This window comes from Calonectris borealis, chromosome 1 (genome assembly GCF_964195595.1).
Source record: "Calonectris borealis chromosome 1, bCalBor7.hap1.2, whole genome shotgun sequence".
Classification (NCBI taxonomy): Eukaryota; Metazoa; Chordata; class Aves; order Procellariiformes; family Procellariidae; genus Calonectris; species Calonectris borealis.
The window spans coordinates 24,455,737-24,599,915 of NC_134312.1; positions in this window are offsets into that span (position 1 = coordinate 24,455,737).

A 144,179-nucleotide genomic window follows, 5' to 3' on the forward strand; every position below is an offset into this window, starting at 1 on the left:
GCAACAAAGCAAAAGCTTGGTTCTTACTGAGGCAATGTGCTCTCAAATTGTCAGTCCTGAACTTTAGTTTACAGATCAGCTCTGTGCATTAAGTACCTGTCACAGGTAGTAGTCCATGGTTACCCAACCATTTTAGAGAACCACAATGAAGACATCCCCTCATTCAGTATAAACAGGACTATTCGTGATATCCAGAATAGGCGCACATATCAGTACTCTATTGCCCTACATAGACAGCAGTGACACAGGTAGGCAGCACTCTTGACTTAAAGAACTTTATGATTCATTGTCAGAGCTTAAAGTGCAGTTTACTATGCAATAAACAAGGTTAAGTTAATCCCTGTCTAAGAGCTAAGTCTAAGTATAGTTTCTTTTTAAAAAGTAAAACAAAAAGGTTCTCTTGTAACTTGTAAGCAATTACATTTTTTATATGACTGTCATTATAAATTGGGGCCACATTATTATATGTTCTGAAATGGCAATTGCACCTGCATTTTCCAATGTAAAAGAGTAAGCAGTATTTAGCATATACTTAATATAAAAGAATAAGCTCAGTTATTCTCTGATCTACTCATAATATAATGAGTTCAGTAAAAAAATGTATATAGTAATACTGTTGTAAAACAAGGTCTGATGTCTCATTAAAAGTTGCATTTTCCCCTTCTAAAAATACAGTTGAATCAGCTTTGCTTCTTTATGACTATCACTGCCATTTATATTCTGTTGTCTCATCACTTGAAAATTTGTTCTGTTGAGTCTTTTGGAACATTCTTCTTGTATAAGAACCATTGACAAGATTTCAGGGAGGAACATAAAGACGACTACAAATTTCTTCTAGGCTGTGATTTGTATTAGTCTATGCTGTAAAAGATGCTAGTATAGGTCTCCCTTTTGCCAGAATCAGCATTTCTTAGATGAAAATACAACTTTTTAAAGCAGGACATTGCATCTGGACATTCCACTTCCCAGGCCAATATGCTGATGGTAGCTACTCAGGGATTTTCCCAACTAAAAGAAGAATCACAGGTTTTGAGACAAAAGGGTTATTCTCACTAAAAGAAAAAAAAATATTACAAAACTTTGGTTTCCTTTTTATATCTTTTCTTCTTTTTTTTCTTTTTATTTTCTTTTTTTTTTTTTTTTCCCTTGATGTAAACCAAAAGATGAAAGAAAATAGATACCAAGACCTTAGAAATTCTATAAATGGAATTGCTGTTTGCTGGCCATTCTAACTTTTACAAAATGAGGTCCGATGGCTAAGAAATTATCAGCAGAAGTTTAACATGAAATCTTTTGTATTTGAATTTACATTTGTCGAAAAAACATCACAGTCTAAGCATTTCTAATATGTTCAGTTTATGTTAAAAGACATTTTACTTATGAATAGAAGGAAATAGAACTGAAAAAGAACTTAATTACCTACCTGTGTTTTCTAATAGGACTTTTTTTGTAAAAAATATTGTAAATGACCTATTAACATAATTTTGCAACTGATAGTCTATATAAATTGCTCACTATCAAATTAACATAGCCAGCTGAAAATATCATCAATAATTGGGATCTTTAAAATAATAATGTGTAAATGCATATGTTATTTTTGGAATTGCTAAGTGATTGCACTGAAGAAATGACTAGATATGTCTTTCTTATACTATATTTGAATAAATGTCATATCACATAAACTTTATGCCATCTATCATTTTCATAATCCTTCCGGTTATCAAGAAAAAGACAAATGACAAAGTTTCAAAATCTAAAGCCCTTCTTTCCCATCTTCTATCCCTTAAAGCTTTACCCATTTATTAGTTACTCTACAGTACACTTTGAATACCTTATTTCACTGCATAAGTACATTTATATCATTCTCATTTTATATAATAAAAATGGTGTCAAACATTAGTGTTTCAAGTATTTTCAAATCACAACCTTCCAATATATGAAGCTAAAAGGTTTTTCACAAATATTGCAAAATAGTAAGTTTACTGGTTAATACAGAGTTGAGAACATGTATTTTTTTCTATATTAAAATGAAATAATATACTCATGTTTTGTCTTTGTTTCTGCTTTACCAAATTCTTGTATCTATCTGTTAAAAAAAACTAATAAAGCTTTTGATTTCCTTCAGTTCTTAGTTTTGTGTAAAAATAATATTAATAAATTCCATCCCTTAAAGCCAAAAAGTAGATCAATGCTCAGAAAACCTAGCCACTTGTTTGTTTTTATACCTCTGGAAACATTTTTGCTTAAAATTTTCATACAGAGAACAAATATTAACACTGTCAAAGCAAATTAATATATTAACCCTATCCCTTATCTCCTTCTCCTGCTCACTTTCAGAAACATCCTCAGCCCTTGCACTGGGATGCTGTTTTCCATTACAGTCAATGTCTGCTTCTTCAAGAAGACCCTGACTCAATGTAGTCATTTAGAAGTGTAACTATATACTCTGAGTTTTCCTATTAACGTTACTGTTGTACTGATACTTTGCACATATGCTTTAACTAATAGGGAAAACTAGGACCTACGCATGTCAGCTGCTGTCACATAAAATGCTAGTCACAATACAAATGGTATTAGAACAATGACAGCAAGAATGTAAAATTACATTCCATCACCTGATGCCTTGGTTGCTGATATTACTCCAAGGATCCTGTATCTGACCCAAGGCAAACTGTCAAAGGTAGAAGGAAAACTTAGGCTTCTGCCATTTGCTACTAGGGACCTAACTCTAAAAGGAAACTGAAATCTCCTTTCCCAAATCAGTTCAAAGCCACAAGAGCAGCACAAGGGGAAATCTGGATTGACGTTATTTCCTCTAGTCTCCTGGCTCAGTAAAAGAAAATCTTAATATTATAGTTTATTTATCCAGTAACTTTCAGAGGAACTAAGTTAGTTTAAAATATAGCTCACAAAATTATTTTTAACATGCTTTTATATTTTTTTGTTATTTTTAAAACATTATCCAAAAGTTCTATCTCTAGTATCTTAAGGAAATTATCTTAATTGAAAAGAAGTAATAGTCAAAACATAAAACTGAACTCTTGTGTTATCAATTCAGCTTTGCAGCTTGTTAATAAGAGTATAACTAACCAAATTTAAATGTACAGGTTCTGCATCAATGTCAGCCACAATTTGCTACACCTGTTGTCTTAAATTTGAGCAAGCTGACAAGTAGTTCCCAACTACAGTCAGAAAGACTTACATTGGAGGAACTTGTAAATTTTGATCACTGAGTTGAGTGCATTTCTGAAATGACTCAGCACTGTACTAGGTCACCTTTCCTGATGGTTAAAAGACATGTTCAAAAGAAGAAATGGCATCCTCTTATACCTTTTCTACGCATGTGTTGGTGAAAATATAGGAAGTATTATCTTTACAGTAAATACAGAGCCAAGGTTTATCAAAACTTATCCGGAATTATGTCTGCTGAATTGTGATATGGTTCTTGCTTTTATATAAGCATTTGTGTCTGATGGTGATGATACACAGACATGAACATTGTCATCTTCATGATTAACAAGACAACATCTAGAAGGCTACCATCTACATATGGCTACATAGCTCTTTATAGAGATTATTAAAATAACAGGCACTTAAAAATAGGTAATTAAACCAAAATTGTCTGTGACCTTCCTATTTCCTCTCCATTATTTTATGGGGGCTCAGAGAAAGTGATTGTATTTTTTTCTAACTATTACTAACATGAAAGTGTAAATGCCAGTCTTTGCTGTCTTCTCTTAAACTATTTCATTGTACTAAGTATGATCAAACATACCGACTATATTACATATTCAAGTCAGAATTTAAAAATTACTCCATTACTATTATACATATTTTTTGTAAGGCCAAAAGAGAACGCAGGATTATTTGACTTGATTTTTAAACATAGTTTCTCTCTCAGTTCACTTCTACTTAAAAGAAAGAATATCACTTATTTTAAAAAATGCTTACAGTTTAAAACATATTAGTGGTGAACAATCTGTACATGACTATAAGGGAGCAGCACTTATTGTTATTTTATATATGATGGAGGAACTCATCTTCATGACTGGTTTTTGCTATTTCTTTTTGCTTTAAACTGGTACTCCGTCCATTATAAAATAGGGAAATGCTTAAGTTATATACTCAAATAAGATTTAAGTGCCTAAAGTGGGACCTAGCATTTAAATGACCAAGTCCAGAAGATAGAGGGTACACTGGGGAAACATCATTCAATGTTACTTCAAATAGCACCTCTATCAAAGGCAGACTCACAAATTAGTGGCCTGTAGCATGACTTCCGAGGACCATTTTTAATTTATGTTTCTCCATCTAGCTGTTGCTTTGTTCTAGAAGGGCCAAACTCTCTGCTTTTGTCTGTAAAGTTACATTAGACAATGCCAGGTAATATTACAACTGTCCACATTTTTCTTTTGTTAAAACAGACCCCATCAGTCTCCTAAACTATTCCCAGGCAGTCTGGGACCTAGCACTGGCAGAGGAGCATTTGTTTTCTCGCAGACACACTTTTTTGGCAACAAGAGTGTGCAAGTGCTGGGGAGAGAAGTCCATGATTGGGTTCTTCCTCTTATGAAAAATTATGGTTTTAATGATTCTTTAATATAAAATGGATAAATAAAGCTCTTTGTTCAGATGCCTCAGTGTTGGACGTTGTTGAGCTTAATTGACTGCCTAACTTGCAAGTACCATTAAACCTTCTATTGGATCTTATTCTATGTCCTTTATGAATCAGGTCCTAAATATCTCAGATCTGTTGAACCTTCCTAACACAAATAATTCTTGAGATATTTATAAAACAGAATGTGGAGACAAGAAGGTGAGGAAGATGGAAGGTATTTGATGACCATAAGTATTACTCTGAGAAAACAGAAGTGAATATTGAAATAACTCTTCTCTAAAGGAGCTTAAAAAAATTAATATCTATTTTTGCCAGTGAAATAAGAAGTCTACATACTGCCATCAGGCACTGAATCACCTATTCTTCTTCTTTCATAAGGAAATTCAATTCAGTAAGCAACGTTTAATTCAATGAGAGATTCATTAAAAGACATCAAAGAGGAAATAATCCAAGTTGAGAAAGGAGTTTGAAATTGCTAATGTTAGAATTGTGGAGGCTGAAAAATGAACAGGTTATACATGAGATAAAGTCATACATTTCAGAAGCAAAACATCTACCATCAGAAGATTTAGACGAGTAAGAAAGCAGAAACAATTGTAATAACATCCAAATATTCACCCTCAAAAGACACACATTTCTTTTAGTAAACAATTATTTGGGCCTTTTTTTCATATGATCATTAAAAATTCTTTCTAGGACAGCTTGTATACCAGTTTTCATTGAAGATACTCAGGTATATATTAGAAATAAAAAAGGCACTAGAAGATAATCTGAAGGGACAAAAGCTACACTGGCAGCCGAATGAGCCAACTGACCTCATTAGAAACATATATAGAGGTGTAAACTTTTTCAATAATGGTTAAAATAAAAACCAAAACCCTAAAGGCAAAAAAAGCCTTTGTGCATGTATGAAACTAAGCACAGCAGAAGTCACTATTAGAACAAAGTACAGCTTAAATACTACAATTTGTGAACTTAAAATTAAGCACATACTTAAATTCCTCAGTGAAGTGGAGAATAAAATTGTTAAAGAAATTTATCTTGTTCACACTGATTTATGGCCTAACGATCAGAGTCCTGAACTGGGAGTAAGGGAGCTTCAAGAATGGTTCAGTACTCTGTCCACTATGTGTAATGTAAAGTATATAATCTCCCCTTGTATTGAGTATTAGAATACAGATTTTTGCCCTCCCCTTGCTGTCTTATGTCACTTCTGTCTTTGAGTCAGCAGAATCATGCTTTTTTGTCTGTCCTAATGAATCTTTTTTTCTTTTTTTTCTACAAAGTAAATCACTGCCCAAAGAGATGGGAAATGTAGTTTTGCCTCTTTACGGGGAATCTTCCCCAGTGAGCACTGTACTCACAAAACTAATGCATGAAGTTCTGAAGTACCTAGGCTCTAAAACAAAATGAAATTTATGACATACTTTTGATCTCAACATTATATTGCTATGTAGGTCCTCATTTGTATGCTTTTTGATCTATGTGGTAATATCATGGAGCACTGAAAGCCAGGCATAGGAAAATTTGTTGTGATGTGTTGTTTTACTGAAGGAAGATTGAAATGGCTTTCTCTACACTTCTCAGTTGACCATTATAATATTTAGGCAATGGGTCTTTGCTGGATGACTTGGAATGCTGGAAATTGGCCCCTATCCAGCCAACCGAGAGAGAGTGCCTTTGAAGAGTTATTCAGAGAAATTAGGCGTATCTTGTCTCCTTTCAGACCTATGGACAACTTTTGTAGGGTGATTCAGTAATCTTTGGGATGAGTAGCCATCTACTTGGTTGAAGGCTTCACAGTATACATCTCTACATCTTAGTTTTCAGAACATAAAGGACTTCAGCAGAAGCACACCGTGAATGCAAATAGAGTAACCTTTTTTACAATAGTGAAGTAGCAAGACAGCCTTACGGACAGGGGACCTTACCTCTAAGGCCTCCTTGTCTGGGGGATTTTGATCTTTTCATAATCACTGTACCATAAGGCAGCCTAAGACAATCTTCTTTTACTCCCGTTTGACAACTTGAATAAACAGTTTTGGGGCCACAGAAGTGCTAAACTGTGCTGCCTGACCGCATAAACTGTTCAGAATATACATCCAGAAAGAAAGGAAGGGAGATCTGTTTTCTGCTTATGCATTGTCCTTTTAAGAGCTGTTAGATAAAATAAAGAGCTGTCACATACGTAGACAGGAGTATTTCCCCAAACACAACAGTATTTAAGAAAAAATGTTTTAAAATGATGACATCCTTAAAAATTACAGTCATGGGAACTATGTATTTCAGATAGCAACATCTGATACCAAGTTGCTAGAAGTTACTGCAGAGTAATGAAAAGAACTTCAGCAGGGCATAGATAATGTATAGGCAGACAAGAGTCATATGCCAAAATTCTTAAACCATGACGGATACATACGAAATCTCTGATTCTTTGAGACTTCTCAGTTATAGAGTCAATAATTTATTTTCCTTTCTTCCTCACATGTGCTTCAAATGCATTTACCTCAGGTTTAATTAATATGCAGCCGCTGTATTCAGCACCAGGTAACGATTAAGTACCTCACATTGATTCAGGTTACAATTTATAAAAGAGAGCAGCTTTTAGTGATCAATAGTCTGAACTCTTTTAAGAAATACAGTGAAAAGTAACATGTAAATACATTTGCACAGCTTCAATTTTGTTTCTCAGCTTTTTAGGAGCCAAGATCTTCAAAATTAGGAACCATAAGTCCTATTGACCTCTAAGTCTTGTGATTCTAAATCTTCGAGGACTGAATATTTACAAATATTCTTTAGAATTATTAGTCAGTATTGAGGTAGGAAATATAGGAGTTTGTTGTTCTCTCAAAAAACTTGTGAGAGCTCAATGATTCATTTATCCGGGTGGAGAAAAAGTAATGGTCATACTTCCAACACAATTAAAACTCAAAAAAAAATTTAATTAACACAGTGAATAATAATGAGATGAAAAAGAAAGGATGTTATTCCACATTATATGTCCAAGCCTCCTATGGACACAGATATGTCAGAAATAAAATTTTAAGACTTATATGTACAATGTTTTCCAGAGGAGGGAAGGGATGAAAAAAATTATCATCAGGAATCTTCAGTTGCCTTCACTTAGGTAGATAGTAAAACTTGCACTTTCAATTATAAACCTTTATATTGTAACAGAATCTAATCTTACTGCTTGTCTAGAAATAAAAATTTTATCTTTGTAATAATATTCATAGAATTCAAGTCCTGTTTTCCCCTTAATAAGGAAGCAGTTTTACCAATAGAGTAGTGAGTTCATTTTAGTATAATTAACACACTGCTTTCACCTAATCAGTTTTAGCCCTTTGTACAACCCTCTGTGCAAAATAGAGATAGGATTCTGGTCAGTCATGCTACAGAACTATTATGTTAATTGTGTCTTATCTGAGTACATGTATATCCAGAACCTTCGGCCACAGGTCTACTGTCCGATTTTTAAAAGCCTATTGTGATACAGTTCAGGTCTCTCATTCTTGTTATTAAATGTGCAGTGCAGGTTGCCATAAAAATGCAATACCAGTTTTAAGAAATGGAGATCTGTTTATGGAGATCACATTTAAATCAATTCTGGGATGAGAGAATATAATATATTTTATCAAAGTTTTTAAACCTCAAATATTCTGTAACTTAAGTCCAGTATAATGGCAGCAAGGAAAAACTGCTTAAAAACAGTCTACAATCCAGAATTATTTCAGTGCAAGAAACCCCACTGATACTAAAAGAACATCTTCCATTAACAGAAAGGGAAAATGTGGCTACAAACAGAGAAACCTTTCTCTCTGCCTAGAAGATTTTGATGAAAAAATCTTTTCTTGTCTGGAATCATTATCCATCCTCTCTAATTACCACATCTACCATGAGAATGACCAAAGTTTTAGAGAATTCCTTTCCTTAACATGTTCACCCATAAAAGATATGAAACAAACCCCAGGTTATGAAGGATCTATGTAGTTTGAACAATTTTTACCAACTCACTTATGATTTCTTACTCTAGTTTGGTGTTGCAATATTCAAATGCCAGTTTCAAGAGATATAATGGAGAAGTTACTCTGGGAACCTTTTGCAATGTTAAATAAAATCTATCCCTAAACCGTACTTTTAATTTAAGTCTTTTTAAGCAAAAAATTTACACTGATCTTTGATTTGAAAATACTGATGACTGTCCATTTGGAAATGTTTTTTTCTTGAAGGAAATGTTTCAAACCAGGAGATTCTTAGTCAAAATAAATGTTTTCATTCTTTTTGGAGTAAAAAGTGATGTACTAGGACTTTTCAGTAAGGAACCTTTTAGCCTAAAACTATTCACAGTCAGCACTAATCAACAGAGATTTAAACCTTTTCTCCGAATTCCCTACCTGCCTCCCCCACAAATTCACTGTTAGAGCTCCAGAGCAGTAGGAGACCAACCACAGCTCCCACCATCCACAGGGTTTGCTGAACCTAGTTTTGAAGACTTGCACAATGCACTGTGTGTTCATACAACTAAGTTTGTGAATGTGCCCTGTAGGAACAAGTTTTATGAACAATGAAAATTTTGCCTCACTTCCGGTGGGAGCAATGAATGCAACGTTTCTAAACTGTACCATCAAACCAACCATCATTAATTAGGAAGGTGAGATACTGAGGTGCAGTTCATTGCACATATCAAAAGGTATGCACATTTTGTAGGGACACAAAATGGTAGATTACATAACTGGCCTTGCACAAAAAGTCTACATTGGCAAAATTTTGGTCCACACTTCATACAAACTTCTTGTACTCTTTGGTTGCTAGTTTTGTGCCCTTCCATTTGCAGGGTATATCTTCCAAACTAAGTCATGGTTAACATCTCTGTAGGAGGGGTAACCACACAGTCTGTTTTAGGCATAATCATGAAAATCAGAGTAGGAATCTCTGTTTAAGGTATGCAAACAGACGACTGGACCCTGGCCTGAGGTTTAGCTAACTGAACAGAATATAACACACTAGTGAATGAGAATGTAATAAATTGCATGTAATAAATTGCACATAATAAAAAAGAAAGTGCAAAGCTGTCAAAAGTTACAGATAGTGCCATGGGGAATGGCTGGATTTCTCAGGTGATTAAAGGGGAGTTAGTCAGAAATAGCTGAAGTCAAGCTATCCGGTTTGAAGAGCAGAATTAGGGTCCTTTTGAGGAGTAGCTTCTGAAGTAACTGTATCAGTAATGACATTATAAGGCCAAGATTACTTCGGTAATGAGAAATGACAAATTAAGGAATGGATGTTGCAAAACTGGGACCAAAGGGGAAAAAGTAGTTACTGATGGGTTATGTGTCTAGGAGGGGACAAGTGTAAAGAAAAAGACAGATCAAGGTGGATGGGGAGAAGGACAACCATGGGCAGTGGTCACTCACGTAGTGTCCTGGGAAGAGGGAAAACTCCCTGAAATGAATCTAATCCATCTTCCCTTAAGACATGTAATTCTCCCCAGGTCCTGCTGACAGAAGGAAGGGCAGAGTGAACCTAGTGCATCCAAGTTAGGTGGAGAAAGTATATGTTATGAAAGGGACACTTCTATCAGGGAGCCAAACAAATAAATGATCTGTTCCTTGGCATGCTGGTATATAGGAAAAAATAAAAACATTTCCTGTCTTTTACTTCAGCTATTTTATGAGAAGATTATAAAAGATTTTTCTCTCTTTCATTCAAAACAGACAGATAGATAAATGCTAATTGAGAATATTGGAGGAATATCATTTACCCATCTTTCTCTGTGAAAACCTTTTGCAGCTTAAGATACATTTAGAATTTTGAAATAAACTTTTAAAGCCAGCAAACTTTTTAACTATTTTGAAGTCTTCTCAATTAAGTTTTCCTAGTCAAATAGAAGATGACTATTTCCTAAGGATGCTGTTTCCTAAAGATAAAGCTTGTGTTGTTATCATGCATTAGTCTTGAAATTCCCTCCAGTAATTTACTGAAATTGTAATGTACAAGAACATGAAGACTAAGTCATAAATCCTTTGCAGAGAGGAACTTTCATGGAATAACGTTGTCATTTATTCCTGTTCATTTAGCATGAACTGCTGAATGTTCCTACATAGCAAACAAATGTTTACAGTGTTTGGTGAGAAGCTATTCAAAGCCACTTTGGAGTAAAGCTAACATGCGCTAAAGTTGCACTCGAAAAGCTAATCTGATTTTTAATGTGCATCTATTTCCAGAAGATCCCTACCTGACTCTCAAGTTGGGTATTTATTTGCTGACAATGAGGAAATGCTAATTTTCTGCTAATTAGTACATTTTTATATGATAGTGGGTTTTGATACATATTAATAGCAAAGTTAGAGTTTAAATAATAGAACTCTGTCACATGAAGTTCACAGGAGGAGGGGGGGTTCATAATACTAACAAATTGTGAGTGTGATGACATCTGTATCTCTGTGATGAGACCATCTGGCACTGAAGAGTTTAGATACTTGCAGTTATAATGGAGATATTTTGGCTACTACACTAAATGAGCAGGATAATAGCTATTTGGTGAGTTAAATGGTTAGTACAGATATCCTGATGGAATTAAGTATCATTGGATAAGAGGAGACAGGGTAGTATCATTTTGCTAGCTGCAGATATTGGTGGCCCAGCCAGTTGAAAAGATATAAACTGAGAATTCCTCCATCATGACAGGAAAAATTGATTTTTCTGTTTTACTTTTCTATTAGCCTTTCCAGTAGAGTCCATAATTTTTTGTCTAGGGATTAAAAACGCATGCAGCAAAACGTTGTCCCCTAGACAGAAAAACAGGGAAGAGACTATCTTAAAGGTGCAGCATACTGCAAGTAACAGCTTGAGAGAAAATTGCAGTCATTAGAGTTCAATGGTAAATAGTTTTTATTTCTATTTAATTCAAATTAAATCTGATTCAGAATACATGTGGAATGGTGGATATTGTTGCCAAGAATGCTATTACAGCTTTTGCCTATCTTTTCTGCAGGCCTTTTATTAGAATGAAAGACATGCTTTCTAGCATCACCATTATGAATTATTTTATTTTCAAAACATATTGAAAAAAATATCAATAGCGTAGAGAAGTCTTTATAATTTTTGACAAATATGTTTACTTTCCTGTCCTATTATTTTAGCATCTGGTCCATAAATCAACCTAAGCCCAAATCTGTTGTTATCTAGTTGAATATATTTCAAGGAAGCATATTCTGCAATATAACAGGGTAATCCAGGCAATTTTGTTCAGTTCAATAATGACCTAGAAATATTATGATCTGAAATTATTGACAGTTTATCTGAATTAGGCTGGTGATGTCAAACACATCATTAAAAAAAGAATATCACAAAGATCTTCAGAACTGTCACTGTTTGCAATTGAGAGTTGTCCTAAAATACACCACATATATATCTGAGACCACATATTTTATAAGATACTGATCCATACTGTAATCACACTTCTAGATTGGTCCTTCCAAAGCAGAGTACAGGTAATGTACTCTGTAGAGCTGCTTTCTATTCTGTACAGATGCTGTGGCTAAATTGAGGTTTTCACAACAAATTGTCATTCCGTTTCTACTGAAAATAGTAATTCAACAACAATATGAAATTTATTATGCTTTCTGATCTAGTTTCCTATGGAAATGCATCTTATTTGGTTCCATGATGTGTGTACCTGTGATTATGAAGGTCTGACTGTCTTCCCAATAAATTTTGATCCAGTTGGCTGTGTGAAAAAAAGTTGTTCCTACAACTTCTGTGAAAATAGGCAGCCAGGTGAACTGGCTACAATCCTTAGTGGAAACTATAGAATTCACACAAAGCACGTTTATGAACAGACCCCACATAGGACAAGCTTTAGTCCAGAGTTCACACATTTTTAGAAAATCTAACTACAGGACACAAATCTTTAAGAAGGTAAACTTCATTAGTTTCGTCAGTCTTGAAATGGTTCATTTTTTTCTGCTTATTATCTTTTTTATTTGTCTTCATTCTTGATAAGTCTTGAAAGCAGTAAAAGTGAGTGATTTAAAGTAACTGAAGCCACAAATTTCTTTATAACAAAATACAATGTTTTCCTGTTAGAAAGCGGCACAGGGAAGATAACAGGCAATCAGCTATTCTTGGTCTGTGATGCTTTTCTCTTGAATGATAATCAAAGTTTTTTCTTTATTGTGAAAACTACTTATTAAGATTCTGTCTTTGACTAGCAGAGTTAAAATAATTCCCTTCTGTCTGACAGGTCCTGATCCACTGCCTGCTGAAATAAAAGAAAGGACTCATAATTACTGATGGACAAGAATCCTAAATCCTTATTCTCATCAGCTAAACCTTCCATTTCTTCCTTGGCTCAAATCCCAGCTAGAAATTTATGATTCCGTAGGTTCTTTTTGCAGGTGCTGTGAATCATACAGGCTTATGAGTGAAGAAATACTGTGGTGGTGTTCCTGTATAAGTTAGCACTTGGTATATTTGTACAACTAATACCCAGTAAAGCAGCTACTGAATACATATAGGTAAAAAGCAACTGTCAAGTTAGTTTGATGTCACCCTAGCTTCAGAAGGTCCTGCTTTGCGCCTCCTGTGCCTGTCCATGTTTGGACTAATTCCACACTGCACATGACCTGCAGAGTAAGACCCATCAACACGAGCATCTGAGATAGATAGAGGAGTCCCATTTCCAGAGCTGGTCAGTGTAACACTACTCATGAACAATGTTTTCAACATTTAAAACAACAAGAAGGAAACCACACATTATAGAAAATGAGTGATCAGAATGAGAAAGCATCAATTAACGTAATCTTTTTCAAATGCAATTCAGTGACACAATTGGCCAGATGATTAGCTATGCAAAATTACAACCATGCATGGAAAATATAGACTTCTCAGGTAACAAGGACTTTCAGAAGTCTCTGGGAAAATTTGCAAAGCTTTCTGCTAAGTGACCATTCTGATCCAAGAAAGAAAGTCTGGTAGTATTGCTGTCCTTCCTGAAAAGTTGTGTGAGTCCTGTAAGCTGCTGAAGAGGTGGTCAATGAGCCATTCATTTACTTAGTTTGTCTGGTCTCCCTGTGACCCTTTACAAACATTTTCAGAACAAACTGAAGAGTAGTTCTTTAGGTGTGATATTGGACAGAGTGTGAGAACATATTCATGAGGAAAAAAGTGCTGATTATATAGTCATAGAATCATTAAGGTTGGAAAAGACCTCTAAGATCATCGAGTCCAACCATTAATCCAACACTACCATGCCCACTAAACCATATCCCTAAGCACCTCATCTACACAGTCTTTTAAATATTTCCAGGGATGGTGACTCAACCACTTCCCTGGGCAGCCTGTTCCAAGGCCTGACCACTCTTTCAGTAAAGAACTTTCTCTTAATGTCCAACCTAAACCTCCTTTGGTGCAACTTGAGGCCATTTCCTCTCATCCTATCACTAGTTACTTGGGAGAAGAGACCAACACCCACCTCGCTACAACCTCCTCTCAGGTAGTTGTAGAGCGCAATGAGGTCTCCCCTCAGCCTCCTCTTCTCCAGACTGAACAGCCCCAGTTCCCTCAGCCGCTCCTCATAAGACTTGTGCTCCAGGCCCTTCACCAGCTTCGTTGTCCTTCTCTGGACATGCTCCAACACCTCAATGTCTTTCTTGTAGTGAGGGACCCAAAACCGAACACAGTAGTCGAGGTGCGGCCTCACCAGTGCCGAGTAAAGGGGCACGATCACCTCCCTGCTCCTGCTGGCCACACTATTTCGGATACAGGCCAGGATGCCATTAAGAAGTATTATTTTAATTATTTGTTATTATCATTCTAGATCAATATCATTTCTCTCATCATCTCTCACAGGTTACCCAACACTTTCCAAAATTTCTCTAATTTTTAAAAAACTATTTGGTTACCCAATACTTTTAAAATACTAAAATACTTACTTCCTTCTACATACCATCCCATGAGATGTCAAAAGATAATATATTTCCTTGACCAAATGTATGAGAAATTATTCAACAGAACTGATATATAAAGGCTACAGAGCTACTACTTAGATGTTAGTATGCTATAGTTTTCTCCCTGGAACAGTGAATGATGAGAGGTAATAATATCTCAAAAAACCCCTTATCACTTTCTGCAAAACACAAAACCTTTTGCCCTGAAAAGATGCTGTGATACTGAAAGCTATTGCTAGTACGGTGTAATAGATAATAGCATCATTGCTTTGCAATTATTTACCAATTTTCATTGCCAGTGTACCACTCTATTTAGTTCACAGTGTGTCCTCTCACCATGAGAAGGGAGAGGGGTAAAGGGGACTGATTCTGTCACAAAAATGGGCAATCTAGATCCTCAAGGTATTTTGACATTAACAGTGAAGACTGGAAATTCTTCTGAAGATCTGTTCTGTCTTGATGGTAAACTATTATTATATTCAGTTTGGATAATAAAATAACACATTTCAATACTAAACTATAACTCACAAATAACTTTCTAATTACATGCTCAAAACGAAAACTATCTAAAGGAATCTTATTTTGAAAAGCAAAATAAATTATAAAGGTAATAGTATTGTGCTAATATGTTTAGGTATTTCTGCAAGGCTACTTAGTCCCACACAACATAAAAGAAAGCCAATGCAAAATTTAAGTATATTAAAACTGTGCTAGCTGTTATAAATCATAAGAAATCCAATTGTGAACCAATACTTCATGTATGTACTCACAATGATATTGCTCAGGAATTGGTTTTGGGCCCTATGCTCTCTGATATTTTTAGCAATAACATAGAAGAAAACACTAACTCATTGCCAACTAAGTTTGATGTGAAACAAGGATTAGGGGAGTGCTAAATTGATAAGTGATACTAAGCAATCTAAGATCATTTGACAAATAAGGCAAAAAAAGTGTTTTATTGCAATGAGAAATGGGGAAAGAAATAGTGTAGCCATACTCACGTCAGGTGACTCCATGTGGCAGGATGTAGTTGAAAAACATGTTCTACAACCCAAATTAGGAAGGAAAACCTTCCCAACTGTAATACTTTTACAGAATAAAAATCCCAAAGTATTAGTATCCCTTCTTTGAAAGAAAGGCAAATGTTCAGGATGAAGCATCTGAGTTGCATTAACATCAACAGTGACAGCATATTCATAGGAAAGGTGGGAAGAATGGGCTAAAAGCATGAAGCTATGGCTTCATTACCCTATGTCCTGCCATCAGATGAGTAGGGCATACAACAGCAAAGGATCATGCTGTATCCAAGATTCCTGATAATCATGTGGTGTTGAGTCTTCAGAAGGTCTTGACACTTACTGTATACAAAGCACAGTACTCCCCACTAGCACTGGGCAAACTCCTCCTGCAACCTTTCCTTTCAGTTTTGTCAAAATCTACATATTCTGCAAGAATATGTCAATTTCATTAAATTCTTACAGCAGTAAAACATTTGAGGGGAAGAAAGAACTTTGGTGAGGTCAAAACAGAGGTTTTTGTGGTTTTCTATTGAAGATTTAACCAGAATGGAATTATTCTGATTTGGATATCCATGTTACAATTTATACAATATTTAAAGCACCTTTTCAGAAAATAATGCTGCTGTTGTTTTTAAAAGCCTGAGGTGATTTTTAATGGGTGGGTTTTTTCAGGGACCAAATGGAATAAAAACCACAACAAAACATTGAGAAGGTGAAATTAATCCTAGGGTGAAAATTGGGCTTTGAGCATTTTTATCATCTGCTTCCCTAGCCCATCTGAGGGTTATCAAATTACTTTTAGGGAATATTTCATTATTCAGTTCTAGCCAGTTCCTCTGCTGACTACATACATCAAGCAGGGCTGACACTCTCTTGTAATGCTCTTACTCAACTGACTTTAAAATTTTATTGCTGTCTCATTAATAATGTTATCTATAGAAATACATCTTAATTTTAATTAGCTGATTTGTTTAGGGCCCATCTCAGCAGTGGCCAAGCCCTTCTTCCCCTTTTTTTTTTTTTTTTAAACCCACAGCTTGTTTTAAAAAATAGATCAAAAGCCCAAATTCCATTGAAGAGAATGACAGAAGAGTAACACTTCTATCTTCCTGAAAGTAGCCTAAAGCTTTGCTAGGCAAACAGCATCTAATTCCACCACCAGATACTCCAGACCAGATACATATTTTTCACTGCTCTTGGCTGAGATCTGGAGCAGACAGGGCTGATTTTCCTGGGATATTTTTTGCTTCAGGCAAGTTGCTGTGTAAAATTGTTTCCCTCATCTCAAGTCTGAGATTGCCTTCCACACTTTTTTTCATATTTGCTTTGAGTAATTCAATCCCTTTGCTCTTTCAGTTCTTGACCTTATCTTTGAAAGTGCCTACAAAGATGCCATCTTCACAGAGTTTTGGGCATATGTCTAATAGAAACTGGAATAAGGTCAACAATTTCTTTTATGTAGTCTATCAGACATTCTTATAGTAGCAATGGTCTCAGTTAGACTTCTGACAAACTAGGCAACTTCAGTTGAAGAGAGATTTGTTTCAGAATTATCATTCAGTTTCAGTTTGCTTATACCTCACACATTTCACTTTAACTTCAACCAAATCCAAAATTTGTGAAACTCTTGCCAAAGTACACACATCTTGGTTCTTCCTCAAATACTATATGAAACTCCTACATACATCTCCTTCCCAAAACATCTGTGAAAAATAGCAGGTGTTTTAATTTTGGGATTGTCTCAAAATGCATTTTAATGTAGCTTTACGTGTTATTAAGTTGATTGGTTTCGATTTAGGTCAAAGGAGTCTGTAAGTGATTATTTTTCCATCTAGTACTCTCCAGCCACCTATAAATAAATCAGAACAGTTTTTATATTACCTTAAAAGAAGATATCAGGTGTGTGATATTCACCCTGCAGCAGACCCAACACTTGTTGCATTCTCTAACAGAGTCTGGCATGCCAAGTACTGCCCATAGGTTGCCACTACCTTCAGCTGTTAGGTCCACCCAGTCTAAGGCAGCCCACTCAGGCAGCCTTCGGATCCCCACCTCTCTTGCCACAGGCAACACTGGCAGCCCTCTTGGAAAGGCCGTGGATTCAGGTGGTTGCTAAAAGAAGCATCACGTATCTGGCCCATCCCCACTGTACCAACATAGCCACTTGGCTAAAGGACACTGAGAACTGAAATGGGCTATTCTCAAATTTGTGTCTAAGGCAAATGCCAGTAACTCTGTACTTGAGCACAGACCTGAATTTGAGCTCAATATAAGGTGTATATGCTGGATGACAAGAATATGGTCTTCTTCCACACAGAGACAGAGGTCAGTCATCTATATGGCCTGGTCCTCTTTCAGTTGCAGTGTATTCTCCTTTGCTGGAGGGAAATGACCCTCCACAGTCCCTATTATGAATAGAGCTTCCATTAGAGTCTGCCAGGCTTTTTGCACAACTCTGCAGATTGTGAAACAGTAGTTTAATCTTTAAAATCTCCAATCCACATCTCAGAGTTGGGACAGAGCTTTCATTAAGAAATTGGTTACATAGATGTTTCATTTTAGTTCAAATGATGTAAAAATTCCTTTAATAGATCTATATCACTTGAACCAAACCCTTGCTTCTCTACAGCATTATGATTAGATGCCAAGACACCAGTATAATTGAGACATGAATTAAAACCGTTAAAATCACTCGGTTCCTACTCTGGTTACAAAGCCAATATTCCTTCTTATGCATCATTAATTTAACTCTCTTACTGAAATCAGACAGAGGCCTTTGACTTTCAAGTTTCTTTCTTATGCATTTAAATTAAAAAAAAAATGGTTAGGGATATGCGCACAGATTACAAGCATCATGTGAAAAATTTCAGACGGACTAGAGCTGATAGCATTTGACTTAATGACATGGTCTCATTATTCAATTTCATTGCTTCTAATTTTAATGACTAATGTTAAGTACATTTAGTCAGACAGGTTCTATTCAAGAAGCTATTTTAGAAAAAGATAGAAAAAAGTAGATTTGAGGTAGACTGTTCATTACAAATCTTGTCAATGTTACTTGTAAGAATGTAAGAATGTTGCAAAAGCATAGTATTCCTTGTTTTAATAACTGAACACAAAACCAAATGCTGCGTCAGCACATTAACTTTATCTGAAAACAAAATTTATTACACTCTAAACATGAAGAGATTTCCAGTGAACAGATTATTGATGGTAGCTGTAGTAATGTACTCAGTGTATTCAACAAGAGGAAAAATTATATTATTAATATGCCAGAAACAGCTCAAACCAGCAGCTCTATGCCAATTTTTGACAGCTGGGGATCCAACCCATTACAAAATCTAATAGTTTCTTAGAAATTAAGGCCAGACGAGACAATTAGGTAATCTACTGTGACCTCTTATTTTCTGCTGGTGCTGCATTTCATCCAGTTATCTTTGCATCAAGCCTAATGATTTCCGTGCTAACTAAAACATAACTTGCATTTGAGTAAAGCATATCGTTCTGTATGTCACTCGGTCTCAAACCCAAAATACTAAGAGATGGAAACTCTACCAGTTCATTTGACAGTTTGTTCCAGTGCTTTATTACCTTTTCAGTCTAACAGGATAATTTAATTTTCAAATTAAAATGTGTCTGTTTTCAACATCCAGTCACTGGTTCTTATTATGGCTTTATAAATTTAGTAACTGATATTTTCTACCTATGAAGATACTTCTTATATGAAAATTGTAAAAGAATAATAATTCCATTTTCTTTTTGATACATTACAAAAATCAAGCTCTTTAAGTCTCAAGGATATCCAACTTCTTAATCCCTTTTATGAAACTTATCTGAATCTTCTTCAGTTTTATTGTTATTTTAAAATTGAGAATACTAGAACTTCGTACAGTCTTCCAGTATCACTATCAGAAAAATATTGCAGTTAGATAAAATCATCTTTATACACCTTCCCCTTTAAGCCTCTTTCTATCACTTAAAAGTCTGCATTCCCTCTTCTACCTCAGCATCACATTGGGAACTGAGATTACATTCTTCATCAGAGTCACTGGTTTCCAAGATACGATCATCTGGTATCCTTTATTTCTTGTTTCTAGATGTAGTCTAGATGTATCTGATAGCATTTCAGTGTTCTCTTTTTTATATGCTGTAGTCATTCACTCAATCAAAAACATTCTGAATTACTCCCCTGCCATTATCACATGACATGTTTGCATTAGTAGTGATTTTAAATTTACTTTCAGATCCTTAATGAACAAGTTGAACAGCATAGGGTCTAGCCCAATCCTTGCAGAATATCACTAGAAGTCTTATGAGTCCTCTTCTTTTTGAGAAAATTCCCTTCCCTTGATAAGAAAGAAACTCTGAACTGCTAAAGTTCAAGCCTGCACATAAGGTTGTAATTGATGAGGAAGCTGCAGATCGTTCCTCTCTTCTGTCATTCATTTTTGATCTAACACTTATTATGCTCACTGAACTTAATGGCAAAGATCATCTTGACTTTAAATATGTTATTTATTTCATTTAATTTCAGATACCTCAAATACAAAGATATGCCTGTATTAACTAAATAAATTAAGACCAATGACCAGTTCCTGGCTCTGATACCATTGACTAGTTTGCATCTGCACTGATTAGGATAAACTCCTAAAGATGCACACCAGCAGCTCTACATAGCCCCTGATTCTGACTCTCATGTCATGTATGCTACTCCATGGTCTAAGACATAGTTATCACATTTGTTGTGCTTCTTTTGAGTTTACATTGTTTGTTGATTGCTCTGGGAAGAATGAAGTTTTGTGGGACGTCCTAGGGTTTGCAACCTTCTCAAATAGTGCTGTAAGATTGCATAGGACAGAGAGATAGAGCTGTTTCTCTCTCATTCATAATGCCTTTCAGTAGCAATGCTTTGGTGGATTCCATCCTCCCCAGCTGAACATGTGTATTGCTTTTCAAAGCTAGCTGGAGCACTCCAAAGTAAAGGTGGGGAATGAACATAAATAAACAGTGTGATTGATCAGGTGTCCCACGCTCAGTCTCTCTCCCTAATTGTTTGTTGTTTAGCAATGTAAACATAATCTCTTGCTAGGATTCAGTTCCAGGTCATGAGACCTAGATTTAAGTGTCTTCCCTAAGTGTTTGAATTCACAAGATCATCAAGAAATGTCAAGGGGCTGATTCAGTTACCTGAACATAGGTGTCCAGTGCCATCCAAGATACTCTAGGACATCCAAGAGACCTGCATAGGCTTAGCAGGTATGGCATAGGATTTGCAAGATAGGAGAGGCAGTTGAAGGCCTGCCAGGGTATTTTGCTGTGTGTGACTTGGCACTGGCTGACTATGTATAGGCAGCTGAATCCCCCTACCTATCTCATGCAGTCAGAGATGCATCTCACCCTAAAGCAGGCCTCTAGTGGGTAATCAGTGAGCATTTTTCCAAGCTCCACTGACAAAAGGATTGATTCCTTTCTTTAAACATAGGTATTTAGTCCTATTTGAGATGTCCTTAGTATTCCACCTGGTCTCCAAATGCTCCCTGAAAGGATGTGACTCTCCCTGTGTCACAGTTGCCATCTCCTAATGTATGCTTCAGATAACCCAAAACATCTCAAAATGATGCTAGGTGCATTTGGTTAGGCACCAGTGTACCAGCTTTAGCGTTTGCATCTAAGCTGGTCATCTAGACTCTGAGTAGAAAGAAACAATGTTAAAATTCATCTGAACTGTTTGAGATACATATATTAAGATGAGCTAAATTGTACCTTTTAGGTGTTTATTTCTTTCTATTAATTTCAAAGAAAGTTTAGATAACTACTCACGTAGAGAACTACAGCATCTAAAATTAGACGAGATGATCTGTTTAGTGGGAGTCTGTGCACTCTCTCCATAGGCAGTGACTAGGCAATTCTATCCTAAAGAAAGGTCTAAAATATTAGGGGTCAGTGATTCTGCAGAGGTGCCTCTCTTTCTGCATGCATAAAAGAACGTACTAGATGATACACAGCAAAGTAAGATTGGATGAATCCCACCCTTGTGGTTAAGGATCTGAGAGAGACAAAATTCATCATGGAGAGGTTTTTTGACTTGTTAAGGGACTTTCTTAGTGAAACACCACATTAGTAAGAGAAGCTCAAATACAGCCGTGTGTGGCTAGTGTAGCATCTCAAGGTCTGTGCTTTTCTTTTTAACTAGCACTCCATTTTTTCTTGCAAATTGGAAATAATTTAATATATTTTCCAAAGGAATCCTGAAAGCATTATAGTGTCACATTATAAACAGTCTTCCTACTATACTTATGTATTACAATGCAGAGCACAGAGACAGAGATAACTTTTTATAGCATGATAGAGAGTTCTAATGATTAATCCATTATGTTGTCCATGCATGATTTCTTTTTACATTACAGCTAAACCTATGTTCCAGTGGCTTCAGAGGAAGCCATTAAAAGGTTGTTTGTATGCATTACAACATTTATACAGAATGACACTGTTTATTATATAATATTGTAATGTCGCAAGAAGTAAATGAGTATAAAAAGTTGTATTATAGTTCGTGGATTTGCGAAGAATTGTGAAAAGAAATCCAGGTTTTATTTCTATAAAAATAAATAAGGGAAGTAAAAAAGGGGAGACTTGCAAACTCATATCTAGAAATTAGTAACTGAATGAGTATCTGGAATTGTATATTTGAAGCAGTAAAATCAATCTTGATAACCATAACGGAATTTAAGAAAATGGAGACCTGGGGAGCTTTGCCAAATGTATCCCATGGCTAACTGCAAATAATGACTGGCTCATGGGGAAGGCTATAATCCTTGTCTCCTCCTCCAGTAGCTGATACAGCTTTTCACTTTGTTTTATAGAAGTTTTGTTTGCATAAATGCTTTCCTTTCCAGATGTGAAAATTTGAATTGCACTCTTAAACCATTCAACACTCTGGTAAAGTAATCAGAAGCCAAATTTTTATGTCTATGCCCTTACTTTCACCAGAGCAAAGTGAGCATTCAATGCTACCATTCTTTATCTGATAACATTTTAAAGTCACTTTGCAGAGGATAAATGACAGCCATTTGAGCCCCAGGACTCTTGCTAGAAAGAGATTTGCAGAAATAGACTCTAAAACATCAGAAGCAGGTCCATAAGAAAGGTGTAAAATTACTCATGATAATTGAACTGCAAATAATATCTCCCATTCTGAAGAATTCCAAATTTGTTAAGGTGTTTTAAATTTAATCAGGAAATTTTTCTCTTGTATTTTAGGACTTTTATATCAGATGGAAAAGCAAATATTTTTTCAATGTTGTAAATAAATAATTGCAAAAATTCTGAGTCAAAGGGTGTTAAGAAACTGATGACAGATTAGTAAATTCAGTGATAGTTATCAAGATTGATTTTACTCCATAAATCATCTGATTTCAGATATTCATTCAGTTATTAATTTCTTAATCTGTTCCAGGACTGTTGGATATCAGCTAAAAGTGTTATAGCTTAACTGGTGACAGAAACATGTCTAAAAGATTGCACTTGGAATGGTGCCTTCACAACCAGCTAATATGCTTAATTTGCTGCCTAGTAGTATAACCTTCAGAAAGCCCAGTGTGATATGGGCAAAAAATTGTTTTTCAATAGCTGTGTAATGAAACTTTTAGAAATTGTTTGTAAGTCAAGATAAACTTTTGTATTGCCATATTTTGACCTTTCACCTAGGAGTGAACTAGCCAAACAGCACCACCTTAATTTTTCAATATTCTTGTAACAGAACAATGAAAGACTACCAGTCACTCTCACCTGTGCAGATTTGGCAGACTAATTTGATCCATTTTAAATTAAGATGTGTATTTAACACAGCTTAATGTACCTAAACTTGGGGTTAAATTTTACTAAATTAATGACTCATTAACACTTGCATTATATATGGCTGTTAATATCTCTCTGTGTCTAAATTGTCTACTTCATTTAACATGCATCCACCATCCCCTATCTAATTAATGTCTATACTCAATGCTTTTTAAGGCTTAAAGACCCATGAAACTTTGGGTCACGTTGTCACATACTGTAAAAGTATCTACACAAAAGACACAGCAATGACAGCAATAACTTTTTTGCCTGTAGAAGCCTTACTCTTTCTTTTTTTTTTTCATCTGAACTCAATCCTGGGACCTTGAATTGGGAGATCTGACAGATTCACATTATCTCAACAACATATGTATGCATACACTGGTTCACAGGGTCTTGCATTCACTGGGGATATATTCAATGGCAACAGATTGTCAGCCAGCAGTAGTGGCATGCAGACAGATGAATGCCTGAATATTTTCTAAGCACTCAGGATGTGTTCCTCTTTTACAGCTCAGGCCTTAGGTAATGGGCAGCAGAACATCTTATGGGTCACTGACCACTGCCAGAAATGTCTCCTATGCAAACCCATAAGAAGCGGAAGAAAGAATTTTCTTAATGAAAGAATTTTCTTAATCTTTACACATGCAGAAGTGCAGCCAAAATAGCCTTATCCCCCTACTTAAGGTAATAGTAGCTGAAAAATACAGTGAGTTGTTAGGTTTTGGTAATTTCAGCTTGACTAATCAGCTGTAGTATTTAATGTAGTTCCTGAAAGCAATGGCTAGGAGTACAGATTTTGAATTGCCTTCAGGAAACACTAGACCATTGGCTTGCTAAATTCTATGCATTCAAAAATATTCTTTGCTTTCCTCCCAAGTAGAAAGCCTTAGTGATTTCTAAATTTCACTACAGAAATAACTATGTTAAAAGAACATTTTTCACTGTGAGAATTAGAAGCTTTGGTAATGAGAATAAATTATCAGCCATGACTAATTTTTAATATATTGGACCAGATTCCCAACTGACAAAGCTGACAAAACTCCTGTGGCCTTCAGTCACCTTCTGCCATCTGCAGATATAACCACTCATACAGCTCTCCAAAACAGGGGTATGGTAATCACTAAAAACAGACACATTATTCTCTACGCATTTCATATATGCATTCTATATGTCTATTGGAGGGGATTGGTGTTTTTTTTTTTTTACCAATTTGTGAAGTTGCAATGTCATTTAGAACCTGGGTGGCAACTTTCACGTCTCATTTTCTTAACTGATGGGATTCAGCTCTACACTGGACATCCTCACTGAAGGATTTCTTGACACATAAAGTCTTAGCTGTTCTTAAAGACAAAGGAGTCTTTATATACTCTCTCTTCTGCTATTGCAGAACCAATTCCAGTCACCAGCAATTCCTACATCACTTTCAGGGAAAGTAATAAAAAATTACAACGAAGAAATTTATAATAACTTGAAGCATTGATTGTTTTGTAATTCTATTACTATAATTTGTGCAAAATGACAGAAGAAATCATGGAAATGACAATAATTATTACACAGTGGAAGACAGTTTTGTTTGGGAAACAACATTTTTTAATCATTATTTTTAAAATAATGTCTTTGGTCTTTTAAACAATGTAGCAGAAATGAGCTGTACTGTTTCAAGAAAAGATTGTACTGTGAAAAGCTGTGAAAATCTTTTCACTTACTGTGAAAAAGAAGGAGGGAAGGAAAGAAATGGAAAGGAACTGCTCATCTGCTGGAGAAATACATCACTGTCCTTCTTGGACAATTTGGAAACTGAACTGGGGCTGCTGCCAATTGTAAGAGTTCCCTATCAAATAATCTCTGAATTTAAAAAGGCATCAGCTTCCATGTCCAGTAGGTGATGAAAAGAGACAATCCCTTCTACATTTGGACCTCTAGGAGCTATTACTTTTATTTGCAAACATAACAAAGAATAGTTCCATTTTTCAATCTAGAAAATTCCAACCCATAAGGTTATTTTGCAAGAGAATGCAAGAAAATTAGCTTGGCTTGAAGACATGAAAGCTGCATGCACCAGTGCTCAATCTTTGTCTTTGGTAGGCATTAGCTATTGCCAAGAAAGTAACATAATTTCCACACTGACATTTAATTTTGATCTGTATATCACATATTAATAGTTAATTTCTTGAAGCATGTAAAGCAGATGAAGCAAAAGGGATTTGGTTTTTGTTCTTTTTTGTTGTGCCAAATAGTTCTGTTACAAATTATCATGCTATGCCCCGGTCCTTTTAGACTCAGAAAAGTAACTGTTCTAAAAGAGATGACTGTCAATGCATTAGGTTGTCTAATTAGGTTAGGCAACACTATGTAAGGTAGATAAATCTTTCCTTTCTTTTCTTTCCTTTTCTTTCCTTTTCTTTCCTTTTCTTTCCTTTTCTTTCCTTTCCTTTTCTTTTCTTTCCTTTTCTTTTCTTTACTTTCATTTTCTTTTCTTTCATTTTCTTTTCTTTTCTTTTCTTTTCTTTTCTGAAAGTGAAAATCTGTCCCATGTGACTTACAAATTGCAAAGTAGTAAACACTTCTGAACAGTATTTAGAATTCAGCAGTATGTAAATACAGGCCATTTCTTAAAGTGCTTAAAGTTATCTTGAAAGCTGTAAAAAATCCATATGTTAGTGCTTAAAGGTGGTCTGGTTTTCCAGGGAATTAGTACCTTTGAACAACAGAGCAATTCTCTGGGCACGACAATATTGATTTAGGGTTAGCTACTTCTTTCTTAAAGTCATGGTGGTGAAAGTGCTCTGATGATTAGTAGAAGGAAAAATAAAGGAACAACTCAGAAGGCAAATTATTCAAGAAATGGAAAGTCGGTGAACAACTATGTTAAAAACCTATATGCATAAGTGATTATTTTACAGGATATCCTCTTTTGGTGCATGAGTAAAGGTGCTGCAGTTTAAATTAAAAAACAATCACATGATGTAGAATAATACTCTAAAAAGTCATTGACAAATAGCATATCACACAAGCTTTTCAGAGCACTGAAGTTTATAACATTTTGGTGCAAGTAGCTGCTGTCCCTCAGACTTCTTTCCTGAGCCTTACTGCAACTGGTTTTCCTGAACTGATGAAATGGTCAAAAAACTGCATGATAGCCCTTTGCTTTTCTCTACATTTATTTTTGTTTCAACCGGAGAACCAACTGTGTTTTACAATGAGTTGGAAGAATAGCATTTGACACACCAGTTAATTTTACTGAGGTTTTCAGTTATCTCACAGTCTGCAGGTTGACCAGCAACTATTGCCTATGAGAAAAAGGCCTTCAGCCCAGTTAAAACATATTCAGTTTCTTTAAGCAGATGTAAGAAAGACTTTTGATCAGGTCAGCATCTCCTGTAACAGCTACGAGTTTGTACAGACATGGAGGACTCCAAGCAACTGCATGTCAGGGTGTCACGAGGGCTAGACAGGGGTCTCCCCATGGGGGCAGCAGGCCAGGGCTGGCATCTCATCCTGTCCCAAACCCCAGCTAGGGAACAGGGCAGCCAGGGCGCAGCCAGGGAGCAGCTGGGGGCACCCCCATCCTCCATTGCCAAGTGTGTCTGTGGCGAGGAACTGATGGCCCTGGACTGGGCTGAAATGCTGTCCTGGACCCCAGGGGTGAGGGGAGGCTCTGGAAGTGCTGGTCATGACCCATAAGGCCTGGTAGTGCCTCAGGACCCTGGCACTGAGAACAACACTTATTTAATTTTATGTATAGCAAAATTGGACTCCTTGCAGAGAAAGATGCTGCTTCAATGAATCAGTTCCATTTATTTAAATCCAAACCAGACATTTTCATTTAAGTGTCACTTTCACTTCCTCTCAGATAAATATCTACCCATCTCTTAAAGCGTTAGTAACCCATTCCCCAAAGCATGTGGCAACAGGTCTGTTGTTGTCACACCTCCATACAGCAAAATACAAAAAATATAGCCCATTCAGAAATGCCAGACAAGCTTGAGAACACAAGTCCTGTCTTTAAATTATACATAGAGTGATCACTGAAGACTCACCAATAAAATTTAATTGAGGATTTGCAAATGATACAGGAAAAAGATGGAAAAATCTGGATTCCAAAGCAGTGAAAAATAAGTAGCATTCACCATCTGTGGTCCTTGACAACAAGCAGACTATCAACAGAACCATACAGTAAAAACATAACTGCTTTTACAAGCTTATAGCATCTGTAGAAACAGAGTGCTTTAAATGTTAAACTAAAATGGCTCAAAAAAAAAAAGCACAAAGTAAACTGCATTACCATTCTGGTATATTAACGTAATATTAAATAGCCAGCACAAATCCAACAAAGCAGAGCAATTCAGACTTAGCACAAATCAATATACAAGACAACCTGTGGGCTTATCTTAAGTGACCATCTCTTGTGAACTAGCAAACAGTCACAAATCTTCAAAATGTTGCTCACTTCACTCAAACATTTATTCTGGAAATCCTTAAACCCCACATGCTGGGTTTTGGAACTAAGCTTTGACATTTTTGTCGTCTTCTCCATTCCAAGTATCATCAGCTTTTAACATTTCTAAGGTAACTATAAAGGTGTATAAATGTATATCTCCACTTGCAAAGAGAGAGTATTCATTAATGGTAAGTGGTAAACCAAACAAAAATAACTCCATGACACAAACATGTGTAAAAGAAACCAAAGCTCAGGAAAGAGTCCTTTCTGGAGAGGCCACTGAGATCATTATGCACATTTAAGCAACCTGAAGGGCTCCCCAGTTTATGGTCATTTTCTGCCTGGAAGAACCACAGGACAGAGCCTGTCTTGCTGCAATATTCTGTTCATGGCTGCTCCTCTGGTGAAAGCCCTAACCCAAAGAAGTCCCAGGCTCACTGCACAGCTTTTTACACCATGTGGTTCCTTCTCTGTGATGGTTTTGTTATAAGGGAGCTGAGTTTTACTTCTGCATTCCTTTTGAACATGTGGAATTTTACATCCAGGAAGGCTTTGTATATTGAGAGCTGTTGTTTCGTAGGTGCTGCACAACAGTCTTTACAAAGCATGCAGAAAAATGTTGAAAGTCAGAAACTCTTCATTAGTCACCTCTCTCATCTTTGTGTCCTTAGTATGAGACAAATAAGTTAGGGAAGCCAAATAAATTCCACAAGAGTTCCCATAAAATAAATGTAAAAATACATGGGAAGGTATGGAAAAGCATGGAAAAGCATATAATGAGATGAGAGCAAAGCAGCTTTTCTATGAAAGCATAAAGTGATAATTTCCCAGCCCTGACCAACTTTTGGTCCTTTTTTACCTCCTACATTAGAGGTAGCAGCTTTGCCATGGTGCTCCTATGTTCAACATTTTCCATAGGCTGACAGTGCTTTTGCTTTTCTCAATTCCTTATAAAAATTTAATTAACACATAAAATAAGTAACTAAGAGGAAGGAATTTTCTGTTTGCATTAAAATCTTAATCTAGCAGAACTGGTATGCTGCAGAGCTAAGATTTTATGCTGAGACAATATATTTAATATAAATAATCCTTTTTCTCACCTCTGGCATTTAAGAGTCTTTCTTTATCTACATTAGAGATCCTGACATTTCAGAATAATTACAAATCTTTTCCCTTCCCCCACACTGATGACTTAGTTCACTGTTTTCTTGAAAGTTTTTTGCAGTCCTCTTTTGGTTAATCACCTTCCTGTGAGTCCTTCACCTCTCCTTCTTCTTCCAAAAGCTTCAGCTGCTCAGTTCCTCAAGGACAGGGAAGAGAGAATTACCTGTAACTAGTATCAGAAAATGTTTATACTTTGATGCCTAAAGGAACTGACCTGCTACCACAAACCAAGGATCTTTAGCATCTCTCCCCATACACTAAACAAAATATGTGAAACCTATTCTCATCCCCCCAGTCTGGAAGGAATTGAGATGCTGCCAACTCCTGCTGTGCAACATTTCCAAACTTGCTCTAAATTCTTTCAGAACTCTTCCAATAGACACATTACAAATTTCAGCAGGAGAGAAACAATCCATTTGTGTATTTGTGTATTTTGAAAACAAAGAAACTACAAGAACTTTAAATAGCTTCTTAATTTAACTCTTATTCTTTTAGAATATATGTCTCAGGGAACTGATGTTTTGAGGTAAGTTATTTCCATTCTAATTTGTTGTTAACATCTATTTTTTGAATATTGGAGTTTTAACCTTGTAGCAGATTTTTAGAGGTTAACATGTTCTCCTCTGGGGTATTACAAGACCAGTAAGGTTGCGTATTAACAAGATTAAAAATCAGACATCTGTAACTGCTGAGTCTGATTTTTGTACCATATAAATGGTATCTGACTATGCAAGATCCAATAAAATTTGATGCCAGTTTTACAAACTGTCCTTTCATTTTATCTACATGTAGGTGATTAGATACCTTCACCAGGTCATGTACCTGGGCAATTATAGTCAGATTTCATTAATCTACAACAGTTTACAATGACATTAATGCAATTTTTGAAAGAGAGAGAGGAAAAAAAATCTACAGGCAATTTGCTAAGTACTATTCAGATAAGGAATTTTAGGTTATTAAGTATTAACCAGTAAAGATTAACCAGAGGTAATATCAAGGTTTGATTATTCTATCTTCCTCTGAATTGCCCTGGGATATGAGTAAGTCCCCTCAATGCATTATCGCTTTGTTTTCCCATTAGTAAAATAGGAATAACAATACAAAAAAAAAAACCCAAACCCTTCAGAAGAATCTTCTGAAGCTTAATCAAAATTTCTAAGGGATTCTTGCATCAAAAAAAAAAAAAAGGACAACAAACTTGGCCGTCTTGTTTCAAATACAGATTCTTATTCCTCTTTCACTTTTTAGAACTTTTTTACACATGAATTATATTATTATATATAGTGTGTGTATATCTATATATGCACAAAGTATTCTAGACATCAGTCTCTGAATATTACATCCTAAATCAAACTTCTTAATCTGATTCATCAGAAATAATTTTGCATTCTGAAGTTTGGCTATTTTGCAGGAGATTCCAGTTTTTAAAAAATCATTGGAAGAACTATAGAAAACTTCTAGCCAGGAGAAAATAGCTGTATAAACCAGGCAAAATAATTCACAAAATCATTCGATGAGAAAGCCAGAACAAGCTCCACCTATAGTTAAATATGAAAGCATAAGATAGACAAACTTCCTAAGGTTATACCGTGTTAGAATGCAAAATGTACTTAGGGTGAATCCAGAACTCTGGTGTTTGTCCTTCAGTGTTTAGTGTCTCTCTTTTAGCAACATTACTGCCTTGAAGTTAGGCTTGATGGATCAAATGTGTATGGAGAACACCACAATAATACCATGTGCAGCCTTTCCTCCCCTGTGTACAATACCGTTTCTAGCTGAAGCATCAGGTAGTTCGGGAGACTGGTGAGAAGTACACATCCGTGGAAAAGACTGCCTGAACTCCTGTTGAGATCCAAGGCCATAGTGAAAAACACTATGGCCAGCCGTGTTTTCAACTCTTATTAAGATCTATCAGTTAAGGATGAGTATTTAGTCACAGCAAGAATCCAAATGTTGAAAGTTTATCAAGAATAAGGGCAGTGTTATGCAACTTCCTTTTACTTGCAGTCCTTGTTTTATCTTATCTCTGAAGGAAGAATATGGGAAAAAAAATCCTGCATGAGAACTACTTCAGTTTCTCAAGTGCTCATCCCTAGTATTTTATGAGGATTGATATAGCCTTTAAGGTGCAAAGCTGCCTATAATATCTGTTGAAGTAGAATTCTAGATGCCATTTTTCTAGTAGGCTTCTCTGTTCCCTCTAAATTGATTATTTATTTGCAAAGGAAAGTATTAATTTAAAAGCTGCATCCACACATTCAGAATTTTATTTTGGTTGTCTACTGTATTTAAAATGTCCACATCACTCTTTTCCACTCCATCTGTTTCTGTCCCTCTTCCTCATATACCTAAACTCACTTTGTGTAAATATGTTTTTATTGTCTCCAGGCATTAAGTTTCACACATTGCTTGGTACAAAAATAATATACAAACACTGTACAGTGGTAGTGTGTGTTCCCTGGAGGAAAGGAAATGATTGGTGATGAGATGAGAAATTTGAAAGTGAATATGCATAATAGAACAACACAGGCATGGTCATCATCATTACTAACTTTAATTTTCTGAGGAGGTCTACTTTTTCATAGTGACTGATAAAGATAAAAGGGGATGACATACAATGCTTTCCTTGAGTCAGGGCATTTTTAAATCTGTGATGTGATTTTAGCTGCGTAAGCAAATAGAGCATCCTCCATTTGTTCCACAAACAAGGCAGCCAGTGCAAAAAAAGATGATCTATTAGTCCTATCACCAACTACAATTTGCTTGTTTTCTGAAGGAAAACTAATTTTAATTTGTGATTATCACAGAACTAAATCACATATGGCTGTGATTTGGGAGACATATATGTAATAAATACATTAAAAACATAAAACTTCATAGATGTTCCACATTACAGAGTTTCCTCAGATTTGTATGCCAACTCCTCCCATGGCTGTCTCTCCCACAGGCTCTTACCAGGCCTCCAAAGATACCAGGGATGTCAAACCCTCACTGACTCTTGGCTCATCTATTGACCCATGATTCACCTGGAATTTCACCTCCTCCAGAGGCCACAGACATTCAGGCTTATCTAACTATAAAATTTGACTCATCCCTGGATTTGTCAGACAGATATCTTTATTTGGATAGTTTGATAAGTAATTTCTTCATAGTCAAGCAATAACAATGTAGGTCTAACTGTCCGGTAGTTAGAATTCAAAATGTTTAAATCATAGCTTCCTTTATAAACAATATACATACACATTCACTGCAGTATCTTTGTTGATTGGCGATAAGGAATATATTTACTTGTCCGACATGCAGCCTTGCTCCAACCAATATTCAGGTCATAAGGTTATTATGTGAAGCCTGGTTAAATTTAGAGCTATGCTGCTTTGAAAATAATCTTCTGTACTAAGTAGTATACAAGGCTTTCTGCAAGGATAACTTTTGAACTGCAGACCTTTGTTTCTCTTAACCCACCAAAGTCTGCCTTATACAGCATTATTCACCATTACTCAGCCCAGTACAGAGACAAATTATGGTTTCCCTGTTGTTGTTCATAACTTTTAAAGCATCTGGAACTAGGTCTACATCTTAAATCTATTCTTCATGCATGTTTTTCAGTTCAGACAAATTCATGCATTTGCATGTACAAAGCAAATAATTGATGCAAAATTCATGCTGGAAAAACTGAGTATGTACAAGAGTGAAAACAAGTTTATTAATATCTGAAGTAAGATTTTTAAGAGCATTAATGCATTTAAGCTCTTGATACCCTTCCGGGTTCAGAATACAAATAATTCTTATTTGACAAGTAAAAAAAGTGAGACATGAAATAGATATGGACCAGAAATACTAAGAACATTGATTTTGAATCCATATCTTTAACATGTCTCCAACTTGAGACTCCTTGCCTATACAGCCCTAGAACCTGTGGGAAGGGCAACAAATCTATTTGCCTTGTGAAAACACAGTGGCTTCACAGACAGCTTTAATACTGCCTCCAGAAAGGCCTGTAGGCATTCTACAGTGTATACTGGCAGTGTACCAAGTCACCAAATGCCACAGGAAGTTGCTGGCTGATTTTTCCCAGAAGAAGGTTCTCTTCACTCCAGACATTGGTCTCTAGCTGAACCTTGAGTCATGCTACTACATTTACTGTCTGGTCAGTCAGAGAAATTGGTTTTGAGGGTAGCCTTGGAATATTCTTCAAAAAAGTACAGGCATATCTGTTGAGGTTGATTTGAGAAGTGACACCCACACAACATTTAAGGAAATCAGTGGAAACACTTCTGAAAAAATAAGGATATAAGTTTTAATTTAGTTACTTAAGACTTAGCAAAACTATTAGGTTCTTCTGAAAATTCGGGGCTTAAATATCTTCTCCAAAATCACCAAGCAACTAAATGCCAGAGTTGGGAATAGAATCCGTATCCCATACCCCTCTAATTGTATGTCTCACCAATCATGGTAGTTCTTCAATTTTAGCGATTACTATTAAAAAAAGTTGGTCAAAGTTTTCAGCATTATTTTCAGCTGGGAAACCAAAGGGTTACTTTAGATTCTTTTATTTCTTAAACATATTCAGCCAACTTTTTCACTGAATCACTGATTTTAATAAATTCCCAGAAGACATTCATTTGGTCCAATGACATTTATTCATGGATAGATTTAGGTTACAGTTTAGCTCAGACATATTTACAGAGTGCACTGTATGGAACAAGCAGATGCTGCCACTGTTTGATCTCATTTAAGCAAAATCTTACAAAAAAATGTTCTTTAAAAATTGGTGGGTATGAAGTCAAAATAACTGATAGTCCTAGCAGGGCTTGTCACATGACACACAGGATTTTCTTGAGATAGCTTTTATGGCTGGGGCATTTTTTGAATATTATTTTACAGTGTTTTAATAGCACATGAATAAATCTTCCAAAATTACAATATGAACCAGACAGAAGATACAAGATGCTCTGTTACTTAACACTCTTCATTAAAAGGTATCCTGAAGTGTTTGAGCCAAAGCCCAGGAGCTAAAACTTGGAATGAGTACTGCCCTGGTAAAGTGATTCTTGAATCTTGCTAATTCAAGAAAACATAACCCCAGTCTACACGAAGTGTCCGGAATTATCACTGGCAAACTTGTCACTGAATAGCAGCCTTGCCAGGATTTTATGCACACTCGGTTACTTAAAATTTCAAACAGCTATCAGTTGTCAAGATCACACAACCTATTCGTCCTGACAATTCACTGCCCAAATACACAAGAGCTTTGCAGCCAGAATTAGTTCAGGAATTTGATTTTGTTTTGTGCCTCCTGTCACAAATGATAAACACTAGACACCTTTGTTACAGTGAGTTTTAATGGCAACCAGAGAAAACATATCCATGAGAAAGAAGGAAACTAGTAAGTGGAGGAATATGCTCCAAAAAAATTGATTTTTCGACATGCCATCATTGATATTTCAGTTTAAGAAAGCAGTGAGCAACAGTAGAGGCGTTTTTCAATAGTAGATATTGTGGCAGACTATTAAACAAAAAAATTACACCTCAATATATATATAGAACAAATTACTTGCAGGTATAATAGGTTACCATCTTCTACATACACTGAACTAAAATAGTTAAAGTGCTTTGTAATTCACCAGAGTGAAATTTCAAAGTCTGTGTCAGAAAACATTTCCTCCAGCAACAAAATTCTGGCTGATAAAGAACAGCTCACTTCAGACAACTACTAGGATAGGGTGAATTAAAGTCTCTCTGTATTCTTCTGGCTTAAGTTTGTCTCCATTATCATGCAGTTTGAGTAATTTCTTTTAAAGTCATATATATCGTTGTTTTATGAATCGTATCGTGAATCACATGTGACCAGAGGTGACAGTTCAATAAACTAATCATCATGCAACCCCAGCACTATTCAGACTTGGTTCAGATAAAAGAAATGCACAAGAGTTGCACAAAAAGCAGGAAATGCTTTTGAAACACAGAATAATAGAAGGGTCAGAAAAACAGATAATCTTGTAAAAACCTTGGCAACTCTGAATCAGATTGCCATAAATCAATTACATCTTGCTGTTACCAGGATTCAGAGACACTTAATTTGCCCTTACCCACATTGCTATTAAAAGATTTATTCTTGGGTTAAGATACATCAGCATTGTGTAGAGCTCATATCTTCTCATTATCAAATCAATAAGGATGGGATGAAACGTCCCTTTTTCAAAAGGAAGAAAAAGAAAAGGTGATTTCATTATCAGAAACTCACTGCTGGCCTAAGCAATAAGTCTAGCCAAGTTTTAACCAAAAAAAATGTTCTTTGAGGACCTTTTTTTTATCAATGGACAGTGTTACTTGATAAAATTGCGCATCTACATTAATAGCTAAAATTTTGCTTGCCTGTCCTTTGTATCCCTCTATAGGGTTCTACCTGGTGTCAATACAGCATTTCTAAGCCACTACAAATGTTGGAATGAGCAGGATAAACAATTCTTGTTGTTCCAGACTCTGTTTTCTGAGAGGCAGTCTCATAGAAATATACAATTAGTTATTATGGTGTTACTACAGCACTGGTTTTCTCCTTCCCTAACATTTCCTTTTTCTCTAATGCACTGTATTTAATAAACTTTTATGAAGAGCTGATAGCCACATAGGAATATGAAATAATGAGAAAGGTGCTGTACAAAGCTGCTCATACAGCTGACACAGCTCTTACTAGTCCTGACTTACCTGACAATTTAAAACTCTACTAAAGATATACCTACTGTAATGATCGAAGTGCTTTAAACTGACCCTATAAGACAATTTGCTTGTTGCATTTTTGAGACTAAATCCAGACACTTAGAAAAATATTCTTTTGATTTAGTCTTGGAGGTGTAATGCCAAGAACATTCTTTAAAAAAATATGAAGGTACAGGGTATCACATTAAAAGAAACTTATGGGAAGGCTGATACACAAAATAAAGAATGTAAAGTGGAAAATAAAGACAAATGAGGGACTATGAGTGTTAACAGTATTTTCTGGCTTCTGTTTTTTTGAGTGTGCTCCATTGGCACAGCAAGTCATATAAAACATCAGCTATTCTAAATACTTTCTCTTGCATAAATGTGCTGTTGTTGATAACAGACCAGCTGTGATGTCAGTTCTCTTTCTTTTTACAACTAGATATATTCTGTCTGGCAATATAAAATTAGCATCTTAACTACATATGAATATGAATAAACTTTTCTTAGCTTGAATTAAATGTGATTTCAGTTTCTTTCTTTTTATATAGGTATTAGAATTAAGATCCTTTATACTGCTAACTCAGCCATAGAAGTCATGTCTATTGAATCAAAAAGAATAAATTGAAAAACTAGGACCAACAATGAAAATACAAATTAATCTAAGTATTAAACTAGTTTCTTAAGTAATACCTTCATAAGTGTTAACTATTTACACTACTACAATATCACCTTTCATTGGTAAGTGCAAAAGGGGTAAAACCTGTTCCTCAGAGGAATTTAGGCTTGTGCTGGTTTTGGCTGGGATAGCGTTAATTTTCTTCACAGTAGCTAGTATGAGGCTATGTTTTGGATTTGTGCTAGAAACAGTGTTGATAACACAGGGATGTTTTCATTATTGCTGAGCAGTGCTGAAACAGAGTCAAGGCCTTTTCTGCTCCTCACCCCACCCCACCAGTGAGTAGGCTGGGGGTGCACAAGGAGTTGGGAGGGGACATGGCTGGGACAGCTGACCCCAACTGACCAAAGGGATATTCCATACCATACGATGTCATGCTCAGCATAGAAAGCTGCGGGAAGAAGAAGGAAGGTGAGGACGTTTGGAGGGATGGCATTTTGTTTTCCCAAGTAACCATTACACATGATGGAGCCCTGCTTTCCTGGAGATGGCTGAACACCTGCCTGCCCATGGGAAGCAGTGAATGAATTCCTTGTTTTGCTTTGCTTGTGTGTGCGGCTTTTGCTTTCCCTATTAAACTGTCTTTATCTCAAGCCATGAGTTTTCTCACTTTTACCCTTCCGATTCTTTCCCCCATCCCACCAGTGGGGAGTGAGCGAGTGGCTGCGTGGGGCTTAGTTGCCAGCTGGGGTTAAACCACAATAAGGCTCCTAAATCCCATGAGCAAGGGGAAAAGTTTAGCAGATAGCTCATGGAAGTAGCCCTCCAGAGACTGCAGTGAACTCTCATTGAAATTAACATGATGTAATTGAAAATCAAGGCTTAGAATTTTATTTTAAAAGATTTTAAGGTAATGGCAGAGAAACAGGCAGCAGCTGTTTGACTTGTGGGTTCATGACTCTGAGTTCGTGTGTGGCAGCTCAATTCCTGCACCAATGAATACTTCAATTTTGCATACAAAAATGATAAAACATATTGGATCAGCACTGGCAAGGTTGTTAAGATCCTCTTCTCCAGCATAGGTAACCAGGAATCTAGACCTATGATTGTGTGATAAATCAGGTAGAGGAAAAATATGATTTTTTACTGCTACCACACTGATCACTGTACTCATAAGAATATTAGATATCTGGTCTGTATCAGAAATAGTGTGGTGAGCAGGAGTAAGGAGGTGATTGTACCCCTGTACTTGGCATTAGTGAGGCCACACCTCGAATCCTGTGTTCAGTTTTGGGCCCCTCACTACAAGAAGGACATTGAGGTGCTGGAGTGTGTCCAGAGAAGGGCAACGAAGCTGGTGAAGGGCCTGGAGCACAAGTCTTATGAGGAGCGGCTGAGGGAACTGGGGCTGTTTAGCCTGGAGAAGAGGAGGCTGAGGGGAGACCTCATTGCGCTCTACAACTACCTGAGAGGAGGTTGTAGCGAGGTGGGTGTTGGTCTCTTCTCCCAAGTAACTAGCGATAGGACGAGAGGAAATGGCCTCAAGTTGCACCAAGAGAGGTTTAGATTGGACATTAGGAAAAATTTCTTTACTGAAAGAGTGGTCAGGCCTTGGAACAAGCTGCCCAGGGAAGTGGTTGAGTCTCCATCCCTGGAAGTATTTAAAAGACGTGTAGATGAGGCGCTTAGGGACATGGTGTAGTGGGCATGGTGGTGTTGGGTTGACGGTTGGACTCGATGATCTTAGAGGTCTTTTCCAACCTTAATGATTCTATGATTCTATGATTCTATTAGATGTCTCCTCTCCTTCTAGGTGCAGGTTAGATAGTCACACTTGATCAAACCTTACAAAGAAGTGAGGTGGGAGACAGACTGCCCTCTGTAAATCCCAGACACCATTCAATTTGCTCTGAACTGTTTGATGGTGCCATGTACGTAACTTCACATACCTAGACCAGAAACACAGTGTAGGAGTCTATTTAGTGTTAGAAGTCTAACAAATATGAAAATGCTTCCCAAATTGGTGGTGGCTAAAAATTTCGATAGCATTTAAGTATTATATTGGCAGTCGTATTCAGGCATTTCAACCAATTTGGGCTCTATTTGCTTCTTTCTTTTTTGGTTTTATACATATCATGAACTGCAGTCTGCAGTGAAATCAGTGCAAAGCTTGTCACTGCCCCCAAAAGGGCCACGTTATTGCTGTCAGACAGATCACAGGGGTGCTCTGTAAGAGGTAGTGAGAGCAGAGAGAATCTTTCAGTGCCATCATCTCTACAAGCACTGAAGGGCTAGGGATGATAATTCACCACACAGCAGCAGCAAACACAAGTTGATGGACACCCTTCATGCACTTTATGGGGATTGTGATACAGTCCTTTCCCTTGGACTTCTGCTGGGTTGAGTGGTCTCCCAGTTCATACTGCCAATAGCATGAAGACTATAATAATGCAATTGCTAACTTTCTTTTTCCTTACAATGGTTATAAGGCCACACGCTTACCTATTCAGCTACACACAAAACATGTACATGTGTACACACTCGTGCACATGCAGATACTGCTTATTCAGTAGTTTCAGCACAGATAGGCTGGTTTTAGCACAAATAGGTTGGTATTAAACTCATTCTGATTTCTTTTTTTTAGCAGGGATAATAGTCTGAATAGAGGAAAAATATACATATAGCAGAGCTCTTGAACTTTTTCTCTGCATATTTAGCTACCCCTTCATTTTCTTTGTAGTTCACAGCACTGGAGGAATTCCAATGCAGATGACAGCATTTGCTAAATACTAAGAAGAACACCCACCACAACTCTGTTTTTTCTCTTTCTAAGCTTCTCGACTTAATGCTTCTTTGCATTGTATTTTTTTTTAATCCTATTGAAATAAGCAGAACAGGGACAAACACACAACCAAGTGTCCTGGTTTAAGCTGGTTTAGAGTTAATTTTCTTCCTAGTAGCTGGTATAGTGTTATGTTTTGAATTTAGTATAAGAATAATGTTGATAACACACTGATGTTTTAGTTGTTGCTAAGCAGTGCTTACCTAGGCAAGGACTTTTCAGCTTCCCATGCTCTGCCAGGTGCACAGGAAGTTGAGAGGAAGCATAGCCAGGACAGCTGACCCAACTGGCCAGTGGGGTATTCCCTACCATATGATGTCATGCTCAGTATATAAGCTGGGGTGAGTTGGCCAGCAAACAGTGACCACTGCTCAGGGACTGGCTGGGCATCAGTCAGCAGGTGGTGACCAATTGCGTTGTGCATCACTTGATTTGTATATTATTATTATTATTATTATTATTATTATTATTATTATTATTATTACTACTACTAATACTAATACTAATACTAATACTAATACTTATACTGTTTTACTTTATTTATTTCAATTATTAAACTATTCTTATCTCAACCCATGAGTTTTCTCACTTTTACTCTTCCGATTCTCTCCCCCATCCCACCAGGGGAGGGGAGTGAGCGAGCGCCTGTGTGGTGATTTGTTGCTGGCTAGGGTTAAATCACGGCACTAAGTGAGCACCAATAATATTTTTATTTATATGATTAAATGAACCACCCATTACATTTGATAGAAGAGGAGAGTTTGTGCTGCAGCTTACAGCAGATGATTTCCGTATTAAATGAAAATTAAGCTTAAGTACACACTTTTTAAAAAAAAAAGTTGGCTAAGAGGAAACTATGTCCTTTTGGAAAAGTATCAAACAATGATTTGACTTATTTTTTAGAAAGACTTAAGATTCAGGTTTTCTTAGTAATGGTGTGTTCAGGGAGAACAGGGAGAGTCTGCTGTTGGAAGTCTGTATCTGCCTTTTTACTGGAAGATTTCAAGTTCTCTCTGAAATTCAGAAGCATTCTTGCCTTTCAAAGCAGAAATTCCAGACAAGTCACTTTCTTGTCTTCATATTAATTCATCATAAAAAGATGCTCATTGGGAAAAGAGAATAATGGAGGCAAGAAGGATAAATGGATTCATCAGATTGGAAAGGAAGGGAAAAAGGTATCAGAAAACAAGGTATAGGATAAAATATAGCAATGCATGAAATAAATATTTTTTGCTTTCATAGTTCAAGTTTTCCATGACCTGTGTTTAATATAAATAGAACACTATTATAGACATGTTTCAGCCCATAAAAAATTTCCAGATTCCACCATTGTTCCCGAAGGAGCTGCCCTTGAGAAAAATAGATACACAGCTTTTATGTGAAAAACTGAGCAAAAAACCCTACCATTGTTGAAGCTCCTCCATTCACACCCTCCTCTCTACTTTACAGAAGTATGGCTTGGATTCATTATCCTTTGGTTATTATGCACATAAAAAGAGAGTACACATTTCCTGAATTGCAAAGCCCCTCAGAAAATAGCTTGCAAAGATGAAATAGGTACGTCTATACTGGGTACTATGCGCAGACATGAGTTCCCTGTGCCTATACTTTAATCTAGGACAATGCAAATCAGCTTTGCTCTAAGAAGTATGTGATCAAATATTTCCTGCAACATTATTTACCTGAGACTCAAAAACACCCATCATATTCTGGTGGATTTGGGGACAAAATACCTCCTTTCTTATTCTACTGTGGGGATATACTGAGAGAAGAATACTAACCTGAAAGGAAGAATGAATTCTCTCCACGGATAAAATATTTGCTCATTTTTTTTCCCATTAGCTAAAAGCATTCCTTTTTACTTTTGCTTTTATCTCAGTGGGTCTATTTCACCCAATAAATCAAAAAGGGAGGAGCAGGAGTAGAAATGTCATATTGCAGCAACCTATACAACTCATTGTACAGAAGGAAAAGTACTTTGAATATATTAGCTAGATTAATGGTAGTTAACCTGCTCATTTTCTTCTCAAAACTGCCTGGCAGCTTTCTGCTGATTCCCATTTCTGCTCATCGAGACATTAAAAATCCAAATTTATTCCCAGACTTTGGTTTCCCATAAGGAGTTATATCTTATACTATCAGTTCATCTAGGATATTTATTTTACAGAGGTATTTATCAGGCCACTTTTCTATTAGAGACTATAACACATACTTGTAATAATTGCTTTATTCTCTCGTTTCAGTTATACCCTAGGTGCTCAGAATAAGGGATAGGTTTCAAAACACATTCATTCATGCAGCTTTTTAACCTTTTCTGCTTCCCAGATGTGACAGTTTATTGCAGATAACACAGAAAAAAATGCCATCTGGAAAGCATCTTTACTGGGAGAATTTGGAGCATAGTTAGAAACCAACAGTTTTTCATCATCTGCAAAATTAATTTCTTCTACGGTGATGATATTACAGAGGGAAAGATTTTGTGTGGCTCTTCAAAATCAGCTTTCTGGAGGAAAACTTCTTTGTAGTTTTGAAGATAATTATTGTTAGAAAGCTATGTTAATTATAAAATAAATGTGAAATTCACAGTGTGATTCAAATGCAGAATAAAAAAATTTTTAAGTAAATGTCAAGAGATTCAGCTTCTGTTTACTGAAATAGTTCAGCAGAGGTTGAAATAGTTGGGTCAGGCTGATTTTAGCTGCTGTTAGAAATTACTTTGTCAAAAGTTGGAAAGATTATTTTTTCCTTCTTGATGAGTATCTTGACATCTATTTTGCTTCTTCTTCATTTATACAGGCCACAATTAAGAAGAGAGTGTTTTACGTAGGGCGCTCAAGCAGACATCTGGAAGCCCCCTGGACAGAATGGGGAAAAACTTGGGCTTTATTGCATTTCAAAGGAACTGATCTAGTTCCCTGAGTCTTTTTTACCAAAACTCTACAAATTGACATCCGTTCCACCTTTAACAAATTCAAGAAGTATCCATTTATCTTACTAGGGTAACAGATTAATGGTAAAGCAGTCCTCTTTTTTTTTTTTTTTTTTTTTTTTTCTTCTTCTGTATAGCTACAGTTTGTGAGGATCTATTATCTAATACATCTAATACATGTTACTTTCTGTTACAGACATTTGGCTACCATGGTGACAGGTACTGTAAAAAAATAAAACCAGCTCACTGGAGATTTTTGGTGCTACTAAATGCATCATTTTCTGCATAGTTTCAGGTAACTTTTTTCTGCTTAGTCTTTCTTACTGTCGGAAATAGTATTTCATCTGTTAAATAAAAACCAAGAAAAATAAAGATGACTGTTTGAGTAACGGTGTTCTGCTATTACCTAATTGTGCCCTGCTTCTCCTTTGCCATGTTTAGAAGGCTTAGCTGCTGACTGAACTAAGATGCTGTCTGTATGATTGTCAGCTCAGGGACCATAGGTGAAATCCTTCAAATTCAGTCAGAACTTTGCAGACAGTATTGGAGTGTAACAAGATTTTACCTTATGTTTTTTGACCTATTTTGTGTGATAACAAACAGATTCTAGCATGCTCAGAATTTCTAACTACTAATATTCTTACACCAACCATTATCAGCAACTTTTTAGGATGTTTGGAAAGAGAAAGACAGATATGGTTCCGAGGAATTAACACCAACAGTGGGATTCACGTCATGATTCAAAGCACTTAGTTATTCGGTTCTCCCTAAAACACATGCCTGAGGTAAGACTCAGTTATAAACACAGGGGCCTAATGCCACTGCAGATACTATAGTATACAAGATAGGCAGCTGACTGACAGATACAAGACAGGGCTTACATAAGATGGAGGAAACAACTATTTCTTTGAGCCTGCAGTCATTTTGTGTATATGGATTATGCTTTCCTCCAATGAATTTGCCAAGTATTGCATTTCTTCTCTTTCTTTCTTACCTCTCCCCTAGTTACACAAAGAGCTGAAGAGTCAATCAGATACTCTGTTACTATGCATGGTATACTATTATACAAAGAGTTAAACATGTGAGAACGTAAAATAAGAGCAATTGATACTGTGTCAAAAAGAAGAAAAAGTGTTGCAGACTCAGTATTTCTCAGGGAAGAAACTGAAGCATAAATATAACTATGTTTTCCATTAATTCCTCCATGACAAAGAAATTAAAATAATGTCTATTAGATGCTGTTTATATTGTTATCTGGAGGCAAAAACCCAATACAAAATAAGCATATGAGCAAGCAAGACGGGATCTGAAGTCTGAAAAAACACTGTGCAAACTGCAGGAATCCACCTCGTTAGAGTAGAGCAGGCCTGCCTGGTGAGGTCAGGAGCAAGAAAATAATCATCATCTGGGTAAAGTGTAGTGCCTTGTTATTCTGATTTTTATATCTGGCAATAAAGTGAAATGGTCTTGTGTATTACTTGTTATTAAAAGCACTTGTGATTGTTGGAAAAACAGCAAATAGATGTCACAGACAATTCCAAAATATGTAAATGACATCAAATGGCAAGGGCTAGATACCTTTAGTAGCTGATCAGCTGAATTTCTTTCAAAGATCCATGGCTCCATTGTCTATAATGGGACCTCACATACCTTGCATATGTGTAAAGATGTATAGTTAAGTGTCTTAATCTCAAAATGTGCTTTCAGTAAAGAGAGTCTCAACAGAAACAGAGAGAAGAAAGACGAGAAAGGAGAAGAAGAGAAGAGAAGAGAAGAGAAGAGAAGAGAAGAGAAGAGAAGAGAAGAGAAGAGAAGAGAAGAGAAGAGAAGAGAAGAGAAGAGAAGAGAAGAGAAGAGAAGAGAAGAGAAGAGAAGAGAAGAGAAGAGAAGAGAAGAGAAGAGACAGAGCAAAAGGAAGAAAAGATATGACAAGAGACAGTGGTCTGAATTTATTTAGTTGTCTCTCTGTGGGCAGCTGCTGTAATCTGGGACATTTTAGGCCACCTGAGCCATCAGCTTTGGGTTGGCAGATATAATGAAGGACCTTTGATGGATGTGTTCCCATCTAAACCTGAAACTGGAGGCCAAGTGTGATACTATCAGCCGTTTCAAATGTCACTAGCGTATCCCACACTTTTGTGTGGGAAACTGAATCAAGTTCCTAGAGACAAGATAAAGAAAAATGTGATGGTAAAACAGTTATCAAGGGGACTGGGAGAAATCCTTTACAAAGGAAAAATCTCCAAGTTGTTAATTTCTAAAGAAAATAGAGATGCAAATCCCATTAAGTAACTCTTTAAACATATGCAAAAATTCAGGTGAATTGGGCACTTAACTCTCATAAAACCCAGCCATTTCTTCAGATAGTTGTTGATGAACCCAACAGTCACTTTTTAAATCACTTGAAGTCATTTCTACACAAAAGTTGATTGCAAATTGTGTCAAAAAAGGAATAAAATTAAAGAAGACGTTTATATAAGAGCTATGCCAGTTTAAGGTTCCTCTGCAAGAATCAGATGGGGCATGCAGTCTGGTGTTACTACCACATAGGGAAAAGGCAACACCGATGCTAGGACAGTCAACCAAACGGCAGATTGCTGCTGCTATGGCACTTTGGTCAGATTTAAATCAGTCCTCAGTCAGCGTGCTGATGCTTTGTAATACAGGAAACAGTCTCCAGATGTTATATAGGAAACCTAGCTTTAAGAGCAGTGTCATGGTGCCACAAGGGCCTGCAGCTCCCTGGGCAGCGGGAGCAGTGGGGGGTCCCCATGGCATCAGGCAGGGCAGAGCCTGGCAGCCAGGGCCCATCCCACATCCCAGCCAGGGAGCAGGGCAGCTGGGGGCATTGGGACAGCCCTAACCCTGGGACCTCCCTGGGGACAGGGACAGACCAAGGCCAGGCCAGGCTGTTGGCCTGTGCGGGTGGGCCTGGCTCGGTGTGGCCCATGACCAGGCAGGGCAGGACTATAGAGGGCTGGAGACCGGCCCTGCTGTGGGGTGGCTAGGGTAGGGACTGACAGCCCCAGGGGGCTGAAATGGGGTCCTGGGACATGGGTAGGGGAGGGGGAAAATCCTTGGCGGGGACGGGCAGAGACAGTGAAGCCATTAAGTGCCCGCAGGGCCCTGACAAGCAGGAGGCAAAGATCCTCTGCAGAATGATAGTGAAATTCTTCACTTAAGATCTCTGATGTCCATATTTTGGTAAATGCAATGAAAAATAGTGAACCATGCCTTTTTACAGCCTTTACATATGAACTGAAACACATTTTAAATAAGCTAAGTAAATTATCAACCATAAATACCTGCCTAGTATTTTCCCTCAATTTAATACGTATCCATAAAATTTGCAATTCAACAGGAAAAGCTCCAGAGGAGGAAATACCGTGAAAATACCTCGACTGTGATGATTCACTTGGGTCCTGCAGGTACTTTGTAAATGTGGATGAGACTCATCTCACCTCACTTTTGAGGCTACAGTGTAGATCTAAACTGCCATGTAAACTTTTTAACCTGAGAAGAGATCTATATCTACAACAGGATTCATCAGAACTGGTTTAGATGTTTACATTAATATGAGGTGAGTTGTGCTCTAGAAGTGCTATTTTTAGTTTAGAGATTGCAAAGTGGCCTGGACAACTTGCTAAGATGCAGACATCTAAGGATGGGTGAGATGAATCTCACCTAGTTAAATCACTTGATGTTTGTCCCTCATCTTCCTGGCTGCAAAATTAAGAAATACCCTGCCCCAAAGAGGTTGTTTTGACAATACATTACCTCATAGCTATGTGATGAACAGCTAATTACATATCTGAATTGAAGCCTGACACTTTTCTAGAGGACTTTCAATATCTCAGTTTTTTTCCAGATTATTGGTTAGACCCCAGTTACAGAATCACAGAATGGTTGAGGTTGGAAGGGACCCCTGGAGATCATCTTGTCCAACTCCTTGCTAAAGCATACCTATCATATGCTTGAGAATATGATAACGTGCTACCATATCTATCACTGAGTTCAAATGACTTAGATCAACTCTACACCATGGTCTTGCAAATACAGTAACGAGGCTTTCAGCTTACTTCACTGAACTATGAAAGGTGCTGGTATATGCATACTTACACTGCAAAAACTCTTACTAGTTGTTTTGCATAGGAGGATGAGAGAGAAACAAAGGGTGCATTTGCATTACTAAGTGGCATTGCACAAAAACAGAAGGAAGACTTTGCTGGAGGACTTTCATCCACTTTGCAAGGGGGGCACTCAAGATGATGTCCTAACGTACCAATGATGCTATTCTTAAGAGTGTATGATGAGACTCCTCAGTATAAAGGTCTCACCAGAAAGGACCCCTTCTGCAGGCTTACATTGCTAACACAGACGTACCCAACTGTACCCTTACAGAGCACACTGAACCCATGTTTGGATAACGTTGCTGCCTGAGCTTGTGAGTATACCCCAAGACTCAGTTTTAATTTTTGTACCTGTAATTTAGAGCTCCATAACGAGTGATGTGGACCCTGTTTCTTAGAAAGAAAATGTATCTGCTATCAATATTATTTATGCAAAAAACACTGTATTTGTAATCATTAAAATGACTATCTGCTATTATAATAGTATTCATCTTGCTCACGCTGGACTGTTTCCAAGGTTTCACGCAGTTTCTGGTCCTGCCACATACAACAATGTAGAAAAATCATTCTTTCTATTTCTTTGCAATATTATTTGCTTCCAGAGATGTGTGTAAATTCTGCATCTGTCTTGTCCAATATTTTGCCATGTTCGTTTCTGTACTGAAGAGTTTGTTCCTGGAGTTTTTGCTAAAGATGCAGCAGCCTGATGCTTAGAAGAGACTGATTGTTATTTTCATTCTCAGCATGTGATAATAATAATAAGGGAGCTTAAAGAAACCAATAAAAGCTTGGGAACTGTATTCTTCAGTCTTAGAATACGTATTAGTTTTCTCAAGATCCCAGAAGAAAATTCCCTGAAATCTTAACATCTAAGAAATTTTATTACATTTCAGCAAAGCATACTCACATTCAAACATTTATCCACAAACTAAACACCCAAGTTTGTGGATTTTTGAGGGTTACTTTATATAAACTTTAACTTTGACAATGTATCTTCACTCTCTTAATCCACATGTTTAGTCAGTTTAGCGAAAAAGACCATTCTCGCTTGGCTTTTTCTTCTTGGTACAAAAGTGCATCACATGCAAAAGTGCAAAGTAGTCTGGACAAGCCAACAAAAGCAAAAATAAATGAAATTGAAATATAATCAAAGCTTTTCTCCTATTGAACTTTCCATGATTATTTTAAATTTTGCTTTATAGTGAATACTAGTGATACCTAGTGAATACTATTAAATATATCTACAAGACTTTGCAGATTCAAATCTAAAGAGTAAAGACTGGTAAAAGACCCGCAAAACCAAAATGACTAAAGAAAAACAGCAGCAGCCAAATCAAACATATATTCTTGAAGGTAGTCCTTTAAAAAGTTATTATTTTCTTGTTGTGATCAGATGATTTCCCCTGAATATTAGAAAATAACAGTCTTGGGTGCATTTACTTGTTTTAACTATCTGTGTTGTTACACATTTTCAGTGTCTCTTTTATAAGATGAAATTCAGAATTTTACTAGTGATGAAAAAATATAATTTATCTGTATAGTTGCTGCTTTCCTACAATATCATTACAGCGATATCCTTTCTATAGACAGAAAGTACATACTAAAATATAGCAAACATACAAAGCAGAAATATAGCAAACATACAAAGCAGAAATAAAGAGCTTGAGCCAAAATTCACCAGCCATTGAATGAAGCCCAGGGAAAGATAAAGGTACAAAATACTGTTGGAAACAGGGAAACTGGGTTTCCCACCAGGACTGGTGTCTTGTAGTTACTGACTCCAACATCTGAGAAGATGTGACCTGTGGTATACTATTTTCAGTGACAGAGGCATTTACAAGGAAACATGTCTTTAGAGTGACCTTATTTGGCTTTTTTCACTGGTTAAAAGCACAGATAATATGCTGCTTTTTGTTTGTTTGTTTTGTTTCACGCAGATGCATATTTTCCCTAAGCACATAAGTACTGAATACCTCTGAAAAATTTGCCCATTTCGCACATTGGGCTGAAATTAGCTAACAGGGACAGATGTTTCTGGGGAAGCTTAAGGTAGAAAATACGGTAGAGACCCACATCCACACACACAGTCATACACACAAAGATCGCATCAGTGAGGCTGAAAGTGCTGAGTTTTCTTTTTTGATTAAACCTAGACAGCTGTAAGGAAAAAGAACATATATTTTTAAATGTCATGTCATGATTTCTGACATACTTTTCATTGGATATTACTGAAGCCCCTAAATTATGAGTATAATATATATATTCCAGATTTAATATAACCTTGGACAACTAATGGACCTGTCATCCAAGTTCTGCAAGAAGTGAAGGAAAAACAGAAAACACTCAAAGAAAACAATTAAATATGTTTTTTCAGAGAAGACTTATCAAATAACATTTGTCTTAAGCAGAAACCTCTTTAGAAATGGAATGTCGCTCATAATGTAAACTGCTGTTATGCAATAAATTATAGGGAAGTCTATTTAAGGAATTCAGTTTAACAGATGTGTGTTTCTTTTCTATAGAGTAATTTGTTATGTTTTATTTGGAAAATGCAAAGGGAAAATTGTATTTTGGTAATAAAGAGAAGTAAAAGGATGAATTTGTTTCAAAAGGAACACAAAAATGAAAAAAAGAGACCAAGAATATGCAATTTAAGATTACATTTAACGCATTTAAGAATGCATTACTTGTGCATATATTGATAAACAATAGTAAGTTAGTCTATGAATTAGCTACTGACTCTTACACCAAGTCTGTTGGAGAGTATAGTTATTGCTTGACATATTGAGAAAGTATAAAATTCAAAGAAGATTAGACATTAACTCATCTTTTTAGTCTGTGATAAATAAATGTTGTAAATTCAGACTACTTTAGATGTATTATGCACTTGAAATGCAAACAGAATGTGGCTAAAATAAGTTCTGATTTCAAAATAGTGAAAGAAACGATGCTTCATTGCTGTGGTGTCATCAAAACATTGCTTGTGTTTTATTATAATTGCTCTATAAAGCTATCATGTGAAAGTTGCTTTTAAGCTTAACAAAATAGAGTAATATATTCTCTCCCCAAAAAACCAACACAAATGGCTTTGTCTCTTTAAGGATTCAATAGTTCATTCAGCCATAACAATGCTGGTTATTGTTGTAACAAATTTTGTTTTCCATCCAAAGTTTATGTATGTATGAACATGGCTTTACATGTTACTTTAAAAATTAAGTAAGTTTGAAAAGTGATACTTCCGCATGTTTAAAATAATAATACATCACCAACAAGAAGGTCCATATAGTGATATATGACGCATAGTGGTAGATATATTAAATGTCTGGTCCTACTTCATGGTTCACATAAGTTCACAGGTAACTGCTCTGTCAGGTTTCTAACCTAGTTCATGCAGGGCTTTCTAGGAACCTGAGCTGGCCTGGGACAAACTCGATGATAGAACTGTCATGTCTGCTGCCCTCTGACCGTTAACAAACAGGAAATAATTTCTCTTTATTTGTAGTGTGGAGGCAAATATTTCATTGATGTTCTGGACACTTTAAAAGCTTTCTGTCTCTTTTCATATTCCTGTGAAACAGAAAAGGGATAGAGAATTTTCGGTTCTCCTCATATAGCAACTATGCAAAACAATTAGGGCTACAATCCAGAAAGCACTTTAAAGAAGCTTTCTTTTAACACTGGGATATAAAAACAGTGGAGAATCTGGCCTCCAATGTTCAGACAGAACAAGAAAAAACCATATAATAATAAATAGCAACACTATAACTATTTCCAAAACATATTTCTTTTTCCTTATCTATTAAAAAACAAAAGAACACAGGAGATCAGGCAAAGATGTTCGAGCAATGATTATGCAGATGGAGATATCAAACTTCCATTCCTGTGCATTCATCCTTATGCATTCCATGTTCTGATAGTGGGGATCCAGACACGTCTCTTATTATTTCAGCTGTGTCATATCACAGCATTTTTTCTAAAGAGAGCACGTTCATTTAATATAATCAGAAATAGACATTAACTGAAAATTGTTGTTCCATTTAAAAATGGAAAATTAAAAAAAAAAATTATGAGTATCTTTAAAGGTGGGACTTAAACAATGACAGGCTTGTTCATCAGCTCCAGACTGCCTCATATCCTGTATGATCAAGATATGTCATCATCTGATACTTGTTTCAGAGCATGGGAGATTGCACATGAGATATTTTTTATTTTGCTGTGTCTACTACAACTTTTTAATAAATTGCAACCTTTTGTATCACTCAGACAAAATGTGCACGTTAAGTATTATAGTTTATCCCTGAATAGGAACATGCATATAGCACACATGCACAGAAGCCAATCTATAAACCTTCACATTATTTGTTTTCAGGCTCAGCTAAAAAGTATTTGGAAACTATTTTCCATGTTTTTCCATCTCAGATTCTTCATGTGGTCTTTATGTAGATTTCTGTGAGCAATGTATGCAGTTAGAGCAGGTAGAGAATAAATATTGTATGTGGTGCCAACTATACAGAGCAGTCATGACTAGATTTAGTAATGATCATTATAGTTGAACAGAAGTTCAGAAGCTCTGCTGCTGATTAGACATTTTTCCTACATCTTCTCATCAGTTTATATTGAGAAAACCAAGCAAGTGAAAATGTCACTTTTCTCTAAACAAAAGCACTTTTCTCTAAACAGAGGATAAATAAATATCTTTAAAAGCAGTGTTATGATCTGGGAGGTATATGCTGTTTTGCAACATTCCACTAGCAGAAGGGGGCTCTGCTGCATTTGTCTCCACTTCTGGGCAATGACATTGAGGTATTCTTTATTGGAAGATGCAGGTTTTTTAGAAGGAGGATTAGGAATCTATTTCTGTATCAGAAAGAAGGCTTCCGTCACGAGAAAGCATGACAGAAGTTGCCCGTCAATGTGCAAAAACTGACTTCGGGGTCTCTAGGGCTAAACTCATGCAGGCTACAGCTGGGTCTGTAACACCATGGCCTTACAGTTTATGAGGCAGTAGCAAACCATACATTTGGTGGATTAGGAGCAAGGAAGATAAGAAACATAACCAACCACAGATGCCAAAATTGGGAATTCAGGGCATTGTAATTCACAGGCCTATGGTGCTTTAAAGGCAAAACAAATAATGCTGGGGAAACAGTACTGAAGACTGAGGACTAGAAGTAGTTACAGAATTTCCACTAGATTTCAGTTCATCCTGCAGGGAAAATTTACCATGCTGAGGCACTTTGGCTGCAGGATCTGATGGCTGCAGTACCTTAGCAAGCAGTATTTAACCATTTAACCACTGGCTACTATGAGTCAGCCAACACTCCATAGGGACTCACTTCCAGAAAATTTTTGAGGCTGACTGGATGTGCAGCGGGCTTGGAACCACTAAGCAGTCTTTGCCCCAAATTATTGGGGAAAATAATGTGTTTGTTTTAATCGGTCATTGCTTTCTGTAACAAGATATTTCTTTAAGATTGCCTTAGGATGGCAAACCTTAGGATGAAGAAGATGCTGGAGAACATTTCAGGTTAAGGAGATGAGAACTGGTTTAATCAATTCAGCTTCACCTTTTCTTCCTTAAGTAGCGTGTAAGAATGGCGATATTCCTTAAACTGAGAAATATTACAATTCTTGTCTCTAGGCTAATATATGCTACCTGCCTTAAGTTTGTTTAGAGCTAGCAGTATTTCTGTGTACGTCTGCATCAAATAAAGACCCAACCTGTGTGATAATCACAAAGTAGTAGAATCGCATTTGTTGGAATTGTTATAATTATTACTATAAGCTTAGAAGGATACCAGCACCAATCCATAAACGTATTTATACACTAAACTCCCACTCAAGTCATAAATCATTAAGGGTATATAAAAAAACCTTGGTATAGTAAAAGTTAAAGACGTTGTTATTGTTGATTCATAATAAAACCATGCTGTCAAGATTACCTTCCTGTTGTCAAGGTTACTTCTTCTCTCAAACATCCCTCTGAAAAAAATTTATTTCTTACCATTTCCCTGTTATTGCATTATTTAGCCAAAGGGAAAAATAGTAGAACATTGTTATTTCAGCTTTTCCTGTTTAATAGACTTTTTAACTTGAAAAAAAAACCTATTGGGTTTTTTCTCCTTTCTAAACAAAATAAAAGCTGTATTTTAGTAAATGCACAAATTAAAGTTAAATGTAAACATGCAGTGAAAGGTAATATCTTGCAGTGTGTGCTGAAATTGCAAATTAAGCTGAAATCAAGCATTAATTTAGTCACTGGAGTAAACATTTGGAGATGTTCAAATGAATATGCTGTCTTTACTAATAAATTGTCACTAATATTTCTCAAAAGTTTTTGTTATATGCTTTATTAAAATTGTGGACCCTGATACAATTATAAAGAACAGAACGTTATTAGGTGGGAAGAAAATGAGATGCCCCAGGCTGGTAGAGATACATAAACAGATATTAAACCAGCAGGAGCTAGGATCAGAAAAAGATCAAAATATTTTAACTGATATGTAAATTGGTAATATCACAATGTCTGTATTTAGCACCCTACTTTTTCAGAGGTCTTTCAAAAAGTTATTTCAGAGTAATGATGTCTCCTGTTGGTTTTATCTAAGGCTGGGAGCACTGAGAATTCCTGAATACAAACCCTTACTTAGGTTTTTAAATGTAACCACTGACCAAGCTTTGAAGATCAGGCTTTAAGAAAGCAAACTTTAATGCCCCTCAGGACACTTCTGCAAAAAGGGGCACTAAAAGCAGATTTTTCAATACTCCACTGCAGACACACACATGCACAGACACTTACGCACACAGTTTCATACTGCAGAACACCTATACTGGCAAATTTCCATTTTTCTTTTGGTTTCACTGAACATTTTTTTCTGAAGATTTTTAAATTAACAACATCCTTGTCCCCAAATAGTCACTTATTTAACAGTATTTTAATATTTTCTTCAGAAGATGACACTGATCCATGTTGCTGAAATGTACTATCACTGGGTTTTATTCCAGATTTGAATCTGCCATAGAAGACATTATTTTTAAGTTCTTTGGTAAAAGAAATATAATCATGTATACAAACTCCAGTGAATTAATCCAAAAATCTTCACTGTCAAGGTCTTAATCCATGCTGCCTCTTTCCAATTCATATCATTTTCTAACATTTAAAGAAACAAACTTCCATTTTTGCTCTGCTTCTCAAAGTCTTTTAGAAAGCTAACTGTCTGGTAGTCATTTTATCCACCTTCTAGTCAGAGACATAACCTGTTTACCACATAAACCAAGGACAAATAATTACAGGAGAGCCCTAGGGAATGAACTTTATAAAAGTGTAGTTGCTTTGGATGAAAATCTGTACAAAGTAAGTTCATGGTTGAACACACAGGTTGTATTTTTGTTTGTCTGAGCTCTAGTGCAGATGGTGGGAAAATCTTACATAAATTTTAAAGGTAGCCATATATATTCATATATTACAGAAGATGTTGAGATGGAAATGGCACTCAGTTTGTATACATTCTTTCAAACTAGTTCTTTCCTAACTGAGTCTGCTCCCTCAACCTAAAGAGGGTTGGAAAAGTCTTTTCCAGGACAGCTTAAAGCTGTGACAAACAACTACCCGAGTCTATGAAATCCTGTTAGTGAAACTCAGTTCCTCTTTGGAGGCATCTAATCAGATGCTGTTTGTTGCTTGCACTTTCTCACTCTCAGTACTTCTTTCCTAATAACACCCTTCTAACAACTTCATTTTGGGACCAGTGTGAGAAAAAAACTTCACTGTGCTTTCTTTCTAACACTTTCAATAACTTTCTTTTTTTTTTTAGTTTTTACTCATTGTAGGCTGAAACAGAAGCAAAATTAAAAAAAAAAGAAAACAAACAAACAAAAACCCCAGAAAGATCAAACCAATATTTTTAAGTAATTATTATTAACATGGGTTAATTTATGTCAAAAAATATAACTCAGAACTAAAAGTGAACTTCAGCTGGATCCCAGACTTTCAGTTTTCCCTAGGTAGTTCTTTCCACACATTTTTCAAATTCATTTTACAAATGTAAAGCTTGTATCGAAAGATTGCTGCTTTCCCTTTTTTCCCACACCAGTGTGTTCAACAACTGTTGTCCCAGGCCGGCAGTTTTAAGTTGATTAACTCTAGGCTTTTTGTTCAGAGTGTGGATCCAAGCCTGTAAAAATGTGTATGGTAGTGCATTACTATTTAAAATTGAGAATGTGCATGAATAGGAAAAAAAATATGTTTTCTTAAAACCTGAATTTAGAAGAATATCATGTACAGATTAATGGCCTGGTAGACACGATGACCTGTGGATTGACTGACTGCAGTGTCAACTGTGGAGCTGAACATAAATGCTGGCCTCCACAACTGAGTTTTCTTGTAAGTATCAGCGTCAGTTGATTCCTTCCTCCAACCAATAGAACAAATGTGTGCAGTCTGCAAATTAGAAAATAGGGAGCAGCTATCATTCAGCAGCAGCATTTATAAGAGCCCTGAGGCTGGAAATCAGATTGGTTTAGGCTTCTAGTTAGGTGTGCCTGTCAGAGTAAATGTGTTTTAAAATACTTCTCAGGGAAGATGAGAAGCTTGTCCAGAAGACAGGGAATTGCTACTTAAAATATGTACTTCTCATCTTTTTTATTTGATATCAGGCTGGAACCTTCCACAACATTATTTTCCTCCTTTCTTTACTGACATCATAGGCCTGTTTTGCTACCTTTATAATTTCTTACTTTGTCATCTTCCCTGTTGGGAAGTGGTGTCATTTGCACATTGTATCATCGGGTCTTGCATGAAAATACCGCATCTAGATACATTCAGAATTAACAGGTTTGCTCTACAGCTCATTGAAAATTTCCAAAAATTTCCTGCTTAACTTTTCTTTCAATACTTTAATTTCATAATGGAAAGGAGGGAGGGAAGGAGGAAGGAGAGGGGAAAGGGAGATGGAGTAAAGGAGGGAGGGAGGGAAAGAAGGAGGGAGGGAAAGAAGGAGGGAGGGAAAGAAGGAGGGAGGGAAAGAAGGAGGGAGGGAAAGAAGGAGGGAGGGAAGGAGGGAGGGAAGGAGGGAGGGAAGGAGGGAGGGAAGGAGGGAGGGAAGGAGGGAGGGAAGGAGGGAGGGAAGGAGGGAAGAGAGAGAAATAATAATTGTTTTTTCATATGATCTAGAGGAGGAGACAAAACCACAAAAATTTCAAGAAATAATATTTAGTGGTAGAATTATTTTACAATTTTCTCCAAGAGCAAATCAAGCATTCTTTTCCTTTCTTATAGAAACATTCATTTTGACAATACTCACTGTCTCTACCTTTGCAAATAAAAGCTAAGAAGAGTCCCACTAAAAGGATGATTTCTGCACATGCAACTAAAAAAAGCGCCTAAAGATTATTTCATAATAGCTTATTCATATGGTTGGCTATCAGCTAAACAGATCCACAGCATTGATTGAACAGTTCTTAGTGACCTACAAGATAGTGAAAACAGACCAATTCTGCTGAAGTAATACCTCCTGTTGACAACAGCAAGATACCTACAATTCCCATTCAAAAGAGACAGTGGTATGTTTTTCGCTGTGTAAAAGGGATCAAAAAGGAATAGAAATCAAGGACAAACGGATCTGAAGAAATATAAAGTAACTTAATTATGCATAAACTTAGATAAACCAAATCCCAGACTAACATTCTTCTTTCTTTTCTTCTATATCAATTTTTTACTCTTTAGATGGTTAAATTTCTCACAATTTCAAAGGAATCTCATTATTTTCAAATGAACCTTTTACTTATGGCTAGTTTTAACATTTAAAGTCTTGCTAGCATCCAGTAGAGGACATACATTGATTAACTAAACCATGGTATGAAGCTGTGTCAGTGGAAGTTCAGATTGGACATTAGGAAAATGTTCTTCACTGGGAGGGTGGTCAGTCACTGGAACAGGCTGCCCAGGGAAGTGGTCACGGCACCAAGACTGTCAGAGTTCAAGGAGTGTCTGGACGATGCTCTTAGTCATATGGTTTAGTTTTAGGTAGTCCTGCAAGGAGCAGGGAGTTGGACTCGATGATCCTTATGGGTCCCTTCCAACTTGAGATATCCTATGATTCTATGATATATTAGACAGATTATCTGAAAGGGTCTAATTTTTAAGCTATCTGGCTCAGTGTAAATACTGTCTGGCATTCTTTTTAAAATTAACATATTTGAAGGCATTGAAGGTTGTGGTATTTTTCTCACTAATTACAATTGGCTATGATTCTGGAGTTAAAGTTTGCATGGTAGTGTTGAAGTTAAGCACATGCTTAAGTGTTTCCAGGGTTTCCAAGGATGTACAGGTGGACTGTGTTTAATTTTTATTTCACCTGCACCAGGGTCGAGATTTTCTTTTAAAATAAAAACAGGAGCAAAATTGTGTGATCAAAATTTTTTTTGATACATTATATCAGTGGCTTTTTTTTTTTTTTTTTAATTTATATGTCCATGTGTCATTTCTTTGACACATGGACATATGGTAATGTTTTAACCTCACTAAAAACAGGTTGAGGCTGAGTAGTATTTCCACACTAGGTACTGCTGACTATAGAGTGAGATTTGCCCCTTTACTATGCAGGCATTTCACATTTTAAATATGTAAGATGAAAAATGGTATGTTTTTCATACTTAGGATATTGTTTTGCATGAATCTGGGAAGATTTCCAGTTTAATGATAAAAATACATATTGCTAATGCCAGTTCCATGTCTAAAGCTATATCCTGTACAACCAACTCTCATTAAGTCTTGGAAAAAAATTATCTAATTAATCCCTATGAATTTGTTGAACATATTCAGTCCTCTAGAAGACTTGGTTAAAAAAAGTATTTAAATGTAATTAGATTATTAGTGACATTAGTTTTATCTTCTTGGACAGTTTTCTAGTGAAATAGTGGAATCACAGAAGTACTGTGGAATTTGACATGATTAGGACAGGCACTGGACTAGAATGGTAATGCTAATGGAGGTCAGTGGTGAGGTGCATGAGGAAAGCTTGCAAATATCTGCTGACATACTTATTAACTCTAGGGCATACTCTAACACTTTTTGGGTCATTGTTCTTTTCTGATCCTTTAAACAAAACTGCAGATTAATTTGGATACTTTTCTATTTCCTATATGTGAACAACAAGACCCAAAGACACTGAAGCCTCTGTAATAATGTTGGACAACTAACTTATTATTTAAATATAGATCTCACAATAAAGCTGTCTGTCATGGTTTAAACCCAGCTGGCAACTAAGCCCCACACAGCCACTCACTCACTCCCCACAGGTGGGATGGGGAGAGAATCGGAAAGGTAAAAGTGAGAGAACTCATGGGTTGAGATAAAGGCAGTTTAATAGGGAAAGCAAAAACCACGCCCACAAGCAAAGCAAAACAAGGAATTCATTCACTACTTCCCATCAGCAGGCCGGTGTTCAGTCATCTCCAGGAAAGCAGGGCTCCATCACGATTACTTGGGAAGACAAACACCATCACTCCGAAAGTCCCCCTTCCTTCTTCTTGTCCCAGCTTTATATACTGAGCATGATGTCATACGGTATGGAATACCCCATTGGCCAGTTGGGTCAGCTGTCCTGGCTATGTTCCCTCCCAGCTTCTTGTGCACCTGGCAGAGCATGGGAAGCTGAGAAGTCCTTAACTAAGTAAACATTACTTAGCAACCACTAAAACATCGGTATGTTATCAACATTATTCTCATACTAAATCCAAAACATAGCACTATACCAGCTACTGGGAAGAAAATTAACTCTATCCCAGATGAAACCAGGACACTGTCTGATTGTTTAAATGGTATTGCCTCCCAAAATATGCCAAATCTGGGATACTCCCCCTGCATGTCCCTGTATTTGCACTAAATTGCTGAAATGGATATTCTGTAAGCGCAATCACTTTGGGAAACTATTCCCAAAGTCTAATAAACCTCAGTGCCAAGATATTTCCCCTGAGTCTTTAAATGTTTTCATTACCTCAGTTTAGTCCCATTGCCATTAAAGATTCCCCAAACTGTTTATGTCTGCTTTGTTGTTCCAAAATTCAAATCCTGAACTCAATTTCACAGGTATGTTTGTGACAAGTGTAGCGAGGCAAGGAGTTTTTAACAAGGTTTGATGGTTGAAGCTATGTATGATCTGAACAGGGGAAAAAAGTTTTTTCTGCTGTAAAAAGAGAAATCTCAGGAGTCTTTTGCACAGAGCAATTTATATTCCTGTATATAAACTGGGAATTATAAACTGGTGGCCACACTGGATAGAAGGTCAAACTGCACTTTTGACGCAGCCTCTCTAGGGAGCCAATGGATCCCACTTGCAGGGATCTTTTTAATAAAGATAAATAATAATTTGATAGCTAATATGAAGATTCTTCAAGAGGAATGAAAATTTTCCTTAAGTCCCATGAAGAGAATTGTGCTTCTGAAGGCATGGCCAATTGATTCATGAATGCAGAAATCAAAAAGGGTCAACTGCAGGAAGGTATCAGTGAGGTTTATTTTGTTCATGAATCCCAAAACTCTGCTACCCTTTCTGACCTCACCAACTCTTCGTATTTGCCTTACCATTTATTTTCAACGAGGAATTTATGAAAACACCTATAGATGTTCTTTACTATTTTGTTCTTCATTTTATAAAGAGAGAAGTATGAGCTCATGTGCCTAAGGATAAAATATTAAGTTGCATAACTGTATCATAGAATTCACTTATTTCTTTGTAAAAACAGTTGTCTACTGAGCATTTGTTTGGACTTAATTAACACTACCATACAGTAATTTGGTTGCTGGATGCTGGTACAGCTGAGTAATCCAGACGTTTGATACTGTGAGATGGACAAACATAACTGAAGGCAATTGATGTTCAGACTTAGATATTTTCTGTGAAATTACACTGTTTCTCTGGGTTTCTTTTATAAATTCACATGTGGAAAATGAGATTATTTCTATGAAGTATTATCTCAAATGTCTTTTTCTTTAATTTCTCTAAAAAACAATACAATATTTAATAGACAAAGCCCATCTCATCCGCTTTTTGGTATAGGTGAAATTGAGGTTTTAAGATTTTAATCAAGGTACAAATTTTCTCAATGTAATTTTATGTTCCTCCTCATACATTGCAATGATGTTAATGATGTTTTCGGATTCTAGATCTTACCATGCTTTTATTCTCTATGCATTGCACTGCCTAGACCAGGTTGGTTTGAGAACTCACTAATGGGTGATGGATGCTGGATTCTAAGAACATTTGATAAGACATTTTGCTCCTTAGTGAGCAGTTTTGTCTTGTTTCTGTACTTTACAAAGTAATGTCTTGATGCTTCTAGTATTGTTTTTGTCAGAAAACCACATGTATGATGTATTCAGTACATGTTCTTGCCATTTTCAAGCTGCATCAACAGCCTTAATCGGATGAAGAAAAAAGTGTTGTTTCTTCAGCCGGAACTTAAGATATGATTGAAAAAGAACATATGATCGTGGATCAGCTTTGTTAATGGACTTTTTTGACCAGTTTTACCTTGGCTGAGATGTATTATTAATATGTCATGAAATTTCCTTATCACTGTATTATCTTATTTGCTAAAGACTTGCGACTATATATTGTGTTGATCTTTCCTTACGTAATAGCCCATTTAAGATCTTATTCAAAGTATTCTGTATGTTCATTTATTGTGATTTAAATTATCTGTGGCATTATCTTTATCAGCAGGAGGAGGAATAATTTGGTTGGTACATGCCTTGGAGCTTGCGAGTTATTCATAGCCATAATGAGTATTGCAAATTTGGGAACTGATAGAGATGCACATCACTGTAATGAGATCTTCCTGTGTTTCCTTTAGTATGTACCAAAATTTCTGATGGAAGATGAGTGCATGGTAGATAAACATGCATTTTGAACATGTTAATATGTCACTCATTCTCCTTGAAATTCTATGAAAACAAACACCATTTGGCAGGATCTGTGCCCTACTAAGAAGCTCATCCATTCTACAGGTACTTACGACAGACACTATATTAATAGTTTCTCCCAAGTGAAATTGCTGAACCATGCTTTGTATATCAGCGTTTGACTAGTTAAGCTTCATCTCTTCTACCCTTAAGCTCATGTCAAAAAGAAACATTTTTTCTTTGTCAGAAGGCACAAACAGAAATCAATGGAGAAGAACACCTCAAATAGCTGAACATATAGCCATCTGCACCTGCTGGGAGCTTAGAAAGTCTTCAGAATGGACCCAAATTAGTCAAAAGAAAGAGGTTTCAGCAGAAATAAAAGACAATATGGATTAATCAGAAGTAGAAGTTCTTACAGGAAATTGCTTAGTAGTCCAGACAGAAGGTGATGTGGGATTGATCAGTAGAAAGCACTGTAGGATCGCTGTGTGCTCACCCACCAGAGCCTCATGAACAAGAAGTATCTTCCACAATTTTTTTTTTCTCTACACAGCAAACTACATACTTTTTTCAGTTACAACTAAAGCTGTCTAGCTTTTACTGTTGCCTTTGAGATGGCAGGTTGCTAAAGAAAAACATGAACATGTTAGTCATAGGTGTAGAGACATCAAGAAGCACAGCATTTGCTGAAACCATAAAAAATAGATTGCTACTTCTATAATAGATTAGTGAGATCCCAGCAAGAACTAAAGGTTGTTTTTCAAGGAAATGCCATTCCCTCGATTAAGTTATACTTTAAAGTGGCATACATGAGAGTAGTAAAACGTCTAAGGCTAAACATCCACCACCAGATGAAAAACTGTTGTAGACTCTGGTTGCAATTCAGTTTCAGACCTAGAAGAAAGTGTTTATAGCGTGTCTGCATTTGAGCTAGATGGTCATCACAGTCAGCAGATGTCTAGTCAGTACAATTAATGGATCCTAGAGTTCACCAAACATCTGTTTCTCCATCTAGATCTCATCCTAACTTCACAGACTTTATGAGCTAGATTGCCATGGACTACAGTGGAATCTTAGGCACTGACTCACAGGTAGACAACCAAAATATAGACAACTACAAATCTGGGGCTGAATCCTACCCAGTAGTGTTGGAGTCATAACAATTTTTTCTGCGAGCCAGAGTCTCTCTCCATCTATGTATTTTCGCTCAAGTATAAAGAAAGGAGGACTGATGATAAAAGTTTACTGTTTAAGACAGAGGCATTTAATTCATGTTCCTTGTAAAACTGAAAGGTAACTCGAGTTGAGATAAAGGAATGAATGACAGCGACATAGCTTAAGCCTCACTTTATTAGGAAAAATGCAGAGAATAAGGGCAAAAGTGTTGAATCAGAGATGGGTATCTGAAGTGTGTATGATTGCAAGTCCAATTACTATTTCTTTGTGAAATTGTGCTGCTTGTTGCCCTATCTGACCACATTAAAGTGATTACAAATTATTGATCAAATATACATCTTCATTGCAACCCTTTCTAAGTTCTGTTAAATATCACTGAGACTTCAGAAATATGAATCACTTAAGCTATGACTTGTGATGATAAAGTTATAGTATGGTTATATATTTTAAACCATTGCAGCATAAGCTTCCAGATGCCAGAGAAATATTCATTAATGAGAAAATTAGCTTGCAAATATTAGATCACTAGATGTTCCTGTAAACTTGGCTGAAATGATGATTCTCTCTTGTGTCTTTTGAAACCTTTACTTTAAAAATATACATGTATAGATATATATTGATGTCTAATAATAAAGCAAAATTGAGAATGTCTTGCTGCTATGTAAAGCTACACCTACTGAAAGGTGACCTTAACTTCCTAGTGGTCACCGTATAAGGCCAATTCTTACAGTAATGAAAACACCATAGCTCCATTGATCTCAACAGATCTTTACAAATTTCTTTCAACTTTGAATGTGGTGCTCATATATAGTAGTAGGTGACTTGAATCCAGCCATATTTGAACTTTGGAAATTTTGGGATTTTGTTTTGAGGATATTTGTCTAGTTTCTTGTTTTCTGGTAGGTAGATTCCAATATTGGTGGTTCTGATGTGTTACAGTTATTGTTTTAAAAGTGCAGCTGTTAAAGGTGTGGCTGTGTCAGCTTGTCCTGGTTTCAGCTGGGATAAAGATAATTTTCTTCTTAGTGGGTGGTACAGTGCTGTGTTTTGGATTTAGGATGTGAGTAATGTTGATGACACACCGTTTAGTTGTTGCTGAGCAGTGTTTACACTAAGTCAAGGACTTTTCAACTTCTTATACTGCCCTGCCAGCCAGGAGGCTGGAGGTGCACAAGAAGCTGCGATGGGATACAGCCAGGACAGCTGACCCAAACTGGCCAAAGGGATATTCCATATAATATGACGTCATGCTGAACAAAAAAACTGGGTGGAGTTGGCTGGGGCCGTGGCTTGGGAACTGCCTGGGCATCGGTTAGCAGGTGGTGAGCAATTGCATTGTATATCACTTGTTTTGTATAGTCTTTTAACATTATTTCCCCTTTCTTTTCTGTCCTATTAAATTGTCTTTATCTCAACCCACGAGTTTTACCTTTTTTCCAATTCTCTCCCCCATCCCATTGAGGGGGACTGAGTGAACCACTGTGTGGTGTTTAGCTGCCTGCCGGGTTAAACCATGACACAGGTTTTTAGTACTGTAATCATGTTTATGCTTGTTTTCCAAATCAGTTATATTGTCATTGCAGTTTGTATTGTATGTTATTTTATGTGGGCTTCTTGTACAAACCAAGAAGTAACATTCTGTATTTCAAGAGTATAGACAGACAAAAAAATCAGAATCAATAGGAATGTTATAGAAACAACATTTTACAAATTTGTTTTGCTCTGTTTTATAAGAATTAATAGATTTTTAGAAAATGATCCTTTTCCAACAAAACTGTCTTTCTTTGGTAGCAAATTGTACCCTGAAAAGCTTTTTGACCAGCCTTATTTAAATTAAATACATGATGAAATTTATGTTACCTGCCTAAGTGAAATTTCAGATCAGTACAAAAATCACTCCTGCTTGAGAAACAGGATAGAGAAGAGCAAAGGTGGATTAGGAAACGATAGAGCTTGGGGAATTACAACTGAATAGATGATCTATCTTTCCTATATACACACACACACCTGAAGTGTCCCCGGAAAGTATATCTATTTCATCCATGATAAAAATTATGCCTGATCTCTGCCCATAGCCTTAATGGACAGAGGTTTTTTTCCTTTTCTGGCAACATTTTTTTCAACTTGAAAGGAATTCAACAGCTTTAAAATTTCATCTACTTTCAATATACTTTACTTTTTAAGAATTAAACATGAGAAATTTAGACATCAGAAGCCTGTCTCTTTCTCAGCATTGGACAGCCTGGAAATGCTTATTTTGAAATATATTGAATGGAAGGACTGGAAAGAAATAGAAATTGAATGAAAGACTATTATGAAAAGCAGATTTTAATAATGGCCAGCACACACCATTTCTATTAAGATGTGTCCTCAAAGTACTGTAAGTAAATCCTTTACCAAATGAAATCCATTTACTCTGATTTCCTCACAAAACAATCAGTATGTCCTTAAGGTTTTATGACAGCATCATAATATAAAGCTAAATTGTGTAATCCGGTTTTGGGGTTTTTTTTTTGCTATTCTCCAAATATCTTTCTAAAAATGCCTGAGTATTGAAAAAACTGTTACAGGCCATGCTTAGAGCACTCCTCTAGCTAAAGGAACCTAAATAAAATGGTTAATCCCAAGGCTAAAATAGCACATACCATGTACTGCAGTTTGCAGACTGATTCTTGTTTTAGTTGGATTCTTTTTTTCTTAACCCAAAGATTGTTTAAGACAAATTACAGAAATAAGGACCAGAATCCAAAGTTCAGAGGAGTACTCTTACAACTGGGTTACAAAGTTGTGCTATGCATTCTTTTTCCCACTGAGACTTTAATGTTTTCTGACCCTTGGTATTGTTTCAACAGCAATTAAAAATGTTGCAGATGAAGAATGCTTTGCTATTCTTCTGAGGCAGCTGGAACGTCTACAGGCAGGCTCTATACAGGTAGCTTCTACTGTTGCAGAAAAACTGGAATACACTTGAGAACAGGTCAGAGCAGAAGCAGTTTATTACTACGGCTGTAGGAGAGAACACAGAGCAGCAGCAGCTTGGCAGGCTCTGCTGATATGGACTCTGCCCAAATGGGGCAGTTACAGAGCTTATATACCTTTAGGCTGTACAAACAGTTCTTCACCAAAAGGTGAAGCAGGACTATGGCTAATAACATAAGCAGGACTATGGCTAATAACAACAGCAATTGGAATTCTTCAGGTAAGAAGACTCTAGACAATACATTCTTTTACAATTCACTCCTTTGTTAATTAAATCGTGCTGACTGGCGAAACCATCAGCTGCAAATATTTCTTAACTAATGACGATGATATGTTAACTATTTTACTTCCACAACTAGAATCTTTTATGGTTATGCTCAAAGAAAGAATATTGGCAAATCAGTATCTCTACAGAGGACGTGTACTGTCTGTGGCAGACCTTCTCTGAGCACTCCTACTGGATCAGGCCTGTGGAGAGTCTGAAGCAGAGGAGCTCCTTAAAGAAGAGATCAGTACTGAGCCAGGGAGATCTGGCCATGTCCAGAAGCAAAACTGTAAATGGCTAAGGAGATTTAAATACAAACAAATACCCAATGAGAGTGCTGATCTCTGTGTTTGAGAAGCAGTTAGCTGAGGAGTTAATGAATTGCAATTAACTGGTATCTCAATTCCACCAGTCATTCTTTAAACACCTAAGTCAGCCCTTTTTTGGATTTTGCCTTTAGTGACAAACTGACTCCAAACACAGTTAAATTCATCTTCCAAGGTCTGCAATGGCTTCCCCAGTTGCAGAAGGGCATTTTGACAAATGATTGTAGCTTGAGGGGAGATTGCAGAAAGTCAACTTTCTTCTCCAAAGCAAACTGGGATTCCATTTAAGGCAGCCGCTGCTTACTTCAATTCCACTCCATGCCTGTTAGATAATCTCTTCTGGCAGGGCTATTCTGGACTCAGGGGACAGCCTAACAAGAGATATATTCTTCATTTCCCTGCATCAGCCAAGCTAGACTGCTATTCTCATTTTTCTTTTTCTTCCAGATACTTTTGTCTTACATTAGTACTTTTGGAATAACTGAAGAAAATAGTTTTGAAATGAAAGTGATTTCCATGTGTTACATGGGAATGGCAGAATTTCAAACACTAGTATAGAAAGAACGATTATTTCTCTGCGCCTGAAAGTCAAGAGAATCCACAGCAAAATGCAAAGTTATCTTCCAAGCCTTAGTTACAGAAGAGCTCTTGTAGGACACACAGAAGCACACGCTTCCTTTTCTTCATCAAAAAAGCAATAATAACCTCTTCTGCTAAATGCCAAAAAAGAAAAGCTTTTTTTATAACCAATACACACAAGGTCAAAAATACCTGCAAAGTTATTACTAACTCACTGATGAAGGTGAAAAGAATATATCAACCATGTTGTGATAAACTGACTGTTTGGCATGCACCAGAAGAGACAGCTTTGGAGATAAGTGTGTCTTTTGTGTAAGAAAACTCCTGTGCTCCATCCGAGAAGTGATGTGTGAATGACACCTCTGTACCTTTCAGAACGAGATGTGCAAGAACTAAAAGAAAATAATCCAGAAATAACCCATAAGATTCTCTGATTCTAATAAGTTACTGACCTATGAACTACTTTGAAAAATATGGGTCAATTGTTCTCACTCTAATCCATTTCCCAGCCAGCTCTATATCAGTGTTTCCTCTAGACAAACCCAGTGACAGGCCACAAAATGGTTTCTGACCAACTTCTCTTATTTACTTGTTCCACTCTGCCCATGCATGGGAAGCACTGCAAAGACTGTATAGAAATTGGCTATGATATGCCACAATGTTGCGCTAGGATATTGTGTTCAAAGGAATGGAAATAATTTACATTTCCATGCCTCGCAGTTCTGGATCTATGAATGAGATACCTATATGTTGTTATAGGCAGCACCAATCAAACTAAAGAATTTTGAGGTACTTCATAACTAAACACACATTACCACATCATCTAGGGAGAATCTCACCAATGTGCTGCCATATTCAGTATTGCACGGCCTCCCATGAGAACAGCAAAACTTTGACCAAAAGCACTGGACAAATCACATACACTTTAAAAAAATACTGTAATAAAATTTTCTCTTTAAAGTGGAAGGCATAGTCAAAGACTGATTGCACTTACTTTGCTAGCATTGGTAATGTACACTGACATACAGTAACTAAGAATCAGTATACACAAATGGAACTGAAATTAAACTAAATCAGGACTTAGAGGAACCAATGATTTCTCTATGCTTCAAGATTTGTTTCCATAAAAAAAGAACTGAAATGATAGTGAGAGCAGTGAACTCTCATCCCACCAAAATAAAGCTTTTTGATGTATACACCTCCAAATCCAAAACAAGTCAAAATCTTCAGAAATTTGAGCATTGGGAATGGCATCCATTCTGGGTGGTGACAAGGAAACCAGACAGGGCCAGAAATAGGCAAATAAGAGGTTCACTGTGTTAAATGGAATGCTAAAGAAAGAAAAGGAAAGTGTCTGGAAGCTCAAGAGCAGTCCATCCCAACGAACAGAAAGTCAAGCAATTGTATCAGGAGGACTGCATGGGTGAACGAGGAGCTCCTGGAAAAACCCAAACATAAAAAATAATTATACAGAAGGTGGAAACATGGACATGAAACCTGGGAGGAATACAGAGACACTGTCCAATCATGCAGGGATGGAGTGAGGAAAGTCAAAGCAAGGAATACTTACCCTTGGTGGAAGAGGATCCGTTAGGGAATACTGCAAAGTGGACATACATAAGTCCATAGGTCCTGACGGGATGCACCCATGAGTGCTAAGGGAGAGATGGCTGACGTCATTCTGAGGCCACTCTTGATTATCTTTGAACAATCACGGTGATTGGGAGAGGTTCCTAAGGACTGGAGGAAAGCAAATATCACTCCTATCTTCAAAAAGGGCAGAAAGGAAGACCCGGGGAACTACACGATGGTCAGCCTCACCTCAGTTCCCGGGAAGGTGATGGAGCAGCTAATGCTGGAAACCTTTTCCACACACATGAAGAAAAGAAGGTGCTCAGAAGTGGTCAGCATGGATTCATAAAAGGGGAAATCATACTTCCCCAACCTGATAACCTTTTATGATGAAATGACTGGCTTGGTAGATGAGGAGAGAGAAGTGGATATTCTGTACCTTGACTTCAGCAAGGCTTTCAACACTGTCTCCCATAATATCCTCATAGGCAAGTTGTAGAAGTATGGGCTGGATGAGCAGACAGTGAGGTGGACTGAAAACTTTTTGAACAACTGAGCCCAGAGGGTGGTAATCAGTGGCACGAAGACTAATTGGAGGCCAGTAACTAGCGGTGTACCCCAGGAATCAATACTGGCTCTAATCCTGTTCAACACCTTCATCAGTGATCTGGATGAAGGGACAGAATGTACCCTCAGCAAGTTTGCAGATGACACAAAACTGGGAGGAGTGGCTAATACACCAGAGTGTTATGTTGCCATCCAATGGGACCTCCACAGGCTGAAGAAATGGACTGACAGGAACCTCATGCAGTTCAACAAGGGGAAGTGCAAAGTCCTGCCCTCGGGGAAGAACAACCCCAGGCACCAGTATATGCTGAGTGCCACCCAGCTGGAAGGCGATGCTGGGAGGTGATCCTTCACCTCTAGTCAGCACTGGTGAGGCAACACCTGGAGTATTGTGCCCAGTTTGGGGCTCTCCAGTACAAGAGAGACATGGAGCTACTGGACATAGTCCAGCTAAGGGCAACTAAGTTGACTAAGGGACTGGAGCATCTCACATATGAGGAAAGGCTGAGAGAGCTGGGACTGCTTAGCCTAGAGAAGGGAAGGCTAAGAGGGGAACTTATTAATGTATCTAAACACCTGAAGGGAGGGTACAAAGAGGACGGAGCCAAGCTCTTTTCAGTGGTTCCCAGTGACAGGACCAGAGGCAATAGGCACAAACTGAAACACAGAAGGTTCCTTCTGAACATCAGGAAACACTTTTTTACTGTGAGGGTGACTGAGCACTGACACAGGTTGCCCAGAGAAATTGTGGAGTCTATCCTTGGAGATAATCAAAAGCTGTCTGGACACGGTCCTGGGCAACCAGCTCTGGGTGGCCCTGCTTGAGCAGGGGGTTGGACCAGATGACCTCCAGAGGTCCTGTTCATCCTCAACCATTCTGTGATTCTGTGAGTGGAGAGGCAAACAGAAACATTTCCAACTATAGCTGTATCTATGGTGGTCTTTTAAATTTTTTCTCCTAAGGGCAGCCCTGATATTCTACCACAGTATTGCATGACAAGAAGGAAATTAAACACCACCCAGAGCATTAAATATCTGCTCTGATAAATTTAGACCATCCCAGAAAAAATCTACATTGAACTAACATCATTTAACTTGGACAAACAAAAGGCTCAACCTACACTGTTGGGATTTTTACTGCACTTCCAAGGAATTAATACACTGAGGTTCTATCATATTATCTTGTGATGATACAAATTTAGAGCACAACAGACAAGTAACGCAGCAATATTAGAAAAAAAGACAAATAATTTGGTAAAAAATGGCCAATACAGTCACTGAACAAAAAAAAGCCTATAATTTGAAAAGATGTGTTGAGGACCAACAGTCTGCTGTTTAATGAGAAAAGGAAAAATGGCTGAGGGGTAGACAGGAAAAAAACCCACTTATATATGGTCTTGGATCACTAGTGACAATCAGGGCTTTGTTGTTGACATGTTGTTGACATGTTGACAATCATGCTTTCAGTGCAATCACCATCGCATACATGACCAGGTATTTGTTGCATAAATTTGCTTTTCGTATTGCAGAAGGAGACAATGTTTTATAACCTTTACTGTGGTAGATATATATATATATATGGTTAATATCTGGATAGGTTCATATTTATCTTCTGCATCTTATTATTTATATTTTACATATAAAAGCTGCAATATGTAAATCTCTAAAGCATACCTTGCAATACTTTTCTTTCTTTTATTGCTGATTGGAATATCGGTAACATCCCTGCAACAAGCACTACTAAAAATTTCAGAAATCTGTTTGGAAATAACCAGTACTGCTTAAAGAACACCTTTCCTCCTCCCACTGAACACAGTGGACATAAGAGCAAAACCACAAGATTTCTGCAGGCAGATTGAATGAATTGAGGCATATAAACAAAGGATTGCTAAGAAAAGCCAGTGGGCAACAAATTGCTATTGTCTTTCAATTCATCAAAGAAGAATTGTCAAAAATTTTATAACATTATATTTGCATATAATCAATTCTCTTATCTATGTAACATAAGTTTTAAAGAGGTGAGAGGTGCAGCAAATAGATATATCTATGGACTTACTCAAAATGAGGGAACAGGAGAGGTGACAAAATTGAATAAATTCTGTTTTGCAATTGTTGTGGGTCTTTTCCAATTTTTCCTGATTTAACTGTCACTCTGATGAATAATCACTTATTCATTAACATTTTATGTCCTCTTTTAATCTTACTGGTATTTCATTTTTGGCTGAACTAGAGCACTACAAGAAGTTTCAAACAGGATAGTCAGATTAGTATCTTAAGAATTGGAATGTGCTACATCTGAGTTTAGAAAATTAGAACATTAACAAAGTACATCAGCCAGAAGTACAAAGTTAGCTGTCACAATGCAGCTGACTACTCCCCTGTAGCTTCAGATGTAACTGCAGAAGGCCAGGTTTCACTGCTTTAAGTGTAGAATTCTCTCATTAACTTTAACAGGATTATTTCAGGAATGCTAGTCTTGAGCAATTAAATAAATATCTAGCCATATGAAGATTTGTTCATTTTACTGTCTCATTTGAAGATGCCTAACTATTATCATACCAACACAAAATGCAGTCAGAGATATCTCCCTGTTCTGTTCCACAGAGGAAACAGTCTGAGTTGGATAAGTAAATGTCAGCAATATCAAAGTACTCAGTGTATTGCACCATAAATTCTGCCCAAAAATTATTTAAAAAAAAAAGTATTTTCCCATAATTTGTTATTAGTTTGGCTTTGAAACAAATGCATTGTTCAGAGATCCTGATTCACTACCAATATGGGGATTAGATCTATCTAATTAATCCAACAAGATTCACAAACCCTAAAAAAAGTTGATCATAAGTGCATTTTTTAAAAGTAAAGCACATAAGGCTTCCCAAAGGGAGTGTGTGTCAGGGCCTTGAGAACACTAATGGCCATACTGGCCCTGCCCTGACTCCCCTGGGCCTCCCCTCCACCCCGCCCATGGCCCAGGACCCATTTTAGCCCCACAGGGCTGTCAGGCCCTCGCCACGAACTCACCTGGAGATGGAGGCTGGGGCTGCCCCCAGCTGCCCCCCAGCTGCCCTGCTCCCTGGGGATCACCTGCCACTCCTGGCGCCTCAGCTGCACCCTGACAGGGTATGAGATGAATGCAGAATTCTTATTCACCAAATAATGAAATATTGGAATGATGATGCACTCTTTGAAGCTAGTAGATGATCTCTAAAACAAACCTTGCACTGAGGTTAGTGAACTCCTGCAGTTTATTGCCACAGGAGGCAGCTATCTTCAGCTACCTCAGAAGGGATTCAAGAAATTCATACACAACAAGTCTTTAAACAAATACCGATGAGATTAGGCAGAATTGTGCCCATTGTCATCCCTAACTGCTAACCTCTCCCCTGGATTGTGGAGTATGATGGAAATGAATCACAGAAAATAGTAAGGTTTGTGTCATCTCCCTAAACAGTATCATGTTTTGCCACTGCCAGAGATAAACTACTGGGTTAGATAGCACCATCTTTTATGTTCTAAAGATTTTAGCCCAAACATGTCATCCGTAATAAAAGCCAAGGAGTAAAAACAATGAAGAAGACTATTCTCTCCTTTTAAAAGCTGACCAGAAGCAACCTTTGGAGAAGCAAAGGTTGTGACTATAGTTCATGTGTGGGTGTTGTTTGTTTGTTTTAAGGTAGATTTCCATCTCACTAGATCTTGTCATCCAAGAATGTTTTCTTGTATTTTGGAACAAAAAAGAACACTTCTCCTCTGATCCACCAGCAAGACTGCAGGGCAAAATGGGAGATAGTTCGATGAAAGAGTCAACTCCTAAAATGTGAGCAGAAGAAAGTTCTGTGATCTTTTACTGCTAGAAAACCTCTTTCCTGGTGGGAAGGGAGAGGAAAGATGATTCCTAGTGATAAAAGACTGAACACGGAAGAAAGCAAAAGAAAAATAGATTGAAAAATATCCATATGCACCAAGCGCTCACACTAATCGGCACTTGCTAACTTCTAGAGCAGTTTTCTGGTATATATATTTCCAGAGAATCCAGTCCAACTGATGGCTTTCTGTGGAGCTGATAACTCTGATCATTTGGGAACATGCAAGACTGGGTTTGCTATGTAAGAATTACACTCCTTTGGAGGGGACGGTATCAGAGTTTCACTCATATTTGATTCCCCTATAAGACAAGTAAATCTTTGCTTGAACACAGCATCAATGGAAAAATCTGCTACAACTTGGGAAATATATGTACGTACACATTTTTAAGGAGTTCTGTCAAAACTGATTCAGCCACACGTTAGTCTGTACTCCCTTCTTTTGCAATGTCCAGAGAGTGACTGCCTCTGCATTGTACCAGTGCTGACTGCAGCTGAAGTCCTGAGAACTATCAAGCCTTAGCTCTTAGCATACACTATTGTTTTTGTCTACAACTTTCACACAACTCATGTGTGATGCAGCAGGCTCCTAAAATGGCTTTTACACCAGCCAACCTGTCCTTATCAAAGGCGGTAGAAACACAAACACAACCTGTCTGTAGTCTTCCAGTAATGTTTACCACGAATGTTTGTCTCCATATAAAGACAAACCAGAAACATAGTTTCCAATCTTTTTGAATATGACGAATCACTTGGGGATGCAAGTGGATTCAGTACTGCCTCCTGCAATGTGCTTCTAACAGACCACTCACATCCAGTGAGAAATGTATTTCTGTCATTCACCTTAATAGAGCATTAGCAATAGTGATTGATTATCATCAAGTACAATGAACTTCTGCGTGCAAGGAAACAAAAAGCCCAGCTGGCCAAGTGGAATGAAGCATTAACCAAAACAAGGTGCTCATTCAGGGGCACTGACATGAATAAGTGAAAGACATGGGCAGAGATTATTATCATACTAAAAAGTACAGTCTGGAGGATTGTTTGAGACTTTCTGGACTCTTACAATATGTTATTCAAGATTTCTATGGAATACGTTTTTATGACTTAACTTTTGAAAATTCCTTGTGAAATTAAGTCTTTGTACCTGAACTCACAAGGCATTAATTGCTGCCATAGAGGATTTCTTATCAAGTTTGGCATGACATCCTTCAACGGACTTTTTTTCTCTGCAAGCTTTTATTACACTGGGAGTACTAACACTTAAAATGACAGCACTGCTTAGCCTGCCTTTCCTGCCTTGGCAATTGCCAAGTGCCAACAAAGCACAATTTATTAAATTATCTTCTGAAAGAAACTATATCGTCCCTTCAGAGAATAATTCAGACTTTCTATATGAAAGCATTTACACTAACTGTGCTCTAAATAAAGGTATTTACAAAACCATTTTGTGTTGTCTATAATTCATATATCTCCTGTTAAACCAATTGCTTCCCAAAGCACACCACAAATGTTTATGTTTTAAGAATAAATGCATGAAGAAGAAGGAAAAAAGAAATCTGAATTTGATTTATTGCTGTTACTGTTTAACTCTGGTTCATTTGCAATTTTCTTGTAATTTACGTTCTGACTACTAGTCTGTCACTGTGATGATAAACTAGAAAGAGAGAAGTTAAATGGCTTACTCATCAAATGAACAGCAGAATAAAAAGTTTTCTGAAAAGAAAGACTCTAGTTATGCAATTATGTGTCCTTAAAATTGGTACACACATGATCTAATATAGTCTTCATTAATACCACTTTCATAAATTGTTGATAGGGTATCAATAAATGACCAGAGGCATGCTAAGCACTTTACAGATGTGACCATAATAAATATACATTGTTAGTAGACTATCGGACAAGCCTTATCTGGATATTTGGCATCAATATTATAAGCAATAGGACCCTACCACCATTCATTCATCGTTTATTGACAATTTAGCTCTCTTGATTATTTTAATCTTTGAAATTCACACATAAATATCTGTAGTAAAAAAATGTGTTTCATACCCTAATAAGAAAAAAAAAAAAATTGTCTTTCTTCAGGCAATTGTGGGTCTTTTGCTTGGTCAGCAACATTTGTAAAGAGCTTTGATTATGAGGCTGGGAATTAAGACATCATCTAAAGAAACAGTGCACAGATGGCCACCTGCTGAGATTTCTTGAAGAATATCCATGTCCTTTTGTTACTTACACAGGAATCAAGAAAGGTTGTGGAATAAGTATTTTTATATTACCTGCTGTAAAAACTAATGAATTACTCTAAATTATATCTAATTTACACACCCTTTTGTTATAGGAGTCTATTATGGTGGAAGACAAGGATAAAAAACAAAAATCCACCTACAAGAGGACTTATTTTTCCATCTGCATGTCTTCTCCAAGAGAAAGGAGACTGCCAATACTTTAAAAATCTTTCTGTAACTATATATGGTTAAAAACCCTATCATTTTCTTGCCTTTCTAAGGAAGGTAAACAAACTAGCATAAAATATCAGGTGATATATATGCTATACAGAATACTTCGACAATTTCAACAAACAGTCTTTACTGTTTGAATAAAGAAAAAAAATCTGGTCATACGAAGAATGTCATTAAACAATAAAAAATATAATACCTTGAAATGTTCCAAATAAGTGTTATTTCCATGGAAACAAGTCAGAATTATATTTAAAATGGAAAGCAAAAACCATCCCAAAAAAACAATGCCCAGTAAACCTGGAATAGCTTTAAACTTAAATGAAACTGGGGACTTAGTTTCACTCCAGACACACAAAGTATTCAAAATCGCCATGCATCCATGCATCCAACACATCCTAGAGTTTTGCACAGGGACAAGGCCAGGATCTTAAAAGGTGTTTTTCAAAATAAAAATGCAGAACCTTAACTCTACCTCTTTGTGAGGGATCCACATACCACTTGAGTGCTAAGCATACAAAGATTTCAAAGCTCAGAGATAAAGGGCTCTTCCAGTCTCTTCTCTTGGAGCAATTCTATTTTGCATATTTTTTACTGCTTCTTAATTTGTGCTCATAAGAGGAGAAATTGGAACATGGTAGTCCTAGATTTTAGGTAAGCACTCTAACTAAAAGGTTATCAATTTAATTCCTGCATAGAAAATGAATAATTACTTATATAAAGTCAAATAATCAATGGAAAAATTACCTTAGAATAGCCAATAACCCACTAATATCTGAAATTATCTGAGATGTGAGAAAGCAAAATGCAAACACTTAGATGAGAACTGTATAGCAGGGACTAGTACTTGCCTTCTTTATATTGTAGGCAAGTGCCCCAAAAACCAGATGGTCCTGAGAAGAAAATATTTCTCTTCTGGTTCTTCTATTTTCGATACTTGGTGAAGTAAGGAGAGGGGCCAGCAAAACCGCTACCATGGACTTCCGGCGGGCGGACTTTGGCCTGCTCAGGACACTGGTCGAGAGGGTCCCTTGGGAGACAGTCCTGAAGGGCAAAGGGGTCCAGGAAGGCTGGACGTTCTTCAAGAAGGAAGTCTTAAAGGCGCAGGAGCGGGCTGTCCCCATGTGTCGAAAGAAGAACGGGCGGGGAAGGCGACCGGCCTGGCTGAACGGGGAGCTCTGGCTGGGACTCAGGGAAAAAAGGAGAGTTTATCACTTGTGGAGGAAGGGTCAGGCAACTCAGGAAGAGTACAGGGATCGCGTTAGGTCGTGCAGAGAGGAAATTAGAAAGGCAAAAGCCTGGCTAGAACTCAACCTGGCCACTGTCGTGAGAGACAACCAAAAATGCTTTTATAAGTATGTTAATGACAAAAGGAGAGCCAAGGAGAATCTCCATCCTCTCTTGGATGAGGGGGGGAACGTTGCCACCAAGGACGAGAAAAAGGCTGAGGTACTCAACGCCTTCTTTGCCTCAGTCTTCAGTAGTCAGAGTGGTTACCCTCGGGGTACTCAGCCCCCTGAGCTGGAAGACAGGGACGACGAGCAGGATAAACCCCCCATAATTCAAGAGGATGAAGTTCATGACCTGCTACGCCACCTGGACGTTCACAAGTCTATGGGGCCGGATGGGATCCACCCGAGGGTACTGAGGGAGCTGGCGGAGGAGCTTGCCGAGCCGCTCTCCATCATTTACCAGCAGTCCTGGTTAACTGGGGAGGTCCCGGACGACTGGAGGCTCGCCAATGTGACTCCCATCTACAAGAAGGGCCGGAGGGAGGATCCGGGGAACTACAGACCGGTCAGCCTGACCTCGGTGCTGGGGAAGATCATGGAGCGGTTCATTTTGAGGGCGCTCACGAGCCATGTCCGGGACAACCAGGGGATCAGGCCCAGCCAGCACGGGTTCATGGAAGGCAGGTCCTGCTTGACCAACCTGATCTCCTTCTATGACCAGGTGACCCGCCCAGTGGATGAGGGAAAGGCAGTGGATGTGGTCTACTTGGACTTCAGTAAGGCCTTTGACACTGTCTCCCACAGCATTCTCCTAGAGAAGCTGGCGGCTCACGGCTTAGACAGGTCCACTCTTCGCTGGGTAAAAAACTGGCTGGACGGCCGAGCCCAGAGAGTTGTGGTGAACGGAGTTAAATCCAGTTGGCGGCCGGTCACGAGCGGTGTTCCCCAGGGCTCAGTACTGGGGCCGGTCCTGTTCAATATCTTCATCAATGATCTGGACGAGGGGATCGAGTGCTCCCTCAGTAAGTTTGCAGACGACACCAAGCTGGGCGGGAGTGTTGATCTGCTGGAGGGTAGGAAGGCTCTGCAGAGGGACCTGGACAGGCTGGATCGATGGGCTGAGGCCAACTGTATGAGATTCAACAAGGCCAAGTGCCGGGTCCTGCACTTCGGCCACAACAACCCCATGCAACGCTACAGGCTTGGGGAAGAGTGGCTGGAAAGCTGCCCAGAGGAAAAGGACCTGGGGGTACTGGTTGACAGCCGGCTGAACATGAGCCGGCAGTGTGCTCAGGTGGCCAAGAAGGCCAACAGCATCCTGGCCTGTATCAGAAATAGTGTGGCCAGCAGGAGCAGGGAGGTGATCGTGCCCCTGTACTCGGCACTGGTGAGGCCGCACCTCGAATCCTGTGTTCAGTTTTGGGCCCCTCACTACAAGAAGGACATGGAGGTGCTGGAGCGTGTCCAGAGGAGGGCAACGAAGCTGGTGAAGGGCCTGGAGCACAAGTTTTATGAGGAGCGGCTGAGGGAACTGGGACTGTTTAGCCTGGAGAAGAGGAGGCTGAGGGGAGACCTCATCGCGCTCTACAACTACCTGAAAGGAGGTTGTAGCGAGGTGGGTGTTGGTCTCTTCTCCCAAGTAACTAGCGATAGGACAAGAGGAAATGGCCTCAAGTTGCGCCAAGGGAGGTTTAGATTGAACATTAGGAAAAATTTCTTTACTGAAAGAGTGGTCAGGCCTTGGAACAGGCTGCCCAGGGAAGTGGTGGAGTCACCATCCCTGGAGGTATTTAAAAGACGTGTAGATGAGGCCCTTAGGGACATGGTGTAGTGGGCATGGTGTGTTGGGTTGACGGTTGGACACGATGATCTTAGAGGTCTTTTCCAACCTGTATGATTCTAGGATTCTATGATTCTATGATTCTATCTGAAATCCCATTCTGAACTTAATCCTGTCCAATGAAAATGACACATTCCATGAAACAGATGTCACTAAACTGAATTGGTATTTGACAGATACAAAGAAATTAAAATATTCCTCAAAAACATGAGTGTAAACCCCTTCCTTCCTCAAAAAACCCTAATCTCATGGTACACACCATTTTTAAAATACTTGGGCAGTTCCTTTTATGGGTCTGATCCAGCAGAGTACTCGGCTTTTGTAAGCTTTTTGTAAGTTCAAAAGCACTTACATATGTGTTTATCACTTACCACACCAACAATTTCTGAACTATCATGAAAGTATTGTCTTGTATTGCATGGAAAACAAACACACTAATCTTAAAAGTCCTGTCAATTTTTAAGAAAATTATTTTTTCATCTTACCACCCAGCAAAGTCCTTCCTTATGTTGCCTCTAGCACAAATATCAGATTTTTTTAACCAAGATTTCTCAGATTGGTTCAATACCTTGTGAAATGAGCCACTCACACTGCTGAAGGTGCTTGCACAATAGATGTGAAAGACTGCGAAGAGGTCAAGTAGTCTTACAAAAATGGGTGCAGCAGTTTGGGTGCACACACTGACCATAAAATCATAGAATCATTTAAGTTGGAAAAGACCTTTAAGATCATTAAGTCCAACTGTAAACCTAACAGTGCCAAGTCCACCACTAAACCATGTTTGGACCTCACGTGGGAAGAGGAGACGAGTGCACTGTTCTTTTCTGACCCTCACCCTGTCAGAGAACCAGGAGGGCATCGCTTACCCTCAACTTGCACACTTCAAAGATAGGGAATGCAAGGTATGTGACAGACCACATCTGCACGACAGTTTAGAGCTAAAAGAAGTTAAAAGCATATCAGGAAGTCTTTTCCTTTTAATGCTTTTTCTGCGTTTAGTGGGAATTACCTTTTTAGTACTTTTTTTTCCCCTTTCACTTTTGTATCAACGACTTATTTATTACTCTGTATTTAGCCACTGTTAGTTGCACATAAAATCAATTATACATTCAAGAGTATGTTCTTAGACTAATCAGTACCTCTATATGTAGATGACATCCTTACTGTGTAAGGATGTACCACGCAGTCCTTATTTATAATCTGTACAACTTGAAGAAAAAACAAAAGTTGCTTTTCCCATGGTGTTTTTAACTCTCTTGCATGACTGACAGTGTGTTTGTCCCTTCTTCACAGCTCTTTGGTGGTGAAACCTCACTTACAGCTTCACATAAGGATTCCGTAACAGCATGACCATGAATTTGTCTTACTTTAGCAAACCCCTAAATCTTGCAAAAATCTTGGAAATATGCAAGGCCACAGATTACTACTGACACATCATCATCAGTGTCTTGTTGAGAACAAAAAAGTGGAAAGGTTAACTCTTATGCGGAAAGAAATTGAAAGGGAGAGAGGATCCTTTCCAGTGTAGCTAAACTATCCACAGAGAAGTAGCCTTTTTTATGGTGTGATATTTCTCAACCTGATATCATTTTAATCATATAAATCACATTATTCATGTGAATCAAGCCCAAGGCTTTCCATTGACTACACGGGCAGAAGAGAATGGCACTGTAGAAATCTAGTTAGGTCAGATTACCATCCTGAAAGACAATATAATTATAAGTGGTTTTCACCCATTTTGTTTGGATTTTAGATGTTAATGTCTCTGTAATGGACTATTTAAAACAAATGCAGAATATTTGGCCACTCTGGGACCCTTGTTTTGTGTATCTTACAAGGAAACAGGCTCACATTATGCCTTGCAAATCTAGCCAAGATTGCTAACTAAATCAACAAGTAAACAGGGAAAAACCATCTGCCTAAAAGAATGTCTTAGGCCCCTTTCCAGTGTCTTTCCTATTGCTTTATATTGAGCATACAGTAGCACAAACGATTGAAACACCACACTCAAAAATTGACCCGAAATGTCACATGCATTTATTCCCTGCGCAGCTGTTCTAGTGGGCAGGGCAAATATCACAAACAAATAATCAAACAAAACCAATTTCTAACCTTGTCAATTTTATATAAAAGTTTTATTGCCCATGATACTGTTGATGTGCAGATTTCAAGTCATCTGTCATATTAGTTATATAGTACAATTTAATGACCAACCCATGTAATTTGTTTTGTATATAAATACATATATAAATATATATATTAAAAAAACATGTATATATATGAGATAATATAGACACAGATACTTACACTCAGGTTGTGCTTTTCTGATGCAAAAAGTTCAGCAGCAGTATTGGCTTGATGGTGGGCATCTGCCTGTTTTCAAGACCACCTCACAAAGCACCATCTTTGCAGCTGTGCCTGCATAGCTGTGGGTGAGCCCAGGATTCCTGCACCTGAAGAAGGACCTGCCAAAAAATATAGATGTTTTACATTTAAACCCAGGTCATGTTCTTTGAACAGCGGTATCATGACAATAAAAGGAGTTTGAAATGATGTCACCGGCACAACGACAAGAGGAACACCCTGTTGTGACTTAACCCCAGCTGGCAACTAAGCACCACGCAGCCGCTCACTCACTCCCCCCCCCCCCCCCAATGGGATGCAGAGAGAATTGGAAGGGTAAAAGTGACAAAACTCATGGGTTGAGATAAAGACAGTTTAATAGGGAAAGCAAAAGCCACGCGCACAAGCAAAGCAAAACAAGGAATTCATTCACTGCTTCCCATGGGCAGGCAGGTGTTCAGCCATCTCCAGGAAAGCAGGGCTCCATCATGTGTAACGGTTACTTGGGAAGACAAATGCCATCACTCCGAATGTCCCCCCTTTCCCTCTTCTTCCCCCAACTTTCTATACTGAGCATGATGTCATATGGTATGGAATACCCCATCGGCCAGTTGGGTCAGCTGTCCTGGCTATGTTCCCTCCCAGCTTCTTGTGCACCTGGCAGAGCATGGGAAGCTGAGAAGTCCTTAACTAAGTAAACATTACTTAGCAACCACTAAAACATCGGTGTGTTATCAACATTATTCTCATACTAAATCGAAAACACAGCACTATACCAGCTACTAGGAAGAAAATTAATTTTATCCCAGCCAAAACCAGGACACACCCTAAGCCATCAGCATCCCCACACCACTGTGTACAGCCACAGCCTGCACCCCAGGTCCTGAGACTGCACGGGGTGTGGTGGGAATGACACTGCCAGGTCTCCTCCAGACATGTAAGTGAACTTAGCACAGATCTTGATCTGAGAAACCTCTCTGAACTAAGTTTTCGCAAAAATTGGCATTTTCCTGAACAAATCCTAAGGTTCAGATTCTGACAAACCACCATTTTCCCAGGAAAATATATTTGGTTCAAAGAAAAATCTTCCTCACTGTAACCATAGCACTTTTGTAAGCTGTTACTCACTGAGAATGGTCTAGAATATTGTTGTCCTTCATCAGGACCCCCTGCCAATGTGAACCACTTTTAGAAGTACTGTATGTCTGATTCATCAGAGAACACACAGAAGAACATCTTGGCTTTAAAATAATAATAATAAAAAAAAAAATCTGTAAAGAATATTTAGCTTTTTCAGTGGACTATATTTGCTACGCTCTGAGGAAATGTTATTCTTCTTTTCTAGTTGCTCAGAGTTAACTGGTAATGAGACAGAGAGGGATTGTTTTTCCCTTTGCTTTACCCTTCTGTCTCAGTCACGTCCTTTCTGTGTTTCCTGTGTCTTGTCCCTCCTTCTCACTGTCCTTTCTTTACCATACGCTAGGAACACAAACACACACGTATATGACTTATACCTTCATGCATTCCTTTTCCTCCTTCTCCCTCCCCTACCAACCTATAGGTTATTCATTGAACATGTCCTTCAAAAATTTTCATCATCATAACTTCTCTTAAGTGCCACTCGTTATCTTTGCAAAACAAAATATGCCCCTTCATATGAAAGAGGATACTAATTTCTTTGCCTGTTTTTACCAACACTCACCCTTTCCTAAAATTAGAGAATCTGAAATCAGTTATTTTCTGCAGTTGTTAACCATATACTTTGCAGTGTATTTTCAAATTCAGTTTGAACAAATCGTCCCATTGCTAGCCCTAAAGATCAGTTTGGTTCACAATATTAAACCTTCTCTTCTAAATCTGCGATCACACCTGTTTGCTGCAAAATGGCATCTTTGAGGCATCTTATTAATCTGAGGTCTTGTCCACATGCATCTATGTATAGGATTGGGTTTGGGATACCAGGGCAGACCTTGTCCCCATCCAAATAGGGGTAAAGGTGTTGTGTGATTGCCATTGCGTTATTTTACTATTTGCACTGCTGACAATCATTAGACATGATTTATCAGAGAGAAGCTGTCAGTTTTAGTGAATGTATGTGGGTGTGGAAAATACGCAGTTTGTGGCCAGGCAAACAGCAAAGATTTTATCTCAACAATGATTATATAAAATATCAATGATAAGTCTAGTAATGTTCATTATGCAAACAGATTTATGAATGCTTATGAATGCTTATGAATAAGTCCTAAAGTGAACTGCTATTTTTGTGAATTATATTGAATTATTGAAATTCTGTGACAATCTGATGAAAAATGTATTGCATATATTTGCAATGAGTTAGTGTACTGTGTGACACTAACAAAAAATGCTGTTCCTAAGAAAAATTCTATAACTACTACAATAAAAATGTAAGAATGTCACAGACTGCAAAGGAAAGATAGATATAGTAGTCAACTTTCACAAGCAACACTCTCTAATTAAACCAAAGTGAACTGCCTTTGGAATATTCAGAGTGTTGTGAGGAACATTTAATGGGCCACTGTAATAGAAAAGACCACACATTGCATCTTTCTGCTCCTACAATGTGAGTGGACATAGACAAACTAAGATTTTCACACAGATTTAGCCAGCATTTCAAACAGTAAACATTTTAAATGTGCTAGTGTGACAAATTTGCACTCATCACCAAGACAGCAAGAATTCTCTTACTCTATTGATGTAAATATTGTTGTTCATTTTACCAGCTCCGAAGTCCTGCTTTTCAACATTTTTCTTTTTTTTTGTTACTAGGCAACCAAAGCAATATTGTTTCACACTGAGAAAGCAGCTTATCGTTTATTTTAATGGGAAATATCTGTGACCAGAAATAAAAGATTTTGCTCTGATATTTTGACAAGTAATATATAAATGAACATTTTAAACATGAAGAAAATATGAATTTTGTACCTCTTGTATAGAATGAAAAGGTTATATCTAAGCCTTTTGGCTAGTCTGAAAGTTGGGGTCTCCAAATCACCTCTTTTGGGTCATTGCCAAAATTATCAGCTAGTTTTAAGGGTGGCAGTCTTGGGCTAGCTGTAAAAACTCTTGGAAAATTTCATGCATTTAAAAAGTAATGTCATGAAAGCCAGCTGAATCCAAGAGACAGTCATCATCCTCTGGTATGACCTAAACGTATTAAAGGTAAAGGGCAATATTATTTTTTCTTAACATATAAAGTGCTTGCTGGCATTAGTTTGGTGAGGAGTTCTGAATGTTTTTGATGTAAAAACATCTAATTTGATGACTGGTTTTTATGTTTTAATTCATAAGATTTGCAATGAAGGAGAAAAGAATAAGAATAGCAAAATATTATTGGAGAAAACATTAAAATATAGGGTGAATATACAGACAGAAACAGCATTTTGAGTTTCACCTCAAAATGCAGGACCACTTAGATACTGTACTTAAACGAATCCGGCAGGGAGCCTAAAAGTTCTCTGTAATAGTGCTGCAGGCCTGTAATATAATGCATCAGGGTAGCTATTTTACACCTAGGATATAAATCATGATGCCATTTACTCAGCCTTTATTCTTCTAAAAATATGCTTAAGTGATACTTAAGCCTGCAGCAAGCCTCAGCTGAGAATCAACACACACTAAGTGCCCTATAAAGCACTACCATAATGCTAGCTTCACTAATTTATTAGTCAGCTAATTCTTTTGAGGAGGGGTCCCCCATACAGCCCATTATTCCACTGTACAGAGGCACACCTCGGTGATCCTTTTCCTGTCCGTACAAAGGAACCTAGTTCACACAGTTGATTTAGATCAAAAAACAAGGTTGGATTAAATCAACCCAAATTGAAAATACAGCATAAGTACATATCAGGCCATCTTCCCACATCCAAAATGGAGCTGTAGGAGCAGTTGTCTTGCAGAAGACAACATCAATGTCATTATAAGCCTAATCTTTTCCCTTTGGCATGGCAGCAGGTATCTTCCCCCCACCCCTGCACCGGGGGAAAAATGTGACTTCTTAGAACATCTAGTGGATTTAGCAAGGACCAGGACATGCCATTGGTTAGATGGGCCAGAATTGCTGCAACCTTCTCCTCCTTCCATCTATCCAGTTCTTTACTTCGTAAGTGTTCCAGGACATTTTATATTTGCCTTTTTCCTGAACCCAAAACTCCAGTCCTTCTGTAGCTCATAATCCTTTCATACATATTTTATTGTGCATAAATCCGCTATTGAACAATCGACCTGCAAAACTTTATATTCATAAAATATATGAATATAAATTTGTTGGTGATTATGAAAGCTCATGTGCTGCTATTTGAGGGAAATCTATGCAGAGAAATCTAACGATAATATCTCCTTCTTTCAGTGAAATTGCCCAAATCAAGGAGTTTCATCCATGTTCATTAATTTCTTGTTTAATTTCACACCCTCGTTATATATTAAAGTTACATTCAATATTTTTTAACAATATAAAGAACTTTTCCCATTATTTTCTTTGACTAAAGAGCAGAAAAAAAGCTTTTGCCAAACAAAAATTAGCATAGTGCCAAGAAGTGAGGATACATTTTCTATTTTTCACTTTTCAGAATGTCCCATTTGTGTGGCTTGTCTCTCAGAATGTGGATAACAGTCTCCTATAAATAATCTTCAAAAGTAACCCAGCAGTTCCTAAACCTCCCACTCCTAGGAATTTTTGAGAGATTTATATAACAATATTAATTGGGAAAATATGGAATCTTGCTGGAAGAATTTGTGCCAGTAAAGATGCCTTTGATCTGTAAGAAACACAGATCTTGTTAAAGCAGACAAGCTTCTAACCATCTTCCATCTAGATCTGATGAAAGAATTCACCAATGCCTCCCCAAGTTAAATAACTGGAAATCTGGAAGACACTACATTTAATATCTGTTGTGCTGCTTGGAAATATCTGAACAAGAAGAAACTTAAGGAGAAGTTACAAACTGAAGGGCTGTGACTACAGCTGATGAAACTAGATAAGTGACTTTCAGAAAGCTCAGAGAAAACCAAAGAGACACCAGATAGCATAGATCTTAGAGGACGCAGAGATAGAGCTGCCTAGGTCATAAACTGTCTGCAAGATTTTGATTCCTGAACAAAGGAAGATACTGTTTCCTCTTCTTTGTTCTTACTACACTCTTACTATACTTTTCCTTCTTACTAAGATAGGACTTTGTTCGTATTCTTTTATCACAGAGAAATCCAAGCAACAAAAACTGACTCTGTCATCTTCTTGCCCTCCTAAACAAACACAGCAATAAGGATCCAAATAATGGCAAAGCACACAAACTCAAGAAGAACAGCAAATCAGCAATTATATGTACTTACTTTTTAAGGACTACCAGAGAATGAAAGACATAATCTTAACTAGAAACTATATCCTTCAGTTTTGAGAGGGAGGGATTTGGAGTGTTGTTATTGGAAGGGCTAGGAAAAGCCACGGAAAAGTAGTATGCAAAAAGATGGCTTAAAAGGAATTGTAAGGGCCATCGAGCTTATTGCCTTACTCAAAAAAAATGGGTAATTAGAGAAAGACTGCATGAAATTAGATATGTAACCAGTAATTGTCACTGGTCTTGCCTTACCAGTTTCCGGTAATCCTGCATTGGCTGTCATACAAATGAAGACTAGATCACGGAATTCCTCTCTGATGTTGGCATGATGGGGAACAGCACCCAGGAAAATGCAAAATGTAGTAGAGAACAGCTGGAGAAAAGCCTTGTGTAAATTTTGATTATGGTGAAGTCTGTCTCTTTTCAGTAATTCACTCACATGGAGTACAATGCATGATCAATGATGAAGTTGACTAAAGGACAATGATGAAACTTACAGGCTAAGACAGCTTGAGGAAGTAGAAGATTTTTTCCATTTAAACTGACTTTCCACTAAGCTCAGACATTAAGTTCACCTCTGAATTTTGTTATCTTATTTTCAGCATAATTAATGTTAATACATCAAGTTCAAAAGCAGTTATGTTGGAGGAGGGGTTCATCCTAGAAAACTAGAGGTGTTAAGTAGTTCCATATTTTTCCATCTGATTTCATATTCAAACTGTCTACATAAAAGGGATGCCGTATTCTATCATCTAGGAAGTTCAAAGACCTTCTGACAAATGGCAAACCATTTTAAAGACTTATTCTATTGTAGCATTAATTTATCTTGTATTTCTGAAAGATGCAGAGCACATTATCTCCTCATAAAATCATTATTGGGGTGGCTGATTTACTACCAATGATTGGAAGATGTAGGACTAGCATCAATAATATAATTCTAGTTCAGTTCCCTAGCACAATATCAACTTGCACTGAGCAAGGTGTGCATATTGGTATGTTGTTCTTTATCTTGTCTTTATGGACATCCTTTGCATACTTCAGTCTTTTCAGACAGTTAATGTTTGATCCTGAACTTTTTTCCAACCTTATGTAGGCAGAAGAGTTCAGTCACTCAGGGAATGCAAATAAACACTGAAATGGCTATCAAGTGAAGGAGCTTTTAAAAACAGACATCTCAAGGAAGAGGAGATTGCTTGCCCAACTGTTTCATGTAACAGAGAGTGGAAAGTGCAAAACGGATATGGGAGAGTAGGGATCAGATTCACAGGAAAGGAAAAAGCTGTGAGAAAGGCAGGAGTGTAGAACGCTACGAGGAGGTCGTTGCAGTAAAAAAGCAGGAAGTCAACAAAAGCTTGAAAATCAGCTGTGTTCAATGCTAGCAAACTGGTTGCACTGCTGTGGACTTACTGGAGTCTTAAAAACAGGGTCCTTAAGGACAGTTTGTAGCTTTCATACTCTACTCATGACCCCTTCAAGTTCCCATGACCTGACTTGGGACACTGAGGCAAGCAACACTTCTGAACTGAAGAAGGAAACGCTCTCATAATACTCATAGGTGAGCAGCTTTGATTTGCCACAAGGTATGGCCAGCAATGAGAAGAAAAAACTGATAAATAACAGTATTTTGGAATGAGAAGAAATATACAGGGAAGCCAGAAAATAGGAGATAACCAAAGTTTTTACAGTGGGGAACAGTGTCTTTTTTAGAAATAGCCAAAATTTCCAAGATCTTAGATACTTTGAATGAGAAAGACAGTTATACATGGAAATTTAATTCCTCTCAACACTCAGGCATTTGGTTGTTTTTACAGAAAGAAAAGATTTTTACCCATCTGTCTTATAGGGCTAGTAATAAAACAAAAAGATGTTCAGATCTAGTCAGGTTGTTCAAACCCAGACTTTATCTCTCTTTGAAAGAAAGAACAGACATTTTATGACTGCTCTGTGCTTTATATAGAATCAATCTCATCATCCTTGTACATGCCCCTTTAATTGTGTTGAAAAGATGCGAAGACCTGAATGGCAAAAGAGTTATTCCTAAATGTGATTTATGTGGGTCAGGGTTTAAGTAAATTTTGTGTCAAATTTTACACTGACTTACAGTACTTTGAGTGTTAAAAGCTCAATGGGAGCTGTCTAAAATCTAGACATTAGTTTTGGAGAAGCTCTCACGTATTGCTTTGCTTTTGAAATGGTGCCAAGCCTTTACTCAGACCCTCCAAGGCAGATGCACAGGATTCTATTCTCTAGGCATTAGAAAAATTGAAAATTTTTGTTGCTATGGCTACACATCTTTCACAATCAAAAATTTATTTATGAATGTTGCTAATTTTACCTCTTCGTAGAAGCGTAACTTGCTCTCTGTAATTGGCAACACACCTTGCTTCACATATGTGAGTCCTAAGCAACTTACAAGTTTCTGTGGTTTAAGCCTTTGCTGCCGGTGACCAGTAGCCATTAGTTTGGTGTCTAATATGTTTAGTTACAGGTAGTTAAAGTACATTCCACCTGTCACACCAAGTTTTTACCAATACAAGCCACCCTGATTTAACAAGCAGGTTTTAAGTTCTTTCTGATTTTACATTTTTACAACCAAATGCAACTTTATTACTCCATTTATATTCTTCTACTCATAGTTAACATATTGGGTACTAATTCTTCAGCCACATGCATTTCAGGCAAATTATGCATGTGCTGTCCTTCTGGAAACCTATGTTTAGTCATCAGACCGTAAAAACATTCATTGCTATCATGTCTGAAAGAACACAGGATGTATATTTATCCCAACCTCATGAATGTAACTAATTCCTTACATATAATAGAGAAAAAAAATCTCTTCTGAGCTTTTCCTGTCTAATGATGAATTATCCACTTCAGTGCTCAAAATTCTTCAAACAAGGCTTTTTACTAATCATGACTTCATTAAATAAAATAAAATAAAACAGCAAACGTATGGGCAGGTGCTGGGATGCCAGTAACCCAAAATGATTACTTTCCTCATGAAAAACCTACCAGCCTAAATTTTCAGTATCTGGAAGGAAAGGAAAGATGCTATAGAATCACTCTGGAGGCCTCTTGATTCCAATACTGACTACAGAAAGAATGGGGGGGAAAAAGGAAAAAAAAAAGCCTGCAATGGCTTCTTTAAAAAGGAAGAACAGAACAATAAATATAGTATCTTAAGGCAGAATGCAAAATTGAAATGTATCTTGCTTCTCTACTAATAGTGGTAACTTTATAATCAGTTCTTCATCTTAAATGTTGTTTTATTTTGCTACATAGAATCCATATCTATAGTTACTGTAAGAAGAGAATTGAATCTGAAGTACCTCTAGTTTCTTAGTCTCAAAGAGCTCTCTCATGTGTCCCAAATCTGCCAGTAAAACTCTTCCACGGCTGTTGTCTTCTAACATAGTTGACACTAATGGTCCAGTCAACTCTGCTTACCAAACAAACTGGTATAAATAAATTAGCAAGCAGTGCATCCACTTGGAGTTGCAAAAGGGCACCGGCAGAATCCAGGTCTGTCGAGTTGCCGAGGGAGACCTGCACCAGCAGCTCCCGTGCCGCGCTCCCTTGCAGCGCTGCAGTGTGACCCCCGCCTGCTCTGTGACCGAGTGTGCTGGGAACAGCTGGTCAGCCTGGCAGCTAGCTACTCCTCCCACTCAGGAGGGGAAGGAGTCCGTCCACTGGGGCCCTGCTGTCACTGGAACCTTGCTGGAAGGTAGAGATATGGCCGTACCCGGGCATCTGACCTGCCACCCCCTCTCTTCCATCTGCTCCTTCAGCCTGACAGCTTGGGAGAGAAGAAGCCTCAGAGATCTGCGAACATAATTATGCAGCAATAGCATAGTCAAGGGACCAGGTTTGGAAATCCTATTATTCCAAAACCTCTGCAGCAGCTCAAATACTTCATGTTCTAAAGTCAGCACTTAATTCAGTTATTGATACATGAAATCGATCAATATGCCCTTACATGAAAATCAGCTTGGCCAAATCCCGCCGAGTAAGATACTGGCACTTTAAGATAAAGTCCATACTAGGCAAAGTAATCTTTACTTTGAGCAGCTCGCAGTAGATAGCTTGGTCAGGTCAGCTGAACAACAGCTACAGCAATTCTTAGATTTTTCAATTTAAAAGAACTATAGGCTATTGGTTTTACACACACCAATGTAAAAAAAAGTCTCGAAAGGAATGCAGTGGAGATTTAACAATGTCTCTGAGCATTGTGGTAGGTATTTAAGGTTCCCGTTGCCCTGATATCTCAGCACATGGCCAGCAGCTACTGGGTGCAACGCTACTTATTTGACATTTGATGCTTCTGAGTGCTGGTAAAAATAGCAGTCTGTTGGTTCAGAAGAAAAGACCAGCTGTCTGTGATGGTGAGTCAGGGGATGACACATGCCAGTACGCTGAAGTACTGGAGGTGGGATCCTAATTGAGTTGTGCCTAACAGTGAGAATTGAATTGACAATCAAAAGCCTAAAAATGTATGGCCCTGACAGCGTCTGAGGGAGAAAAAGGTGGCTGAGATGAATTAGTGAAGACAAGTACACCAACCAAAATCAGCATCAAAGAAGGGGAGGGTCGAGGGTCCTTCTCTCCCTCTCTCATTAAAAATCAAATTGCAGATGTGGTGCCTGTGTGAGGCTGGGATCCCGGCTGCTGTCCTGAGCTTCAGTGGCTAAATTGTCTGACTTAAAGTGGACAGAGAGGAGAGGAAGGGAGACTGGGACAGGGAGGGCAGAAAGATAATAGTTTCCTAGGAAAGTTGGCTAGTGCTTACTAGTATTTATGCTTATAAGAGAAATAGGAGCGTCTGGGGTAAGGACAAATCTCTCTGTAATATTTATTGATAGTCCACAGAAGCACATGAAAAGGTAACACAGCTAAAGCTCTTGGCTCTTTGGTACAGACACTTTATTGCCTCCCTTTTGAAACTGGTAAGGTAAATATTAAGATTACGGTCTCTAGTAAAGCTGCATTTAGAGTCAGGACTGGGATGATGTTACTATTAATTGCAGCACTGCAGGCAGAAGAACTGATCAGCACAACGTAGTAGAAGCAATTATCCTTGTGAGGAGCAGCACCTATTTGGATGGTAAGGGGGCTGGGGGAATTAAATACAGTAAACATAGTCTAAAAATACTCCAAAACTACATTACAGAGCTCACTGAATGTGCCTGAACCTCATAGCTAGGTCTGTGCTTTAGATTTCTTGAAATGTTCCTGTGTGCCTGTGCTCCTGCAGTCACTGCAGGTCCCAGCCTGATCTCAGGTACTACTGTTGCTGGGAGTGATCTGGACATGAAGCAGGTGCCACAAGGATGCAAAACTTATCTTCCGTATTATATTATGCAGGAATACATTACACCAATTTTCTAGCTTTACATGAGAAGGAGGATTAAACTGTCTATGTAATGAATAAAAGAAAACAATTCACATGCAGTCCCTTCCTATCAAAAATAACCGCATTCTTCTAGAAATGCAGCTTTCCCCACTCCACTTCCCAAGCAAGAAGTGATGGCCAAAAATCCAAAACAGTCATAGGTTTTTTGATTTTACATATCTCCTTTCTTACCACTTATACTGGAAAAAGGCAATAAAATTTGAATGCAATGTTTAACTAGGGGTTAAATATTATTTTAATAGAAGATTAAAAAGATTATTTTAATAGAAAAAAGTTCAAAATTACTAAAATTATAAGTTGAACTCCTTTTAAAAAATAAATTGCAGGCATTTCTCTCTACTTTGATTAGACTTAACAGACCTAAAGAATAAATACAAAAGGAAAATAATCCTAAAATACATCAAAGGATCCCACTTAAAGTCAACCCGTTGGTGAATATTTATATTAACCACTTGAATATATTCAAATTAATACTCAATGGCAATATGTACATTTTGAGAACATACTTTGGTTTCTTCCAAACCAAAATTTTGTTCTGCAAGTTTTAGCCATACACTAGAAAATAGCTGGGCACCTGATTTTGTCAAATATTTAGGCAGACCCACTAAATTCAGGAATGTGTTTGTGTGTCTTGTTTTGCTAGAGCAATGTTAGCTCTAGCAGTGGCAAAAGGTTTTTCACTACAGGACCTTTGGACAGGGCTTAAATTCTCAGTTCAGACTATATGTTTCTCAAACAAAAGATATTGCACTACAAAAGAAGTAAATGAGAAGAGGTCCTGCAAATCAAAGTTGCTGCTCTTCATCTTGTGTGTGGGAGGACTGCCAAGTGAATGCAATTCAATAGTCCATTTGCATCAGCCTGGCTTATATATCCGCTGAGGGAGGCAGGAGTTTGGCAAGCTGTGTCAGCAGGTTACCTTGCCATTGTGAAAAAGCAAAGCAACAGCATGCTGGGCATAATGAGACAAATGTTGTGCATTCAGCTCTCCAAAGTCTTTTCTTGCTAAAAGAGAAGAAAAGAATGGCCTCTGTTAACACTCTGGATATGCTTCTTGTTTACACAGCCTTGTCAATTGTGTTCTCCTCATTGAGGTGTTAAAAGTGCATTTGTGAATGCATTAAATCTGACCTATGAAGCAGACAGTCTTCTTTCTTGCATATTTTATGTCATGAAAAAGAACATCTTAAAAGTATGAGTGATCATTGTCTGTGATTCATACTGTGACTAAGCGAAAGCAGCTTAGTTTGCTGAATGGAAGTCAGCTATACCTTGCTGCCGATTTCACACTGTAAGTACGAAGAGGCCAGGAAACAGGAGTGACATGGAGGCAGAGGTGAATGACACGGAAGCATCTTGGTTCTGCAGCACAAGCTGTTCCACATCAAAGGGGGATTACTTGAGCAGCAGCAAAAAAGGAAACGGTGAATTCTACAAACTTGTAAGAGTCTGTGAGCCATCTCCTGCAAAGCCTGGAGCAGTCCCCAAGAGTTGCTACAGACAGCGAAGCTGGGGCAAAAGAGCGGCCCAAAGAGTGCCTCATAGAAAGGGACAAGGGTGTGACATGGGGAGGAGGTACCTTCAGTCCCTGCAGCCTGCTGTTGCTGCTGCTACCACTCATGAAGAGGGTTGGCATGGTGCACAGCAGCATCTGACACGGTCAAGGAGGAGGAAAAGGAAGACAGAGGACAGAGTGCAGACATAGTGTGACGCTACAGGTCTGCTTCAATGAAGTAAACTGAACTCTCTCCTTTCTTATAGATTCAGGCTCCACTTTTGCACTGGTACACTGAAAATTGCTGCCATCTTTCTGAAGGCAAATGACAGTAATCTCAATATTTTATTTAGCTAATACAATGGATTCATGCATACATACGGACATCGTATCATTAGCACCGGTTTCTCCAGCAGCTGTAAGTAGTCTTATGTCCCTTCCTCTGCTGATAGAGTTGATAGAGTAGCCTTAAGGCTGATCTAAATTACTGCTCTCCAGAGTTGTCATGACAACAGGAACCGCCTCAGCAACCCAGGCATTTTATCTTTTCCTTGAACATATTCTGAACGCTACATTCAGAACAGTGATTGCAGCTATGCCACCCCCCTTCTCTTGTAGAGCATCCTCAGGTGCCCAGCTAAATCAGCCTCCTGCCTCCGTTACAGCATGTGAGTGGCAGATCTCTGCCAAAATGGTTTCCAGAACATGTTGCATGATTTCAGTGGTCAGAACTGTCATTCTACACTCGGTATATCAACACAAACATTATATTTCAAAATATCCCTTCACTGCAACTTGCTAAATAACTTGCGGAATTTTTAAAAGTATTCCCGCTCCTAAAAATTCAATTCGTGTCAAATGGCCCTTTTGTGTTTATCTTCCAGAAGTATTCAAATGAATCATTCACTACAGAAGTGTTTTAAAAAACAAGATAAAATAAGCAATGGGCAGGGAAAGGAAACCTTCTAGCAAGAATGAAAAAAATCTGAATTCAGCAACCTCATTTCTGGAACCTACCACAGAGACATTCTTTGCTTCAACTTTAATGTTTATTAATGTTGTGTGATTGTGTTTTCCTTCACTTGGAATTTGTCTGCCCTGAAGGATGTAAGGTACTCAAAGAATAAGGAAAGATGAGCATGGTCATCCCGGATTTTTAGATAGCAGGTTGTGATATTAGAACGGTATTGAGTTTGACGAAGGGAGAACACAGAGCTCTGTGTCTTGGCCAGCAGATCCTTCTCAAAGAGCAAGGAGCTGCCCATGGCTTTGTCTTGGATTCTTCATGCTGAAGGTCAGAAGGCATGAATGTTTTCTGTAAGAATTACATTGATGAGGTTCTGCTGATCGTAGAAAAACTGTGCTGGATTAGCCTTTAGAGCCTGGGTAGAGAATGGGCTTAATTTTGGCCATTTAACAGGATCAATGAGACGGACGGCACAGAGCTGAATGGCACATGACTGTCAGCTAGTGGAGTATTGCCTGCACAGCTCTACTCCACAGTCAGATCTGATGATTAAGATATTCGCTGTCTGAAGTGAATGTGTGGAGAAGAGCCATACATGATGCTACCCAAATTACAGTTTTTAAGGTGTCAGGGAGCTGGAGTTTGTTATGACAGCCTGCACAGCTCACTTTTACACAGAACCTGATCTTCTCCCACAGTGGGTGGCTCTTCATTCTCCCAGTCCCTGCTTTTGCCTTCTGCGGCTTGGGCAATGAGGCTCAAGTACTTGCTGGTGAAGACTGAGGCAAAAAGGTCATTGAGTACCTCAGCCTCCTCTGTATCCCGGGTAACCAGGTCTCCCGTTTCATTCCAGAGAGGGCCCATGTTTTCCCTAGTCTTCCTTTTAGCCTCAATCTATCTATAGAAAATAAAACCAGAATATCCCAAAAATATTTGGAATCTAAGCAATGAGCAAATTAATTTAGTTAGGGAGAGCAAAGAGCAAGGATACAATGCAGGTTTACAGTTAGGGATATAAACTTTGTCATTCTCATTCCTCTGTATTAAATATCTGAAAATATTTTAAAACTGCACATCAAGAATTGTCTGTAGAGAATGGCAATGAATATTCTCCAAGGACAAAACAAAGAAAATTTCAAGCTCCCTAAAGAAAACTGTTGAACCAAAATGCAAGTGAACAATTTTATGTGTATAGTCCTTCCAGAGAGAGGAGGAGGAAGAATCATGTAAACATACTTTTCACTGTATAATCTCATAAATGTGGTAGCTGGAAGGAGAAATGTCATTACTCACACTTGCTTTCCTTCAGAAAGCTCTCTCCCATGACTAAGCACAACAGCACTTTACATTTGTGTGCAAAAGCAATGGTATTATGAGACTTCTACTGTGCAGAAAGTTCTACCGGTGTACTTTGCTTTTATTGGTTTGTGGGTTGGGAGGCTACTTTGATAGCAATTTATTAAACGACAAAATAATGTCTTCCAAGGTTTTTTTTTCATAACAAAATAAAGAATAATTGTCACTTAAAGCCAACTTCTAAGTGGTTTACTTATAGACTGAAATGCAAATTCTAATTGCTACACCCATCTAAAAGCTGTCCATTTTCTCTCTAGCCCTTTAATAAGGAAAATAGCAAGTAATCTCTTGATCATCTGATGACTGCCATTTCTCTTGGTTTTCCTGTAATTTGAGACGTCCAGGATTTCTAATATAGCAGTATCCAATGTAAAAAAATCTTCTATAAAGTGCCATAGAAAATATGTCTTGTCAGGGTCTCTTGGGAATTTACTTGAAGATCCTTCAGAGAAGAGACTAGAAGACTAGAAGAGTTTCCAACAGGCTACAGAGCAGAAGCAGGAGTTTTCTGATCAAGAAAGGATATACACTAGATACTCATACAGCATGCAACAAACACATACTCAGAGATATATATGTATATGAATGTATATATATTTCCATATGCATATATAAATGCATATGTATCAGGTCCTAATTTGTCTTTATGCAAACTAAATTAAATGGGAGGGAAATTTCTGAGCTCCTCTAGGCCTGTTTTATGCATATGTAGTCCTCATTCACATCCTTAGTGAAGTGAAACACTTTGTAATATAGCAACCTGGAAGAGTTTCTGCAGACTACATTCTTAATCCTTGCAAATTTAAGACACAAAAGCTTTACTTGCCAGATTCTAACATCAAAGAAATTAAATTATTCTGTGGATTCCTGCATGTAATTCTACAGTTAATTTTTCTAAGTGTGAGTATTTAGCACGTAAAGCTCTCCTGATTCCAAATCGTTTTCTGGCGTTATTTGACATCTAAGAAATCTTTATCTCTGCACTCCAGACACAGACCACAGGGACTGAGGCCTGACACCTCCTCAGGTGAGGTGACAGCTCCCAAAGAGATGTACATTTGTCTGATAGTCCATCAGCTTATTTTCAAACTTCTTTTTTTTTTTAAGATGGTCTGTGAAACAATAGAGGGAAGGTGTTGGGATGGCAGCCTGTTGCTGGAGATTTTCCTACTTGCCTATTTCAACGCTTTGTTTAGGTACTGACTCTCATGCCTGCTTCATAATCCAGTTCCTCCTCTGACTTGGAAACAAAGGTAAGTGCTCCTGAAAGCTGGTTATGGTAGTCTCCAATTAGCAGGCTACTTTTTGGTTTGATTTTTTTTCTGTTCGCAATTACGCTGTGCTTGAAATGTAAACAATGGAAAAAGGTTAAGTGATAACTGAAACAGCCATTAGACTCATCTACTTTCCTTCCCCTCCCTGAGAAAACTTCAAAGTTGGTGTAAGAGCGTTTTACTCTGACCTCAGTATGCTTTGACACTTGTTTTGACTGTAGGATCTTGAACACGTGGGTTCTTTGTAACCCAAACAAAATCTTCCATTTCCTATCTTGGTACCCTACCTCCACTACTGTAGAGGCAGTATATTGCCTAGTGAATAGTACAAAAAACTGAGAGACTGAACCGCCTGGTCAGGATGATAAAGTGTCTAGAGCATGTTTTGGGTATTGGAGACCTATGTTCAAATACTTGATCTCGATGTAGAGCAAGAAGATAAAGCTGGGTCTCCTAATACTGTGTTTGTATCCCTAAACTAGTGTTTCTTCTGATGCCCTACTCGCTATTCCCACAGACTCCAGACTGGATTTTGAGAAACTTTTCTGAAATAAAAAATAAAAAATTTAATTTCCCTCAAAAACCTTTGCTTTCCTTAAAAAAATCACAACAATTCTCTGTCAGCTCAATGTTGAGCACCCAATGCCCCCTAAAATCTTAAAGGTCCAATTTGTTTGTTCATTGCCTAACCAATTGGCTCATAAGAAGATTTGAAAAGGAGGGGATACAGAAAGGGGTTTTCCCTAAAGTAGCTTTCTATCATTTTCTAAAGGATTCTGTAGCCAGGGACTATAATGACGAGAGCAACTACAGTCCACAGGGAAAAAATATAGCAGGATTTTCAGAGTGGTTTCTGAAACCTCTCTTCTACTTACATGTACCTGACTTCTCCAACTCTGCCGACTCTTTGCCACACAGAATATGCAATTTCCTGCAAATTTACTGGTAGCTCTGCAGGCTGGAAGGGTAGCTAGGCAATGGAACTGATGTGTTGTTTCAAGCAGGATTTTCTCCTAAAGATGTATTTATTGGATTTAGTTTCAAGATACAGAAGAAAATTCAATATAATGATGGTTCTGCTTCCACTTGAAATCAAAAGAATTTATGCTACTAACTTCTGCTGGAGCAGAATCAAAACCCTGAATTTGAATTTTGCTTAAAATCCTTTTCTTTCCAACGTATTTCAGTTTAAGGGCTGGAATCAACAGTTAACCAAAACTGCAGCTTCCTGTACCTCCTAATTCACAGGAATGCTCAGGTCACAGCAGTCCCTGAAAAAGTTCAGTGCACAAATACAGACAGAGCTCTTTAACAAATAATACCCTTTCCCCTAGCTGAGCTGAGAGGAGCTATCAATCACCCAGAAAGCCTGATACAGCTGTTGACTGCCCAGGAACATCAAGAGCCCGAAGAGAACATCTTTATGCTGTTGCAGTAGAACAGCTACTTTTAAAAAGCGTAGCTCTCCAACTATGCCAAATTTCTGTAACTGTTTGGGCTGGAGTAACACAAAGCCAACAAGTTCATTGTGAGGCTGGAAAGGAGGAATAAAAATAAGACTCTACGTGGAATATCAATCAACAAGGGTGAAACAACCACCTCTGAATGAACTGGGAGCTTGCACTGCATGGAGGCAAATTTTAAAAAACAAACAATGGAATGAGATTTCTTGATGAACCTTCTGGGTACACGGGAGGTACAGAATCTAAGTCCACTGGTGCTTTAAGCATCAAAGCTCAAATACTTTTAATGATCAGGAGCCTTAAATAGTTATTTTTATTACCCTATTTTAATTCATAATAATTGTAACACTATTTGCATACAGAATATCAAAAGAAATAGGCCATTGTAAATCATCATGTATACTTTTTAATTGGCAAAATTCTTCTGAACTGTGAGCTTAAAAATGCAGCTAGAGCTATTTTTTAGATTATATATTTTCTTATTTACTTATTTCTAAAATAGAACGGAAAACCTCTAGGGTCAGTTATTTTAAGCAACAGTTTCTGACAGGTTGTGAATTAACTTGGGCTGCAAAGTCACCTTGAAAAGCTCATCTCACTCGTTTTGTACAAAAAGAAATAAGGAATAAAATACTCTGGAAATAATGGTGTTTTCAATAATTCTTCTCCAATATGGTCATTAGAAACCTCTGGAGTTTTTACATCCTGTTGTGTGGACATACCCTTCCTCTCCTCACCCCCTTCAAAATGTTACAGAACAGTATGGATTAACTGGGTATGATTCTCCTGTCTAAACTGATGTCTAGGGACACTTCAAATGCCCAAGAGAACCTACACAGGGCTGGCAAATATAATATAGCTCCTGCAAGACCCACATCCCTCTGGTGAGCCATCTGGAATCCAGGCAAGATATTTTGGGCTGTCTAAAATGTCACTAGATGTTGTGTTCAGGCATCTGAATCCTGTCCATTATCTTTGCTAAATAAGGCTCTGGTCCTGCATCTCTCTCACTACCTTCCAGATGCAGACTTTGGCAACATTAGCTGTTACGATTGTGACACACACATGATGATGATATAAAACTTCAGCAGCACTTTCCTGAGCAGATGGGAAAGTGTCTAGATGTAACTTCCCTACATGAAATCTAAGGAAGTGGGAGAGGTGACATAGAGAATAAAAGGTGATGAATGGAAAACAGGCATGTATATATATGTATATATACATCTAAATAAAATGGAATCTCCAAGTCACTTGCACTAAATAGATGAATCACATCTTACTTGATGCATTGTCAACACTTAGTTCCGAAGACTTATTCCTCTGTGTTCAGTATATGGAAATAAATACAACCGTGAAATACCCATTTCTTTTTAGAATACAATCTAACAGAATCAGTCTAATATAGCTGTGAACATTTTAAATCAACAGAATATTTAAGACAAAACCAAATCAACAGATAAATTATTTGGTTTTGAAAAAAATTCTCACATTAAAAAATTTTCATCTAAATATAAATAATAATTAAAAAAAATCTGTCTGTAGTGCTGTACGCATTTGGTGGATGTAATGCAAATATAGAGATGAAAATACTGAAATTTACAATTCAGCATCTAAAGTCTCTTAAACCATGTCATTCTCTTTGATGTTCTGAGAGGTGCTGTTGTAATATACTTTTGGTATAACACAGCCATATTGACTACCTTGTGTATAAATAAATACACTAATGCTAAGTCAGCCCATACTTCTCACATTTTGAAAATTCCAGTTAAAGGTATGTATGCACTGAATAGCTCTCGAAACAAATTTATTGAGAGAGTCTCAAGTTAGGATGGAGGGAAGTATAGCAGGCAAAAGAGGAAGAAAGATCTACTTTTTTGTTGCGGGATTTTTGAAAGTATTAATTTTTGGTCTGAATCCACTCTTCTTGAACTTGATGATAAAACTCTTACGGATTTTGTTGAGTAGCTGCTGCTTTTAGGTAAAAAAAGGCTGATGCAATTATTCCCAAAGAATGATGTAGGGTTTTTGGGGATACAAAAAGGTATCTTACCTATTTTTATCACTCTGCTATTACTTTCATCCTAAAATGAATTGTAACTTGCCATGTTTGAATACACTGTACTGAAAATTACAATCTGAAAATAAAGTCTTCTGATCATGTATACAGGACATAATTGTCATCAGTCTTACAGCTTCTGTGAAGACTTTTAAAGTAAATAGTCTTTTGCACGGACTTTCTAATTAACAATTAAAAGAAAACTGAATGAATGCAATAAACTCAATGACTTGAATATCTCAACATTTATGCATCCCTTTTCTAGAACTGGCTTCTCCCTTAAGGACTAAATGTCCCTGGAAGTCCCACTCGTGTTGATGCTTTCTCTGTTTTTCATACATGTGCTGAAAGATTTCCTTTTTCCTCAAATCTTAGCTACATCAAAACTAAGTTGCATAAACTAGCAACAGTTTTGGTGGGTCTTTGCAATCTCACAGTCTTTTTCAGTTAAATGAAGGAGTTATTCTAAGCACCACAGAATACGGAAATGTGGCCAGCAAATCAGTAGGCACAGATAACCAAACTGAGTTTCAGGGTGATGGAGGTCCCCTGGCCAATGTTGCTTCACGATGCTACAGTGGTTTAGAGATCTCTTCATTGGCCAACTGCTCCCATTAAACCATGACAAAACATTCAGCAATTAAAGGTTAGACCAATGAGTAATTTTGAAAGTCCCATTATCAATTTCTAGCTCATTTTTCAGTATTAGCACTGATCAAAACCTGGAGATTTTTATGAGAAAAAAGAGAAAATTCAGTCTGTGGATGCATTTTTATAGTTTCCTTTTAAAAAAACACAGTTAAGCTAGCTTTTAGGCTGAATATAGTCTTATAGCCAAAAGAAATAATTAAAAAAAAAAACAAAACCCAACTATAAATTATGTTTACTTCATGCTTAAATGTCACAGAAAATTTCTTTTAAAAGTCTGGAAATTTTCATTTTTCTATGTTGTGTTTTATAAAAGATCATATTTAAATGATCAAGTTCCTTTGTAATAAACCAGTACAATCATTTCAAATTTGAACCAGAATAACTCAATAGAGCTTAAGATTTTGCTTCTGGAACTGTCCTTACCATCACCAATATAAGTTTTCAAAGCTTATATTTATATAATTATAACACAGACATTTTATTAATAGACATCTGAGGTATGGCAATAATTCCCTATACTTAGAAACTCAAAATAATTACTCTCTCCTACTTTTATAACTTATAGCCCAGCGTACACTGACTTTTAATAGCTACTACATAATAACTGCACTTTACAATATAAGTACTTACCCTAAAATGGTATATATTAACCACATAGAGTGTCAGAAATACAGCTGCTTATGGTTTTGTTTTGTAACAGAGAACGGCAATGCTAATGTGAATACACAGCTGTTGAAAACAACAGCCTTCTCAAGACAAAAATTACTTCATTATTACTATGTTCAGTAAGGCTGGCAGGGGTCTTTCAATGTAAGCGCTTAAATTTAATTAATAGCTGGAAAAAATGTAAAATTTGACACTTTGTCCTTGCTAAAATGTTGTTTCTCAGCATCACCTCATCTCATTTTGATACCTTTCATAAAAGACCTTATTTTAGCAAGGCAGGGCATCATAGTCCAGATTCTCAATGTCTGTGTGACCTGGCACAGGCAGGATGCAGGAACAGCCACAAAACCATGGATGAAATGCAAAGATTAAATTTATTTTCAGGCAGAGGCACACAAGCAGGGATGCAGGCACTGCGGAGCTCGGTCCTTGCTAGATGATCACCGAACCTGCTGGTTTTGCCTGTATTTCAGGGATTCGCGCAGGTGTAATTTACCACTGTGCTGTGATCTTTCCCACAGCAGGGCAGGAATCTCAAGCATGTTTGATAGGGTGCCTCTAAGTCTGTCAAAGGCCTACGTTATCGAAACACAGATGCTCTGCTTGTCCAACACACAAGGCCAAACAACAATTAGTATGATATATGTGTTTTTCAACACTCCAGCTGCAAGTCACTTGAGCGTGTTTACAATCCTCCTTGCCGTTATTTTCCCACAATGTCATATAAAAGGGATATGCTAAAATGGATGGAAAAGTCCCGTTGAGGCTAACCTTTTTTTGAAATCATGTCTGTGTGGTCATTTCTTTATTTCTGGAAGTACCATCCCCAAAGTGAACAGGACTGTCCAAAGTATATGCAGTGGTTAGTCTAGAAACCTGCTGGCTCTGGTCCAGCACACTGATCCTTATGGAGGAAGACTGAAAGAGAATTCAGGGCAGAATGTCAGCTTTTATTGCTACCTCACAGATGAGTTCAAGATGAATATGCAACATATTCAGCATATCCTACAGTGATTTATATGTTTCTGATATAATTATCTCCATTCCAGCAAGGAGAACAATTAAATTCTACAAGGGAAGTAAAACAATTTTTTTCTTTCTTTCTTTTTTCTCTCATTAATAACCAATGGGATGTAATAAACATGCAGACTACATTTCTTAAAGGTTCCCTCAGCCCCTCAGCTGATGGGGAACACCTAAGGACCAGTGCAGTTTTAACCAAGCAAGAAAGGATGACTGTGGGAGTCCTGGCAGATGCTGTGATTCCCTTGGGCTGTAACAAGTCCAGCCTCATGGTAGAATGACAGAATAGTGATGCTTTCTGCTTTCCCTAGCACACAGACTTGTTCATTTGTGACTGCTGACTCATCATTAAACCTCCTCCCATGATGATGACTCTTTGCACTGGACATCCTGCTGCATCCCCCAAATTGCAGCTCAAAGCAGCTATGGGGAAGCTATTCTAGAGCACGTTCAGACTGCCTCACCATTCAGGGGTCAGATGTTTACAGGGAGGTGACTGCCATGTGGATAAAAAGAGCTTCTGAGTAGTTAAATTGTCTGTTCTACACCTTTGGAGACAAGAAAAGGCATTCATGCATTAAGGTTTTGTTCTCTGTGTGTGTTACTTTTTGTTTTCCTTGACAAGCAATTCTTTGAAAGGAATCATCCAAACCTTTGCTCCTTTAAAGTTAAAGGCAGATCTTAGATTTAAAAGCTGAGTATATGCTAACTTTGACAGGAGAAAAAATACAGATCAGTCAGCAATCAACAGAGGAGTCTGGCCTTCTGCATTTGAATCCTGTAAGGCACCATTGCCAGAAAGAGCTCCCTGGTTTGTTTTTAAAACTCCTCCTTCCCTCTGTTCTTTCTTCCTTTGAAATTAATTTCTTTCTCCTGCCGTTACTGCTGTCACTGCTAAATTATATATGCACTTGTGTTCTACAAATTCTGCATCAGCCACAGTATTCAAGCACCACTTTCTACTGTGGCTTGCAGTTGTATGAAACTCAGTTTTTCAAAGCAATTCTGCCTCCTTGAATGCCTCACTATGTATCCTCCAAAAAGAAGGAATAGCCTCCACTCTGCGTGTAGGAATCAAGTAGGCTTGTTCCAGTGCTGCAGTATTGGCCCCCTGCACATCTTCCACAAGAGAAAGATTTGCCATGGTCCAAGATCAGATTTAGGAAAACCAACCCAACTAATCAATGTAGAATTACATTTACACAATGTAAAATTAGGGTTATCTCCTGAATTGTTTGAATCTGCTGGAATATTCAGCTTTTCTCTGGCAGCTATAAGGATCTTCATTAGCTGAGGTCCCAATAATATGAAACATTGAAAAAAAAAAAAAAGAGTGTACTGAATTGGAAAGGAAGAGTCATGTTACTTGGGCCTAAATACGATCTCAAAGTCACCAGCTGAAGTCTGTGGTAAATCCAGTGAAGTTTTGGCTTGATGAGATTGCAATGAACACCCCTACAGTCTTAGAAATAGAAAAGTTTTGGGGTCGGTTTTTTCCCCGTAGTAGTTCACAGCCTAATACAATCAATACAACAATAAGATTTGGAAAAATACAATGTCTGTTTGTCTTTAATAATGTAATAAAACAGGGAAAAACTAGATAAAAGAAATATGTTTCCCTCTTCTGCAGGAGGATAATGGACTCAGTCTTGTGCTGAAACCAACCAGAACATTTTTTAACAATTCTTTTCTAGACTGCTGCAGTTTTCCACTTCAAAGTTAAGAAACTAAATCTAAAGACACCTCACAATATAAGATGAGTCTGAGGCCTGTTAGAGGTGGATTATTGGAAATCGGGCAATCAAAGAGAAGTTCCTTGAAAAGAGAAGGTTAAATGAGCAGTGTCAATATCCATCTATAGATGTGTTACTAAGGACCCAAAAAGCCACTTTGTTGCCAAAACCTAGTAATGCATCTTTTTACCTAATCCAAATTCCATCGAAGTCAGTAAGAGTTTTTGTGTTGCCCTAAGTAGGCTCTATATCAAGCCCAAAGTTAGGGAAAAGAGTGCACGCAGGACAGCCATCAGTGCAAAAGTGCTCTTACATCCGGGAAAGTGTTGTTTTGGGTGTACAGGCTGAATGGCACCAATACTGCCAAAATGGATGCAACCTTTTCCAAAATACCACCCTAGTTTGGCTGAGTAAAATGTCCTTTTCTCTGCTGACTTACCAGAGGAAAAGGGAAGTATGTCTTTCTTTACTTGCAAACTGTCAGTCATGCTGCAATGAGCACAGACATCATGAGTCACTCTTCTTTGAGCTCTAATCTCTGCTCATAGTGACAATGAACCTCGAAAATCAATCCAGTTCTCACTCCTCAAATCTTTTGGGAGTTATTTTTTTAGGGGAAAAAAAAAAAGTATATTGCATGCTTAGGATACTAAATTAGAGGATGTAAAATTCTGCGTATATTCAAATGAAATGTCAAAGAGCTTGCACCTGGAATGGTCTCACAATCCTGTAATGAAAATGTAAGCTACATGCCAAATATTTGGAGCCTTTTTTTAGGTTACCCTTCTAGGCTTATGGCAGCCTAACTCTTGCCTTTTGTAGGCTACCACAAGATGCGAAGCAACACAGTGCATACCTCTTCGACATGTTAGCAGAAGATGCATAAAAATAAACACCTTGAACTATAGTAAAAGGATCTACAATCAAGGACTTGATGTACAATTCCTTCCCAAAAGGGCTGCTATCTTCCTACATTCATTCTATTATTGTCCAAGATGTACTAAACAAAAATATTAGCTATCTTGTTTATCACTATCTACCTATCTAGCTAGGTACTTACTTTGCCACTGTTTTTTGTGGCAATAACCAGCTATTCCACTAGTTTTCTTGGTCTGAAGCCTGCCTCCAAAAATGTAAAAGGAGGTCTGCCGAGAAAGAACTACCTTTCAGAGTGTCAGAGGTAAACATTTGAGAGAAATTAATACTCCACATTCTAACAGATTTCCTTGCTTAATATCAGAAGAATTTTTTTTTCTATAACTATCTTTGTCATGGGATCCACCATACTCAGCAACAATTCTATTGATTTTGGTTTGGCTTGTATTTTCAACAAAGCCTTAAAGATCACCACCAAATGAAATACTCTGCTCCTAAAAAATTTCACTGATAATTTTAAAAGTAGCCCTGGACAATGTTGTGACAGAAAAATACCAGTTCCTAATTAACCTGCAGATTTGCTACTGTTGTAACTATTCTGGTTGAGGATGAAATTTTGCTTAAAAATGGAAATAATTACTTCACTGAAATAATTGGCACAACTCTTGCTTTGTGAACAGCTATATCAGAAGAAAAGCATTCATGTAAAAGCATTCCTCCTCTTGCTGCCTTTTACAGTGATTTCAGTGCACACTTCGCAGATGGGTTACACAACGGTTGCCCACTATGGTCACAGTTGCACAACTTGTATATGTAAAGAAGGCCTTAGAAAAACAATGTCTTGTTTCTCTATTCTCCTCCTAGCCTTGCTGCTTGAATTTACTTTATAGCATGTTGTTTTTATTTCTCTTACACATGGTCTTTCACATAGCCAGTAAGAAAGAAAAACTAGTTCTATAATTAAGATTAAATTGATGAAAAAGCACCAGTTTCCATCCGAAAGTACCGTTGATATGTCCAGTACCAAAGGCTACTTTTAAATTTCCTCTGGATTTGACAAGCCTTCAATTGCATAACACTTCTTCAAACAAGCAAAGGAAATGAAGAACAAGCTAGTGAAATCTAGCAGTTATAATGAGTGCAAGGGTGGGTTTTATTTTTATGAGAGGCAACAGCAGCATTCATGAAGTGGGACAGATGCGTGAGAAGAATGCTACAACCTTGTAATGACAAGGCTCAATACTGGGAAACCCTGCCAAAAATCCCTCTACCTGTTAATCACCCTGCAAGATATTTCTAGTCTGGGCAAAGGGAAGAAAGTGAGTAGGGAAAATGGTAAGGTGCTACACTGTGCTTGCATTAGGGCTTAAAATACAAGAAATCATAACTTTAACCTCCTCTGAGAAGGTTCTTCAGAAAATTACAGTAAAACCTAACTATCCAGTAGAATAAATTATATGGTTGTGCAATTGCAAGGAGATTGATGTAACATTGTTTAAGACACTGCAAGAGGATGTGTCAGCACAAATATGAAAGCTATAAGTAATAAAAGCCTCAAATAATAATATATGCACTCTCTCTGTCATCATTATGTACCATCATTTATGGATGGACAGCACCTGCATTCCTGCTGAATCCTCTGGCATGTGTCCATTAGGCCCATTTACTGTCAAGTAAGTATTTTCCTTTGCGGTGGATGTGAGCGTTGCATTGTTATTCAGAGAAACCTACAGAAAGATGCAAAGCTAATGGAATTTTTGGAAACTGACTGTAAAAATAATCTTAAAAAGAAAGAAAATTAAAGTAATGTCTTTTTAACATCTTTCTAAATTCATTTCAAAATGTGGAATGCAAACGTGGAGTTTCTTTTTGCGATATCAGAAAACAGTAGCAATCAGTGCAAAGCTGAAACCCATAATCACGGTACAGTTTCAGGGTGTGTGATAGAGGGTGCACTTGGAAAATACACGTGGGTGCAGGAGGGTTATCAGACCTTTTGGCTTGAATTGAGGTGCATAACCTCCTATAAAATCAATACAGAGCAAACGGTAGTTAAGCTCTTCATTCAATGCTCTAACTTCCTCTCTGAACATGCCCAACTTTTAATGTTAGGAGATACTTTTCTCTTTTCAGCGGCTTGAGAGGAAGCAAAGGTGCCAAAGTAGCATATGTGAATCTTCAGCCTTTACCCCTAACGTATAGTACAGCTGTGAAAAGCTTTTAAGTACATCCACAGAAGCATAATACAAAGAGGAGATGTTGTAGGACAAAACTGCTATTTTTCACCACTGCTAGAGGTTTTGCAAAGTGAATAATCCGTAGAGTAGAACTGCTGTATCTACCAGGCTAGAATGCAAAAGCATTTATTATTAATCTCCATTAAAAGTAAACATTTCTCTGCATCAGGAGAAGAGTGGTAAAAACACACACACACACATGCAAACACACACACACTTTCAATTTTGAAATTCAGGCCTAAAGTGAGTTTCAATGCAATCCAGGCTGATTGACAAATTCAGTGAGAGCTATTGACAGGTTGATCACACAAGCTGATTAATTTTCATATAGACAAAAGAATTTCTCGTAAAATAGATGAAAAAGACAGTCCTGTCATACCAAGCAACCTTTGGAGTTCTAAATTTCATGTGAGAATTTTTCAGTGTATTATTCATTCACTCTCAATAACACTATGATGAATGATATAAAGTAACATAATCTGTATTTTATGATTCCTCCACCTAGGCTTGACACTCACGGAAAGGTTATTTCATTTTTAAGTGGAAAACTAAGATACGGCATTGGATATAAAATAATAACAACTTTTTTCAAATGCTTTCCAAGCTACATAGCTGTCTCCCTAAAATTCGAACTTCATGCTCGTACTCTGTTGCGGTCGCAGCTTATACTAAAGAAGTGTGAATCAATGCTGTGCATAGAGATTTGATCTTTTCTTCACAAACTCCGTTAATAAGATTTCTGGGTTCATTCTGCCTAACTTCACCTGTCTTAAAGTTAGGTGTCTAGTCTAACCTCATTATCTATCTTTCCTCCATGGTCAACAAGCAGGAGAGGCAAAGGGATACCTTTACAGGCACATTTATCTCGCCTTCCACCGTCGCCTGTCTGAGGTGGCTTATGTCAGGAGAAGTGAAGCCCGCCTGCTTAGCAGTTGTCAGAGACGTCAATGAAAGACGTTTGGTCTGACAGCCACGCAGCTCTGCGGAGCCCAGCTACGCCGCCTTCCACTCCAGCCTTCCACCACCAAAACCAGAAGCACAGAAAAAGGATTTGGAGTCAGTTTTTTACTTACTTTGCACTCCTGCAACTCCATATATCCTAACTAAAGGGCAAGTTCTGGCCTGTTCAGGAACATTTGGAAAATTTAGAAGATGGAGGAAGAAGAGAGTTTAAAATATAAGATTTAAACTAACCAAATCTAAAAAGAGAGTTAATATACTAAGCTGTTTTTTGTATTTACAGCAGTAGACTATAATCTTTACCTGCTTTAAAATGTATTTACTAAGCCTTAGTAAAAAACAAATGGAAATCATTCTTAATGTTTTTCTAAAGCTTTTCTATGTAATTTTTTCTGCATTTTTTCAAATGCCAGCATCATGGTTTATTAGAAGAGCTCCATCTTCTGGCAGCTGATAAAGAACTGATCCTTCATAGATGTAGAAGAAAGGCTTAAAATCATTTGCAGAATTTAATGAAAAATTGATCCTGAGTAACCAATGTCTGCAGCTGCATTCCACAGAGACTTTGTGACATTTTTATTTTAGAGTAATTCGTTTCTTGTTAACCTTGATTTCTAACCTTTTGTCAGGAATCTTAGTGGTTATCGAATTAAAATAAAAGGGCGACATATTAGAACAGTCCTGAAGAAGGGAAGTAAATGTATATGCTGACAGCAACATAATCACAGAAAGACAACATGTTACCTCACTTTGTGTCAGGTCAGGCTCCTGGTTGTCGTCTTTAAAAAAAAAAAAAAAAAAGGCAAGAAAAGCACTGAAAATGTAGTTCAGCTTTTCGGAAAAAGCAGAATAAACATGAGAAGTACATTCTTCCACATTTTGTCTGCCTACCTTCCCAGCAGCTCAATACTTAAAAAAGGTAGTCAATGCCAAAGAAGGAAGATGGCATCCTGCACTTTATCATTTTTAGCACTCGCCTCACCATTGATTTTATTACTAAGGGGCTTAGTCTCGCTTGTTTTTCTTTTTTAAGGGGGAATGTTGGAGGAAAAGTAAGCTGAATCCCCAGGCTCTTCTCCCATGTTCTGCCAACGATGGCACATCTGCTTGGGGTTACAGCATCACAGATCTGAGGAGAGAGCAACTTAGGAGATTCATCACCCCTCTTTAGTGTAAACAAAATAGTAAGACTCCGTTGCATTAACAGGTTGAAGGTTTGCTATACTGAAAAGTCTTCACATAAAGAATAACTAAAATGGTGACTAAGATACAAACTTCCTCATTTTTAATCAGCCCTGTGTGAAAAGAGATCACCTGAAAATGGAGAGAGATCTGACTGCAGAATCAATTCTTCAGAGACCTCTGAAATACTGATCCTGCATAATGACTTCCAAATGAAAGGTGAAAAATGCTTGAAAAAGCTTGAAATGGAATATCTGGGATAGTTCCTCTTGCAGGGAAATGTAAAAACAAGCAATGAAATAGGAATGTCCTTTGATTTATAGCCATTTCATTGTTAGCAATTAATTGCACATTCTGACAAATAGTATGAAAAGTGCGTTTCAGTGAAATAATTATTGAATATTCACCCTGCAATAATATTAGAAAAACAGGGAGGGAAAAAATGTAATGTATACGATACATCAGATTTTCTTGTTTATATTTTTCTTAACTTTATATTAATTTGTCTCTGAAGGTGTACTTAGTAGATTTACTTTAAAAAATTAGCCACTTCCCAGTGACTCCTCTAACATCATATTTAGACATATTACTTTATTGCAGATAAACTGGCCATAAACAAAAATAGGTTGGAGGAAGGTTGGAGGAAGGTTTTTAAAAATCCAAGCAGTAAAGTCTTTCAGTCAGTGCTGCGGTTAAAATATCTCACCATTTCTAACTTCTGCATGATTATATTTGCAGACCCACATGCTGGTAATGAAGGTTATTTAAAGTTGTCTTGCCAAAACTGCATTAGATTTAGTAAAAAGTGCACTCATTGCTACTGCAGAAAAGTACTCTCCTTTTACACTGTTCGTAACAAGTCCATCCAAAGAACTGCAACATCTGAAGCCCCCATGCTCTTTCTGCAGAGGTCATCTGCTCATGGCTTGACCCAGAACGTGCATGTAAAATGTGACGTGTTATTACTCAAACCTCAATGGCTTGATCATACTAGATTGCCTAAAAATACAGACTCTTTTGAATTATCAATAGTCAAAGTACATCCTTGTCACTATTATTATCTGAGCAGAGCTTTCCTGACTACATATATAATATTCATGAAAAGCTCTCTGAAGACTGAAGGAGCTCTCATCATCCTGGGTTTCACCGAGAATATTGGAGAAATCAGAAGCGATGAAATTCTGACCTCAATTTCGTTTGGGATTGCGGCTGCCTTCAGAAGTTCCCATTTATTCTGATCAGTTATCCTCATCCGGGGCTCAGCTTAAGTCCATTTCCAGATATACTGTGTCTACTGCACAGAAGAAAAAAGTAGCAAACACTAATAAAGTTGCAAATCACTCATTGTAGCATTCTTTAGTAGCTAGTTATCGTTCTTCTCACTCCTCCTCTACTGCTGACAACAAGGTTACCCCTAAAACCACACAGGCATTTTCTGCTTTGTTTGTGGTAATCTAATCTACTTTTACTCATCTCTTCCTGTATGGGACTAAGCTGGGTTTTGTGCCATGCACATCCATACTCATCACTCAAAAGTGCAGAAAGTTAACAGAACAAAAAGGAAAAAAGATCAAAAGAGGAGGATAATCACAACCACTCACAGTAAACTACTGAGCCCCAGCTACATGGGAGCCTTACACGGGTTTCTGAGAGAAGTAAAGTGTGATGTGGAGCCCTGCACTACCTTCTAAGCTCCCATGTAATATTAGACTCAGGAACACTGTGAAATGCTGGGACGTTCCTTACATGAATTTTATTTTCTCTAACAGCAGTCTAGGAAGTTAGGGTTGACCTTGCCTTTCTTTTAGTTCTCTTTTCATCCACCAGTAAGATTCATGAAAATGAATTTAAGTAAAAGTGACTTGGTTATTCCTGTGTACATTGAAGATGGAGAGAAAAATATACACGTTCTTTTATGTATTTAAAGTCTTCCAGGCAAAACAAGTGTGTTTAAAGAAAAGGGATATTATGTAAGCGTATCTCTGCCAGATATTGGACGTGTTCTTTTCAAAAAGAAATTTGTTTTGGTTTCAGGAGGTTATGAAGGTCTGAAAACTGAATATCAGTGAAGTATGTAATCATCTGGAAAATACTGGTGTAATGAAGAAAAGACATATTGTTCTAATAAAAACTTAGGCCCAGAGTACATACAGCATGTAAGAAAGATCACATTCAGGAAAACTAGATTTCACTTTTGTCTCTGTTGGGTGATCACAGGCATGTATTTAACTTTCACTACTTCAGTTTCTCCCCCTGAAAAATGGTGATAACATAACTTCCCCCTCTAAAGAGAGTTCTGCTTAATAAAAACATGTTAGAACATATCACTGCTTCAATGGAAAACCAAGTCTGCAGGAAACGCACCAGAGAGGTCAGCCTGATTCGATAACAAGAATATTTGGCAGACCCTCTGAAACCTGGCCATCATTCCTTACTTAACACTCCCCTGCTGTAGAGTTTCTATCTGCTGTCCCCTAGCCCGTTTACATTGTCCTGGATATAGGCATTCTCTCTTACAATTCGGCTTGAATGGTGCCTACCACTATGGAGCCACCTGGGTCTGGAGTGGGCTGCTTTATATTAATTGTAATTCAAATAATGGATCACAATAAATAAATCTCCCATTAATTTTCAATCATATGGTTGCATATACAGTTAGAAGAGTGGGGGAGTTCAGGTATTCACACGGCTAAAAATCAGCAAAGATGACATCTTATGGCATACCTAAAAAGTGCCAAATGCATGAGGAACCTAGTTTCAGCAAAAATGATGTTGCTACAACATAAAAAAGAAAGAGATAAAGATACAAAATTTTGTCATAAATCACCTTTCATTAGATGTGTTTTTAACTATATATAAAAATATTTTCAGAGACAGAGGGAACAGCAAGCTCTCAATCTATGAAATACATCAATTTTTCACACAAATTGTCTCCACAAAATATTGTGCTGTGTCTTAACACCTCATATCGGTTCTAAATCATCTTTGCTTCTACATTTGAAAATGACTGTGGAAATGTGTATTCTCCTCATTTGCCCACAAGGTAGTTGTTTAATCCATTACTGCTACTGATTCCTTTTCACGGAGCTGTTAAGGTGGCAGGGCAGAGCTGATGCTGTGCCAGGTTAGAGGAGACCTCCCCCGTGGCAATCTTGTGAAGGTGAAGCTCTGCTCCGGTGCTGTGCCCCAGCCAGAACCTGGGAACCATCGGCCCATCGTGCATAGGTATTAAGCAGCTGGGATTATGTATCCCTCAGATACAATCAACAAGGAATAATAAATGAAAATAATGCACAAGAAGTGACGTACAATCCTTCTGAGACCCTACAGGTACTTTCACAAGCCTGCGGTACCCAATGTAGAACGAGTCCCCCTATAGAATAAACAGGCTAAATCGGCAAACAGGTCTGGTTTTTAAAGATTCACTCATTACAGGCTTTCCCAGATTCTTCTTTGGCACTTAGGTGTAACTCTGGCTACTTAGAGTCTTAAAAGCAGGTATGTGATTGTCCTCTGCAGATGGAAAAAACTGTGGCATGAAGCATTAAAAACTGGGAGTTTAAGAAACTGTCATATTTTGTAGAGCTGCAGTACTATGGCTTCCTACAGTAGTAGACAACTTCTGATTTGTGTATCTTTGATTAAATCAGTATGAAATCCTAGAGAGGGACTGGCTGTGTTTTACACTACTTTGAAGTTTTCTATCTCCATGTCCCACCTCCTTTTCTGAGGTGCTGCCTAGAGGATGTTTAGAGCTCTCAACATTCAGAAGCAAAGCTGGAAGAGGACAAGAGAATGGTAAAAAGAATGGAAAAACTGTAAAGGGAATAATTTGTGCAGTACATGGAAGCCTCTCAGACAAATGGCACAATATATAAAATCTGCTCTGAGAAAATCATCCCAGCCAAAAAGAGAAATAAACTGTTGTCCTGCATAGTCATTAAAGAGCAATGCCTCTGTGGATGTCTGGAATCACACATACTCTCCTGCATGCTTCAGAAACAATATAACAGGGCCACCTACTGAAATTCAGCATCTCTTTTCCATATTATTCATTTCATTTGTATTACTGAAGCAGCATAATAAGGACAAGTTAATCATAGAAGCTTCAGGGACTTATTTCACAGTGTATCAAGCAATTATATATTGAAGGTGATGAAATAATAGTATCTTTGATGTAACTTCCCACCCAGGACCTGCAAAAGAAACCACTAGAACCTAGAAAATAGGAAAGAGAAAAAAATTAGGGAGAAAAATAATTATAAAGGAATAGCCAAGACTACATTGCTCTAATGCTCTTTTCTTTGCATTCTTAAGAGATTCAAACTGTTTGAAAAAAACTAACAAAGATCAGTCAGAAAGGGGGAGTGCGGGGGAGAGGGTTATCATTTTTATTAAACAGGAAAGCCTTTAAAGGATTAACCCTACTGTTCATTATGCATATTAAAATATACATGTATAATATCATTTAACTCATTTTAGCTTTCCATTCTCTTTCTACCCCTCTGAGAGAGGGGCTGTGTACTGAAGATAAACTGATTAGAAATACACAGATGCTGCAAATAAAATGTTGCCTATCTGAACAAAATAAACATAAGGCTGATGCCAAGAGAAAATATTAATTTGTCAGTAAATGTGTAATCGTAACTGGCCACAGATTTGGCAAGGAGACAAAAAAACATTCACACAGAGGAATTCCATGCCAGAAAATAAAGAAAATAAACTGAAGAAGATAAATTGCACCCCATCAACAAGCTGGCCAGCTGTAGCATCATCTTGTGCTCTCTGGTTAGCAGGAACTCAGGGACAGCCCACAGATTTGTTCTATTTTTGACAATGGCAACATCCCTCAAAGAAATCAGAATAAAATAAATAAATAAATAAATGTACATATTAGAGATACAGTCAGAAAATAAAACGCTGGCATTTTGTTACAAAGAGTAACTTTACCCTGGATTAGTAAAATGTGCTCAGTGGAAGACAGATCTGCAGCTGTCTAGCACAGCCTTGACAGATCTTTAGAGCGCTGTGAATAGCAAACAATTTCAAGAAAAAAAGATATTACTTATTTATAATGGCAAAATTGCAGCTACACTGCCTCCTATCGATGTCTGTACACAGGAGGCACAGGGAAGGATGGTGCTGCTGTCCACCTACTGACTTCTGCTGTGGTGTAAGATTTCAAGCCCATAGGGACAGAGGGAGCTGCTTTCAAAATCCAGATATCACCCGGTAGGAACATAGTTGTTACCCTCACCTCAGAGATGAGGGATCATGGCCCAAGAGGCAAGTACATAATTAGCTCTTGGTGTTGAGACCAGAGTTTTCCAGGAAAAGCAAAATATAACTACAGGGATCCCAAGCTTCTCTTAAGTATGGATGTCTTCGACTTACTTTCCTTCTCTACTGCTGACAACAAGGTTACCCCTAAAACCACACAGGCATTTTCTGCTTTGTTTGTGGTAATCTAATCTACTTTTACTCATCTCTTCCTGTATGGGACTAAGCTGGGTTTTGTGCCATGCACATCCATACTCATCACTCAAAAGTACAGAAGGTTAACAGATCAAAAAAGAAAAAAGATCAAAAGAGGAGAATAATCACAACCACCCACAGTAAACTACTGAGCCCCAGCTACATGGCAGCATTACATAGGTTTCTCCCCACGGGAGGGGAGAAATAAAGTGTGGGAAATAAAGTGTGATGTGGAGCCCTGCGCTACCTTCTAAGCTCCCATGTAATATTAGACTCAGGAACACTGTGAAATGCTGGGGCATTCCTTACATGAATTTTATTTTCTTTAACAGCAGTCTAGGAAGTTAGGGTTGACCTTGCCGCCATGCATTGTAACTACCAAAAGGAAGCCTCCAGATTTTTTTTATGGATCAGTCCACTGAAAGACCAGTAATAAATGTTCTTCTTTTTAAGTGTGATGAGTAATATGCAGTAGTAGAATATAAGTTAATTTAGATAAAGATGCTGTGTTAACTTTGGCTAGCAATGTAGAGTTCTGTTACTGTTGTATTATCAAAGCTATGCAATAGTGAGTAGAAGAGGATTTACTTCCTCTACTCACTCTGTCTCCATGCAAAACTCTACTTTATATTTTGATTAGTAAGAAACTACAGTATTTGAGTCAGAAAAGGAGACTAGCACTGATCCCCATGCTACTATTTTATCTTATATAGTGTGCTATATTTGCAAAGCCTCAGGCACTGATTTCATTCATAGTTTACATTTTCACCAGAAATATCAATCACAATGCAGGTCAGAAAAGGTAAAATTGTGTGTTCGGTGTGTCAATACCATTTTTATCTGGACACCTCCGCATGCATTATTTCTGGTTTGTGACTATGATGGCCACAGCAGAAAAGAGAGAAAGCCACTATCAAGCACCAGGAGTCTACTGGCTCCTATCAGGATGCACACGCTTCTGTGCACTGTAATATACGCTGAACACAGCTGAGCAGGTCAGGAGACCTAGGTACCATGAGGAGATATCAGAAGCCCAATTATCATTACTCTGTACCAGTAGAGAATGCCCAGATGATTTGTCTACAGGTGAAATTAAAATGAAGTTATATAAATTTTTAACACATTTTGCAGCTCCCTCAGACACAAGAAAAAGTAAATTTGCAGTAAGTATAACATGCTACATGGCAAATATTTGAGCTAAGCCAGGTTAGTGATTGAATTTGTTGGAAAAAGATTTCATTACAGAAAAAAAATCCATAACTGAAGGTGTTAACCCTGCAGTGAAACTATTGCAGCTTGCATATTTCATTGTAGAACTGAGGACAAAGTTATAATATACTTCCATGTTGTACGAACTCCAAATTTAGGGAACCATGCAAGATTTCATTTTTTATTCACCACCAAACTTTCAACTACAATAATCCATTAAAAGTAGCACAGTCTTCTGCAGTGCCTGATAAGAAAAAAATGCATTATGGCCATTATTAGTCAAAGACAAGACTACTATTGTCTTCTGCATGTTAGCCTATGCTAACTTTAAATAAACGTTCTTATTAGCTTTTTGAGTTAAGAGTAGGCTTAGATCTGCTGGCTTCATAGTGGTTACCTTGGTTCAGTTCTTTCATTTTTTTTCCTTCTTAGATTACCACTGCACATTTGAGAAGGCTGTTTTACACCAATATCCTCCTGATAAATGAACTCAGTACAAGCAACTGTTTCTCAGATAAACCCCTTTCAGTACAAGGATGATAGAGAAAATGGAGTAAAGGTAGCAAAAGTATTTGTCATTTACTTAACTGGAAGTAATATCTAGCAACTTTGATGACCTCCCCTTCCTTTAAGTTGCCTTTATTATCAGTACCAGTGTTTTAGTTTTTTACTTTGAGTAAAGTTATATTCTTGGAAATAATCATGCAAAATATATTTACTCTGAAGTTTGTGCAAGTATTAGTATACTTGTTTCAAATCCTTCTAGTATGCCCAGAGCCTTCTCTCCAGAGTCTGCAAGCATCAGGCAGGTCTTGAGACATAGAAAAGAGGGGGATCAAACTATCGACTGAAACATGGTCTGCCTCTCTATAAAGACAAGACAAGGCACTTTGCCCCAGTGAAGACATTACAACAACTTAATCACCATACAAACTACAAATATTGGATTTAAACTTTGAGAGAGGCAAGCACGAGTGCCCTTCCTGCAACAATTCTGGCCAGATACGAGCTTTCAATTCTAGCCCTGAGAAGCAGAGGCTGCTTGAGAGATGTGTTGAACAAGGGCATCATTGATCCTCTCCTAGGCTGGCCTCCCTAGCGGTATGAAATACCTTCAGAAGCTCTGGGCCAGTTTTTTCCTGGCAGTATGGGCATTGTCTTTCTTTGTAGCACCTCTTTCACTTCTGGGATCCGCAGGCTGGCTTCTACTGCCACCAACCTGCCAGTGTCTGAATCTGGCTTGCAATTTTCTATGTTTATAATACATGAAAAAGTAAAAGGACTAAGTTCTGACCCTAAAGTATTTTCTATAAATAGACTTCTCACCCGCAGGTGCACTAATAGCTAGCATAGAGCCTTCCCTTCCAAGTGTCTCTGGTGTCCCCTGTCCTTCTCACATGATTCATCAATATCCCAGCCTACTCATGTTTAACATTTTCATCCAGTCATTGCCAAACTTCTCTTCATAAAAAATGCTTCCAGTCTTCATTCATTCGTGCACCAAATCTTGCACTGATCTTCTTTCATTCATTTAAAATTCCCTTGCAGGCCACTAATCGTGTTTATCGGTCTCAGGAGTAGGTTTTAAGCAGCCTCTGCTCTGAGCCCTTCTGCTAGTTTTATTGTTTGATATTGCATGCTTACCAGATTGTACGGTGATCCTTTAAAATGTCACAAGTTAATGAGGGTCACCATTAAATGACAGAATTCCAGAAAGGCTGAATATTGGAGAAATACTGCTTATATTCACGTACACTATTTATTCCCAAAATTAAAACCCAAGCATATGAGATAAAAAGGGAACTGGGGGAAGAAAAGGTAATGTATTTGAACTGGAATAGGAAAGAGGTTTTACTGATTTGCAGTTAGCTGGAATCTACTGGTGCTTACAGTCTGTCTACCTAAACGTTTCAAACATAGATGCCATCGTTCATTTCATAGTAGTCTGACTTCAGTTTTCATACTGTCTAGTCCCCCTGGTGATTACTACTTGATATTAATTCAGAGCAAAATTGGATGTCACTCTGCTGTCTGTTCTTAGCTGCTGTATGCCAGTCTGAATATGGTTGTACTCCTGTGGCGGGTGAATAAATCCTGTTTACCTATGTCTCCATGGATTTGTGATACCTAATTACTGCTTGAAAAGCTCTCTGAGATCATTGATTTAAAAAAAAAGCCCTTCAGCCATCCCAAGAATCATAATACAGTGCTCCTAATAATATCCCCAATTTAAAAGTCCTGTAATGCATTTTCTCTGAATAGAGCTGCAAAAGAAAAAGAACGAAGTTATCATTACGCGTGCTTTTTTTTTTTAAACATCTAGATGAGTCAATTCAACCATCATAGTAAAATATATCAGGCCAACTCCAAACACATCCTAACTCTCCAGAACCACTATCTTCCACACAGAGCATTCAGTCATCCTTAGAGCATAAATTCAGTTCCTCATAATACCAGTTTGCTACCAAGATCAAAACAGGTCTTTGCCAGAAAACATGTATTCTATATGAAGTCTACATATGGATTGTAGAAGCACTTAAGAGTCACTGTAGTTTGCCTCTTGACAAACTGGAGACAGGCATTTTGTATTTTTTTTTTTTTTTTTGCATACCGAAACATCTCTGCAGCTGGGACTCCAAAAAGAAAATCCTAAATTACTCAAGTGAAGTACAAAGAAATCTAAGATTAGATTTTGGCTCTAAAGCTTTACCAGTACGCTAACGCTAGATCTCATAGGCCACTGAAATGGTTATGAATGATTTCCAAGATTTCTACTGGAGAAAGAGTGCAAGGAAAAGCAAAAAAAAAAAAAAATCATACTTCCTGGGGACTATCAGAATAAGGTGCATTATCATCAAAAGAAAATAATGCTGTGTATCCCTAGAACTCCCTGCATGGAAAGAAGCTAAGACACCGAGGTATAATTTTGGCTATATTGGCATTGTAACGCTACAGACACCACCACGTTGTGGGAATCTTGAGCTGCTCTGTAAAAGATTTTTCCAGTCTTTTTTTTTCTAATCCTTCAAGTCCTCAGCTGTTATTTCTGAGAAGCATGCACAATTTCACTTTATGCCTTTCCAGATGCACCAACAGGAGATTTATTTTATGTATCTCCAGAATCATGAACAGTTGTCAACTTTTCTTTACTAAAAAATCAGTTCATTCCCATAACTTGCAGTCCTGTGGTTTACTCTAGATGATTATGATCTGTATTTTAATGTCTCACATCAGCAGAAACAGAAAGCAGGCATTTATTAGCACATCTGTCATTCATTCCTATTTAATAGCATAGACCATGTCTTATTAAAGAAATTGGGTACCTATCTCCAAAAATTTAGAGCCAGAAATCTTAGTATAAAGATATTTTCCCTCAAAAGTATTTTAAAAAAATAAAATCAGATTCTTTGTCGTAAATGAAAGTTGACTTTGATCTATAGCAAATAAAAATATTTCTTTTTCAAAATCAATGCCCATGTCTAGTTATTCTAAATATACAGAAGTATATATAAATATACATATCTATAAAAAAAACATAATCTCACAAATTCAGTTACAAAAAAGTGAATTAATTTTCTCATCTGTCACCCCACTTTCTGCTGCACTTCTTTATCAGAAGCATTAAGCTTAATCTTTTTTCTCGAATACACCCCGTGGTGTTGGTGACTTGACTGCCACCCCCAGTGATTTCCCACCCTGTCCAATTGTTCTAGCTGTTAAAGACTTTTTCTTAATGTCTAACTTAAGCTTTCCCTTTCCTATATTCAGGCCATCACTTCTTGTCATGCCACCTTCTGAGACAGTGTAACTCCTCTCATTCATTTTTATGGTTACCTTGATAGTGTTTATAGACTGTGATCATGTTCCTCTTGAGCCTTCTCTTTCATAGACTATAAAATGCTGTTATTTCCCCTATGCTTATCCTTGGACTGGATTATTCTTGTTGAATCTCACTGTATTTTCTGAATCCCTCCCCGCATCCTCCCACTCTTCACTATCATCAGAGGTGCCTGCAGTTTGTCAAGCAACATGCCCAGTGGCATGTCAAGCTCCTTCACGTCATAACAATGCATGAGCTTTTGATTTTGTTAAAAAAAAAAAAAAAAGAATCTACAGGAGTTTATAATGTTCAGTTATATTCTCACTTGCTGTCCCCAGGGTGGGCAGGGCAGGACCCGGCAGCCAGGGTCCATTTGGCAGTAGGATGGGCTCTGGCTGTGGGGTGCTGCCCTGTCTGCCCCCAGCCAGGAGCAGGGCAAACTGGGGGGGCAGCAAGCGGCAGCCCCAGCCCCGTGCATTGGGCACCTCCCTGGGGACAGGGACAGGCCCTGATAAGCTGTGTGATTCTTACTCTCTTGCCCTAGAATTAACTTGTATATAAATTTTGGCAGTGCGTTTCATACAACTTTTACTCTTTTGGTATGGTCAGGTCATTGTGCAATTAGCTTTTGTGTCTCGGTGACTTTCCTACCCAGCTGGTACTGGTTTTCAGAGAGTCCTTCCATTTTGCTGGAAACAAGACAGGGGACTGGGAGGGGGACACAAGGCTCAGAAAAGAAGTACTGAATTGCACTGAGCTGGAAACCTCAGTCTCTCAAATCAAAAGAAGTACTTCCAAAACATTAATACGAATGTTGTAAACAGGAATGATATATCAGATTAAAATATATCATCGAACAGATACATTAAAAAAATCACTTTTTACAAAAGCTCCACTTCTATCAAATTATCTTCTTCCAAGGAAAAACAGCTTCATTGAGAAAAATTTATTTGCTCTGCTTAAGAGTAGTGAACTGGTAGAAAAAAGATGTAGCAAGTGTTGGATAACTATAAAATAAACTTTTAACAATTATGGTTGGCTAGGTATCTCTGATGTCATCATTGTTAGGACTACAGCACGCTATGGTCGTCTAAATTTGAAGGAAAAAAAATCCATACCAAGAAGCAAGCCAGCAATGGGAAATTAATAACGGAGGTAAACAAGAAGTGGGCATGTTTCTGAGCAGTGTGTTATCTTTGTACCACAACAGATGCTATCTGCAAACATGATCATGATTTAAGTTACACTTTATTCTACAAAAGTGCAATTCCTTTTACTTCAGTCATCCTGTTCCCCTTCCTAACTCTGACAGGTTCTTCACTTTGCTATTTCTCTGATAGACATCAGATCCATGCTACAATATTTTGGTCCAGCTGGTATACATCATACAATATGCTATTCTACAATGGATAGATAGCACTCCTTTACTGAACTCACTTTACCAGACAAATCAGGATATTGAGAACAAGGGATTGCTTTCATTTGGCAAAATCATTTAGGTTTACTAAATTAGCTACCAAGGGCCATTTTCCAAATACAGTCTCTTTTCCAAAAGAGGTTTAGATAAGTGGTCATGTGCTGGGCCTTAATGCAGTGATGGGGAGCCCAGTGCCCACATGTCAGTACAGCCATATAGTGCCAGCGGCACATTCACAGAACCTTCCCCACCTCCTCACCACCTTCCCTTATTTTTTTCTTTTTCTTTTTGTATGATCTGTTGGTAAGGGGTTAACACAGCTAACACAGAAATCATGTGGATTTGTGTAAACAGAATGAAAGATTAAGCTGATCACCTTTCTGTATATTTCTCGTGTCTGCCCTATCAAGGGTGGGTTTGCTGGGGGAAGGCGAAATATGGAGGTCAGATTATATAGTGCAACCACAGAGCCCTGTGCAGAAGAGGATGGCATTCAGCAGTGTGTGTGTATCTATATGTTTGTTCACTTCTGTTTTTTCCTTAAATTTAACTTATTGGAATTGAATTACTGACCTTTCTCTAAGTCCTTTCTGACTCTCCTCAATATGTAATATATATGTCTGTATATATATACAGACATATATATTTCAATTCTAATAACTAGAAGAAAAGAACAGAATCATGGTTACTCACACAATTCCATTCCATGCCTGTCATTTCAGTAATACAAACAGTACATGCCTTTTTTCTGTTTTCTTTTTTCCCCCCACTGGAATATGAAACAAGACAGAGGAAACACATTTCCACACTGCCATCCACTGATTAACTCGCTAGGACAGTTATTAACCAGACTCCATTTGCAACCCGTGTGGCGTGCTGCTGGGAGAGCTGACAGCCAGAAGAAGAATGACAGTGAGGGGTCAAATGCTGCTCTGCTACCCAGGAGGAACCCTCAGAATAACTCCACTGACTTTGAAATCAAAGAGTAAGCGCGTTGCCACAAAATGCCAACATGCAGCAGGACACAATGTAATCACTGAGCAGAGCATCTCTCTTCGGTAGATATATACTTAATGTTTCTCTGAAAATGTTTAAGAAAATGCTCTCATCTTCAGTCAAGTTAGGCCAGCTCCAGTGCCTATTGAAATCCATGACAAGAGTCCTACAAGAAGCCAGCCTGAACTCTCCCTGTTATCTGTTATGTTCTTATGTTGAAGGCTTTCAAATGTTTCTCTCATTATTTCACTGACTTCAGTCTGGTTTTACATTCCCAGTCTTACTGTGGAAGCTGAAGTAGGAACAAAATTATTGTATAGTTGTTGTATAAAAGAAAGTGGGTCAAAAGAAGAAAGCTGCAGGCCAAAGTGTGGATCAGTTCCAGCAACACTGCTCTTAGCTCTGATCTCTCTTGAAGTTCTTTCCTCTGTTCATTCAACCATTTCAAACATAAAGACATAAATATGAAAGTTCTCTCTTCAGTAAAAATCTCATTTATAAGGTATCCATGTATACATTTTCTCTCCTATAATTTTTAATTATTCAGCCTAAGACTATCTGTTTAAATACATTGGTTTCAAACAGCAGGAAAACTGGCCCTTGCATTTCTAGTAGAGTTTTCTCTTTTTCATTTATAGCCTGTTTTCTTTCTGTTCCAAAATTCATCTACAGTACTGCTTGCAACTCATTATTATGTGCAAACATCAACACCCCTGTGGGGCAGTGTTGTAATGAGGATCAAGAAATTCCACTTAAAAGATCAGGAAGGGGAGGGAAGGGGTGGTATTAGCCCCACATTTTACTTTTAAAGCTGCTCCTCTGTCAGTCAAAGGAAGTCAACCAATGTTACTTTTTTTTTCCAAAAATGTATAAAAATTAACTGTAAGCAAAGCACATTTTTTACAAAGGAATATCCAACAGATTTAATTATGAGGAAAGAGTGTGACACTTATGGAATAAATATGACACTATATTCAAACCTTCATCCACTAGAGATTGCTGAGCTGACCCCACTGCAGCTGAGGAGTCAGAAATTTGATTTTTAATGTCATAATCACAGCAATTAGTACATAGTGTCTGGATTTTGACACACCAGGCACAGGCAGAAGAGTCTGTAAATATGGTCTACCGAGGAAAATAAAAACAAAAAACAAAACCCACACACACAAAAAACCCCAAACCAAAAGAAAACCCAGAGAGAATTAGAGCAATTCTGCAGAGCTGATTCTACACATACGGATGGATCGGTGCCTCCAAGTGGCTCAGCTTCATGACCTGTAATGCAATCAGTAAACCCTGGGTGCCAAATCTAGGTTTAGTAAATTTTTTAAGAAAGAGTTGTCTAAATATTTAATTTCCATCATAAAATCAAAATACAGATTTGGAGGATAACGTAAAAATTACTGGCAGTGTTTCTCTGTGGGAGAACAAGAATTAGAGCAAGGAGCCAGGGGCCACTGAGTGCTCTTCCTTCGGATTTGAGGTGCTAACAGAGGGTAAATGCCTTGTTGCTGTCTTTTTATCCTTTCCTCCACCTGACGAGGTCAATTTATTTTCAGTTAGAGGAAAAGGCAACTGCATATGAATGTTATGAATATAACATTTGTAACAGGATAAAAAAAAATTCTTTATTATCTGAATGAGGTAACAACTCCTAATGTTCTATGGTATATCACGAGTGTGATCAGCCATTCTTACTCCATGTTGTTATTTTGAATAAAAGAACCCATCCAGGAGCAAGCGTGTATTATAAATGCATTTTAAAGTGTTTCAGTTTAAGGGAAATTGCAACAGATCTGTATATAAAAGACCACATTCTCTGTTCTATTCCATCTATTTTCTCAGTATCATGCAGATATATGTTTATATAGCCATCTCTTACCTCATTTTTCTGCAAGCTACCTGCTTTATGTGGAGAGATGTTGGAAGGCTACAATGCTAATGCAATTTCTGACTGGTTAACAATCTCTTAAGGCCTATTATCAACTAACACAGATCATTTCAGGCCCAAGGTTAAACTATGCTACGCAAAGTCTGGTACAGAGCAGGCTCAGGAATCAGGGAGAGAAAATGGGATCCTTCAGTCTTCCTTCTTTATCTCCTTCTGGATACAATGGAGAGAAAGGATCAAGAGACCTGAAAGTAAGTGGTGTGTCATTAGCCAAGATTTCTTCTCTGTTCTCATCTGTTTCAAAGCATTACTGCTCTTTCAGCTTCTGCTTCTCATTGGGAAAGGACTGAATATAATTTGGCATCATTTAGGGTATATTTTGATGGGCTTTTTTCTTCTGTGGTGGAAAGTGGGGATAATGGAATGGTCTCCATGGCTAAAATGTTACCTGCTTTGAAGTTAATGGGATGGATTTCATCACCTGACTAATTGGGAACACGCTGCTCAGCATGTGCTAGTGCAGAAGTTCTGCATCTCTCCTCCATCATTAAGCAGATTCAATTTACAGCAGTTGTAGATCCTACTTTCTGTTTAACACAGGGCAGAATTTCATTTTCAGTAGTCATTAAATACATATTCATGAAATAATTTAAATAAGGACTTGTGGTGAACAAATATCCAGGACAATATATATTCAAAGTCATTTTGGAAGGTCAGTTAATTAAGTTAAAATTTCATCCCCTCCTTTAGTTTAACCAAATGTGAGTTTTGTTCATTTAGTGGTAGGATTTATTTCATTTAACTAGGTGCCTAATCTGGGCTTGTCATTGTTCTCTAACCTGTGGAGAGAAATGAGCACATCCAGAGAGAAATTAATTCCATTCTGTATTAGAAATCTATTTCTGGCTACAATGACCCACACTCTGAAAATATCTCCACTGACTAAAGAGCCGTCTAGACAACCACCTTAGGCTAAACATGTAATTTTCATACAGCTTAAGTTAGGTGAGATATAACCTATTAAAGTGTCAATGAAGTTAGCATCATACCATTTTCCAGGCTAACAGAAAATGGTTATCCACAAAATTCACATGCACAAATCTGTGTTATCAAAAAATAACATGTTTCTAATTAATGTTTTCACTAGTTGTCAAGGAAATATCAAGCCACCTACCGTCATGTAAGCATCCATTTTGGAAGTGCACATTCCGCCATCCATTGCTTTGTGGCTATAGCAAATTTATAAAAAATTACTGCTCTGGATTCTTAAAATGTAACCTATACAGTGGGGAATTCTACTGAACAACATCTGAATTCTTGAAGGAGGGCAGGTGACATATTTCGTTGTTAAAGGTGGACCTTAATTACCTTCTTGTACCTTCTTTTGTACAGTTATTATGCACAAAGGGTAAAATACTTGCTTTCAGAAATGTAAACCAGGCAACATTAAACTCTTAATTTTCCCTTTAGTTCACTTTAGTATTTGTAGAAGTACAAAGTATAATACAAATATATTGACTATCAAAGAAAATTAATTTATTCTGCCACTAAATCCTCCAAGTAATACACAGTAATTTCTAGCTGTTAAGAAAATCCAGAGATATCTTTTTCAAGTGTCATGCATTTCTGTATGCAAGCAGTGTGCAATGGTAGTTCAAGGTACTTTGTTCTTACTGCCAAACACAGAACAAGCTTCTCACATTTTCTCTAACCTGGTTTTATACAGAATATCCTCTTAAATGGGACTAACACTATCTGAGACATATTTACATTTATACCGGAAGATTAAAGATGCAATTTGTAAGCCAAAAGATTTTTTGAAATTATCTCAGGCAGCGTTTTCCAAAACCATCCCAAAGAGATCATGATGCTATTTTTATGCCAGTCCTTCTGGCAAATTATTTGCACTGTCACTATGAGATTTGCTGCCAAAAAGGAAGGTAGCAGATACAGTACTTTTTTGTACGTGACAGCCACATCACAAACTGGCTTCTTAGCTATGAAATGTGAAATGTTTGTCGTGTTATTGGCATGAGTGCACCAGTCAACACAGTTCTGCAAAGATCATGACACAAGCTATGAATAATTTCTTTTTCTGTTACGTTTTCTTGTTACTGACTGGGCAATGTATGTTAGGTATTGCTTTCTGTGCCTGATCTAAATAGTATTCAGAGTTGTTACAGCAGACAGTTAAGACCAAGTTGTATTGATTCATGATCACACATCTGGAAATCCCCAGTCTGTTTTTTTAGTGGCACAGAGACATGGCTATGGCAACACTGAGGAAGAAAAGGACCAAGAACTGAGGCTTTGAAATGCTTGGGACGAGATTTTGCAAAAAGAGGGTGTTTTTTAATGTTTTGGAACTGCAAAACCCACTGGTTAGAGCATTATTGTCCCCTCCTGTACCTACTTGCACACTATGTGTGGAAGGCTTACTGCTATGAGAGACTACACCAAGGGCTGAAAAATCTTTTCTTACTCTTTTAACCTGATCTACCTACTAAAATATTGTGTTAATTCCAGAAGGCTGAAGACTCTCAAAAGAATGCTTATGCATATTTCAAGCCTCGTGCTGTCAAGAGGTGCCTCCTATCTTCTGAAATTGTATCTGCCCTGAGCTACAAAAGTGCAATTTCCATTTAGTTTGTCTGGGGCGTGTCAAAGGGGTATAATACTATATAGTGCAGAACTGGCATGCACCGTATTTCATATATTCTTCCCTTTCATAGAAAAATCACACGCAGTAATTTTTTTTCTGTTGACTTGGGATACTGGGAGCAAACTAGATGGCATAAAACCAGACAGTCTGAAAGAAGCTTCTCCGATCAGTTCTTTCCTTTTCCTTTTATTTCCTGTTTGTTACGCAAGGAGCAGACATACCACACCAATGAGCACAGTGTGAATGCTTATATTAACAGGTTTTCCTCAAAGTATACTTTCAAAAACATTAATTTGCTCAAATTATGTGTGCATAGGGTAAATCACTTTAACAAACTGAAATCCTGCAGAATTTGACTCAAAATTCTATCATAGGTCACATTCACAACAGTTTTAAAAGGAATACAACTGACATGAACAAAGTGATGTCAACTTCAACTTACACCTGCTGAGGAATGAGAGGTCTTAATGTGGTTTCAATGGATATGGCGCACCTATGTATTAACAAATATGAATAGAAAGACACCTCAGTGGCTGTCCTTCTCTGCAGTGGTCGGAGGAGGCTGAGCACACTTCGTAAGTCTTTTTAATGGCTAAAGTGTCCTGCAATTAGAACAATGCCACCATTTTAAACTGCTTTAGCAGAGGAGACTCTGCCTATTATAATGTTATGGCAGTAGTATTTTCTACTAAGTTGCATTGTTTATTTGTACCCATGCGATGCAGGCACCAATGAGTTTAATACAGATTACAATTTAAAGGACAGAAGCATGCTTTTTTACAGTGTTTACATGCTGCGTAAGTTTTAGTCCGTAGACATGCGGAGCATCTGAATACGAAAGCGTTTTGTCACTGTATCAGATCAGGTACATTTATAATGTGATGTGCGCTCCAGTCTTTTGCAGCAAACAGAGAAAGTGATCATTGTAACAGAACCTAAAGAAAAGGTAAAGCTGTGACCTCTGGGGAACACTGAGACATTTTCACTATGTGCCTTAATGTTAAAACAGAAATGTATTAAAAAACAGCTTTTCTATTTGGTTTCAAGAAATTCCTGTAACCTTTAGCTACCTTTCAGATATTTTTTATTTAAAGAATAACACACTATTTAGAAGATACAAATGCAGATGTGGATGTAAAATATTATTAATATTTTAAATTATTATTCATATTAAATTGGACATTCCTTAAATATATTAAAGTACTTAAATGAAATGATTGACAGTGAGAACAAGAACCTGGACTTTGCAGGGAGGGGGCTGTGTCTTGAAAGCTGAGAATGTGAAACCTCTTGCATTTCACCACACTGATGGTCATCTTCTGAATCCTAAATGACAGTATACTAATCTATGGAAAAGATAAAGAAAAAAAAGGTAAAAAAAATCACTCAATAAGGTACAAGAACCAAAAGGATTTAGTGTTGGGGATCTGCAGATGGAAAGAAATCTGGATAGGAGAGTATCAGGAAGAACACTGACACTTGGCAGAAGCATATCTACATGAGTGAAACTTCGTATTTAGAAATAATTGATCAGCCTGTCACTGTAATGTTTCTAAAATTACTTGTTGCTTGCCATGACCGAGGATATGAGTTGTAGATGAAGGGGCTGAAGAGAAAGGTAACTACAATGGGTGTCCTGACTGTCCTTTAACTGCAGTGAATGACTGCCAGTGTCCCACGGGAAGGGTGCATGGAGGATTACACAGATCTGCAGAAGAGGCTTACAGAAGTGCAGGCCAAGGAGGTTTTTTCTAGAGAACTAAGGACAGGATAATGCAAATGAAAAGATGGTTCAGTCATGTGAAAAGCTGGGGATGTCTTAGCACTGGAAGAATTTATTTAAGGATTAATTCTCTCAGCTGATGAAATCTATGTAAGTAGCTGGGAAAATACACAGATAAGACAAGCTTTCAATTGCTAAATTACTGAAGAAAGTTGTAAAAAATCCTGTAGTGTCCATGCCTGATTTCAGTACAAAATAAAGGAAAATCAGGCAATCAAAGACACAGGAAAGAGAAGGACTGTAAGAGGAGGAAAATGGTAAGATTTATAGGAAAAAGGTGCTAGGAACACAATCATTGATGTGTTCCTAGAACACATTAGAATGAAACCTAATCTACTTGGAAAATTTGGTGAGGGCAGTAAAAAGCTCAGAAAGCTTGTGCACTGTTGCAAGGAACAAAACAGAAGAATATGAATTACTGCCATAGGACATAAAAAAACTTGTATTTTACAAGTGGCAGACAGGCAGGAATAATAAAACATAGTTTCTGAAAGATATCTATTATTAAAGATAGCTAGAAATAAAAGTGCTGAGGAAACACTAAGTAAATAATGTTACAGGGAGAAGTGATAGAACAGATAAAACTGAGTCAAGCACGGGAAAACAGTATGGAGGAATTTGTTTCAAGGTCCAGAATCAACTTTAAATACTGATGCTGTCTCAAATCCTATGACTATTTATTCATTTACCTTATGCAGAAGATTGAAATAGTCCTGAGAACTATATATTATATACTGCATTTGAGCATTCATTTCTTTCTCATTCACTTTTTTGTGCATTTGCTATGCTCTGAGGCTCTCTGTCCACTGGTTAATCCCGGGACTCTGGCCAGGAGCTAGGCGCTGCTTTCCCCAGACTGGACTGCTTCTGTGCATACGCAGGAGTCGGAGTTCACAAACCTAAGGAACTCTGAAATTCGAAATGTTGACACCGAATTAAGTGATGGGTCCCAGGGAATAAGCTTTCTTAGTAACTGTGTTGCATGTTCCAGCAACATGTCCACATGCCACCAAAAACCCATCCTAGGTGCCAAAGAAAACCCTCTGAACGTTACCTGGCCTCAGCAAGATTTTAAAAACAGAGTTTGTTGAGACCTTCAGTGTCACAAATCTCTTTTGATCACAGCAGAGATATTTCTTAGGGGGTTTGGTCATCTCCTCTTACTGGTAAGTATGAAGAAAGCCAGAATTCAATCTACTTTCATGTACTGTTCCTCTAAGCCAATCTGCACTGCTTGTGGAGAAGAAGAGTTTGAGGCAGAAGGAAGACAAAACAAATCAAATGACTAGTAGCACATTTTATTAGAAAAGTCAAAGACAGATTAAGGAAATGGGTCCTGCTCCCCAAATACCCTAGCTTTGTATCCCTGGCCAATTGCTAATGGAACACTTCAATTATTTATTTTTCAAACCATAGATAGGGAAGGTATACATTTATGAATGTGGTGCTCCTTTCTAAATTCATTTACAAGTGTCTGTACAAATATGTAAACAACTGCATGTTTACCTGAGGTGAAGCTGGTTGATAGATGTTTAATGTATTCTAAAGCAAAATAACCTTTTCAAGCCAGTGCCACAGCTGAGTTTAATGCTTGCTGACAGCCTCTATTTTGGCAATTATTTTTAAAGCTCTGTTTCTCTTCATTTTATTAGTACATGATAAAGTCAAGCCCTAAGGCATCCAATCAGTTAAATGATGAAATACAGTAGTTACTGAAGAGGACTAAATTAAAAAGATAGAAATGATATTATGCTTGAAAAAAAAACCTCCAGAGTGATTTTTTAGAAATTTGGGCTCTTACAAACTAGTAAATATAAGGTGACAGTATTTTGTTGACAACCCACGCTTTACAGTTCAGTTTCTATGCCTTTCAGTTGTACTAGATGGTAAGGTACATGTTGTTACTGAATGCAAGAGAGAATGTTAAACCCTCTGACTTTGTGCTGTTTAGAGTCACCTGGTTGTTAACAGATTTGGTAGGAAAGGTATTGACAAAACTACTGAGAAAGGCAGCAAGCAAGGCAAGGCAAACCAGCAACGCTATGCAAAGGGTGAGAGGATGCAAGCTATCGATTAAAAGCCTCTTCATTTTGGAATTGCAATGATAGAGATAGAAATGTGAACAGAAAAGCTGTCTATCATTTCAAAACATACCTTTTTGTCCAGTAAAGAAGCATGAAATAACTAATCTAAGCTCAATGTTTCACTAATTATCCAGACAGGATAACACCAGGGGAAAAGGATTTAAAAGGATTTTATGGAGAAGTCTTAGGACTGAATGGTGTTGTGCAATATATGGATGTAAAGAGAATTTGACCTATGTCTTTTTGAATACATGAAATGTATTACAGTGTCAATAGGAAACTAGTAATCAGTACACATAAAAATCTTTTGAATTGTAGACGTGAGAAAGAGGCCTGGGACAGCAGCAATAATACTAGCTTACATAAGCTATTCAAAATACACAGCATCTAGTAACAGCATTGCAGCATGACTACTAAATGGCCTGCGAGTCAAATAAATACTGCCTTTAGGGAAAAGAAGCTTACTGATTACCTTGACCTTTATGGACAAGTATTATTGTTAGTTACTGGTGTACTGGAAATAATAAGAAGCATAGGAGATGGGAAGCCTTCACTGTCTATATGTAAGCTAGTAATTTAGACTCATTTTCTAATCAATGATGAAAAAATGGGAATTCTGGATTGCGGTATGTCTCATGTTAGAGAAGGTATCTTAAAATAAATCAGATGAATAATTCTTGTGTTTTCCCTTTGATGGTAATGGGATACTTGCTGTGGATATCTACGTTATAAATGTACCTAAAGAGAAATCCAAATACAACAGAAATGAGTGGTATGTGCACATACATATGTGTGAGAAAGCAAGCAATAGAAAACATACCTATTTTAGGAAGCACACACTTTCACCACATGAACACTGGTTCATGCCGAGCTACTGATTTTCTGCAATTCCATTAGTATGAATACGTATTTTAAAAGCTTCTGCTACTTCACTGTCAATTTCTAGCACCTCTTTTTCAAGTAAACAGAAGTATAACTTCCAAAATATGTGAATTAAGCCTTCCAGTTTGTTCAGTCATGAAAAGAATTCAGTCATAGTGTGATGTTCTGGTTTGAGCACTGTGCTTCCAAAAAAGATGCAGACCAGACAAAGAGATGAGAGGAGAATAATGAGAATATCTAGAAACATGCCACATGTGCAAAAAGTCTGAAGGACATAGGATTGCTTAGATCAAAAATAACTAAAAAAAAAAAAGGAACAGACATACTTGCAGTCTTTAAATACATAAAACACTTGAGAAGAGAAAGGAAGTAATTTGTTTTCCATTTCTACAGTGGACAGGAATAATGGGCTTCAGTTGCAGCAAGACACATTTAGGGTAGACAGTAAGGAAACACTTCATAACAATAAAGACGATGAAGTACTGCCAGTGTAAGCTCAGGTGTCTTTGTCACTAGAGGTTTTTAAGTGGTCAGTCGAGCCACTGTCAGAAATGTTTTAGCTCTAATTGATCTTGCATTGAAGATAGTAGCAAATGGATTACATGGCCTCAGTCCTTTCAGGTATATTGTCTATGAGGCATATCGGCTAGACCCCAGATTCCGCTTCCCAGAATCGAGGAGAATTTACCACTCAAAAATGGCGCATTGTTTTTCATCTTCTGACCTTCCAGCAATTAAACTGTCACCAAGAATGTGAATGTACTTTAACAAAAATAAATAATCTATTTGAAGAAGAAGAAACATGATTTGACTTATCAGTCATGGAATCATAACATAATTCAGGTTGGAAAGGACCTTTGGACATCATCTGGTCCAATTGCCTCGTCCAAGCAGGTACATATGTGCACCAGAAGGCTTTAATTGCCCTGGCCACTCTGTAACTGTCATTCTCTGTAACATCTTTGCCCCACAGTCAGCTATGATATAGCACAGCTCTGAAACCCTGGTTCAGACTTCCGTGAAGACAACTAAGTTGTGAAAAAAAGCAGTGGGAAGCCTCATCTGGCTTTTCTAACCATGCACTCCATACACATTGGCTCACAAGCTGCATTTAACCTCAAGCCCTTGCTTCTCATCCTTCCTTGAGCTACAATGTATGCATGCGGTGCATGGCCTTGTATCTTGTTGATCCTGGCCTTGTTGGCTTGACTTTCTGGCTTGACCTCAAACATGTTCTGTCACTACAGACTTCTCTGGTGATCACTTGATGAACCTGGTTACCATCACCAGATCTGCTCTCTTCTCATTTGGGTTCCGTGGAACTGTGTCCGCTTTCTGCAAGAGAACAATTTGTCTGCAATAGGCAATTTGTGTGCATTGCCTTTTGTCCTGTCAGTGGGCACCACTGAGAAGAGTCTGGCTCTGTCTTTTGTTCTCTCCCATCAGGTATTTACAAACATTGATAAGATTGCCCCTGTGATTTCTCTTCTTCAGGCTGAATAGTCCCAGCTCTCTCAACGTTCCCTCAAACGCTCCAGTTTCTTAATCATCTTCATGCTCCAGTATGTCCATCTCTGTCTTGTACTGGGGAGCGCAGAACTAGACACAGTACTCCAGGTGTGGTCTTACTAGTGCCGAGTGGAGGAGAAGGATCACGTCCCTTGACCTGCTGGCAACGCTCCTCCTAACTGTATTGGGTATAAGTGCCAAGGTTTTGGGAACAGAAGGGTCTCCATGGGTAGTCTCTGTGGGAGGAGGTAAGGGGCTCCTCTTGCTGCTTGCAGCTGGTTCCAGCCGGCTCCACACCAGACTCACCACAGGACACAGCTGAGGCCATCACTGAAGCTGCTGGCGTCTCTATGCCAACATATTTAAGAAAGGGCAGTATACACCAAAACAAATGAACAAGGCCAGAGCAGTAGAAGGTGCTCCACAGTGGGGATGGTAACACCCCAGAGGGATTGCAGCCTGGAGATAAGCCCATGATCAAGCAGGTACAACTATGAGGAGCCTATGGACCATGAAGGATCCATGCCAAAGAAGGTACATCACTAAAGGGACTGCAGCCTGTGGAGGACCACCGCTAGAGCAGAGGAAACTACTAAAAAGGAAGGCATAATGGAAAAAAAAAGAGTAAGGAACACGTACCTGTAGAAAGAAACTGCTATGTTGTGACCCCAACCTCCTGCAACGCCCATTGCCTCAATGAAGGGACTGAGGGGAATGCAGACTAGGAAAAGGGACTTCTGGCTGCAACCCATCAGGCTGTAGGGATTTCTGTATGTTCAGTTTGTTTAAGTTTTCCCTAACATGGTCCTCCTCCATCAAGGATAATTCTTCCTTGCTCCAGACTTTCCTCTGGTTTCAAGGGCTTGTGATTCCTGAAGGCTGCTCTTACCAGTAAAGACTGAAGCAAAGAAGGCACTGAGTACCTTGGTCTTTTCCATGCCCTTTGGCAGCAGTTCCTCTTCTCTATTCAGCATTGGGGCCAGGTTTTCCCTAGACTTCCTTTTGCTGTTTACGTACCTGTGTAATCCTTTATTTTGTCCTTTGTATCCCTTGCCAGATTCAATTCCAGGTCAGCCTCGGCTTTCTTAACCCCATCCCTGCATGATCAGACAGCAAGTCTTGCAGAGCAGCCTGCTCACGCTGCTCCCTGGCACAGAGCTAACTTCCATGGTTGGAGCAGGCTGCTCCAAGGACTTGCCTGGTTGGGATTCTGCAGCCTCTCCATGCAACCTGTTCTGTGTTTAATTGCTCTCACTGTGAAGACTTTTTTGTGCGCCTCCAAGAATAGTCTAGCTTCATCTTCTCTAACCCCTTTTCAGTAGGGGAAGACCCCCTTATTCTAAACACATTCAGCTTCACAGCCCCTCTTTCTGGGTTATATGCTCCTGGCCTGTAAACACCTTAATGGCCCTCCACTGGATGCTCTCCAGTTTGTTCATGTTTCTCTTGTACTCAGGTACCCAAACTGGGCAATTATAACTGGTTAATAACAAAACATGTAAAATGATGGCCATCTTCAAAATTTTCCCCTCTTCTGAGTAATTCTTACAATTAAAAAAAAAAACCTTCTGACATTACTAAAGGAAAAACTACGCTGACATACAACAATAAAATTTTAAACAATCTAATTCTTCTAGCTAGCCATCCTCATCCCCATAGGGCTGGGATGAGATGGGTTGGGAAGGATATTTAAGGAACCACAGAAATAGGAAACTGAAACAATAGTTTTAGGAAATTGAAACTTGTTAATTGGATTAGGGCAAGGCTGAGACATTCTCCTTGTTCAAACATCCTTTCTGCCTCGTCAGACTGTGAAATTCTTGTGCATCTGTTTTGCTTATTCCTTCCTTTCCAACAACCAAAGCAGAAAGGAATGGACTGCAGTGATTTGATTTTTCAAGAGGCTTTCAGTCAATGCTATAGGGTTCAGAGTCAGCGTTTCTATTTCTCTGCACAAAAAACCCAATAATCTAACACAGCCTTCTTTTAACATGATCCCTCTGAAAATTTGGACTGAAAAATTTAGACTGATTGCTGAAACTCACAGAAAAGAATCAGGAACAAAATAAAGGAAAGAAAAAAAACCAAATCTATGTAATTTACTCATATAAAAATGGCTGATAGCATTATTGGTAATGTTTTGAAGTATAACAATAAAAATCAAATTAAGTCATAAAAATATATGTTTAAGTAACATTTAAAGTTTTAGCTAGGCCTCATAAGCCAGATGATGGAAGCTCTTACATATTTTCTTCCGATGTATTACTACTACATTTCCAAACAGAAGCTGCAATATTTTAAGGTTTAATAGGCACAGATTATAATAAAATGGTTAAAGAATGGAGTTTAAAATGCTAATTTTGTATTCTCATGCTTTGTGTGAAGTGGGCCCCTATGTGCAATATGCTTATGATGAGAGAGCTTCCTGACAAGAAAGATTTGCCTATTTTTTCAGAGGTAATTAAGAAACAAAGCAACAATCGAACAACATAGTACCATACAACATTTCCAGCCCCTAGTCTGAGGAGAGCTAGTTCTCTCAAAATATAATTATTAATTATGATTAATCATTCTCCCATACAGCCTGGCTAGGATCATTGATTCACTTTACAACTTTTCAGCTTATTGTCTCAAAGGAGGATATTTAAGCTAACAGCAAACAGGAATGATGCTGAGATGGAAGTGATGCCAAAATATTTAAACTGAAAGGGCTGAAACACAAAAACATAATCAAAGCAAAAGGACAATGTGCAAAATTTACATATTTGTTCTCACCCTTCCACAAAGAAATGCAATATAACACCCGTCTTAATGTCTGCTTGCTCCTTCCATTAGCTTTGCCTGTTTGATTTTATCTTTTAAAAATAGGTCTGTTGAAGGATGATTCCATGCTTAGCTTTTATGCTGAGCAAATTTTTTTGTTTGTCATGCTACAGAAATTGCAGCACATAGACAGTCTGGTTAAAGGATACACAAACACATTCACCCTTGCAGTTATCTCATCCAAATTAAGGTTCTTCTTCAGATCCAGGGCAGATTAATCAGAAAACTCTGTTTCAGCCCCCTCTGTGCTACCACTACCATCTAGTTGATCATTTAAACTGACAGATTACATGACTGCTAGTATAGACGAAGTCTTCAAAAGCACACAAAACTTTAGCTTATGTTCCCATTGATATAACAGGTATTTATCATGGATATTAGTGGGTGCTAACTTGATGTAGATGTCTTTTTTGAGGCATTTGGTGGTTAAGTTAAATAATTTTGTAACGATAAATGACAGGAATAATAATAACCCTATTATTTCAGCAGGGTTTTCATCCTAAAATGAAGTGACAGAAGTGGGATTTGGGAGGTGCCCCAGTCTGGATCCCTCAGCCCTCACGATGTGGCTGAACTGTGCACTGGGAACCCAGATGCACTAGGGGTATGAGCAGATCTTCCATGGTGCTGCGGGCCACGCAACCTGTTGAATTTAGCTTTGCCACTGAATTGACAAAGGTCCCCAAGACTGAGTCTCATTCTTTGCCAAAACTATTGCTGAGGAGCAGCAAGAGGCAGACTGCCCCACGGGGAGGGCAAACCACAGCTGAGGTTATGCGCAGCACGGGCATCACCGTGTCCTCACCAGCAGGGCACAGACCCAGAGCATCTGAGCAGGGTGAGCACAGCAGGGATGCCCATCACAATGGGTCCCACCCACAGTCCAGACAAAGCTGAGGTAACGAGTCATGTCTAATATCAGTCCAGGAGATCTAATCAACAGCTCAGGAACGGCAGTGGACAGGGCTGGAGAGAGGCAGATGAGGTAAAAACTAGGAGCCCAGGCTTGAGCTGAAATGGGGCTCATCTCCTGGCCATGGACAGAGTGGGTGGGTGGGGGTGGGGGTCTCAGGTGAGGCTTGTGAGGGCGCTAAGGATATTTCACAAAGGGATTCAGGAGCCTCATAGAAGAGGTTTTCACCATTAGCAAGAGGAAAATGCTCTCAGCAGGGCCTCTAAGCTCTCCTCCTAATTCTGTAGCAAAACATCCCAGTCTCATTAGAGTTAGAATTACCTTGGGTAACCGACTGTGAAGGAAAAGTAAATGACTGTAGACAGATCCATAAAACCAAAGAAATAATTAAATAGGTCCTTGTGGATAAGTAGCAGTCCAGAAAACAGAGCAATGGTTGAGCCTATTTATTATTTGGTCGATGGTGTCCTGACTTTATGGGAAGAATTAAAGCTGCTTATTACTTCTCCCATTTTCAGTATTGATCCTGGTATCGTAAAAAATAGTGCTTGGATTATGATGCCAACTGGTTTCTGGGAAGGTAGAAACTGCACAAACTATATATTTCATATTTCCCTCCTGATGCAACAGCATCGCTCATGCTGCCTGTTTCACCCATGATTAGTGTTGGTTAAATTTAAAATTAATAAAAATCTAGTATAGATTAAAAGAGACCTTCTTGCTTTTTGATTCTAGCTCCTTGCTTTCTGTTCTATAATAAAATTCATAAATGACTAAGCTTGGCATTTGAAGTAATTGGTGGTTTTACCGTCAATGTTTTTTTTCGAAGGCTACTCCAAGCTATTTCTTTGCATACCCTGTAGGCAGGATGTGCAACTGTCAACACTAGTGGGTCTTACAATCAAATGTTCCTGATTTCAAAAAGAAATGGCTAATTTTATGACTGGCAGTATCAAGTTATTTATTTTATCAATAAAAATTAACCAAGTCTTATTCTTCACTGAATCCATGAATGGAAGAGGAAAGACCATTACACAATTGATAAGTAAACAAGGTCCCATCCTGCAGCGCAGGGATGGATCACCACAGTTTTCTCAGAAATACCACTGAGCCTTTCTCAAAGGTGTTTATCAAACAAGCTGAATGCATGGTCTGATCACAATTAACAGCTTCACTTGACATCCATATAGCACTGACGTGTTGCAAATAGTTGTGGTAGAGGGAATCTCCACCTGACAAAAATTCAGGATAGTTCAAACTATGTAGTGAGATTTGTCTGTTTATCAGTTTTGTTTCATTCTCTCTCCCTTCCCCTAACTTTTCTCCAGTCTGTGGCAGAGACATGCTAATACTTGCCCAATAATGGAATAACATTTAAAAGAATCCTCTTTCCTCCAGCTCTGCCAGTTTTTTCAACTATCTGACTATCGCCACTCTCTATCTTATATTTCATTTACCTTTATACTACCGTGGCTACAACAGTACTACTGATGGTGAAAGAAGGTCACTAAATCAGCCTTAGTATTGGCAAAACAGTTTGAGTGCTGGAATAGCAGATTTGCTGTGTAAATTTGGATAACCTCAAGCTACTCTTATTCATAAGAAAAGTTGAACTGGCTCCTGGCTTACCAGGATCATAGAAAAAAGAATTTGGCTTTGAGCATAGTTCACCAGAACTCAAGGGAAGCTGTTTGGGCTCATATAGTTACTCATTGGTCTTAGCTTAGTGTCTCCGTATTATTCAACACAGCTGTACAGAATTTTTTAAAAAGTAAACATTCCAAGGAGAAAGGACAGGTTCTATTTCAATTGCCAGCGTTAAGTTTGGATGTTGTGAGCTGGATCCATACCTCTCTGAACACCTGCCAATTACTTTTCCGTCAGGAAATCTAGTATAGTAAAAAAAAAAAAAAAAGGCAAAAACCACTAGACTAGCCAGAAGGGCTTGTAATAACTTACCTCTGCTCCTTAATAAAATCCTGATGTTTCCCCTTGAGGGAAATCACAATTTTACAGCATGAGAACCTGTAAATTACATTTTAAAAACCTGAGGTAAAATTCTGAGGGGATTTTTTTTCTTTCTTATACGAACTTTCACTGAAAGAGAGAAGCCAAACTCGCAACTTCCTTTTAAGAATGCTGAGCCTTACTTGTCTTTTTATTTTGGGGTCATGAAAAATTCTGAATTTTTTACTAAGTCTGCTCCATCTGACCATGGAAAGTTCTCAAAAAAATACATTTTATTTTACCTATATGCGATGCTGTTGCAATTACCAGTATTTGTCCTTAATATCAGCCATTGTGAGATGTCCTACTGATTTCACAAGGACTAGTTATGTCAGTAATATTAAATGTATGCATCTATGACTGCAGAGAGTTTAAAATAATGTAGTACATTAATTACTGTATGCCTTTAAGCACTTCTGCAATTAATTTTATGTGCTTCTGGCATTTTATCATGTTTTGTGGTGTATTGCATTTACAGGAAAGACTACTGACAATTTTTTTTTTCAAAGCTTCAGTGTATCGATTCTGGTGGTTCATGAGGGGCACAAATATTAAATTCCTAGACCTAGGTAGTTGTAGAGAAAGGTTTGAACATTTGAGATAAAACACTTATGGTAACTTGAAGCAATAAAAGAAACCTTAAGTTATTTTCTTAATTGACCTTTCAGTATGAAAGACCCAACTTAAATTTTTCTGAATGCAGCCTTAGTAACTCCAGGTTGTAAGAGATCAGAGGGAGTTTTACGGAGATGAAGTAAAAATGAAGGGAAAAGAAAGATGAGACACCTGAGAATTATGCTAGTAAATTAAATTTACTGAGAGTATTCCTGGGTCTTGAAACCAGCTGGCACAGAAAAGCTTGTTTCCATGCTAATAATCACTGTTATCCTAGGAAATCCGGTGGTTGCATGCAAACTATCTATTGGCAGTCCTCACTGGAACTTTCCAACTCCAGAATCATGCCCAGGAATTCACTGGGTAACTTACTCGTGGCACATGAAAAAATCATGACAAAAACACTAGCTAAAAAGCTAAAAGCTTACTAGCATAGGCAGTCGTGTTCCAGCACTCAGAAACAGCACTACATATTGCATAAAGAGCTAGTAGTTTGTGTCCAGTATTAGGTTTGGATGAAATATATATATAAAATTGTATATGTACATAAAATAAACATATAAAAAATAAATGCTGTAATGGTCACATAATGTGGCAACAGCTCCTGTGGCTTCCTATGTATGTTCCAGTCTCAAACACTATGTCTACTCTCTAGGGACAGGTTCATACTGATTCAGTTTTACGCCATGTCCTTACATTGGGTTAATATAACGCTACATTTACTTATTCAGTATTGATCTCACACATTGCTCTTCTGCCCCAAGTTATAGCTAACAGTCCCCTGGCAAGGGAACCTGCTGCATTTTCACTGAAACAACCCACAGAGCACAGCACAGAGGCGAAACACAAGATGTCTGAAGTGCACACGTTCCTTTTTGTCACATATTTTCTGACATTCTTTATAGCTCTGCCATTCTTCAAGAAAATTCTCTAACTCACTGTGTCATGATCACAGAGCACTCTCAAGCTGGTTCAGCTGACCCTTCCACCAGTCAGTAGAACAGCACCTCACATGGACAAGGCTAAAGTATGTGGAGCTGATGACCATAGCTGATGTAGCTATTAACAGGCTCCACAATAAGTATAAGGTATGATAACATACAGCAACAGGGAATTTCTCCTGTCTAGGTAAACTCTGTTGGTGTAAAGTTAGCAAAAAAATGTATGCAAGGAGACAAATATAACTGTTTCCATGCAGCTCCAACCAAATCCAAACCGCCTTGAACTATGTAGCTGCACTGGCTACAGTGCAGCTGACCTGTACTATTATGCCCAGCCTCTGGGAGGTATTTTGACTGCACAGATCATGACCTCCAGCTGAGGAAACTTATTGCAGGAGACTACAAACACTCCTCGGTAACAGAAAATACAAAGGAGAACATTATGGCTCTTGTTGGCCAAAACCAGCCATGATCATCTCCTGCAGCTGCTTCCAGATGATAACAGAGTGAACATTGTCTCAAGGCACAAGAAATTGTTGAAGGTTTTGTGAACAAACTGCTTCACAAATTGCAGGCTGGGACAAATGTCTTGGACCCAAAGAAAGTCAAAACCCATCCTCATATTTTGAAGTATTTTTCATCTCAAGGACGGAACATCAGGTTTGGGGAATTCACACACCTGCCAGGTGAAACAGTCAAATTGATTTCCAGAAAAGTGTTTTGAGGAAGAGTGGTTCAATTTGTCAAATTTGGTAGTTCTCTCTGCTGACACAGAAAATGTCAGGCATGGCAGCACAAATCAAACTACCTCAAGTAATGTTTGCATGCATGTAGCAAGAACAAAAGGGTTTTGTTATTGCACTGGGCTCTCTGACATATAACTGCCACAGCAGAGCCAAGCACGCTGGTTAGTGCTGAGACTGTGAGGCAGAAGCAATTGTGTAAAAGATTGAAAGTCACATTTCCAGTCGTGTTTGTGCCATAAATCCTCCAAGGACTTTTGTGAGTCTGTGAGTATCAATTACACATCTCTGCCCACACATTCAAGTAATCTCAAGCTCATACTTCTGCCAACAACTGAAAGAGTCCTGCTGTTTTGGCCAGGACTGAAAGACCTTCTTGTCCTCTGAAGCAACGCCATATATGTTGCTCTGCTAAGCAACAAATCTGCTTTGTCTTTGTTCAGAGCCTGCTATTGTTATTCAGAAGAAGCCAATGCAGTTTTCAAAACGCTGAACTAATCTCTCCACTTCATGCAAGAGATTAAATCAGTACAAAAAACAGTAAAAAAAATTGAATCCCTCAAACTTTGTACATCACATCACGCAATGCTACTGTGAATAGGCTATATCATTTGATGAAGTACAATGATGTGAATGAAACTTAATTCCAGCTTAGAACTCCATACAGCCAGGATTGTTTAATAAGTTTGCATTTTTATTTTTCCTCTTCACTCTTTTTCCCCCTAGTAATTCAGATAGTTTTACTTCTTTTACTTGTGGCATCTGTTAAAGCATGGCAAAAATCAATTTCGCTAAAATAGCACACATCATATGTGTGAAAAGGAAGTAGGGGAGAGAGCTATTAAGATCTAACCTACCTTTTCTTGTTTTACTGCCATATGTATTGTAACAGCTTAATATCCTGCTCTTCTCTGCAATAGGGAAATAAAAATAGCAAATTAAGTGGAAAACTTCTTTGCAAACACAAATTCAAAAGGATAACAATATTTGGGGCATGCAGGACTCAAGTTGCTTATCCAGCCAGCAAAAGAGGTGGGTTTTTTTGCTCGTCCAAGTGCTTAAAGGTTGTACCCTCATCATTTTTATAACACACACTCTAAGAGCTTAGAAATACGGACAAAATACTTTCTTAAGGGAGGCACTGAGTTTTCCTACACCAGTGAGATTTTTCTGAAATAAATCTTTGCTGGATGGCAAACTCTCAGGTGTTGTTAGATAATTTTTAATGAAGCCCTCCTGCTATGTTCCGAGCTCCTTTCTTTTGTTGGGATTTAAAAGTATCTTACACTATTTCTAAATTAGTCACACTTGAAGCAATCACCAGGGGTTTCCTTGCAGGTCTCTCAGAATTGGTTGCTTCACAGAAATGTTGACTTTATGAACTCTGAGAAGATTGGAGAAACTGACAAATTTGTCAAGCCTGAACTGGAATGTAAAGACAGATTGTTTGATGCAGTAAATCATGTGAAAGCTATTTCCAAGAAGCCTTTTGACAAGCAGTCAGGACATTGGTCGGACAAGCACCGGGTAGTGCTACTCAGGAGTGAAACAGTGACAATGGTGGGGAAACTCACGTCATTTCAGCTCTGCGTTCCATTTCTTGAGAACCAGTTGTCATATGATAGAAAACATCCTTCCTGCCAGATTGATTTTATGTGCTAGGGCTCTACAAGCTGGCTGCTTAAAAGGTGCACATTCACAAAGTGTAACTTCAGGCACAAGAGCCTAAACTATGCAGGTCCCTCCTTTCTCAGCCAGTGGTGAGAGACAGGGTCTTCCACAGACTCCTTCAGAGATCACAGGTGAGGCTCCTTTCATGAATTCACTCTAAAATAGCTTGTCTCCTGGGTTCTTGTTGGCCCAGTTCTCTAGCCTGTCGAGGTCTCTCTGAAGGGTAGGTAGCACAACCATCGGCCGCTCCTTCCAATTTTGCATCATATTCAAACTCGCTGAGGGTGCACCCTGTCCTGTTGTCCAGGCTATTAATGAAGATGAACTGGCCCCAGTATCAACTCCTGGGGCACACCACTAGCAACTGTCCTCCAGCAGGCCTCTGTCCTGATGATTGCAACCCTTTGAGCCCACCTCTTCAACCAGTCTTTAGTCTACTTCACTATCCACTTATCTAGCCTGTACTTAGCTTCTCCTCAGAGACAAGCTGTTATAAGAAATAGAGTCAATAGCCTTACTAAAGTTGAGATAAACTGCTCTCCCCTCATCCTCCAAGCCAGTCATCTGTCACAACCTAAAGGGTTACCCAGTCTGCAGGTGTGCAGAGATCATGACCATGGGTTCTTAGGATTCCGTAACAGACAAGAACATAGAGACTTTATCCTCTAAATTTCTCTACTTTATTACAGATTACCCCAAGTACCACAAAAATCACCACTAGTCAGTATACCCATGATTAATAAAGAAAAAAATATGTATAGATATTGAGCTATTACAAATTATTATCAGCAATCGGTAATACAGTATCAATCAATGGTATGGCACCAATCAATAATAGTAACAATCAATAATAGCAGCAATCAATAGTACAGCAACAATTAATCGTATAGCAACAATCAATATAATAGCAACAACCAGTATCAGCAACAACCAAGTAGGTATATACTATTACAGGTTACTAGAAATATCATTAGTGAAGCAAACTTATCAACAATGTAACATTAATGTTCATATACTTACGAAAGATTACTTATATGGATATATAATACCTGTATCAAGCTAATTAGACAGATTTCACAAGGGGGCAAACCACCCCAGAGGGGGAACTAACCACCCCAGAGGTGGGAGGACAAACCGAACCAACCCCAGAAGTCCCCAGGGGGGACCAACAGAATAACAGAGTCTCACTGCAAAGATGATCCATGTCACAGAGTCTGGATTCAGCCAGGCATCCCCAGTCAGTGTCCAAGATCTTTTAGAAAGTTTGTGCGGAAAATTCAACCTGTTTAGGAAAGAAAAAGTATGTGCAGCGTGGAAAGTTCTCAGAGAGAGGTTCCATTTTGGGTAAACATTAACTTATTTTTATATCGTAGAGACATAAGAGAGCATAGGACACCACCACTTGGAGCCAACAACAGGTGCAGTTCATTTTTATTTTTCACCTGGAACAGCCAACAGATTATTACGTTTTCTATTCTCTCAGACCAACTTTTATTTTTGAAGGCTGTTTTCCTGTTCTTACAGTTAGAACAGCCAATGGCAGTTACTGATTCTTGCTTTCTGAGGATGTTTCTCCTTTTTGTGGAAAATTGTGAACAATTTTCAGCAGTATTTAAAAAGAGAATAATTATTACTGCATTGATTTAAAGGAAAATTATGTCAGACTCATAGCCCCACCTGATGAGCTCTGATGTTTCACAAGACCCACTAATAGCTGACATCCTTTGGCTTTTATAAGAGCCTTACAAAATTTTGAAGTCCACTGTAGGGATACTTCTCCTTAGTTATCAATAAACCTAAGACCTAATTGTTAGTCTCCCCTTTCTTGGAGTTCTTAATCATCCCAGTTTATGCCCTAAGGGAGATGGTATAGATTTACAGTAAGTTATAGATGTCTGGAGAGATAGTAAAATGTTAAATGTATCTTTTATTGTTTTTATAGCCTCTTCTGTCTTATCCTGTTCCTTTTCTACCTTGTTTTCCGTTTCAGTTCTTCATATCACCTTTCTCTGGTTTTCTATGTAGATACGTCTATGACAGTTAAATAATTCATATAAGGATTGTTCATGACCTTCCATAAATATCCATTAATTTCTGGAATGTCACTCTATATAGAGAGTCCACATCAATTCTCAGATGGTTACATGCAACACCTGTTGATATCAGTGGAAGCTGTGCTCTGTCATACATTATCATTTGAGGCAGTATTGATAAAGTTTCCATTTTACCAGTACCACCTGATAAACATTTCCAGAACTATCTGATTCCTGACATCTATATAGGAAAGGACGATTTTTAATATTCTGAACAGTGTGTGATACTTTGTTTTGCAAGCACATCATGTGGGAAATCACTCTATATTTCAGTGATTATTAAGTTTAGAGTGAGATTATGGTAGTAAACAGACTACCAATTAATCAATGTCTTACTATTATCTTGCCTACGAACTTCATGATTGATTGTCATCTCCGCATCTTCCCACTTGTGAGATATGCCAAACTGCAGTACTGCTGTCCTAAGAAAACTCTGTAGAAAGCCCACTCCAGAGGCCAGAGGCGCTGACCCACATGAAACAGAAACCCTCATCTCCTCCTTTTCTTTTTCTGATCCCAAGAGTTTCATGAAACTACTATGAAGAAGGGTAGGCGAGAAAAAAGGCAGAGTTAATAGGCAGCAATGGC